This window comes from Diospyros lotus, chromosome 3 (assembly GCF_014633365.1).
Source record: "Diospyros lotus cultivar Yz01 chromosome 3, ASM1463336v1, whole genome shotgun sequence".
Classification (NCBI taxonomy): Eukaryota; Viridiplantae; Streptophyta; class Magnoliopsida; order Ericales; family Ebenaceae; genus Diospyros; species Diospyros lotus.
The window spans coordinates 28,748,833-28,875,470 of NC_068340.1; the positions used below are offsets into that span (position 1 = coordinate 28,748,833).

General features: G+C 33.9%; 11 protein-coding genes across 19 annotated transcripts; 5 read left to right on the forward strand and 6 right to left on the reverse strand.

The window, feature by feature from the left end:
• Positions 1 to 72: 72 nt before the first annotated feature.
• LOC127796909 (uncharacterized) lies at positions 73 to 2,311 on the reverse strand. The gene is made up of 9 exons (XM_052329314.1): positions 2,264 to 2,311; positions 1,904 to 2,191; positions 1,762 to 1,836; positions 1,438 to 1,689; positions 1,124 to 1,362; positions 876 to 1,047; positions 650 to 793; positions 306 to 526; positions 73 to 223 (listed from the first exon to the last, which is right to left on the reverse strand). The coding sequence occupies exons 2-9, from the start codon at positions 2,006 to 2,008 to the stop codon at positions 73 to 75; spliced, it is 1,359 nt and encodes a 452-aa protein (XP_052185274.1). The 5' UTR covers positions 2,009 to 2,191; positions 2,264 to 2,311.
• A 6-nt stretch (positions 2,312 to 2,317) lies between these two features.
• Positions 2,318 to 4,087, reverse strand: LOC127796910 (uncharacterized). The gene is made up of 4 exons (XM_052329315.1): positions 3,984 to 4,087; positions 3,376 to 3,574; positions 2,538 to 3,269; positions 2,318 to 2,404 (listed from the first exon to the last, which is right to left on the reverse strand). Exons 1-4 carry the CDS (start codon positions 4,085 to 4,087, stop codon positions 2,318 to 2,320), a joined length of 1,122 nt encoding a protein of 373 aa, XP_052185275.1.
• A 5,791-nt stretch (positions 4,088 to 9,878) lies between these two features.
• Positions 9,879 to 15,868, forward strand: LOC127797536 (general transcription factor IIH subunit 2). Of its 5 annotated transcripts, XM_052330522.1 has the most exons (6): positions 9,881 to 10,070; positions 10,392 to 10,502; positions 10,733 to 11,055; positions 11,897 to 12,358; positions 12,501 to 12,876; positions 15,016 to 15,868. In XM_052330522.1, the coding sequence occupies exons 3-6, from the start codon at positions 10,738 to 10,740 to the stop codon at positions 15,162 to 15,164; spliced, it is 1,305 nt and encodes a 434-aa protein (XP_052186482.1). In that variant the 5' UTR covers positions 9,881 to 10,070; positions 10,392 to 10,502; positions 10,733 to 10,737; the 3' UTR covers positions 15,165 to 15,868. The 5 variants fall into 5 exon arrangements, 4 of the variants coding, with proteins under 4 accessions (XP_052186484.1, XP_052186482.1, XP_052186481.1 ...); XR_008022241.1 differs by adding an exon at positions 14,867 to 14,971 and having other exon boundaries at positions 9,879 to 11,055; positions 15,115 to 15,868; XM_052330521.1 differs by having other exon boundaries at positions 9,881 to 10,502.
• A 1,185-nt stretch (positions 15,869 to 17,053) lies between these two features.
• On the forward strand, positions 17,054 to 19,983 carry LOC127797271 (elongation factor 1-alpha). The gene is made up of 3 exons (XM_052330012.1): positions 17,054 to 17,198; positions 18,149 to 18,632; positions 18,737 to 19,983. The coding sequence occupies exons 2-3, from the start codon at positions 18,171 to 18,173 to the stop codon at positions 19,622 to 19,624; spliced, it is 1,350 nt and encodes a 449-aa protein (XP_052185972.1). The 5' UTR covers positions 17,054 to 17,198; positions 18,149 to 18,170; the 3' UTR covers positions 19,625 to 19,983.
• Positions 19,984 to 39,529: 19,546 nt separating this feature from the next.
• LOC127798511 (elongation factor 1-alpha) lies at positions 39,530 to 42,666 on the forward strand. Its single transcript, XM_052332123.1, has 3 exons — positions 39,530 to 39,592; positions 40,809 to 41,301; positions 41,405 to 42,666. The coding sequence occupies exons 2-3, from the start codon at positions 40,840 to 40,842 to the stop codon at positions 42,290 to 42,292; spliced, it is 1,350 nt and encodes a 449-aa protein (XP_052188083.1). The 5' UTR covers positions 39,530 to 39,592; positions 40,809 to 40,839; the 3' UTR covers positions 42,293 to 42,666.
• On the forward strand, positions 39,564 to 62,892 carry LOC127798510 (elongation factor 1-alpha). Of its 2 annotated transcripts, none has more exons than XM_052332121.1 (3): positions 39,564 to 39,592; positions 61,038 to 61,530; positions 61,634 to 62,892. In XM_052332121.1, exons 2-3 carry the CDS (start codon positions 61,069 to 61,071, stop codon positions 62,519 to 62,521), a joined length of 1,350 nt encoding a protein of 449 aa, XP_052188081.1. In that variant the 5' UTR covers positions 39,564 to 39,592; positions 61,038 to 61,068; the 3' UTR covers positions 62,522 to 62,892. The 2 variants fall into 2 exon arrangements, with proteins under 2 accessions (XP_052188081.1, XP_052188082.1); XM_052332122.1 differs by lacking the exon at positions 39,564 to 39,592 and adding an exon at positions 59,995 to 60,136.
• Positions 62,893 to 62,998: 106 nt separating this feature from the next.
• Positions 62,999 to 65,208, reverse strand: LOC127798509 (vicilin-like seed storage protein At2g28490). Its single transcript, XM_052332120.1, has 5 exons — positions 64,780 to 65,208; positions 64,520 to 64,701; positions 64,328 to 64,402; positions 63,835 to 64,239; positions 62,999 to 63,750 (listed from the first exon to the last, which is right to left on the reverse strand). The coding sequence occupies exons 1-5, from the start codon at positions 65,081 to 65,083 to the stop codon at positions 63,277 to 63,279; spliced, it is 1,440 nt and encodes a 479-aa protein (XP_052188080.1). The 5' UTR covers positions 65,084 to 65,208; the 3' UTR covers positions 62,999 to 63,276.
• Positions 65,209 to 75,798: 10,590 nt separating this feature from the next.
• LOC127796355 (adenylate kinase isoenzyme 6 homolog) lies at positions 75,799 to 79,722 on the forward strand. Of its 4 annotated transcripts, none has more exons than XM_052328447.1 (4): positions 75,799 to 76,110; positions 77,663 to 77,808; positions 77,911 to 78,099; positions 78,519 to 79,722. In XM_052328447.1, the coding sequence occupies exons 1-3, from the start codon at positions 75,904 to 75,906 to the stop codon at positions 78,095 to 78,097; spliced, it is 540 nt and encodes a 179-aa protein (XP_052184407.1). In that variant the 5' UTR covers positions 75,799 to 75,903; the 3' UTR covers positions 78,098 to 78,099; positions 78,519 to 79,722. The 4 variants fall into 4 exon arrangements, with proteins under 4 accessions (XP_052184407.1, XP_052184406.1, XP_052184405.1 ...); XM_052328445.1 differs by lacking the exon at positions 78,519 to 79,722 and adding an exon at positions 78,183 to 78,475 and having other exon boundaries at positions 75,800 to 76,110; XM_052328448.1 differs by lacking the exon at positions 78,519 to 79,722 and adding an exon at positions 78,183 to 78,475 and having other exon boundaries at positions 75,807 to 76,095.
• Positions 79,723 to 85,649: 5,927 nt separating this feature from the next.
• On the reverse strand, positions 85,650 to 91,824 carry LOC127798333 (ATP synthase subunit d, mitochondrial). The gene is made up of 5 exons (XM_052331839.1): positions 91,575 to 91,824; positions 90,312 to 90,393; positions 86,783 to 86,847; positions 86,084 to 86,170; positions 85,650 to 85,973 (listed from the first exon to the last, which is right to left on the reverse strand). Exons 1-5 carry the CDS (start codon positions 91,743 to 91,745, stop codon positions 85,872 to 85,874), a joined length of 507 nt encoding a protein of 168 aa, XP_052187799.1. The 5' UTR covers positions 91,746 to 91,824; the 3' UTR covers positions 85,650 to 85,871.
• Positions 91,825 to 93,874: 2,050 nt separating this feature from the next.
• On the reverse strand, positions 93,875 to 101,329 carry LOC127798231 (E3 ubiquitin-protein ligase RSL1). Its single transcript, XM_052331666.1, has 3 exons — positions 100,515 to 101,329; positions 95,435 to 96,207; positions 93,875 to 94,204 (listed from the first exon to the last, which is right to left on the reverse strand). The coding sequence occupies exons 1-3, from the start codon at positions 101,265 to 101,267 to the stop codon at positions 94,012 to 94,014; spliced, it is 1,719 nt and encodes a 572-aa protein (XP_052187626.1). The 5' UTR covers positions 101,268 to 101,329; the 3' UTR covers positions 93,875 to 94,011.
• Positions 101,330 to 110,029: 8,700 nt separating this feature from the next.
• On the reverse strand, positions 110,030 to 112,163 carry LOC127796536 (LOB domain-containing protein 1-like). The gene is made up of 2 exons (XM_052328711.1): positions 111,736 to 112,163; positions 110,030 to 110,864 (listed from the first exon to the last, which is right to left on the reverse strand). Exons 1-2 carry the CDS (start codon positions 111,976 to 111,978, stop codon positions 110,490 to 110,492), a joined length of 618 nt encoding a protein of 205 aa, XP_052184671.1. The 5' UTR covers positions 111,979 to 112,163; the 3' UTR covers positions 110,030 to 110,489.
• Positions 112,164 to 126,638: the final 14,475 nt, after the last annotated feature.

Consider the following 126,638-nt stretch of genomic DNA (forward strand, 5'->3'; position numbering starts at 1 on the left):
TACAACATTTAAACTAGATGAAAATAAAAACACAAAACGAAGAATTTTCTAATCTATTAATCTACAAGTATACTACCGTACTATCGTACTATGTCTATACAAAAATATTCCAATCTGTCTCCGGAGGGTACGGACATCCACAGTTGGGTGCATCTGCCAGTGATCCTCATTATGCCTCAGTATGTCCTCGACGTATTTAATAACGTAGCACCCGCAGCTGGCCCTGTATTAGACATAACACACATTGGTAGCATAACCATATTTTCATGAAAATTGACTATGTAATATAATTTAAATTAATTTACCCATCCGGTTGTTGAGGCAACTTCTGAGGATCAGTATTCTCTACTTCCCAATCTCTGTCTAGCATAGCAGTTGTGGTTACATGTTCATAATATGCAGCTTTCTTTAGTAGAATGGGTAAGAGGCTCACAAGTGGTTGTATAGCTTCGACCCTGCTCTTACGACTGTCTTCATTCATGGCATTGGAGTCATATATGACAATTCTCCTATCTTTCAAGCAAATCTTTAAGAGAAACCAGTGAGAATTCGCTACATTACAAGGGAGCAACACCTGTATTTTATTTTAATACGTCAGTAGTACGGAAATAAATAAATAAATCATTAAATGGAATGAATTAAGACTTACATAATCGACCGTCCACCAAGGGAGACTCCTATCAGTGCGCCCGTCGACGAAACCGGTCCACTCTTCCGGGATAGATGCGATAGAAGGCGCAAAAAACCTCCTGTTGCCCCCGTACTCCTGTTCCCAAAATCTTACTATGGATGCCTGAAAAATAAAATAAAAATATTTGTCATAGACTAAATTAAATGCAAAAAAAAAAATAAATAAATAAGTAGTGCAAACTCACAAAAAACGAGGTTGACATGATAGCGTAGTTTGTGTCATATTGACGCCGAGACTGTATACGTCTCAAGCAACACATGTAACTATCAATATGGTAACCCTCCAACCAGTTGGCCTCATTCTCTATGTTTCGGAGGTCATCCGGTGTTAGGTTGAGAATGAAACCAGTGTGAAGACTACAACAACCAAGAAAAATAAAAGTAAGAATATATTGTTGATGCAAATAGAAAAAATATAAATATTGTTACTTACCTAATATTTTCATTGGAACCTATGAACTCAATATAGCCCTCAGGGGGCACTGTCTCTATGTCCGGCGGGATTAGGTCTAGTACCGGTGGCGTCGAGTCCACGTCCGACCCCTCCAAAGCGGCATCCTTCTTTCTCCTTTTATATTTTGTTGGATCGGTGAAGGGTGGCCGACGAAATTGCGATGACAATCTATCTCGCATAGGTCGTCTGTCGACCCTAACCACTTCCTCCTCCTGTAGCTGAACAAAACCTAACTGTTACAAAATAGTATTTTAGAATGAAGTAAAACATATAAAAGTAAATTTGGAACTTACTCTAGATGTAGATGCCTGCTCCTCATCGTGATGATCAAGATCTACCTGATCACCACCCTGGGACTGCTCATGAGCATGATCGCTGCGATCTAGGGAAATATGTGGGATGCGTAGATGAGCACATAGTGCTGCCTGCCCCCTCTCTAGTGATTCCTGCGCCCTCTCTAGTCTCAACAATTGTGTCCTCACCTGACCCATTTCCCCATCTATTCTCCGCAACATATCTAGAGTCTGTTTCAGCATCTCGGTGATCTACAAAAGGCAAACAAAAAATATATAAACAATTACAAAAATATAAAATCATTATTATAATAAAAATCATACCCCTGCCTCGTATTGTCTGTGATGTGAACTGTCAGGGAACCTTGCCTCCTCATTATCCTTCTTCTCCTTTCCCTCCTATAAAAAATATATAAACAATTACAAAAAATATAAATTAAAACCATTATTATAATAAAAATCATACCCCTGTCTCGTATTGTCCGTGGTGCGAACTATCAGGGAATCTTGTCTCCTCCTTATCCTTCTCCTCCCCATTCTTTTCCTTTCCCTCCTCATCTAAATGTATCATACCCGCCTCGTCCTCATCCCCGCCCTCGTCCTCATCCCCGTCATTCTCTTCCTCTTTTTCACCCCCTCCGCCCCCAAATTTATAGACGTCGACCCCAACCGAGTGTTGAGGGTTAAAAGATCTCCAAAAATTCGTTTCCCTCTCATCATCAGTGGGTTCAAGAGTCGGACTCGATCCTCGTGCCTGCAAAATTGTATTATATAGATAGATATGATTTAAAAATAAACTCAATTTAGAGGTAAGTTGCACACTTACTTCTTTCCTAAGACAGTCGTCGTAATTTTTTATCTGTGGCCTTTTTTTAGATAGTCATTTTCTGCATCTTGGAATGTCTGCTTCGGACGGTCTGACGGCCCATTTATTCTGAATCCATGGGAACGTTTCGATCAACCACCACTGTAGAAAACAAAAAAAAAAAAAAGAAATGAAAATAAAAATTAAAAAACAAAACAAACATTTAGTTACTATAGATAAATCATATACAATAAGGAATGAGTACGACAAATCATCTATAATAAGGAAAGAGTACCTGAAACGCCCATACAAAACCATAAAGGTTGATTTTCTTCCCACCTTCACCAGTCAATTTTCTTTCTTTCGTGGCCAACCGGATGTAATGTTGACTCTTACTGTAGACATATGTACCCCAAGGGAACATCTCAAATGCTTGTAAATCCTCGGCCATAGTCCACAAGAAATCATCCACATGCCCACGCTCATCCTGGCCCAACAAAAACATGTCGACCACAGCAATGTAAATCAGTTTCAGGGCATCCTCTGAAACCATATCCTCTTTGGTACTAATAAGTAATTCAAGGTCGTCTCCAGTCACCCCTTTCTTATGTTGTGGAAATAGTCGAGCACGTAAACTCTCCGGCTCAATAGGTTTCGGTTCAAGGCTTTCCCTATCAATAGCCCCAAATCGGAGTCCACTAATAAGTATGAACTCCTGCCTCCCGTATCTGTATGGTGTGCCGCCAATCTCGAACCACATCTCATCGTGGCGGGCACTCGAAAATGTCACCTCCCTAAGTAGAACATGATATATCAACTGTGGTGCAGTCAAATGGAGGGACAAAGGCATCTTCAAGAAATGTCCTAATGGGCCCTGTAGGAATCTATCCAATAACTTGTATCGGTCTAGAGCACGACGCATCGCCTCAAGGTGTTTAATCCCACAATGAGTAGTAACTCGCATTCCGGGGGGTAATATTCGGTGAGCATGAACATAAGCAAATTTTGTAGTTTGTTGTTCAGCCATCTGTAAGAAAAAAAATACAAAAACAACAATTGTCTTAGCACATGTAAAAGCACAAGTAAAAGAAGAAAAAGCCCAATTGTCCCAACCCTATCATCGCAACCCAAACTTGATTGGGCTTTGTTGGGCAACGATAATCGGGCTGTGTCATAGCCCAACAGTCGGGGGAGCCCAATTGGGTGTGGGGCTTAGTCGCGCCCGATCGGGCTTTGTCTGCAATCGAAGCCCGATCGGGCTTCCTTGGGTCTTCAATCGAAGCCCGATCGGGCTTCGTCTGTAATTGAAGCCCGATCGGGCGCTTCCTCTCCCTGCAATCGAAGCCCGATAGGGCTTCGTTTGCCGTCTTCAATCGAAGCCCGATCGGGCTTCGATTACAGACGAAGCCCGATCGGGCTTCGATTGAAGACGGCAAACGAAGCCCTATCGGGCTTCAATTGCAGGGAGAGGAAGCGCCCGATCGGGCTTCGATTACAGACGAAGCCCGATCGGGCTTCGATTGAAGACCCAAGGAAGCCCGATCGAGCTTCGTCTGGACACGAAGCTCGATCGAGCTTCGCTTCAAGACGAAGCCCGAACGGGCTTCGTTTGGAAGCGAAGCTCGATCGAGCTTCGTTTCCAGACGAAGCTCGATCGGAAGGGAAGGGGCTTCGTTGCAGACGAAGCCCGATCGGGCTTCGTCTGCAACGAAGCCATTGACGAAGCCCGTCGGGCTTTTACCCAGCGGGCTTCGTCGCGAACGAAGCCCGACCGTGGGGCTTCGTTCGCGACGAAGCCCGGTCGATCTCCATGGTCGCCGACGACGAAGCTTCGTCGGCGACCATTTCCAGCATCTAACTATTAAAATAAACATTTTCTAACCTTTTTAGCCAAGATGAGATCGATGTTGGCGGGTCAAGTGGCTGTTACAGCGGCGGCGGCGAGTGGCATCACGGCGGCGGCGGCGGCAAGTGGCTGTCATTGCGGCGGCGGGCGGTTGCTTTGTGAGGGAGATGAAGTGGGTGGGTGAAAGGAGTAATGGGGGGGGGGGGTTGAGGGGTATTTTAGTATTTTACTTTTATTGTGTTTATTTAACTTTTTTTTTAATTTTTTAAATAAATAATGGTCAAATCTGACAAAGTGGCTATTTCATGTAATTAGTTTGTTTGAAAGTACATAAACGTTTTTTTTTTTAAAAGAGGTTAAAAACGAATTTTACATTTGAATAGTGGTTATTTTTTGCCATTTCCACTATATTTTATATGATAACATAATTGATTTATAATTATATATTTACAAGTTTATCAAAATAGCTTGTGATAAAAATTCCCCCGCTGTATTATTTTGATAGATCAAAGGAGATCTAACATGCATGTTCTTTTTCTTCTTCTTTTCTATCTTTTTATGTTTTGAAAATGCTATCAAACTAGTGTGATTGAATAATTTTCCCAATAAAAGAAGATGGAAAGTTAAATATGAGATATTCAGTTTATCCTTATTTCTCAATTAGAATCATGTATAAAAACATAAAATTGGTATTATTTTGCATTTACTTTGTAAAGGCAAGCGTGACATTATATATATATATATATGACTCTATGGGTTCTTGCTGTTGAGTTAGACAATGTTGAAATTATCGATATCGATGGAAATATCGGTACTATAATTTGACAAAAATACTGATATTGATGAATATTGACGTAAAATTTCAAAAAATATGAAAATTTAGTTAAAAACATAATATTTTTTAATGAAACTTTTAGTAATGTTAAAATAATTATTTTTACAAAAAAAAATTATATTATATTTAAAAAATCATATTATATCTAACGAGTAACAACTAAAAGATATAAATATGGATATAATATATAGACGAGCTATATAAAAAATTAAAAAGCTTCCATTAAAACTTTTTAATTAATTTACATCACACAACTCATGCAAATTTTAATATCAAAATGAAGTCTTAGGTGGTTCATACATGGTGTGGCTAGTATCTAGATTTATACAATATTGATACCAAATATAAAATTTGAATGATTTTAAACATAATCATGAACATGCCATGAATAAACTTCTTGATTTCTTCCTATGATCTGTCCATATATAAGGAATTGTGTGTAAGGATCGTTAGAGATTCCAAAACTTCTATAACCATCATCACTAGTCCCTAAACTTATGGATTCAAAAGTGATTGAAATGCTATATTCATTGGATGATGACATCCCTAATTGGATTTGGTGGATTCTCCTTCTATAATCCTTACCAATAGCTCATATGCCTAGACCTTCTGCTCTACACCATGGTCTTCATCTTGTGTGCAATTAGTGTATTATTCTTCACAAGTAAATGGACTCAATGACAAACTTTGCTCTACACCCATGGTCTTCATCTTGTGTGCAATTAGTGTATTATTCTTCACAAGTAAATGGACTCAATGACAAACTTGTATCGATATCATTTCTTTGAGTAAAAATATAATTATTTCCTCCATTGTCATCATCATCTTCATCGTTGTCATCAATTGACATGGGAATATTCAATCATGAAATACTTGATTATTAAAATAGAATATGAATAATGAGATACTTGACTATTAAAATGGAATATGAATAATGAGATTCTTAATGAGAATGAGATTCCTACCGTGAGTTGAAAATTTATTTTATTTATATAAAAAAACTTAACAAATTATTATTTAAAAAGTTTAAATTTCACATTTCATTTATGAAAATTTAATCGATATTTTTTGGATATTTTCTCTATATTTTATAAAATTTACACTACAAGTTTACGGAAATAATATTTTACGGAAATATTTCAGATATTTTTAAGATATTTTGACAAACAAGAAATTACATCCCTTTATCTATATCCGTATCCTTAATTTACGAAAATATCAACGAAAATATGATAGAAATCGTGGATATTTTCAACTATGGGTTGGAGTGGGTTTGCATTAGTTCCAGAGGAAGGACGAGGGAGAATTGTGATCAGGGTTTAACAGCCGCAACCTCGATTGAGTCTCTTTCCATTTCGATTGCTTAAAGAGGTTGATTTCTCTTCCATCTAAACTTTCTTCAAATTCGTTTATTAATATGGATTGAATCATTGCATTTTTTTTTTTTTAATTTTTTGTTTCAGTATTAAAATCGGTTCATTCATGGGAATATGGGATGAATGGGATTTGGGTGAGCGATCTTAAGACAAGGTTTTATGGTATCTGTTATATAAATCAGAACATATAGTACATAAGAATCGCTAGACTTTCTTCTCTGCCGATTGTTTATTGTAGTATATGCCAAGTTACTTTCCCTTTATTATTTTCTCTTCTGTAATGGGTTCCAAACAATGGCTCTCTGTAGGCTTCCATTTGACCAAGAGGAGCTAGACAGGTAAAAAATCAGCCCTAGTTAGTTCTTCTCTTCTGCATTACTATCCCACCAGCTCTGATTTTGCTTTTGCATATATAAGCTGTCTCATGTTTGATTTGCTAACTTTCTAGGGTTTCTTCTTAATCAAAGAACAGATTTTTGTTTACTGCTCCCAAAATGATGACTGAATGTTGTAGTTTTAATTCATTATTTTGGCAGATTTCCGATAAAAACTGATAGTTTAGGACATAGATTAGGAGGATTAGCAGGGCATGGTAATAGCTAGGGATGAAAAAAGAAAGACAATGGTCTAAAGTAAGGTTATGATGATATAATTATCGTGATATTCAGTTTGATCAGAATTAGACCAAATACCTAAACTAAATAGGATTTTTCATTCTTTTGGAGAATATATTCAAATAAATATAAAAAAACTACTAGGATAGTGGGAATACCAACCCACTTTAAAAAATATATATATATATATATATAGAAAATTACAACAAACCCCTTAAGATTTAATTTAATTGTAATAATTACCTCATATATTTTAAACATAACAATAACATCTAAACAAAAGGATAATCATTACAAAGCATAAAACATTATAATTAAATTATTACAGGAACACAACACGAAGAACACCAACCCATGCATGTCAATAATTTATAGCACAAACATTATATATAAAACATTATCACACAAAACTAAAATGAACACTATACCAAAAATCTTTATATTCAATCTAATCATTATACTACAAAACATTTGATTTCTTCGTAAAATATATAACCGCCCATTGAGTTGTGAGAAGTATTTTTTAATTTTATAACTAAACATATATTAAATATTTTATATTTCAAAAATCAATTCCATTTATTTTTCTAAAAAAAAATAGAAACCACCTTTTTAATATTTTATAATTTATAGTATATAGTTAAAAATTAATTTTATATTTTATTATAAATTCAACCATTTAATAAAAAATATTTTCTACGACTAAACATGTCCTAAAGTTTTCATATTTTGTTAATACAATAATCGGAAACATAAAGTAATACATATAAGATGTCTGTAATTGGTTGGTGCAGACTTTAATAAATTAATAATGTGAAAAATGAATTATTATACCTACAATATACACATTCATAGTCATTAATTAATGCAGACTTCAATACATTTGATGGGTGACTTTTATATGTATGTCTCCATCCAGCCAGAAATCAGTTTCTATAATGGACTGGTTTCCTAAATTTAACTGATTCATCAATAGTTTTAGAAAATTGTTTCTCTTGTGTAAATCACACCGAAGTAATTAAAACTTTTAACCCTTTCTTAAGTTAGCCATTAAACTTTAATTCTCTTAAATGTGATTAACTAATATTGATTTTTTTTGTAATGTGGTCATGTTTAAAATTTTTTGATAAGAGTTTCGTCGGACTTGATAACGTGGCATCGAGGTGGTAATCAGAAATCTCAATCACAATATTAAAGGTGGGCCACTTGCTAATTGTGCAATGAAAATAAATATATGTTGCCATATGGTAGTGGGGACCATTTTATCCACGTCGCCCATCTATTTCTCTCTCTATTTACTCTCGACTTCATCTTTTTTATACCACTTTTCCATTGCCACCGCTACTATTACTGTCGTTGCAACTGTCGCCACCGCTCCCATCGTCAACACCTCCGCATTCTCCGCTCCTTCATCGTTCCAACCGTTCGTCTCTAGTCACCATCCCCATCCTTCTTCACCCGTTAGCCTTCGGTCACCGTTTTTATTTCTTCAGGCGTTCGCCTCTAGTCACCATTGCTTTGCCCCGCTGCCTCCCTTGTTCTTCATCTTACAAATAAATATAATAGGGTTATTGCCCTCTAATTTGTGTGTGCGTGCGTGTGTAGAGAGAGAAAGAGTCTCTTAGCAATTTAATCCACTAGTTGATATAGCAAATAACCACTTGCAAACTCCTCCTAGTTTCATTTGTTTAAGATGATTAGAAATTTATCAATTAATTCTAACCAAATCTTCAACTCTCTCTCTCTTTATGTGTGTGTGTGGGCACGTGCGCACGCTTACGTGTAATGGAGTGTTTTAACACGATTTATTTATGATTCAAAATGGGTTTTTATTATCAATTAGAAGGAAAGAATTAAAATTATTGTTAAGAAGACTAATATGTATACATATACTAACATATGTATATATGTATAATAAGTAAGGCAAATAATATGATAGGCAACGAGCGAAGCAAAAGTAGCGAGAGATGGTGGGCTAAGCAACTATGATTGAAAGTGAACAATTAAAGAAACAAGGGCTATGACTAAAGACAAATGATGAATGAGTAGAGAAAATGGAGGTGTTGATGGTGGCGATGATTGCAACAACGGTGGCAATAACAGTCTTGGTGGAAAAGAGGGATAAAAGAGAATAAGATGAGAGGAAGTTGAGGGTAGAGTGAGAATGACATGAAAAAAATGGGTTCTATTGTTATGTGGTGATATTTTATTCATTTTCATTATACAATTAGCATATAAGGCACCTTTAAGGTTGTGATTGAGATTTTGTTTTTTAGATGACGTGTTATCACTTGCATTCCGGTCGAACCTATTCTAGGGTCATCACAAGAGAGGTAAATCAGGGATGTGCTAAGTAATCAGGATTTTATTTTTTATTTTTTATTTTTTTTAAAGTTGCGTTCATTGACACTTACTAAGAACCACTCTTAGAAGGATACAAATTTTTTATTTTCCACAAGAATTGATCCCATACACAATTTCCAGCATTGAGATTTTTTATTGCTACCTTAGTGTCACGCAATCAAATCTAATGAGGTTTTTATTGAAAAATTTTAAATATGACTACATTACGAAAAAGATTTAAACATTAATAATTATATTATAAATAATTAAAATTTAGTAACTAATTTAGAAAATAGTCAAAAATTTAATGACGTTTGGTGTAATTTATCCTATTTCTCTTATTAGTGTTATGCGACACAGTTGCAAAAATTGTTGCTAACAAGAGAAACTGCTTCATAGTATTTATTATTTATCTTATTAGTATTTTGCGATGACACAGTTGCAAAAATAGTATGATTTTTTTATAAAATTATATATTTTTAGTTATATTTAACAATAAATTATAATTTATATTAAAACTAATCATAAAATACTATTAATTTTTTAATTAAACAATGAATTTAAAATTATTATTAGTAAAAATTAAAATTTGAAATTAATAAACACACACTCCCGCAGATATGAAACTCCTTACACAACCCTTACTCTTCCCCCACTTCATCCCCAATCCCGTTCAGCCATAGAGAGAGGGCCGCCCTTCCGCCGCCGTCCGCCGCACCTCTTCCCTCCGCCGCTACAGCACCGTTCTGCCGCCGCCGCTGCCGCACTGCTCCGCAACCGCAGCTGCCGCATCGCTCCGCCACCGCTGCTGCAGGTAAGTTAATATGTGCGTGTATATATATATATATATATACATAGTGTTTTACCTAATTATTGAAGTTAGATCTACCAAAAAAAAGAGCCGTTGGATGATATTGAGATTTTTGAGTATGTTAGTCAAGGTGATCAGGGAGACCGATTATAGATTCCGATCACCGAAAAGCACTGGCCATCGTGGCCAACGGAGTTTCGCCGGAAAATTTTAAATATACCTAAAATTAAAATTTAGATCTACTAAAATCCAACTGTTGGATTTCTCTAGTTTTTGGATATGTGATTCACCGTACTTGGGAGAAACTGACGATCAATCTTGAAGGTTGGAATCACCAGCCACATTCAATGGGGTTACTTTCCCTTTATTTTCTCTTCTATAATGGGTTCCAAGCAATGGCTCTCTGTAGGCTTGCATTTGACTAAAAGGAGACAGGTAAAAATTCAGTTCTAGTTCTTTTGCATTACTATACCACCAGTTCTGATTTTGCTTTTGCATATATAGATTGTCTTATTTTTGGTTTGCTAACTTTCTAGGGTTTCTTCTTAATCAAAGAACAGATTTTTGTTACTGCTCCCAAAATGAAGACTGAATGTTCTAGTTTTAATTTTGCATTTTAATTCATTATTTTGGCAGATTTCCATTAAAAACTTTTGTATTTGTAGGAAGTATGTACAATAGCGAACACAGAGAAATTAACAATGGTGAAGGAAGGCGGCTTAACCGAGAAGTTGAAGCTGAGGATGATGATGAAGAGGAAGAGGAAAATGGAAGAGGCCTAAATGCTTGGGAGCGAGTTTATGCAGATGACAGATCTTGGGAGTCTCTGCAAGAGGATGAATCTGGGCTTCTTCGTTCTGTTGACAACAAAACCCTCTACCATGCACAGTATCGCAGGCGCCTACGATCTCTCTCCTCTGCTTCAACTGGTGCTCGATTTCAAAAGGGCCTCATTCGCTACCTTTATATTGTTGTTGACCTCTCCAGGGTATCTAAATTTGCACTTTACACCTTATGATCTGTATAACCATTCACTATTTTCTCAAATCATCCGTTCAAACTTTGAATTAGAGGCATATAAAGGAGAAATATGCATTCCACACACTTTAGTTGATAGAGAACAAGGTCACACTTGGGTATCCCCAGTGGACACCAAGCAGTATATTGAAGAAAGCTAATTGGTGAATTTAACCTTGTCGCGCAATCTAAAAAATTTGATCTAACTATCAAGTTGATCTTTCTAGTCCTTACTTGTTTTTTCTTTAAAATATTGATTATAAGGATTTTTTTTATTAACATTGTTGATTAAAACCTTTCTTTGTAGTACTAGGTTCTCTTATTAATTCTCTTCCCTTACTATTTATGAGGATTTACTTTGCAAAGAGAAATGCTTGGATGTGGATGCTCATAGGAAACTGAAACCTGTGGTAACTGTTTGGTGTTTCTGGATTGTAAAATGTTTAACTGCATTTTGAAATTAATTAACTGTTGTTTAAGTAGTTGTCAGATTGCCCTAGCTTGAGATCGTAGAAAAGTTATCAATGATTTATCGACAAACTTTGATGGATAATGGAAATAATTTTGCAGAGAATGACAACAAAAATTAGTAATAGATTTAAGTACAAGGGATTGCTTGGTGTAATGGTAAATGCTGGGGCTACTTCTATGACCGACCTGAAAGTAGCTACATCAATCCGCAAAGCTGTTTTATATCTCTGCTAGCTACTGAACTTTTCTTTTATGTGTTTATTTTTTTGGAAGTTCTTTAGGTTTACAATACTATATATTTTTTGTTATTGCTTTATTGTTCATTAGAATTTGACGTGCAGGCTGCTGCAGAAATGGATTTTAAACCAAGCCGAATGGCTGTATTGGCAAAACAAATTGAGGTTTTCATTAGAGAATTCTTTGACCAGAATCCATTGAGCCAAATTGGCCTGGTAACTATTAAAGATGGAGTTGCGCAGTGTCTAACTGATCTTGGTGGCAGTCCTGAGTCTCATATTAAAGCTCTGATGGGTAAGTTGGAGTGTTCTGGTGATTCCTCTCTGCAGAATGCCCTGGATCTCGTTCATGACTATCTATGTCAAATCCCATCATATGGCCATCGCGAAGTTCTTATTTTGTATTCAGCGCTTAGTACTTGTGATCCAGGGGATATAATGGAAACCATCCAGAAGTGCAAGAAATCTAAAATAAGATGCTCAGTTATTGGTCTTTCAGCAGAAATCTTTATATGCAAATATCTCTGCCAAGAAACTGGAGGTTCATACTCTGTTGCATTGGATGAGGTGAGTTGAGTTAGCATTGGATAATGTAATATTTGATAGGAATGGAGTCCGTCATTAAACCAATGAGAAAGAGAATTGGTCAACTGGGTTAGATGTTTATATTTGACCCGTGTATTATTGTGATAAATGTCTTCTTTTGCAGTCCCACTTGAAAGATTTGTTGTTGGAGCATGCACCACCACCCCCGGCAATAGCCGAATTTGCAATTGCAAATTTGATCAAGATGGGATTCCCTCAAAGGGCAGCGGAAGGTGTTATTTCCATTTGTTCATGTCATAAAGAGGCTAAGGTTGGGGTTGGCTACACTTGTCCAAGATGCAAAGCACGTGTTTGCGAATTACCTACTGAATGTCGCATTTGCGGTCTGACCCTTGTTTCTTCTCCGCATTTGGCGAGGTCATATCACCACCTCTTCCCAATAACACCATTTGATGATGTGTCTCCCTCAATTTCAAATGATCCACATCATAGGCTACCAAAAAATTGTTTTGGATGCCAGCAAAGTCTTCATGATCCTGGTAACTGTTCCAATTGTTACACAAATTAGATGTTTCTAGAAAAATTATATGTGAAATCATAATACTGGCTGTCTTTTGATTTATTGCATTCTATAATAACCCAAATTAGCACTTCAGTAATTAAAATGTAGAACATATGCGATGTGCTCTGTGATCTCATATTTGTGTTATAAGTGATGCATAAGATGCGGTGAATTTTTATTTTTGCACAAAATGTAAAACAAATAGGTCTGTCTTCTTGAAGATGTATAATTTCTAGTGAACTAACTAAATTATGGTTTGGCCAATGCATCTAGTTTAGGTCAGCTCATAGTGGTGTCGGTAAAAAGTTAATGTTTCTATTTACCAGTAAGGAGCAATCCCCCCCCCCCCCCCCCCAAAAAAAAAAAAAAAAAAAAAAAAATCTCTTCCCTTTCCCCTACAGGTATTTACCCTGAAGTTTGTAAAGTTCCATTCTAGATCATCTAGTTTTAAGGAAAACATGGTATGGTTTCATATTTTTTAACCTCCTGATTTAGTTAAAATTTCTCTATTGCCTATCAGGCTAAATTTTGTGAAAATAAAAATCAAAATATTAGATGTGTCTCTTTAGAATGATACTCAAAGCTAAAATTTGCTAGCTTTGAGACTGACTGAGGCAGGCACCTAAGAAAATTAAATTATCAGCTTTTCGTAAACCAAGGCGTTGGTTCTAGTCCTGTAAGGGATTATATTTTATAGGACCCAATATGAGGACCAATTTGCCTTTAATTCTCTGATATTAGAATTTAGTATATCACTGACACCAGTAGATATTTAACCCCCTTTGAAACTATTAGCTTTGCAATTTTGGTTTAGTAATTCAATGAACCATATACCGGGGTTCAGGAGCATTATGTTATCAATTGCTCAGTGCTTCTTAAAGACTTAGATAGTCATCTATCTTCTATTACATGATTGAGTCATAATGCAAGCATTGCATATTGGAGTCCTGGAGGACTTCAGAACTTGAGATAAAGGTCTTCGAATGTCTGCTTTACTTACATGTAGCCTTGATGCATGTAGCTTATACCAAGTCATGTTGGTGATGAACTAATTAATGGAAGGTAATTTTCTTTATTACTTCCAACTCAATATTAAACACTTCCCCCACCCACACAGAAGAAAGAAAAAATAAAAAACCCAAATATAGGAGAGGAAAAACCAGTGATGGCAGGATTTGATCCCCAGCTCAGTACTACCAAAAGACTTTAGTAACCAAACTAGCTAGCTGGAGCTTGTTACACCCTAAGAAGCATAAATTATGTGAGGATTGAAATTGATTAGGAAAACATGCAAGTGGAAAAGCATCAAGCCCCAAGATTTGGCCATGGTGATGCAATTGTAAATCTCAACTTAAAGCTATCAAACTCCTGGAGATTTCATGGATATAAAGGTTATATAAATTAAATTGGGAACGAAAAATATGCTAGTAATAACCATTAAACATTAATTTTTGTGTTCAGTGATAAAAGAATATTTCAAGTCCGACAAAGTCAGGATGTTTAGATTTCATTACCTAATTCCTCTCTAGGCCGCCTCTTTGTTTTCTTCCAAAGAATGCTGTGCGGAAGTTGTCTGTGGAGCAATCTGAGAAAAAGGTTGGCTTTGTAAAGAAGATAGTAGGAGGCAGTTTTAGGTTTAGGACAAACAAAAGACATGGACTCACCGAACTTATAGTGGAAATTGAGCCTCCTGTCAGTGTGAATTTTGATGTTCTCTATAAAGTTAACCTTTATCATCAATGTCATCTTATTTTTCTTCGTATTTTTTTTTCTTTCGTTTCACTTTGGGGTCTAGAGAAGAGATATGGAAGAGGGGAGATAGGAGTTGCTGAATTTGTCATGACCATACTCAGTGTTGCATAATGCCCATAACTTTTTTTTTTTTTCCAGTTTTATGGTTTAAAGACTTACTTGTCCTCCCTGTTGCCTGTTATTGTATATTAATTTCTCTCCTTTCTCCACAACAGAAGGTATAGTGGGTTTTCAGCCTTAAAACAACTTGTCTGATAAATGTGTCCTCGCTTTGTGTTTCTGGAGTGGTTGATGACTGATTTGAAACCGGAAGCAATCAGGTCTGTGATAACAGCTCTCTATGTCCTTTTATTTTCTCTGGCAGGAAATAAACCCAGCCCTTTCGTTGTATGTCCAAAATGCAAACAACAATTTTGCCTTGATTGTGACATATACATTCATGAGAGCTTGCACAACTGCCCAGGTTGCGAGAGCTTCAGGCAATCAAAGTCGGCTAATGATGCTGAAGAATGAATCTCCTGAGCTCTAATTTGTTTGCCACTCAACGATGAGTTGCACAAGTTCGTCACTGCAACTGAATGATGACTGATTGCTATTCAAGATCCAATATTTTTGTCCCGCTCCAAAAATGCTTTCTGATTGTTTTCATGGGTGGATATCAAGTACAAGCTCACAAATCCATTGCAGATAACCAGCCTTCCCACTGAACAGATTGGACCATTTTTGTGCGACATTAGAACCGGAATTCCTGTTACACGTTGAGTTCTGAATTGCAGTGACCATTGTCGGAAATGGGTTCTGTTCTACAAGGGGGGTGAATTTTCAGCGTTCCTGAATTGATTCGCAAATGGCTGGATTTGGAAACTTGGATCAAAATGCCACAACCTGGATTTAGTTTCTGATGAAGGATGGATCCGAGTCCTCGGCAGGCTCTGCCACTGTCTTCTTGTAACGATTTTTTTTATAAGTTAATTCCAACACTCTGGTTGAGATTCGGCCGGGATTTTGGAACTCTAAACTTAGGACGGTGGTTGTCCTCTGAATTAGTATTTGCTTTTGGCAATGGTGTGGCTGCTGCCCTGGAGATTTGCTTTGCTGCCTCTTTGGCCATGATGTGAGTTCAAATTAAATCACTTTTGAGTAGATAGAAACACAGAAGTGTTTTTTCTTTTTTTGGTACTAAAGTCAATAATAAAAAAGTGTTTTCATTTACTGAAGTAATTTCTTTCTCTCTCTCTCTCTCTCTCTCTCTCTTTTTGAGTGTGTGAATAAGTAGTGTTTGTTAATAATATTAAATAGGCATGTGGACGTGGGCAAGTGATTTCTCTTTCATTTGCCTTCTATTATTGAAGAGTATTTCTGACTTAGTGGAATTTCTGGAAAGCTTCTTTCTCTCAGCTTTCCAGAATCCAAACTGTTGTGTTGGGTAGTCGCTACTGCTGAATGCCCTTCTTGGAGAATCCCACTTCCAAGTGGCCTCACTCATTATTTCTGTTTACTAGTATCTTTTCTTTTGGGTATTGTTTACTTTGTCTATGTTTTCAACCAAAGTTATCTCAGATTCTCTCGTCATATCTAAAAAAAGTAAGTACATTGAGAAGAGTAAGTTGTTGAGTAGCAATAGTTGTTCTTTTGTGAAATTTTTTTAAATAAAATAAAAAATTTGACTTAAAGATTTCTAGTAAACAGAAATCTTATTATTTCTGTTTACTAGTATCTTATTGATTTTGTCTCTGTTATTATTCTTTACGCGCCCCCCCCCCCCCCCCCCAGTAAAGAAATAGATCCATGTCGTGGTGGGCATATATAGTGATGATAGTGGGCACCCTAAAAAACATAAAACTAAACCAATGAAAAAAAAAATTAAATAGGACAATTCGAAATATAAAAATTAATATAATTCGAATTTTGACATTACATTTATAATAAATATTAAATTAAATTATAAATAAATTTCACTCATTCAAGACGTGCAATTATGATAATTGGATTGTATTATCTCACATTTTATTAGTAATTGTAATGAAATTAAATTTTCTAAACCTTAATTTTTTAAACAAACTCAGTTCACCACATAATTTCATAAATTCAGTCAATATTAATAAAAACATAACATGTTGTCACCACGTAATACTACTGTCTTCAACAATTTTTTTTTTATTTTAGAAGCAGCAAGGATTAATCCATACAAATGTTGAACCTATTTTCTTTATCTTCACGTGATTTTTTGACGGTTAAAAATTAAAACGTGTGTTTTTTTTTTATGGTTAATTTAATTTTGAATTTCCAAAATCAAATTTGACAGCGACCGACCAAATGGAACACATCATCAATCTACACGAATATCTATTAGGCGCCGCCTTCAGTTCTGGTCAATTAAAAAGATGCTGAGGGCATTTAGGTAAAACCATGTACCAGTGAAAAGCCCTAGTCGGCACGCGTCTCGTCTATATATATTAAAGCTATCCATCCATCTTTACCCTGCGTTCGTTTCGCCTCTCGTTGCTGCGTCTCCCCTCTCAAGTTCTTGCGGCTAGGGTTCTTCTGGTTAGTTCTTTCGCTTCTGTTTCTTTATCTTTATATGATTATTTCTCTTCTTTTCAAATTGTCTGATCCTTGTTTTCCCATCAAGAAATGAATTTGATCGTTTCGGGTTTCTGAGGGGTACAGATGTTATGTATTGGATGTGTTTATGTAGTAGTAGCTATGATTGAGGCAATTTGGTTTGGTTATTCTGGATCTGATGTCGGATTCGAAGAGCCTCTTGTAACCGAGGCAACCAATTCTTGTCGGATGTTATGATCTTTATGTTTATATGATAATTGGATCTGCTTGAATACCTGTCTATTTATTTTGTTTGTTAATTGGATCTGATGTGATATCCCTGAATTTGTGGGGCTTGTTTTTATTGATATATTTGGTTGTTCACGTGTTTATTAAGCGATCTGTATGAATCCTTCTAGTGTGTAAAATTGTAACGGCCATCAATAATTTTGTATCGTGTAACTCAAGTATCTTTGGTGGTTGTCTTTTTGAAATATTTTTTACATGTATATGTATATCTCCTGGAGGGTGTATTTATCTGGTTTGCATGGTGATTCCAATGCTAAATGTTTTTGCCCTGTTCCATTCCCGCTAGTAGGATTTATACATTTTACTTGTTAGCCGTTTTTCTCAGTTAAATAGTGTATATATTGGATTGCCTAAATAATCATTACAGCTGCTTGATGGTCAGTATCTGTTTCTTTTATTTCTTTTGTGGGACTGTCCTTGTTCAAAGTAATCCCTATGGCTCACCAGTCGCCTCAAATATGTACCATTCCCTGTTTTAGTCAAAAGCCTGAAATTCAATTTCCTGTTACATGTTTGTTTGGTTTTCTTTCGTTTTGGTGGAGCGAGGGGTATTTTGGAGTTGGTTAAGCAGTTAAGAATTTCAGAGCATCCCTTGGAAATATCATCGAGATTTATTTATTTATTTTGGAATTCTTTGCCTGCAGCTGGGACTTCCAAGACTCAATAATGGGTAAGGAGAAGTTTCACATCAACATTGTGGTCATTGGCCATGTCGACTCTGGAAAGTCAACAACCACTGGCCATCTTATCTACAAGCTAGGAGGCATTGACAAGCGTGTTATTGAGAGATTTGAGAAGGAAGCTGCTGAGATGAACAAGAGGTCGTTCAAGTATGCCTGGGTGTTGGACAAGCTCAAGGCTGAGCGCGAACGTGGTATCACCATTGACATTGCCTTGTGGAAGTTTGAGACTACAAAGTACTATTGCACGGTGATTGATGCCCCCGGACATCGTGACTTCATCAAGAACATGATCACTGGCACCTCCCAGGCGGATTGTGCAGTCCTCATTATTGATTCTACCACTGGTGGTTTTGAAGCTGGTATTTCCAAGGATGGTCAGACCCGTGAACATGCGTTGCTTGCTTTCACCCTTGGTGTCAGGCAAATGATATGCTGCTGCAACAAGGTGAGGATTTTTTTATCATCTGGCACGTTCTGTTTTATGAATTCCAGTTTTGATATTCATTTAGCCTTGACGGTTAATTTGTTTACTTTTGACTCGTTTTACAGATGGATGCGACAACTCCAAAGTATTCCAAGGCAAGGTATGATGAAATTGTGAAGGAAGTCTCTTCCTACATGAAGAAGGTAGGGTACAACCCTGATAAGATCCCATTTGTCCCCATCTCTGGTTTCGAAGGAGACAACATGATTGAGAGATCTACAAACCTGGACTGGTACAAGGGGCCAACCCTCCTCGAGGCGCTTGACATGATCCATGAACCCAAGAGGCCCTCCGACAAGCCACTACGTCTCCCACTCCAGGACGTGTACAAAATTGGTGGCATTGGAACTGTGCCAGTGGGGCGTGTGGAGACTGGTGTTCTGAAGCCTGGCATGGTGGTGACCTTCGGACCCTCTGGACTGACAACTGAAGTTAAGTCTGTGGAGATGCACCATGAAGCTCTCCAGGAGGCCCTGCCGGGTGACAATGTCGGCTTCAACGTGAAGAACGTGGCCGTGAAGGATCTGAAGCGTGGGTTTGTGGCTTCAAACTCAAAGGATGATCCTGCCAAGGGGGCTGCTAGCTTTACCTCTCAGGTTATCATTATGAACCACCCTGGCCAGATTGGTAACGGTTACGCACCAGTTCTTGACTGCCACACCTCTCATATTGCTGTCAAGTTTGCGGAGCTGCTGACCAAGATTGACAGGCGATCTGGCAAGGAGCTTGAGAAGGAGCCTAAATTCTTGAAAAATGGGGATGCCGGTCTTGTGAAGATGATCCCGACCAAGCCCATGGTGGTGGAGACATTCTCCGAATATCCCCCTCTTGGACGGTTCGCTGTTAGGGACATGAGGCAGACTGTGGCCGTTGGTGTGATCAAGAGTGTTGACAAGAAGGATCCTACTGGAGCCAAGGTCACCAAGGCTGCTGCAAAGAAGGGTGCCAAGTGAACCGTGCAGGTTCTGGTTGCCACTGCAGATGGAGCCTTCTATTCTTATTATTGTTGTTATTGTTATAAAAATAACTTGTGTCTGAAAAACTTGGTATTTGGTTGTATTGGACGGTTGTGTTATATATGTTGCGGTTTTCTGCTTTTTTTGTCGTGCAGCCAATCCCAGAATTGGGTGCTTGACCGGCGGTGGCGGGAACCTATTGCATGAGTCTCTGGTATCTTCTTTGGTCAGTGCCAGTCGTTGTGTTGTTACTAGATTTTGTTTTGAGATTCTTTAGTGTTGCCGAAGGATCTCAAAAAGTTTTGTGGTGTGTTTTCTTTCTAGTATTTATTTCTATAATTGAGTTGGTTTTTCTACTGCGATTTCTGCTTTTGCTTTTCTTATTGGGGGCGGCAACTGTTAAACAAACGGTTTGGTTGGGTTCCCTCAAGTTTGTTCTTTAATCATCATTAGTTACTTTTCTAAACCCTAGATCTTATCGGCTTTGGCTTCCTCGACCCTGAAGTTGGCACTTTCCTTGCTTCTCCCATGAATTGAGGATTCATCATCAATGTAGGATCTAACAGTGAAGAAAATATAAACTACTGGGCATCCATCTTAAACGCTAAAGCTATCTATTACTTGGAACATTAAAATGTGTTTCATGTGAGTCTCTTTAGCCCAATGTAAAATGTGTTATGGTTTCAATAAATATATTTTTTCTTTTTATGTAAGTAAAAATTAAATTAAACAAAAAAATACTGCAAAAGGTTTGCAACTTACACTAGAGCATGCCCTAAGCACTAAAATATCAAACACTCCACAAAATAGCAAAACACAATAAAAGGAAACAAAGAAAAAAAAATTTCATGTCGAATCCACGAGCACAGAACGAGCATCCTCAAAACCATGCTTGGCTCGAATAAGAGCATTCAACTTATTCCTTTCTTTCTTGCATTGCAATTTTGTCTTCATAGAAACATAGTTTAAATCAAAATTGTCTTCTATTAGATGTAGAAACATCTTTCTCAAGTTCATCACTCTTGACATGATCCTCAACAACCATCTCATTATTCCCACACAACACCCTCTCCATAAGACCTCTCATACCCTCATTTGATGGAATATCCCTATTGTCCTTCATAAGCGAACTTAATCGATTCTCAAACCATGACCCCCATATTCTGAGGATGAGTAGAAATAGCCTTTGATGCATGTTCTACGATTACTTGGAGAGACTCCTTGGATGCTATCTTATCTGACATATTTCTTGTTTTCTTGCTTCACAGAGTATGCCCACTAACACTCCTTTTACATTTTTGGGTTGATGAAATTGGCACAAAAAAGGACTAGTGTATGGGCAAGCCTAGAGAAGGAACCTTAGGACAACTCGAGACTTTATGACCAAAGACCCTACAATGAGAACAAACAAATGACACCAATTGATATTTTGCTGGCATTCTCACTAAATTGGGCTCCCCAGTACATTCATCAATATCTTTGTAGAGATTGATATATTGTGAAAATTCAAAAAATACATCAATTTCAACACAAACTCTCGTAAAACCCATTTGAGATCGATCCTCAGTCGTAAAATCTAGATGGATTGGTTTTCCGAACGTACTAACAACTATAGCAATCCCTTTTTCATTCCAACCCTCCAAAAGAATATTAAAAATTTTAACCCATAATGGCAAAGACGTATGCATATATCTTGGGAGAGATCCATACCCAAGTCTCAAATTTTAAAAATTAACAGCTTATTAGCAAAGTACTAAGGGTTACCATCAAACACTCTTTGTCATATTTTTCTTCCCATTAAAATGAAATAAAAAACAACCCAAATTGTTTGAGAATACTTTAATAAGGTCGTATCGATTCCACAATCTCTTTGTCAATGACTGCACCACAAGGAATGACAAGTGTTTATTAATAAAATAGTCCACCAGATTGTTGTGCTAATACTGAAGACCCTGTTTAATAACTTCATCCAAAAATTGAACTGCTACTTAAATGGAAAATTCATAGACGGATAATAACTCAATTTTTTAGGCAACAGATCCCCACTTGGAATAACCAAATCAGCCCACGAAGGTTTTAAATTCACATTAGGCTTTTGGTCCATCAAACTTCTTGCACATGCCTTGCACATCAGTCCCTTGATTGCCATTAGGCCCAATTATATTAAGACCCGTTGGCCCACTTGAATATTGCTCCATTGAAAGCAGAGCTCGCTGCCCAAGGCCCGCACGTTCCTACTCACCCTCCAAATTCCGATCCAGCATGCGAGACCCACCATCTTGGGCTTGGTCTTGAAGCAGCCCAATAGCAGCACAATGGCGGGGCCCTCCGTGGCCCATGTACCCTCCTACATGTTCGGTTGACATATCATGGATGATGAGTTGGAAAGCAAATATTTTATATCCACATATATATATATATTAAATATAAATATATTTTTGTAATTAAAACATTGAGAAACTCAAAAAAGAGAGAGAACATGGTCCAATAATTAAGAAAGAAAAAAAAAAAAAAAGGGAACAAGATATTGTTCAAGAGATGGTCTTAGCTACTATTTTTAATTAGATGTGTGTCACAAACGACTTGTGGAAGCTTTGGGAGAAATTGTTTCTTCCGGTAAAGAGGCCAACACATGGTCGTTTGTGGGGCATGCTTATTGGGCCATCCCTTGGTCTCCTAATCAGCAGATAAGTAAGGGAGAGATTTAAAAGAAGAAGAAGAAGGTTGTTTATGCATGGGTTAATTCATGCTTCTCTCAGCTATCTTCTACTCATGCGCTGCAGCTTCTTATTCTTACATTCTTCTTGCTTCTTGTAAACTGATTTTGGCTCAAAAGTTAAGCTAGGTTTTTGTAAGATGAAAGAACACGACAGGTGCTAGTAGCTTGGCGTTTATAGGCTGTCATGGGATAAAGACAACGAGTTATGTTTAGAAGACTTATTTAGTGTGGACAAATTAGATCTTCCACAACTTGAGGAGGATTTAGTTTTAGTGTAAAAATAATTTCTACACCTACCCGACATGAAACCTTCAGGTGCCATTCATTTACATATATGTGATGTAATATTGTGCTGCTTAAACAACCAAGTTTCATATTGATTTTGTAGTATTTAGCTACATGTCTCTGATGTGAGAAAACTTTTAAAATTACATATGTGTCCATAGGACACTTCCAACAAACACAACAATGGAATTATCGAGTGGAAACGTCGTCGTCAAGTCATTTGGAGTTTCCAAAAAAGAGAACGATTAAAGGATTGATGAAAATTCTCACACAAATACTCTGATACTTAAGTCAGACAATGAAAACACTAAAGACTTAAAAGTCATATTAAAAATAATATCAAATATGTACTTTTTCTAGAATGAGGACCTCTTTATTTATAGAGGAGCACAAAGTTTTCCTAAATTCTCTAGAATTAAAATTCTTATGATAATGTTTATCTTGATAATTTAAAATTTATTAGAATTAAAATTTTTATGGATAACATTTATTCTGATATTCTAAGATCTTATTAAAATTAAAATTCTTCATGGATAATGTCTATCCTTTTTGTATAACTCTCGAAGAAATTTTTTAAATGTTGAAGTTATTTAGTTTGTGTGTTGTGAAGGACCTCCCCCTCGAATTAGGTGAAAATTACACCCTTTTAACAAAAAAAAATTATTTTTGGCTTTTATGCTTTTTTTTGTTCTTTTAATGTGTTCTTATCTATAACACATTATACTACAAAAAAATAGGTATTTCGCGGCGATTTTTTTTGCATTTAGCGGCGGTTTTTAACCGCCGCTAAATCAGCCGTCGCGAAACATTTAGCGGCGATTTTGACCAACCGCTAGAATAACACCCACTAATGACATTTTTTTGCGGCTGTTTTAAAACTGCCGCAAAATTAGTGATTTAGCGGCGGTTTATAAAATATATAGCGGCGGTTTTCCAATCGTACAAAAATAAAAAAAATTAAAAATTTTAATTTTAGCGACAGTTTCTAAAACCGCCGCTAAAATTAAAACAAAATTAAAAATTTTAATTTCTTCCACCCGCCCGCCGGCCCGCCATGTGGCGAGGCTAGAAATTAAATTTCCAGCCTCCCCATCCCCAGAGTTTCGATCCCGCAACCTTTACTGTGCACGTGTGTGCGCGCGATCGTCTGATCTGCCAAACCCCCTTATTATATAACCACATATATAAATTATATACCAAAACTACCACTACTTTCCATAATTATATTTTATATTTTTTAATATAAATTAAAAAATATTAATTAATTTATTATTTTTTAAAAGAGTAAAGGAATAAATTAAAAATAAATTAATTGAATTAAATTAACTAAATTAATTGATTAAAAATAAAAAAAATTATATATTTTTAAAATTATTAAAATTTTGTTAAATTTATTTTTATTTTTATTTTTTAAATTAAATTTTTAATTAACTAGTGGTGAACCATGTGATATATGGGAGAGTTTAATTTAAAAATAAAAAAATAAATTTATTATTTTAAATAATTTTAACAGAATTGATAATTATAATTTTTTTTAATCTTTAATCATGTTGAAAAAATTTAAATTTACTTAATTATTCACTATTCAATATACTAATGGAAAACACTTTTAATTTAATATACTGTCATTCAATTAATGTATTAAAGAATAACTAACATATTAAATAGGTCACTTGAGAAAATACTTATAAATTTTTTTATTATATTATATTTATTTATAAATAAATATTTTCACTTCAAAACGTTGGTTATTTTCTATTTATTATATGATAATTATAAATATAAATTAAAACTCTTAAATATGAGTAAGAATAAGTTTTTTCAATAATAACAAAATTTAAAAAAAATAATTTTGATTTCTTCCATAGTCTTAAAAATGTGATCTTTTAAATATTAATTAGAATTAAAAAACCGTAGCATTTGACAACCTTAAATAATTTTTTATGAATTTGTTAAGACATCACATTTTCAAAACTATAATATAATTATTAAATTAATTAATAATTAATTAATCACTACCTTTGATTTAATGCAAGTTTTTGAGGGAAAAAATTCATCATTGATTGACACTTGGCAAAATACTTTATTTGACTATCATATTTTAATATTATATAAATATACATAAAATAAAGATATAAAAATAATATTTTAAATAAATGAATAATTTTCTATGACTTAATTAATAGTTTAAGTTGTCTATTAATATTTCTCATAAAACTCATGCAAATTTAATACAAAACAATTAGCATTGAAAAACTTGTATATTTAAAATTTATTATTAATTTTACAATAATTAGTACATATTAATGTAAATTATGTAAATTATTAATGTAATAAGTACTAAATGCAAATCATTAATGCAAGTTTTGGGGAAAATTTTTATTACTAATTATTTCAAAGCAATTGAAAATTTTAAATTATTAATGTAAATTACAAAATATAAATTATTAATACAATAAGTATTAATTGCAAATCATTGATTAATGCAAGTTTTGGGAGGAAATTTCTTTTTTCAAGACTATCTTACTTTTATATATATAAATATGCAAATTACAAAATGTAAATTATTAATGCAACAAGTACTAAAAATGTAAATTATTAATACAATTAGTATTAATTGCAAATCATTAATTAATGCAAGTTTTAGGAGGAAATTTCTTTTTTCAAGACTATCATACTTATATATATATAAAGATGCAAATTACAAAATATAAATTTGTAACGCCCTGTAAATGCCAATTTAATTTAATTTTGGGGTGATTTAAATTAAAAGAAATATTAAAATATCTTGTTGATATTAATAATAATAAGAAGTATATTAAAAGGGGAGTAATAATATATTAATAATAATATTTAACCATAGTTAATATTAAAAGGGGACCATGGCTAATATCTAATTAATATGTAAGGAATTGAGAGGGTTAATTTATAAGTTCTGGAATGTCAATTTGCTGGAATGTCAATTTGCTTGGAATTAATTAATAAGAAGTATAAAGCAGGCAGCAAGCGGCTACTTTAATTTTAAGTGATAAGCTGAAGCAAATTAGCATTGAAGGCACAAGTGAACCTTTAATTCCTAACATTTGAAGCCAAAGCGGCGTCGTTTCCTTAAAGAGGCTGTGGCCTCCAAAGCTGGTCCAAGCAGCTGCCACGCAGCTGCTTCCCATCCATTCCTTTGGCTTATATTTAAGCCCAAATTCGGGCGCATTTAACTGCAACAGAACAGCCAGCAATTGGAGAAAAAGAGCAGCGTGCGCGGGAGAGAAATTGGGAAAAATTGGTGAAGAAATCAAGATTTAATCAAGTTTAATTCGAGTTTTGATTAGCCAGGTATGTAGATAAGCTAGTAATAAATATTCTGTACGGTCAGAATTTCTTTTAGAGTCTAATTTTGGCAATTAATTGGGATATTGCAGTTTGTATAAATTTTACCGTGTTGAGTCGAAACGAGCCTAAGGATATCTCTATTAAGGCAAGTTCTTTTCACCCACCTCGTCGTTACTTTCGTTGTCAAATTATTTGACCTCCCTTCGTTTGATTCGGCTGTTAATAAATTATGGGATTTAAAACGGTGTGTTTTAAAAATTTAATTTATTAACCGGGTCTCGAGGGTTTTATTCATTGATTGCCTACGGAGGTTTGTACCACCCCCAAATCTATGGGAATGATGTCGTACTCACCCAGGGCTAGGTTCTTAGCTGTTGGGTATTATTATTGGATTTTTGATTATTTATTGGTCAGAGCAGTTGTGCAGTGAGGGCAGTGATTGGCTGTTCGGTGTAGGTGTGACTGTCGTACGGTCTGTCTTAGGCCGTCAAATGGTCTCTCTTAGTCACTGACTGCTGACCGGTGCCAGGCACTGCTGACTAGCTCTGCCATTATGTGATTATAGCATGCCTGTTATATTTTATTCTTGTTGCATGGTTTGATGTGCAAATGGGTACGGGCTACATATTGGGATTATCATGATTTGGTTATGCTTGGTCACGGATATTCTAGTTGGCTAGGTTGCATCCAGCACGGGCATATGCATCGCGTGTGATTTACTATGTGGGCGGAGCATGGCCTGATGCCTGGATGTATGGGCGCCTTGTATCATGTTGATGCTCAATACGCCATTGCATTTTATGTGCATTGCATGGATACTGGTATTATTTAGTTCTCGGACGGGAGTACCGTTCCGAAGGAACCTTTGGCTCGGTTGTCGGGAGTACCGGCAGGGATACGGGTGACGGGAGTACCGACCCAGGACAGTGCGCACAGGCTTATGGAGATATATGTTGTCTTCCAGGGCAGCGGCAGGTTGGTATGGGACTTGGGTGCCAGGTGTCTTATGTGGGCCCCAAGGACCGGTATGTGCTTTTATTTCGCGGCACTATTGTTTGGTTGCGTCACATGGCTTGTGTGTACATGTGGGTTTGTATTTGGGGTGATCTCTTCTTCGATTCATGTTATAGCCTTCATTTTCATATAAACTTGCTGAGTCTTGCGACTCACCTTGCTTTCCATCATTCCAGGTAAGGGTAAAGCGAAGGCCGAGGGCGAGGATCGTGCCATCTAGCAGCCAATCGTGTTGGTAAGGTGTACAGTTAGCTGTCCCTATCATCTCCGATGTTTTGTTAGAGTCGCTGTCTTTTGTTTTTGACTGTGCTAGGTTGTCATTTGTACCTCCTATTGTTGGCACAGGGTCTGTATGTATTTTTATATACTCCATGACCACTGTATCAGCGGGGTACTTGAGGGCATGCATGTTTACCGTTTTGCTTCCGCTGTTAAATTTCTTATTTATGCATGCCAGGGTATTTTTGTATTTTGTCTATTCCTCTTCCCTTCTGTGAGCGCACTCGTTCGGATAGACTTGGTGGTTGGGATATCCGAGCGGGGGTGCTTACAAAATTATTAATGCAATAAGTACTAAATGCAAATCATTAATGCAAGTTTTGGGAGAAAATTTTATTACTACTTATTACTTCAAAACAATTGAAAATCTTAAATTATTAATGCAAATTATAAAATGTAAATTATTAATATAATAAGTATTAATTGCAAATCAATAATTAATGCAAGTTTTAGGAGGAAATTTTTTTTTTCAAGACTATCCTACTTTTATATATATAAAGATGCAAATTACAAAATATAAATTATTAATGCAATAAGTACTAAATGCAAATCATTAATGCAAGTTTTGGGAGAAAATTTTATTAATACTTATTACTTCAAAGCAATTGAAAATTTTAAATTATTAATGCAAATTACAAAATGTAAATTATTAATACAATAAGTATTAATTACAAATAATTAATTAATGCAAGTTTTAGGAGAAAATTTCTTTTTTCAAGACTATCCTACTTTTATATATATAAAGATTTTGTAATTAATTTAAATTAAAATTTTAATTTCTTTTTAAGATTTTATATTTCTTTTTATTAATTTAATTCAATTTAATTTTAATTTTAAATTATTTAATTATTTTTAAATTTAGCGACGGTTTTTAACCGCCCTTAAATTAAATTATTTAATGAATTTATAATTTAATTTTAATTTTAAATTATTTAATTATTTTTGAATTTAGCGACAGTTTTTTAAAATGGCCATTAAATTAAATTTTTTATGAATTTTGTGGCGGTTTTGAAAACCGCCGTAAATATTAATTATAAATTATTTAATTATTTTTGAATTTAGCGGCGGTTTTGGAAAAACCGCAAAAACCACCGCTAAATTTAATTTTTTAATGAATTTTGTGGCGGTTTCGAAAACCGCCGCAAATATTAATTTAATTTTAATTATAAATTATTTAATTATTTTTGAATTTAGCGGTGGTTTTTCAAAAATCGTCGCTAAATTAAATTTTTTAATGAATTTTGCGACGGTTTCGAAAATCGCTGCAAATATTAATTTAATTTTAAAATTTAAATTATTTAATTATTTTTAATTTAGCTGCGATTTCTCAAAAATCGATGCTAAATTTAATTTAATTTTTTAATTATTTTCTAAATTTAGCGACGATTTTTTAAAAATCGCCGCAAAATGTTAAAAAAACAGCCGCTAAAATAGTATTTTGCGACAATTTACAAACCACCGCAAAATTTCATTTTTTGAGGTGGTTTTAAAAACCGCTGCAAAAAAATACCGCTAAAAATCAATTTTTTTGTAGTGTTAATTGTAAAATAAAATTGATATAAAAATTCTTTTGCAAGAAGAAAATCAATTTGGCAATAACAATGTACCACCTGCTCATTAAATGGTTGTCAATACATAAGGTAACAGGACCGAGAGTTGGCTATTATTTCAAATATTTTGTTACAAAATTCTTCACTTAGGGGATGTTAAAAAATTCTCTCTCTATTGTCCAGGTTTGATAAAAATTTAGGGGATATATAGAGAATGAATTAATTGTTTTTTTTTTTTTTTTTTATATTGTGCTCCAACCATATGCTTTGACGTAAATTGCTCTTAAATTATGATTTTAAATTTTGGGTTATTATATATGTCTAATTACCATTTTAATCTTTTGCTTTTGTTGGATTTGTATGTTGATTTACAATGAAGCTTCTATAAAATAGTGTATTACCTTTGAATTACTTATTTCTTTTCATTTTTGTTTTCTTAGTCTTTTCATTATTCTTATCACTTTATGTTTTAGGTAACATCTTTAAATGGAGGCATGACTAAGTTTATTTCTTGTCTTTTTGTCGCTTTTTTAGTTAAAGATTGTTAGAATCATTACAATTTTGAATATCTAACATCTATATATCTATATAAGAATGTTTCTAAAATGTCTATACAATCATAAAATCAAAACTCTTCTCATCTTTTGTTTTCTTTGAGGGAGTTGGGTTTATTTGATTATGTTTTAGATGCAAGTGGAAACCTAAGATTGGATTAAGAAGAATTTTGGACACTTATTTTAAAAGATTATATTTATAATTTGAATAGTTAAAAGATTATATTCATTTATAGAGAGACGAAAAATCACAAAACAATAAAAGTGAAAGATAATGTGTATATTTTTATTTGAGTATTATATCTTTAAATTTATAGGTTGAGAGGGAAAGGTAATAATCACATTTGATAAGTAGTTAAGTGTTGATAAGATCAATCATTTTGTAAATCATGATAAAAGGCAACTTATTCACTAAATCACTACTTTTCACTTGGTTGACTTAAATGTTGGTTAAGAGTCTATTAGCCCTTGATAGATCATCTCTATTTGAGTGAGTCTATTGTTAAGAATATTTTGTTCTAAAGAGTTTGTTATTTTTAAGAGTTTATCCTCAAAGTTATCATAGGTGTGGGTGCGAATACGAATGCATTAATGACGAACAGGTAGTCGTGATTGTTGTTTTCTCTTGTTCTTCTTCTTTCTCTCCTGAAGACGACCATCGCAACTAGAGAAGATAAATATGTGGTCGCGATGGTCATCTTCTCCTATTCATCTTTATCTTTTTCCTGTTCATTTTCTCTTTCTCAAAAACGACCATCGCGGCCAGAGAAGGTGAACAGACTACCATGATGATAGTCTTCTTTTGTTCATCTTCTTCCTGTTTGTTAAGTTTAAGGGTAAGTAAAATAGATTTTGATGATAATAAAAATATTTTTATGATATAAATGTAATTTATTAGCTTTTTGTGATGTAAAAGATATGTTTTTCATGTCTATATATCTTAAGTCAACTGATGGTTTAGCCTAATAAGTTGATTGAAGTGAGACATGATGTTTAATTTTCATCGTATGCCATTTATGTCGACTGAAGTTATTCCTTAGTCAATTAAAGTTGACCAAAATGTTTGGCCTCTTATTTTAGGTCAACCTAGCCTTCAATTGAACTTATGCGAATGGCTACTGGACAACTTCGATCAACCGAAGTTGTGTCTTAGGTCAACTGAAGTTCAACGATCGTTTATGATTGTCCTCGTTTTCTGCATCTCTTTTTATTGCATACCTAATTGTATATTTTCCAATATATTTTTTACCTTGTACCTCAAAATCATGATCTAATTTTCTTATGCAAAAAGTAAAATCTCTTTTTTTAAAAGGTATTTTGACTTTTCCTTTTTTTAAATTCTTGTTTCTAACTTGAGTTTTTTGTCTCAAAAAGTTTATGGATAATCTTGTTAATAGGTTGTTGATTAGTGGTTAATTTTGTAAAAATTTTGTTATAATTATACCCTTCTTTCGATCTTAAATATGGTTTAAATTAGATATTAATATATATTTTATGGTTATATGTAAATTTAAATTGAAAGATGAATGAAATGAAGTTCTAAAGTAAATAATAATAATATATAAAATTATATATAATACATATATATCATTATATGCATGCATGTAATATATATATAATATAATCTAATATATATATATGTGCCATGTGTAATACATATATATAATATATAATTTATTAATAACATTAAATTATTTTTATTTTTTTAGGCATGAAGAATTCAAGCCCATGAAGACTTAAAGTCCATGAAGAATTCAAGTCCATGAAGAAATCAAAGCCATGGAGAAATCAAGTCCATGAAGAATTCAAGCCCATGAAGAATTAAGGCCCAATTTGAGCAACCCATGGAAAATATTATTTGGAGAAGGCTCAAGGATTATTTTTAATCCTAATGAAGATTAAAAACCAATTTATAGAAATCTATTTTTATTTTTTATGTGAGAGCTTTATTAGGTGTGTTTTTTTAGCTAAAATCCATTTAACTATTAGGTGGATATTATAGCTAAAATCCATTTAACTTTATGAGTGCTTTATTAGGTATGTATTTTAGCTAAAATCCATTTAATATTAGGTGTGTATTATAGCTAAAATCCATTTAACTTTAAGTGTGTGAGTGCCCATTAGATATAATTATGTCTAATTGAATAATTGAAATTGTGTGGTTTGTATTGCATCTTGTGGCCTATAAATAGCTCACTTGATTGCATTTGTAAGTGTGATTATTATTCTTGAATAAAAGTTTAGTTGTTTCCTTATAATTCTCTCTTTGAGAATTGTTCTTGTTCTTTCTCATTTTCTTTAGTACTTTCTCTTATAATCTTACTTTTTTTTCTTTCTTCTTTTAAATTCTTATGTCATTTATTATTACTTTATTATTCACCGCCTAAATGGCCGGTTAATTTGTGCCCTTTAAATTTCTGTAATTTTAATTCTTGTCATTTAATTATCCACCGCCTAAATGGCCGGTTAGTTTATGCTTTTAAATTTCTTGTCATTTAAATTCTGTTATTTAAATTACGTCATTTAAATTTCTGTCAATTAACTTTCAAATAAAAATGAGTAGTTAAATCTAATCTTGGGTTAAGGCTGTTGGAAATGTATGCCCTAAAGACACGTTTTGTTTAATTTATGGTAATGATGTTTCTTTTATTTAGTTTATGGCACATATATTATTTGCATTTAATTGTTGGAAAGGTGTCCATGCTATTAAGTAAGTGATTCATGTGATGGGTCGTTCTTCACAGTTAGGCATGAATCATGGGTACTTAATAAGCAAGAAAATATAACTCTTGATCTTTTGATAGAACTGGGCATTCTATCATGATAAGATCATTGTGCAATAGATCCTAATGGAGGATGGCTTGCCTTAGCCAGTAAACAGTCCGTTTACTCTAATTGTACAAGCGCATTTGGAATGCGTAGAGTGGACCTATGATAGAAGCTAATGACAAAGTTCTAATTATCATGGAGCTAGTCTATCACTGCTACTACGTGGACGAGTACTCTAATACTTGAGTATTAGTTGGTGGTCTAGTGAACCTAGAGCTATATTCTTAGATTCATTGTAGGTGAGGTCTATCAAAGATCAATATCCTTTTGAGTTGGGAGTATGGTTTCTAATTAGCTAAGACAGACTAATACAAGATAGTTTCTGTGATTCACCCCCTTGTGATTGTCCAAGAATAATCGAATAATCCAGGGCCCTGGGAACGTGACTTAAGAGTGTGTGCTTCTGGGTAGCTCCCAGTGATAAGCAAGTACATTCGAGTAGTCACGGATTATTGGACTAGTGATCTAAGGATGGTAGAAGTCATTTAGAAAGGTGTTAGTACATTATTCCTTTCTAAATGATGGGTGTTACGCAGAGGGGTATTTTCGTCATTACACTAGTAGGTCAAAGACATGGCATATGCAAAATTATTCGTGGGGTCAGTGTTACCATATGGTGATAGTTGGAACACTTAGAATGACAAAATATAGCTACTAGGTAGCAGGGATATTTTGGTCATTTTAGTAGCCGTGAATAATTTGTCTTTTGGTCCCCGGGGTAGCTTGATATAACTCATGTATTTTTTAATACATTTGGCTTGTTGGATGAATTACATTGAGAGAGAATTATTTTATTCAGAATGGTCCATTGGGCTAGAATAAAATAATAGTTCATTAGGGTTTTTAATTAATTAATTGGGCTAACCCAATTAGAAAATTAATTAAAAGATCTTGGCCCATTAGGGTTTGGCCCACTAGGGTTTTAACCCTAGGGTTCTCCCTATATATATCTCTCTCTAGTTGTTTTTTTTTATCCAAGTCGTTTTTCATTCTTCTTCACCGAAGAAAGGCCACGAGTTCGAGTCATACTCCGGAAGATCGAAAGGGTGCGTTTGAGTTCTGATGCGACGAAGTCGAAGGCTAGCAGGACAGCCGTCGTCTCCACAACGCGAGGAAGCTCCCATCGCTCCATTCCGTCCGGTAATCCGCCGCAAAAGTAAGTCTCCTAGATTCTTATCAATACGAGGAACGGTTTTGATTTTAAACCGCTTCCGCTGCATGCTTTGTTTCCTCGTTCATGATCCTTCAAAGGCAAGGACAGTGTCCAATGCCAATGATTTCCAAAGAAAGCTGCGCTTTAAATAAGTAACATTAATTTAAATTTCAGTATGAGTGTGTATTAATTATTAAAAAATCACTAGATTTGGATTGGAGCGTAAGCCTAACTTAGAGCTTTCATGCCATGTATGAGAGTTACTAGAACTGGAAACGCTATCATACCCAAACCCGGATGATTAATTTAGTTGTTTTGTATATTAATTGTAATTGGATTTATGGTAGTTGCTTAAATTAGAATCCCGCATATCATGTATGGGGATTGCTTAACCTAGAACTATCATCATCTCTAATTGCATTTAATAACAAACCCTCATATCTGAAATTAAATTAATGTTGCTAATCTTATATGCTAAAATTTGGGAATCAACGGGTTGGTACTGAAATTGTCTTAACTCAAGCACTATCCAAATTCATATTTTTACGTTTAATGTTTATTTCAATTTTTGCCTTACTTTATTTTCTAGTATCTGTTGTCTAAAAACAAAACCATAAAAAAATCTTGTTGTCAATTTGTCCAAATGCGTGTGCGTGTGTGTGACATTCTTTTTCTTTTGCCATAAATAAATCTCTCAGTGGACGACCTGGATTCATCCAGAAAATATAAATTTAAATTTGGACTACAACTGCACTCGTACACTGGCGAGTATAAACCTCTCACTAAAATAAAAAAAATATAAAAGTTTTATTATGATTTGTTTTTATTGTGTTTTAATTGCAGGGTGAGAGTGCAGTCAGTTGTCTACTCAACTTTCTCATATTAACTTTTTGTTCAAAGTAATTTCTCTAATGTGTTTGTTGGCCAAGATTCCTACAGTCGATGTTAGGTGCGTTTCATAGCCCAAATTTTTCAAGAAAAAAGTAATTTTTTTACCCATTTTCCAACTTTTGCCTTGTTTGACAACATTTTTTTCCCAGGGAATTCATTTTCTCATTAAGGGTCATGTGAGGCTATTTTCCTTAAAACCATGAAAATCAAATTCTTAAGGGGGGAGAAGATGGAATTTTCCTGGCAATTGGCAATTGAGAAAGACAGTGGGTGGGCGGTAGTGGGGATGAGGGAGAAGGGTAGGTGGGTGGGGAGGGTTTGTAAATTATTTTATATTTTAATAATTAATGAATATAAATATATAAAAAGGAAATATGTCAAAAATTACGTATAAATTATTTTTTTGAAAAACAAAAAAAAATTAATTTTGTAGTTTTATTTCTTTGAGAAAATAATTTAATTAATTTAAAATACGTTATTATTTTAATTTTTCTGTACAAAATTTAATATTTTTAATACATTTTCACCATTGAATTCCATGGAAAATGTGTCATTTTTCGTGAAAAATAATGCCTATCAAACACGAAATGCCAGAAAAATGATCAAATTCTATGAAAAATATTACCAATCAAACACCAAAAGATGGAAAATAACATCATTTTCTAGGTAAAATATTATACCAATCAAACAGCTTAAACTTTCAATTTCCAAGAATTCATTTTCTCTGCAATTCAATTCCCTGGAATTCATTTTCTTTTCACTCAAATTCCACCATTACAATCAAACGCACCCTTAGAGATTGAAAAAGGCTAAAGATTTTTCAATTTTCAAAATCATCGTTTACCCTTCTATGTAATAGCTAGTTATTTGAACATGTCTATATATATATAAGATGAGTATGAAGGCTTCATTGTAGAGAATAAACTATTGATAGAGCAATCAAACAAAAGTGAGAAAGTTCAAGAGTTGGAAGTGTACTAGTTGGTAGAATTCTCAACTATTGATAACTTATTTGAAAGTGTCTTTGGTTGTAAGTTCAAGAGTTGTAAGTGGTTCTTGTTTTGGCAAGGGATTGTATGTTGATTCTAACTCCAATTAAAAGCTAGTGTTATATTCTTCCTAGTAGAATCTCAAGCTCAATCTTGAGAGAGATGACTAGACTCTTTAGAACCGAACCTCTATAAAAATTCTCTTGTTTATTGTGGTTGATTGATTTAAATTTTCATATACTTGCCCAATTACATTTTATTAAAATCACAAACATTAAAAGTTTTCAACAAAGAGCTAAAATTATAAATTTTCAAAAAACCCAATTCACCCCTCTTGGGTATTTTTCTGGGCAACACTATTTTTTTTTTCTCTCTCTCTCTCTTTCTCTCAAACAACCATCGTGGCTAGAGAAGACAAACAAGCAGTTGCGATTTTCTTCTTTTCCTATTCATCTTCTCTATCTTGAAGATGACCATTGCGATCAGAGAAGACGAACAGAAGGCCATGATGGTCGTCTTCTCCTGTTCGTCTTTGTCTTCTTCTTGTTCATTTTCTTCTTCTCTTAGACGACTATCACAGTTGGAGAAGACAAGCAAGCAGCTACGATGGTCAGAAACTACAATTAATGCTATAAATAGTGACTACGAAGAGTTGACAGTAGTTGATGGCAGTGACGAAGATATATATATATAAATTTATTTATATGTACATGTAGATCCCACATATATTATTAATATATTACACATGACATGTCATGTAAGCTAGAATGCATGCCCCCTAAATCAATTTTACGTGAATGATGAAATTACACTCAATTGGGACCAAATTGCCAAAATCGAAAGAATTGGATTAGACTATAAATTCATGAAAAGATTTGGATTTCTTTTTTACTATTAACCCAATTTTAACAATTATAAACACCAAATTCATCATTCTCTTTTGGATGTGTGGTGCCATTAGATTACACAAACCCAATAATTGGTATTAGAGCTTAGCCTCATTTTTCTGTTTTTTCAAGTTTAATCATCGAAGGAAGATCCTAAAATGGCACAAGTCATTGCAGCTCAAAACTTTGGAAACCAAAGCACTTCAAGACCACCATTCTTAATTTGATGGATCAAACTATGAATATTAGAAGAACAGGATGTCATGCTATTATAGATGCAAGATTTCAAGGTCTACGACACCATCATGAATGGAATCACAATTCCTATAATGGAAAAAAAATGAGGGAATGGACTGAAGAAGAAAAGAAGATTGTGGAGACAAATGCTAAGGCAATTAACATCCTCTTTTGTGTACTTAATCCGAATGAATTCAACCTGGTCTCCACATGAAAAATGACCAAGGAGATTTGGGACGAGTTAGAAATTACTCTTGAAAGTACAAATCAAGTTAAAAAATAAAAGTAAATTTACTTATTCATGAGTATGGGCTTTTTTCAATGAAATCTTGAGAATTTATTAAGGATATGTATACTAGATATAATGATATTTCATGAATTTGGAAGCTCTTAGCAAGAGTTATTTGAATGGAGAGAAGGCCAGAAAAATACTAAGGAGTCACCCAAGAAGGAAATCCCAAGGTAACAACTATTCAAGAGATTAAGGATTTAAATGTTATCTTTTGATGAGTTGATTGGATCTCACATAACTCATGATTATATCTTCAAAAAGGGACGACAAAATTTACAAATAAAAGAAGTATTGAAGCTTGACAGGAGATGGATTTACAAAGTTTTACATAATTCTTTCTTAAGTTTTATTGTACTTTATTTTTTACTCTTATTTTTTTTATCAAGACTATTTTATTCACTGTAAAAATTTATTCAAGCCTTATTTTAGATAGATTTCTAAAAGAGCATTGAGACATTTGTACCTCTTGTTTTTGTATCTTTCCTAACTATTTGTGCCAATAGAAATAGCTTAGAACTAGTTGGTATAAAAGTTTGTGATTTGTAACTTATTTTATAGTGGATTGGAATCTCTAATAAGAAATTAGAGTAGTGAATATAAATGGGTTGAGACAACCGCTCTAAATTCTTTGTGTGTCTCGCATATTTTGATTTATACTTTATTGCTCATAATTCATTATTTTCATATTTTAGTTGTAAACTTTTAAAAATTATAAATATTCAATTCACCTCTTTTTAGTGTATGTTGCCATTAGATTACACAAACTCAACACTTATGTGATATCTCAAAGAAACAAAATAATATTTCTGCATTTTGGTTAATAACCCAAGTTTTTATCCCTTTAACAAGAAATCAGATAATAATATGAATACAATCTAGTTATGATATATTCATCTAATATTTTAAATTTGACTTATCTGACATTATTATCATTATTATTATTGATGCTATATTATAATTAGGTTGATTGGAGTCCAGTCTCATTTACGATAGGATTGAGCTTCCTGTGCACTATGCTAGGTAAGTAACACATTACCCAGAACAAATTTGTAAATAATTATTATGTAAATTCCCTTTGATTATATTTAGATAAGAGTCTATCGTTTGAAATTTAAGATCTACTATTTGAATACACTTTCTTAAAGAATTTTAAATTTAGATTAAAATAGTTCATCAATTTGAATCCAAAAAATATCATCATAATTTAAAATGTTGCTATTCAAACACAATTAGGGGTGTGCATTCGGTTATAACCGAACCGAATCGACCAAAAAATACTAATCGAACCGAATCGATCTGCATGCGATAACCGAACCGAACCGACCGACTAATCTTAGCTAACTGAACTAACTGAAATCTAAATTGAGTTAACTGAACCGATAACTGAAACCGAAAATCAATTGTGCAAAATCAGAAATTGATACAAAAATTGACATAGAAACAAATTGATTCACAGCAACAGAGGAGCAACGTTTGTGCAACCCATTTGTGCAAATGAAGGAATACACACAAGAGGGAATACAAATCCATTTACAGTGAAGAAGAACAGAAAAATGCAAACCCATTTACAATGCAGAGCAGTAGAAGAATAGAGGAAATACACAAGAAAGAATACAAATTCGTTTGTGGAAATACAAATGAACAACTCGTAGAAGAAAACATCAAGAAATTAACCCAACTGAAAGTCAAAAAAATTAAAAAAATCTTACAAAGCCTAACCTAACTGTCGATACTAACCTGTGTGCTCGACGGTCGATGGTCGTTGGTGTGGATTGATCGTCCAAGCATAAGGAAGGAAATGAAGAACAGTGATGAAACGACGTTGGTGTGGGTCTGACAAAGGAGACGAAGGGGACAGCCGGACCGCAAAGCGAAAGGTGGGCGCGACCGACTGCCGACGACGAAGGCGTCAAAGGCGGAGGTGACCTTCATTGATGGCAACGCACCAACAGACACAAAATCAATCAATTTGTGCGATCTGCTGGAGGCGCTCTCTTTCTCATTCAGTCGATCTTGGTCTCCAGATCCAAGTACTCGTTGTCTCGCGGAGGGGGGGGGTGTCGCTGGGTGACCCAACTTGGGTCACAGACTTATGGGCGGGTAATATCTTCGGTTCGAGGGTGGGCTCGGTAACTCGGTTATTCGGTTATTTTTGTATAAATAACCGAATCGAACCAAATAATTAATTTTTAAGAAAAAAATATAATCGAACCGAATTATTTTTTTAAAAAAATCGAACCAAACCGACCGAACTTGTCGGTTCGGTTAATTCGATTTACCCGAATTTCAGCTCACCCTTGAACACAATAGCTAATATTAATTTGTTAACGTTATCATTAACAAAATTTTATTGATTTAGGACATTATTTTTTCTTTTTATTTTTCTGCCAAGAGTAGCATGAGGATTTCTCAAGCAATTGTATTAAAAATATTTTAATATTTATATTCATTATGTAATTAAAATTAATACATGCTTGGATTCATAAAAAGCACGCCAACTTTATCATCTACAAAACATAATATCTTCTCTCAGAAAATAAGTCAGATGACAAAAATATGAATAATATGTCAGTATAATTTAATGAATTGTGAATTTAATTTTTTTATTTAAAATTTAATCTATAATTTACTTTTTCTTAGATAATTAAAATTTTTCTTAGATAATTAAGAGCACAAACATAGAGAGACGCAAACGAACGGTGATGCCAACCATGATATCTGAAAGGGCCGCCTCCAATTATCAATATCGGTCAATTAAAAAGATCATAAGGGCTTTTAAGTAAAATGACGAACACCGGAAAGCCCTAGCCGGCACGCTTATCGTTTATAAGAATGGAGGCTACCGAGGCTTTCCATTGCCCTAAATCTCCTATTTGCTTTACCCTTGGTCCTCTTACCCCTCTCTCCCCCCCCCCCCCCCCCCCCCCCCCCCCCTTGTGTTGCGGCTAGGGTTCTTCAGGTTTGTTCTTTCCCTGCTGTCTATTTGTTTAAATATCTTCTACGTTCGATCCTGTTTTTATTTGTATACGTATACATCTCGTTTATTCAATTGTTTCTGCTGTTTCCAAAATTTTCTAATTGTTGTCTGCTCTGATTCTGCGATCTGAACCGTTTGTCCTCTTTCCATGTAATTTATCATGCGTTATTTGTTGTGAGATGAATTTGATTGTTCTAGGTTCCTGAGACGATTTGGTTTCTTTTATTCTGGATCTGATTTTGGATTGCGAAGAGACTTCTAAAGTTGAAGCAAGCAATCCTTGTCACGTATATGAGTTAATTGTATATGATAATTGGATCTGTCTGAATACGTTTGTATTTATGTTGATTGAGTCCGTAGTGATTTCAATTTACATATTACATACAAATACTGAGGAGGTTGGAATGAAAGTTGTAGTGCCTGGGCTAACTGCCAGGTCTATTATTTGTTGAAACTTTAATCTTGTTTGGATTTTGTTAATATTGTTTCGATTCCTTCCATTATTCTTGGGATTAGGGCTTGGGTATACCTTAAACAGCTAAAATTGTAGAGCTTGTGCATACTGGTATATTTTGTTATTCATAAATTTGTGAAGCTATCTGCACGAGATTTGCTAGGCTTATTAATGGTATACTAATTTTCTTTTCTTATTAGTTGGAATGGTTTGTCTTTTTGTTCGCCCTTTTGGAACGTTTTTTATATACATATTATCATGTAAATGTGTAATGCCTGTTGAAATGAGTTTCATGTGCTAAATGTTTTTATGTATCCGATCTTCCAGTCCTTCAAATCCTAAAACTATTTTGCTGCACTCCACTACTGTAATTAGGTTCTTAACTTTGTTCATAGTGGGCGTTTTCTCAACTAGATCTGAGTACAGAGTGGATGTCATCAGGTCTCTTTTTCATGAGCTTTAGGTGGGATAGGGGATACTGCCCAATTGAGTGCTTGTTTTGTTATCATTGGTAGGAATTTGTTAAGGAAGCTCTATGGCTTTCCACTTCTTGCAAGTGTGCCATCCTCTCTGCTTGGTCAAAGGCTCAAAATCCAATTTCCTTGTGACATGATTTTTTGTTTTTTAATGTTATTATTTTGCTCTTCTTAACCAGTGAAGAATTTCAGTAAATTATAGTAAGTATTGTTTTGTTTACCAAAGCACCAAGCCTGATTTTGTTTTTTGAAATGTCCCTTTCCTCAGCAACTCTGTCTTGGACTGCTAAGACTCAATAATGGGTAAGGAGAAGTTTCACATCAACATTGTGGTCATTGGCCATGTCGACTCTGGAAAGTCAACAACCACTGGCCATCTCATCTACAAACTCGGAGGTATTGACAAGCGTGTTATTGAGAGATTTGAGAAGGAAGCTGCTGAGATGAACAAGAGGTCATTCAAGTATGCCTGGGTGTTGGACAAGCTCAAGGCTGAGCGGGAACGTGGTATCACCATTGACATTGCCTTGTGGAAGTTTGAGACTACCAAGTACTATTGCACGGTAATTGATGCCCCCGGACATCGTGACTTCATCAAGAACATGATCACTGGCACCTCCCAGGCGGACTGTGCAGTCCTCATTATTGATTCTACCACTGGTGGTTTTGAAGCTGGTATTTCCAAGGATGGTCAGACCCGTGAACATGCGTTGCTTGCTTTCACCCTTGGTGTCAGGCAAATGATATGCTGCTGCAACAAGGTGAGGATTTTATTATCATGTGGCACGTTCTGTTTTATGAATTCCAGTTTTGATATTCATTTAGCCTTGACGGTTAATTTGTTTACTTTGACTCGTTTTACAGATGGATGCGACAACTCCAAAGTATTCCAAGGCAAGGTATGATGAAATTGTGAAGGAAGTCTCTTCCTACATGAAGAAGGTAGGATACAACCCTGATAAGATCCCATTTGTCCCCATCTCTGGTTTTGAAGGAGACAACATGATTGAGAGATCTACAAACCTGGACTGGTACAAGGGGCCAACCCTCCTCGAGGCGCTTGACATGATCCATGAACCCAAGAGGCCCTCCGACAAGCCACTCCGTCTCCCACTCCAGGACGTGTACAAAATTGGTGGCATTGGAACTGTGCCAGTGGGGCGTGTGGAGACTGGTGTTCTGAAGCCTGGCATGGTGGTGACCTTCGGACCCTCTGGACTGACAACTGAAGTTAAGTCTGTGGAGATGCACCATGAAGCTCTCCAGGAGGCCCTGCCGGGTGACAATGTCGGCTTCAACGTGAAGAACGTGGCCGTGAAGGATCTGAAGCGTGGGTTTGTGGCTTCAAACTCAAAGGATGATCCTGCCAAGGGGGCTGCTAGCTTTACCTCTCAGGTTATCATTATGAACCACCCTGGCCAGATTGGAAACGGTTATGCACCAGTTCTTGACTGCCACACCTCTCATATTGCTGTCAAGTTTGCGGAGCTGCTGACCAAGATTGACAGGCGATCTGGCAAGGAGCTTGAGAAGGAGCCTAAATTCTTGAAGAATGGGGATGCCGGTCTTGTGAAGATGATCCCGACCAAGCCCATGGTGGTGGAGACATTCTCCGAATATCCCCCTCTTGGACGGTTCGCTGTTAGAGACATGAGGCAGACTGTGGCCGTTGGTGTGATCAAGAGTGTTGACAAGAAGGATCCTACTGGAGCCAAGGTCACCAAGGCTGCTGCAAAGAAGGGTGCCAAGTGAACCGTGCCGGTTCTGGTTGCCACTGCAGATGGAGCCTTCTATTCTTATTATTGTTGTTATTGTTATAAAAATAACTTGTGTCTGAAAAATTTTGTACTTGGTTGGATTGCCTTGGTAGTAGGGCGGTTGTGTTTTATATGTTGCGGTTTTCTGCTTTGTTTGTCGTGCAGCCAATCCCAGAATTGGGTGCTTGACCGGCGGTGGCGGGAACCTATTGCATGAGTCTCTGGTATCTTCTTTGGTCAGTGCCAGTCGTTGTGTTATTACTAGATTTTGTTTTGAGATTCTTCAGTGTTGCCGAAGGATCTCAAAAAGTTTTGTGGTGTGTTTTCTTTCTAGTATTTATTTCTATAATTGAGTTGTTGGTTTTTCTACTGCGATTCCTACTTATGCTTTTCTTATTAGGGGCGGCAACTGTTAAACAAACGGTTTGGTTGGTTTCCCAAGTTTGTTCTTTAATCATCATTAGATAATTTTCTAAACCCTAGATGTTATCGGCTTCGCTTCCCTAACCCTGAAGTTGGCATTTTCCTAAGTTCACTTTTAAATTTAGGATACATTATCTAACGGTATAGAAAATATAATCTAGGTTAGTGTTTGTTAATTAAAATATAGACTAAAAAAAAATAGAATATGAAAAATATTTTAAATAAAAATATTTTTATTATATTTAGTAACTTTTAAAAAAAAGTTAAGAGTTCTTATTTAAAATTATCTAAATAAATTTTTTTCTCTTTTTTTGGATAAATTTATCTTAAATTTTTTAGATAAAAAAATTATCTATATGTATTAACAAAAATTTTAAAATATTTTTTAATTTTATTTTAATTATTTTATATCTAATTTTATTTTAATATAATTTTATCTTACTTATTTTAATCAATATCATGAAAAGTCATTTTCAGACCTCTAAGCTATATCTATCTACTTGAGCATTAAAATGTGTTTAGTTGTAAAATAAATATTTTATATGTACATATATATATATTTATATATATTAAATATAAAATATATTTTTATAATTAAAACTTTGAGAAATTCAGAAGAGAGAGAGAGAGGGAACAAGATATTGTTGAAAGAGATGGCTCTTGCTACTATTTTTAAGTTTTCTTTTTTTAAGAAGAATTTAATTATACAACAAAAAATTAATATTGAACAACTTCAAGTTCTGTCTTAATTTTTATTGAGATAACATTTCTGTTTTGTATGTCTATGGAATTAACTCAAATATTTCAGAGATAAATAGAAAGATAGAAATTTAGCAACCGAATTACATTTCTTCATATACATTAGGAGTCCATTGATGAGAAGGGTTTGGGAAAGCTTGAACCCAATTCCTAGGTTGATGAATATGAGTACAATTGAAATTCTTGGGGAGTTATACATTCGTGCATTACTAAAACCTTTTACCATTTCTCCAATCTCGATTTCTTCTTTGATAAACTATATAGTCAAGAAAAATCATGAATCAAAATAGAATACAAGAGCTTGTGTTTTGACATAATTTTTCATTAATGTTTAAAAATTGATATAAAAATCCTTTTGCCAAAATAAAATCAATTTGGTAGCAACAATATACCACCTACTCATTAAATGTTTGCCAGTACATAAGGTAGAGGATCGAGTGTTGGCTATTATTTCAAATGTTTTGCTACAAAATTCTTCACTTATGTGATGTAAAAAAATTCTCTTTATTCTCCAGGTTTGATAAAAATTTAGGGGACATATATAGAACGAAATATATATATATTTTTTTATCTTATGCTCCAACCATGTTGAGTTAATGTGTTTTGATGATAAAATAACATAACAAAACTTTAATTAATATTTGAGTGAAGCACCATATTAAATTTATTATATATGTATTCTATTTGAGTAGAAGTTTTTAGTAATCCAGTGAATGTAATATGAAAATTAGCTTTAAATCAACTTTCAAATAATCACTCCAACATCCATATGGTAATAATTGAGTAGACAAATTAATATTTGAGATTATCACAATCGAGTATCTCTCAAATATATTAAGTACAAATTGAGTATGTGCATATCACACTCGAATATCTCTTTGACAATCTTAAATCGAGTGATTATCAATATATTCAATTATTCAAAATAACAATCGAGTGAGAAAACAAGCTAAAATATAAGCCTTTATGCTTGAACTTTCAAGTTGATTAAAAATGGACTAACAATCGAGTATTAGATAGGTTGCAATGAATCAAGTCTGTGGACTTCAACATTAATCAACTAAGTTTTATGCTTAATCAAACATCTTGCTTCTTAGTAAATTAGTGAATAAAGTTAGCACAAGGCTCAAAGAGAAAGAAAAGTAAAGATAGTCTTATTCCATCATAATCAGGTACATACAAAACCCATGCTTTTATATTGAGTCCAAGTAAATAGAATAGAAAGCTAGGAACAGAAAAAACGATGACCTAACTAATCAAATAAATAGAAAACCTCAACTAAGTGTTAGGTAATCTCAACATGCCCCCCCAAGTTGGAGGTTGTTGGGGACTCAACTTGGAAACAAGAATGTGGTGTTTAGCTGAGTTTAACGGCTTGGTAAAGATATCTACAAGCTAGTGGGACGAGGAAACATGTATTGGGGAGATAAAGCCCTCATTGTACTGATCATGCACAAGATGACAATCAATATCCAAGTGCTTGGTTCGTTCGTGAAAAATGGGATTCATTGTAATGTGAATGGCAGCTTAGTTGTCACAATGTAGCGAGATAGGACTAGATATTGAAATGTTGAATTCCTTTAGCAAGTAAGAGATCCATAAAAACTCACAGACTGTCGAGCCCATACTGCGATACTCTATCTCAATAGAGAAACGTGAAACTATAGACAATTTTTTTGTTTTCCAAGGCACCGATGCATCTCCAAGAAAGACACAATAGCCTATAAAGGACATGCGAGAAGAAGGACAAGAGGTCCAATCTACATCACAATAAGCCCTGAGTGACAAACTATTAGATGCATGATAGTATAAGCTCTTAGAAGTAGTCCTCTTTAGATACTTAACAACTTGAAAAACCAACTGCAAAATGAGGTTGATGGGGGTTGTTCATGAATTGACTTAAGTGTTGAACTGCATAGCTGATATCAGGTCAGGTTAAATTGATGTAAATGAGATTAGCAAACAATTGACGATATGTTATTTGGCCCAATCTACATCAACTTGTTTCGATTTGTTATTTCATCCATTATATGTGTTGCTCCACAAGTACAAGGAGGCAGTGGATCCACTATTGCAAGTTCATCCCATAGCTTCTTGAGTTGAGTATAGTACTCTGAAACTGAAGAATTTTCTTGTGCAATAAGAAATTTGTCGTTGAATTTGATAGACTAGAGGGTCATTACTTTCTCCGAATCACTCTGCAATTTTATCCCACAGCTCGTTTGACATAGTGGTGTACAGAAAGGCCTCGACTAAATCCTTTAAGATAGTATTGAGAATCTAAGACTAAACCATATAATCACATCTTTGTCAAATCTAAAACAATTTTGATCCTTCCTTAGGAGCTCGAATTCGTCCATTAACAAAGCCGAGTTTAAGCTTTGTTCCGAGAGTCATTTTCATTGCCCTACCATGGTCTATAATTTGTACCATTTACAGGAAAAGAGACCAGCAATATACCTGGATGATCAGCACTGTGTAGGTGCATTGGATCTCCTTTCGTTTGAGTCATAACTCTATTGTCAATGACTCCTTCAAATCTCTCCATATTGTCATCCATTTTGATGACAATTTCCATAGATCTTAGTTAATTGAGTATAGGAAATGAGTCGAAGAGTACCTGCACCTTTCAAGTAAAGCAAGTTGATGAAGTAATGAAACACTAGGGCCCTATGTTCTAGTTTGATACCATGAAGAAAGTCAGCAGAGGGCTCAACATGGAAGAAGAAGTAAAAATTGTCTTATTCCATCATAATCAAGTACATACAAAACCCTTGCTTTTATATTGAGTCCAAGTAAATAGAATAGAAAGCTAGGAACATAAATAACAACCACCTAACTAATCAAATAAATAGAAAACCAATCAAATAATGGCAGTAACTAATTTCTAGCAGAATCAAATAAGAGTTAGGTAATTTCAACAAGTAGGCTTATTCCAATAGTCAAATACTTTATGCAGAACAAAGAAAATATCTCTCTATCTCATCTTTCAAATTGACTATCAAGTATTTAATACTCGGGTGATAACATGATCAAATTGAGTACCAAGAATGTTCAATCGAATGTTCCTTATAAAACGTATTTACTAATCGATTGTAAGGTATTCGGTATTCAAGTAGTGTTATTCATGCAATCGAGTATATAGTATGACTCAATCAAGTGAATTTGCTTGAACATAGAGTGAGTCTCTGTATTCCAAAAAGTAATCGACTGAGTGATTCATGCAATCAAGTAAAGCTTATGCTCAATCGATTACATCTAAAATTTACTTGAATATGTGCTTATCCAATCCACTATCTTATTTTTCATTTGAGTATCTATGTGATGAAATTAAAAAATATAGTTGTTAACTAGCCGTTACTCAGAAAAGTGCAAGTACATTGTCTCAACCGTTTGAGTTTTATCTCATCATTTAATGCGGTCTGATTGTTTTTTCTTTATAATAAATTGAAATATATATTTACATATTTTGTGCAAAATGCTTTATCATTTTATATGTATTTTTGTAAACTTATTTGACTATTATTAGTCAAATCAAAGAAGCTGTTAAGAATTGTAGGTAATAAGCATTCTAAATTCAGACTCAATTTCTATAAAAGGCCATGAACTGCATGAGATTATATTGTTGCTGAGACACAACCAATTCAAGTCTATAGCTTCTTGAGTGTTTCTCATGATCATATTCTTCTTGCTCAAATCATCATCTAGTTATTCTTCATGAAGATTTTTAAAACTAAATATTGTCAAGAGAGTGGTGTGCTTTCATTTTTTTTTAACCCTTACACTTCTCTTGTAAAATCCCTCATGAGTTGTATCTCTTATTCTTTGAAGGTTACCTTGTTGTGAGCTTACACTTTAGCCCTTTTTTCAACAAATGGTTATAAAAGTTCTACCTAATCCCATAAAAAAAGTATGTAAGGTTGTTACTTTCTCTATAAAAATAGAAGTTACTGCTAAACCTGAAAAAATAGAGGTTTCAATTTACCCTATAAAAATTGAGGTTCCAGCTGAACTTAAGGGTTATAACTGATCCCTTGAAAAGCTATCCATTTAGTGGATAATTAAAATTCTTGATGAAGATTAAGGTAGTGGATGTAGACCCTTTGGTTGAACCACTATAAATGCTCTATCTTGTATTTGCTTCTTGTTTCCTATCGTATTTGATTTTCATTTGCTACATATTTTCATATCATGACTTAAGTTTTGTCAATGGATTTCAAACATAAATATTTTCTTATGAAATATGAAATTTGAAATCACGAGTATTTTGTCATTGTTAATCATTATTCTCAACAATAGTTTCTGTTTGGTTATATTCTCACAAAATCAGTATTTATATGTGAATTTCAAAATTAGTAAAAAAAAATTAAAACACCCAATTCATTCTCCTTTTAGGTGCACACTTCTAAAGGCAACTTACACATATGTTTTGACGTAAATTAATCTTAAAGTATGATTTTAAATTTTGGGTTTTGCTTTTTTAAGTTCTTTATGATGATTTACAATGAAGCTTCTCTAAAATAGTGTATTGCCTTTGAGTAACTTATTTCTTATCATTTTTTTCTAGTTTTTTCATTATTCTTATCACTTTATGTTTTAGTTAGCACTTTTAAATGGAGGCATGGCTAATTTTTTTTTCTTGTCTTTTTGTCATTCTTTTAGTTAAAGATCATTAAAATCTTTAGAATTCATAATATCTAACATCTATATATATATATAAGAATATTTTTAAATATCTATTGAGAAATTTGTATTTTGATTTATTAAGAAAATAATTTTTGAAAAAATTTAAATAAATAATAAAATATATTTTCAGTAAATTTGATTTATTGATGATTTTCAAAATATTTTGAAGTACTCTTTAAGTTCGATAATTTTATACTCTACTATATTTTCAAAATATTCGAGTATATGTTCATATTAATCAAGTATTTCATAAAACTTGTGAGAACCAATCGAGCAACCTCTTTGTGTTAATTGAGTAAAGCTTTTGTGGAAAATCCAATCAAGTATGCTTTGAATCTAATCGAGTAATTCTCAAATCATTTTTAAATTAGTCGATTACATGTATTAGTTTAATCGAGTAAAAATATTTTATAATCGACTATCATAATCTCCTATTCGAGTATATTATACATATTTATGTCTTTTCAAAAATTAATCGAGTATTAATCTTTTGTATTTGAGTAAAACTTTTTGATAATCAAGTATTTTTGTGTCAAATCTTTTGAGCATCTTTTTAATCGAGTAAAGATTTCTTGATAATCGGCTAATGCAATTTTATATTCCAGTGAATAATCTTTTTAGTCGAGTAAAGATAGATGGGATGTTGACTGAGTTTCTGCTCTTTAGTTTAATCGACTATCAAGTGTTTGCACTTGAGTAAAAATCTTCAATAGTAGAGTGAGCTTAGCCTTGTAATCAAGTGGATAATGCTAGTTTTTGTGGCTTCTATATTAGTTGAGTAAGGACTTTTTCATACTCGAATAAGTCCTTCATATAATTGATTACATAGTATATCCAATTGAGTAAAAATTTATATTAGTCAAGTAAACCTAAAATTTAGTCAAGTATCGTCTGATAGATTTTGAAAAATATAGTCATTTTGAGAGATGTCAAAGAGGACATATTTTAACTATTAGAGCTTTATTTCATTATTTTTTGAAGTCTATTTATGTTCTCTTATAAAAGAATGATAAAAATGTTTATGTATGGTGTGCAAATGCTTTTATCTTAATATCATATATATTTTTATATACTAATTTGACTATTATCATTCAAATCAAAAGAAACTGTGTGTAATACCCAAAATTTTATATTGAAAGTATTTTAGAATTTATAGAATTTTTGGGCCAAAATGCAGTTTTTCATACATTAGGGCCAAAGTGCTATTTACGAATCTTGGTCAAACAATGTTGAAACGATTGTGGCAAAGGTGAAACTTGGGGGATAAAATGTGGAAAGGAAGTTAGGGACTCGTAAACTCAAGGGATTCGCGAAACAAGAATCGAAACAGGATTTTATATGCATTCAGGTCTAAGTGCAATTTATTAATTTTGGCCGAGAGAGGTCAGAAAGATGTTTTTATGAAACTTTGGGGATGAAATGAAGAATTTGAAACTCATGGGTCTTAATGGAATTATTGGAAAACTCAAGGGTTTTAAGGAAGGGTCTAAACTGTAATTAGAAATTAGGTATGGGACTAAAGTGTAAAAATCAAAAGTCAAGTGGAAAACTTGCAAAATTCTGGCTAGTCGCACTGTCACCGCTGACTAGCCACCTGCCGACGTTGGGAAGGTCGCCCAAGGGGTCTAGGAGGTGCTCTAGACCATATGATAAGTTGATTGGTGATGGCCACTAGCCAAGATCGGTCATGATTTGAAAGAATTTAATGGTGGAAATGACTGGAAAGTTTGGTCGGCAAGTCATGGCATTTTTCTCATGATTCAAGGCTACTCGAGCCATTTAGTGGCTAGATTTGTAGCTTAAGGGTGAGGTAAACTCGAGATTTGTCAAGTTTCGACTGGAATTTGCATATAAATAATGCATCCAAGGTTGAAGGTTTTATTGAAGTTGAAGCTTAGATTCGTGGTGTTTTAGAGAAAATCGAGTGTTGTGGATAAGAGAATTTTGTTCCTCGTGTTGTGTAAAGTTTTTCTGGAGAGTTTGGAGAGGTTTGGTATAGATTTAAACTAGTTTCAAAGAGTTGGTCGAAAAATCAGGCTTCGCCGGAGATCGACCTGTAAACGACCATTTAGGGATTTTTTGATGACTACTTCGGGCATCTGAGGGTATCCCTAGGTTCGGCTTGAGGTGTACTTCAATGGGGTGGAGAGAAATCAACCATCGAAGACAATTACAGGTTGCAGTCTCGTGTGAGAAAATAACCCACTTGAGCTACATGTGCGAATTTCACACGCAACACATGCATTTAGCGAGTGAGAGGGCGTGAGGTATGAGGTATTTTTGAAATTATTTTTAATATTTTTAGAAAATTATTTTGGAAATTTTTGTGAAAAAATATTTAGAAAAATGTTTGAGAAATTATTTATTGTGGAATTTTGAAGAAAAATGGATTTATGGAAAATAGGAGAAAATAAGAAAATTTGAAAAAATTAGGAAAATAAGGAATATTGATTTCCTTGGATAAATCGTTAGTTAGGAGGTGATTTGGCCATCAGACTTGAGGATTTACACAACATTTGAGGTCAACACGTGTTTCGAGATTACAACGAGAATTACTATTCAAAGGTGAGTGGTTTGATCCTGTACTTTATTTGATTTCAAGAAAACGGTTGTGGCATGTGAATGGTTTGCCTAAATGCTTTTGTTTTATAAGCATATTGTGCATATTGAATTTATTACATAATGCATTAATTATAAATGTTTTGCAAAAATTGCATGGCATGTGGTTTTCATGACAGTAATGTGTTTGAATTCATGTCAGTTATTGTGTCCATTGGGATGGGATATGGTTTTCTTGAGAATTGGGCAATATTAATGTCAATTGTATGTGGAAATGGATTTTTCTCGGGTGACGTCAATGTGCACCCTTGAGGTTAAGTATGTCGGGGTAAGATCAATCTCAACTGTATGTTATGGAATGGATTTTCCATGGGCGAATGCCGATGTGCATCCAGGAGATTAAGAATGCTAGGGTGATTTCTCAAAGTTGACGCGTTGTGTTATTTATATGCCATGCTCATGATCATACATGCATTATATGAAATTGTTTCATACCATTACTTAGATGATTCAACATCTAATTTGAGTTAAACACTTGGAACATTCAAACGTTCCAGACGAGGGTTGTAGCGAGGGCAATGGAGTGGTCAGCTAGGGACCGAAGGAGAACAAGCAGGATAGTTGTTATTTACATTTTTAAAGTCATGTAATCTTTATCGTGGTTAGAAGACATTATGTATAAGCTATTGTAGTAATCTATGATATTCGATCTTGTTGATTTTCAATGTTTAATGATATGCTTTACTTAGCTTAAGCCTATTGGTCTTGTTAGCTAATTAGGCAGGAGTAAGGTTTTGGGATTTTTGTGAGCATATGAAGATTGTTCTTTGAAACACTGAGTGTGTCGAACTTATGTATGAAAAAAAAATCCTGGTAATTCCTTATAGTGACTCGCCCAGCGAGGCAGGGTGTTACACTGTAAGTATGTGCAGATAACATGTGCTAAATTTAAGTCTCAAAACTTCTATAAAAGGCATAGTGTTACACAAGATCAAGGTGTTGTTGTCCAGTAATGTCGAGCTAACCTAACCTAGACACAACCAAGCTGAATACAATTTTCAGGCCAAAGTTTGTTGCTTGAGTAATAATCTTCCATGATCATATTTCTTCACTTCATGGTTAAGCCTCATGTAGATCTTCTTGAACCATTAAACAAGAACAAGAGAGTAAAGTGCTTTCTTCTCACTTTTCTTGTCGATTCTCTTTTGTGTTGTATTTCTTATTCTTTGAGGGAATCCTTGTTTTGAGCTCTCCTTTTAATTTTTCTTTCCAACAAGTGATTGTAAGGGTTCTACCTCATCCCTTGAAAAGGTATGTTGGTTTTTGCTTTGTCCATAAAATTAGAGATTATGCCTCATCCTTGAAAGGCAGTGGTTACAATTGAGCCTCTTGAAAAAGCCAGGGTTACTGCTTAGCCCACAAAAGCATAGGTTACACCCGCTCCTATAAAAGCTAAGGTTCCTACTTAACCCATAAAAAGTTAAAGTTTCAATTGAATTTGCAGAAACTGTGTATAGGTTGTAGTTGATCCCTTAAAAGCTAAATTCATTAGTGGATATTTTTAAAATCCTTAGTAAAGATGTAAGGTAGTAAATTAGACTTTTTGGCTAAACCACTTAAAATTGTTGTATTACGTGGTTTGCTTCTTATGTTTTGAAGGTAATGTTTTTCACTTGTTATACAATGTTTACTCATTTGAATTCAACTCATCAGTATCAACCATAACAGTTTTTGTTTTCATTGCAATCATAAAAGATTTTTTAAACATCATTGCTTTCATACATATTTCTCAATTGCATTTGTTTTCTATGAGATTTGAAGGATAAATTTTAGAAAAGCAAACTGATTCTTATTGCTACCATCATAATAGTTTCTTTATTCTTTTTTTTTTTTTCAAATGCAACCAAATTTGTGTCTGTGTGTATATATATATATTCTATGTCTTAAATATGTTTGGAATAATCTTTATGAAAATGTATTAATGCATATAAACTTATATTGAATTGCTACAACTTATTTTGTGTTATAAAAAAAATATCTTTTCAAATCAATCATATTGCGTATTTTCTTTAATGTTGCAAAAATTTTAAAATACCCAATTCATCTCCCTCTTGAGTGAACTTTCAATTGGTATCAGAGTAGGTACTCTATATTTTGGCTTAACTGCCAGGAGTGATCCTTAACCATCTTTGAGTTTCATTGCTTTTAGAAGGCAAACCTTTTGAGGTACTGCTTCTTATCTTGATGGCATTATTTTTAGTAAATGAGACATAATATTTTCCATCTATTTGATCATTTGGGCTTTTTTTTTTATATGAATTGGGTGATTTTAATGTATTTTGATAAAATCATTTTCTCTCTCTGTTGCATACTTATCTATGAAAATGTGTTACCAAGTATTTGATTCAAACAAAGTTTTGAATATGGGTTTATTTGTTCTAACATTTCTATGAAAAGAAGTTGTAGCACAAAAGCAGTTCTTCTGAGAAATATCATTCATGTAAGTACGCTTAAATAAAAAATGAAAAAGAGAAGATAGTCTCTATTTCTACATTTGTTATCAATCATGAGCAAAGTGCATAAATGATAATGTTGATGAACCTCATGAATATAGCTATGTTATGTGCTCTCAGGGAAAGCTGATTTTGAAATATGCTTTTCATCATATATGTGTTCAAAATAAGTTGCATTATTTATTGAATATATGTTTCAAAATGGATTTCATATCAAATCTTTTCTCTTGGCATATGAAAATCAAATTTTTGTTAAGAAGCTATCATGACATAGCTTGAGTTTATTATGTTATATCCTTATTTTTAAAATTAAAGAAGATTAGGTCACTCTACATGTCTATTTAAAATCTCTATGTGGACCTAAGATGATTATGAGCTTGGTAAAGGGTCATCCTTATTTGATTATTATCATACTAACCCTTAAGTACCCAAGAAAATGGGTATCCAAAATGTCCTATATGTGTTTTATAATTTCAGATCTAAGAAAGACAATGTTCAAGGATGAATCTGCTGAGCTTAGTAGAAGAATCCTCTGGATCCAGTCGAGGAAGGTCTCACAAAGCTAGTAAATGCATCAAAGAAATGATCTTCTTCAAGCAGAAATGAAATGCTAAAGTGTGTATTTATACTCTCTACATAACTATCTTTAGCAAAATTCAAATATAATTGACCTTTTTATAAGTGTGAGTTCAAAAGATATGTTATTAGCAAGTTTTTTAAAATTGATTTCTCAAAGATCTTCAAGAATATTTTGTTCTAATGACAGATGAGAAATCATATTAATATCTTCCCAAATTATAAAGTTAAAATCATCATCTATTAAGGGGGAAGATCCTCATTTTATTGTATTTATATTTTCACTGTATGTTACCATTTCTACTCATTTATTTCAGCTTCATTTTTAGCCATGCCTTATTGAATTAATATTTCAATTTATAGTTCCTGTACTTTAATTTCTGTATTTAATTTATGATGGCTTCATTATTACAGATCTTTTAATTTATGCTTATTTAGTTTACTGTTACCTATTTATATTCAATTCTTAATTAATGCTCAGTGTAGCTCATCCTGCATTTCTATTATCAATTCTTATTCATTCATAAAATATTAGGTTGCTTTTTCTTTACTTTTCAATTTTTCAGTTTTGAGTTTTGAATTTATTTTCAGTTTTCTATTTTAGTAGTCTATTTTTAGAAAATTGAAAATGTATTCTCTTTGAAATTTTGAAAATATTTTCTTAATAATATTTTATTCAATAAATTTGATTATTTACTAAATTAGAAATATTTAATATTAATATATTATTAAAAAATATATACATTTTAAAGTTAATGAATTTTGTAATATTTTTTCCCATTAGAATAATAAAATATGAATAAATAAATAAATAAATAAATATGTTTTGATTTTAGAGTTTATTTTGGATAAAAATACTTAAAACAACTTTTTGTTGTTTTGAGTTTTCTTTATAATTTTTTTTATTTTTTAAAAACAATAAAGAGAATACGTTTTTATTATTTTAGAAAATTGAAAACTGAAAATAACTTGAAAACAGTAAAAAGAACACAACCTTAAACTACGTTCTCTTTACTTTTTAATTTTTAATTTTGAGTTTTGAATTCATTTTCAATTTTCTGTTTTGATAGTCTATTTTTAGAAAATTGAAAACGCGTTCTCTTTGTCATTTTGAAAAATTATTTTTCAAAACAGAAAATTAGAAAATGCGTTCTTTTTGAAATTTTGAAAAAAAAAATTAATGATATTTTATTCAATAAATTTGATTATTCAATAAATTATAAATATTTAATGTTAATATATTATTAAAAAAATATATACATTTTAAAGTTAATGAATTTTGTAATATTTTTTCCCATTACAATAATAAAATATAAATAAATAAATAAATATATTTTGAGTTTAGAGTTTATTTTAGATGAAAACACTCAAAAAAGTTTTTCATTTATAAGATGTATTTCTACTAGGTTCAAAATTAAATCTAAAGAAAACTAGGAGTAATATTGATCATTACTCGAATAGGTTTTTAAGATGGGTGTTTGTTGAAGGATACCTATAAGCACCTATAAAGAACTCAATTGAAGCTCAAATTGAATATATGATAGGGTTATTCAGGTCATCGAGATTTATGAAAAATCTTCTAAAAATTAAATCTGATTTAATTCAAATGATCATTTATATTTATGATTGTTTATTTTATGGAGTTTTGAATTTATTTTATTGTATTTCATGTACAGTTGTTTAGTTAATTTCTTTATCATTGTTCACTCTTAGCATTCAATTTCTTGATCATCTACATTTCTATTTTTTGTGCAAATGATTTATAATCATTTAAATTTATTGTTATTAATTTCTACTTTAATTTAAAGTTATCTGTTTATTCTTATGCCAAGCTCAAACTTAAAGTCGTTGGAAATTAGATAAGTATGGGTTGTTCTCTTTGTGTTTCAATTTTTAGTTTTTAGTTTTGAATTTATTTTTAATTTTGTATTTTGTGTTTATTGAAAACACATTTTTTTTATCTGTAACGTTTTTCGCGTTTTAAAAATTTTGAGCGTATTTGTGATAAAAATAATTAAAATGATTTTTTTTTGTTTTGAGTTTTTTTTTTACAATTTTTTTTCTTATTTTTGAAAATGTAAAAGTAAACATATTTTCATTATTTTAAAAAAATGAAAAGGGCCTGAAAATAACAAAGATAATAGAACCTAAGGTTGCGTTCTCTTTACTGTTTTCAAGTCATTTTTAGTTTTCAATTTTCTAAAATAATGAAAACGCGTTCTCTTTGTTATTTTTAAAAATGTATTTTTGAAAACAAAAAAAAAATTGTGAAGAAAACTCAAAACAACAAAAAGTTGTTTTGAATGTTTTCATCCAAAATAAACTCAAAACTCAAAACATATTTATTTATTTATTTATTAATATTTTATTATTGTAATGGAAAAAAATATTATAAAATTCATTAACTTTAAAATGTATATATTTTTTAATAATATATTAACATTAAATATTTATAATTTACTTAATAATCAAATTTATTGAATAAAATATCACTAAAAAAATATTTTCAAAATTTCAAAGAGAACGTGTTTTCTAATTTTCTGTTTTGAAAAATAATTTTTCAAAATGACAAAGAGAACGCATTTTCAATTTTCTAAAAACAGACTATCAAAACAGAAAATTAAAAATGAATTCAAAATTCAAAACTGAAAATTGAAAAACAAAGAGAACACACCCTAATACTCTTTACTTTTCTTATTGACTCTCAAGATATGTGTTTATCGAATGATAGCTATAAACACTCAAAATGATTTGGAAATTCAGATTAAGTATATGTTAGGATTAAGCCTAGGATAGTTATCTTAGATTATAAGATTTATGAGGCAATGATTTTAGGATAGCATCAAAATTGCCTAATATTGAGGAGTTTGGATATATAGTCTTTCTCAAAAGGTAAGAAGTCTTTATGTCAAAAGCTAAAATTGCAATATATGTAGCAAGTAGTTTTAACTGCTTTAGTCCAAAAGTATGTAGGCTAGAAATTCTCTCAAAGCATGGTAGGAAAACTATTTTCTAGGATTACAAATCAAGCAATTAAAAGATGACATTTTTATCAGCCAAACCAAATATACTAGAGATATTTTAAAGAAATTCAATATGTCTGAGGCAAAATCCACAAACACCCCTATGAGCACATATATCAAAATACATAAAGATAAAGGTGAAAAATCTGTGGATTAGAAGATGCATAAAGGGATGATAAGATCTCTTTTTTATCTCACTGTCTCTAGACATGATATCCTCTTTAGTGTGTCATATGTGCTAGATACCAAAGTGACCCTAAGAAATCCTATTTGACTCTTGTTAAAAGAATATTTAAGTATTTGAATGGATCTCTATCTTTGGGTCTATGGAATCCTAGATCTTCTCCCTTAGAGTTTCATGTTTATGTTGATACTGATTGTGTTGGATGTGAAGTAAATAAAAAAAGCACAAATGGCACATGTCAATTGCTTGAAAGTATGTTGATCTCATGGGCATCCAAGAAGCAAAATAGTGTGTCCACCTCTACTACTAAAGCTGAGTATGTATCAACTATTAGTTGTTGTACTCAAATTTTGTGGCTTAAACAGCAATTGAAGTATTATGGAATTAAAGTGACTAGTATTCCTATCAAATGTGACAATTTCAATGCTATCAATTTATCTAAAAATCGAGTGCATCACTCAAAGACCAAGCACATTGAAATAAAACATTATTTTATAAGAGATCATGTGCAAAGGAGTGATATAATTTTAGAATATGTGCCAACTAAGAGTCAATTAGCTGATATTTTTACTAAATCATTGAAGAAAAATCAGTTCTTAAAGATTAGGACTGAATTAGGAGTTAATGAAATTTGAAGTGAGAAAATAGTCGATTGCATAGCAAAAATAATTGAGTAAATTTGATTCATAATCAAATATATTAGTTCTTTGATCGAGTAGGATCAATCTTTAATCGAGTAAAAGTTATGCAATAATAGAGTAAAATAACATTTTTATCATTATTGATGCTATATTATAATTAGGTTGATTGGAGTCCAGTCTTATTTACTATAGGATCGAGCTTGCTGTGCATTATGCTAGGTAAGTAACACATTACCCCAAACAAATTTGTAAATAATTATGTAAATTCTCTTTGATTATATTTAGATAAGAGTCTATCATTTGAAATTTAAGATTTACTATTTGAATACACTTTCTTAAAGAATTTTACATTTAGATTAAAATAGGTCATGAATTTGAATCCAAAAAATATAATAATTTAAAATAAGCCTAATCACCTTATTTATTCTGAATTTTTTGTCAATTTTTAATTTAATCATGTTTTGAGAATTGCTTTGATTTATGCCTAAAACCTTAAGATTAGTTGCAATTATATCCTAATTTATTCTGACATATGCCTCTACTGATGTAACAAGATGAGATGGCATGCTGATGTATCTTAATGCTAACTCATCAAGCCTACCCATTCAAAACTCTAAAATAGATATTCGTTGATGTGGCAAAAAAGACCTACAGGGTGGTGGCTTCTTGAAGACTTTGAGGAATTTCCCATGCCGAAAAGGGGTTGTAGTTGAGGTAAATGACTTGGAGTGATGTCAAGGTGGAGAAGAAATTAGCGAGAAAGGAAGGGAAATTGTTGTTTGAGAAGGAGATAATGAAGCGAGTTGAGCCTAGCGAGACTGGGGGCTAAGCCAGTGAGTTGGTTGGACATGACCTCAAATCACTTCAAGGTGGTGAGGTTTGCGAGGCTCATTGAGAGGGACCCGTCAAGCCCTAGTGCCCAATTTGGACTTGGGTAACCTTGGTCACTGTTGCATCCAACGTGCTTCCAACTATAGAGGTTTGACCCAATCCACCCAAGAGAAGTTGATAGGTTCAACGTCACCCTCAACTCCAACATTGTTGTCATATTGCTGAAAGGTTGTGAGACCGAAGAAGATGTTGCCGCCAAGGAAATCAAGGATTTTACCTGTGATGTTCATTTATGTGGTGGAAGAGACTTGTAGGACAGTGGCTTCTCGGAGACTTTGAGGAATTTCCCACACCAAGAAGGAGTTGTAGTCAAGGTAAATAGCTTGGAGTAACGTCAAGTTGAAGAAGAAATTGATAGGAAATGAAGAGAAATTGTTGTTGTTGAGAAGGATATTCCAGAGCAAGTTGAGCCCAACAAGACTAGGAATCGACCTGGTGAGTTGGTTGGACTTGACCTCAAATCGCTCTATGGTAATGAGGTTCGCAAGGCTCGTTGGGAGGAGGACCCTATTAGGCCCTGGTGCTTGATTTGGACCCGAGTAACCCGATCAAACATTGCAGCCAACGTCCTTCCAATTGTAGGGGTCTAACCCAATCCACCTGAGAAAATTTAGTGAGTTTAGCATTGCCTTTAGCTTTAGCATTGTCATCGCTATGCTTGAGCTCGATTAGTCATGGACTGATTCCAAAACCCATATTAGCATGCCAACTCAGAGAAAATTAGCGAGAAACAACGAGACAATCGCAAAAAACGACACTAAGATTGTTTTGGAGTAGGGCAAATAATGCTACATGAATTGGCTTGATGAGTTAGCATTAAAACATATTAGCATGCCAACTCATCTCGTCACGTTAGTTGAGACACATATTAAAGCAAATTAGGATTACAATTGTAATTAATCTTAAAATATTAGAAATAAATTAAATCAATTCTCAAAATAAATTAAATTAAAAATTAGCAAAAACTTCAAGGTAAATAAGGTGATTAGGCCTTTAAAATATCGCTATTTAAACACAATAGCTAATATTAATTTATTAACCTTATCATTAACAAGATTTAATCTTTTCATTAACAAAATTTTATTGATTGAGGACATTATTTTTTTTATTTTTCTGCCAACACTCAGCTAGATAATTTCTAAAGTAATTGTATTCAAAATATTTTAATAATTATATTCATTATGTAATCAAGATTAATACATGCTTGGACTCATAAAATGCATTCAATCCTGAATCAGTAAAAATTGCAAAAGCTAATCATGTCTAAAAAATAAAAATTATTTTTATTTATTTATTTAAAAAATATATTTTCAATCATTTAAATAAATTAATTACACTTTATAATCATTTTACTCGTTTCGATCCTGTCCGTCAGTCACGCCCCAATCATCGATCTCAGTCAATTAAAAAGATATTAAGGGCATTTAAGTAAAATGCGGACACCGGAAAGCCCTAGCCGGCACGCTTCTCGTTTATAAAGAATGAGGTTACTGAGGCTCTCTGTTGCCCTAAATCTCCTCGTTGCTTTACTGTTGGTCCTCTTACCTCTCTCCGTTTCCTTGTGTTGCGGCTAGGGTTCTTCAGGTTTGTTCTTTCCCTGCTGTTTACTTGTTTAATTATCTTCTGCGTTCGATCCTCTTTTTATTTGTATACGGGCATATCTCGTTTATTCATTTGTATCTGCTGTTTCCAAAATTTTCTAATTGTTGTCTGCGCTGATTCTGCGATCTGAACCGTTTTAGTCATCTTTCATTGTGATTTATCATGCGTTATTTGTTGTGAGATGAATTTGATTGTTCTAGGTTCCTGAGACGATTTGGTTTCTTTTAAATCTGGATCTGATTTCGGGTTGCGAAGAGACTTCTAAAGTTGAAGCAAGCAATCCTTGTCACGTATATGAGTTAATTGTATATGATAATTGGATCTATCTGAATACGTTTGTATTTATGTTGATCGAATCCTTAGTGATTTCAATTTACATATTACATGCAAATACTGAGGAGGTTGGAATGAAAGTTGTACTGATTTCAGCTTCATGTGCTAAATGTTTTTATGTATCCGATCTTCCAGTCTTTCAAATCCTAAAACTATTTTTCCGCACTCCATTACTGTAATTAGGTTTTAAACCTTATTCATGGTGGGCGTTTTCTCAACTAGATCTGAGTACAGAGTGGATGTCATCAGGTCTCTTTTTCATCAGCTTTAGGTTGGATAGGGGATACTTCCCAATTGAGTGCTTGTTTCGTTATCATTGGTAGGAAAGCTATTTGGGTCTTTTGTTAAGGAAGCTCTATGGCTTTCCACTTCTTGCAAATGTGCCATCCTCTGTTGGTCAAAGGCTCAAAATCCAATTTCCTTGTGACATGATTTTTTGTTTTTTAATGTTATTATTTTGCTCTTAACCGCTGAAGAATTTCAGTAAATATTGTTTTGTTTACCAAAGCACCAAGCCTGATTTTGTTTATTGAAATGCCCTCTTCCTCAGCAACTCTGTCTTGGACTTCTAAGCCTCAATAATGGGTAAGGAGAAGTTTCACATCAACATTGTGGTCATTGGCCATGTCGACTCTGGAAAGTCAACAACCACTGGCCATCTTATCTACAAGCTAGGAGGCATTGACAAGCGTGTTATTGAGAGATTTGAGAAGGAAGCTGCTGAGATGAACAAGAGGTCGTTCAAGTATGCCTGGGTGTTGGACAAGCTCAAGGCTGAGCGCGAACGTGGTATCACCATTGACATTGCCTTGTGGAAGTTTGAGACTACAAAGTACTATTGCACGGTGATTGATGCCCCCGGACATCGTGACTTCATCAAGAACATGATCACTGGCACCTCCCAGGCGGACTGTGCAGTCCTCATTATTGATTCTACCACTGGTGGTTTTGAAGCTGGTATTTCCAAGGATGGTCAGACCCGTGAACATGCGTTGCTTGCTTTCACCCTTGGTGTCAGGCAAATGATATGCTGCTGCAACAAGGTGAGGATTTTTTTATCATCTGGCACGTTCTGTTTTATGAATTCCAGTTTTGATATTCATTTAGCCTTGACGGTTAATTTGTTTACTTTGACTCGTTTTACAGATGGATGCGACAACTCCAAAGTATTCCAAGGCAAGGTATGATGAAATTGTGAAGGAAGTCTCTTCCTACATGAAGAAGGTAGGATACAACCCTGATAAGATCCCATTTGTCCCCATCTCTGGTTTTGAAGGAGACAACATGATTGAGAGATCTACAAACCTGGACTGGTACAAGGGGCCAACCCTCCTCGAGGCGCTTGACATGATCCATGAACCCAAGAGGCCCTCCGACAAGCCACTCCGTCTCCCACTCCAGGACGTGTACAAAATTGGTGGCATTGGAACTGTGCCAGTGGGGCGTGTGGAGACTGGTGTTCTGAAGCCTGGCATGGTGGTGACCTTCGGACCCTCTGGACTGACAACTGAAGTTAAGTCTGTGGAGATGCACCATGAAGCTCTCCAGGAGGCCCTGCCGGGTGACAATGTCGGCTTCAACGTGAAGAACGTGGCCGTGAAGGATCTGAAGCGTGGGTTTGTGGCTTCAAACTCAAAGGATGATCCTGCCAAGGGGGCTGCTAGCTTTACGTCTCAGGTTATCATTATGAACCACCCTGGCCAGATTGGAAACGGTTATGCACCAGTTCTTGACTGCCACACCTCTCATATTGCTGTCAAGTTTGCGGAGCTGCTGACCAAGATTGACAGGCGATCTGGCAAGGAGCTTGAGAAGGAGCCTAAATTCTTGAAAAATGGGGATGCCGGTCTTGTGAAGATGATCCCGACCAAGCCCATGGTGGTGGAAACATTCTCCGAATATCCCCCTCTTGGACGGTTCGCTGTTAGGGACATGAGGCAGACCGTGGCCGTTGGTGTGATCAAGAGTGTTGACAAGAAGGATCCTACTGGAGCCAAGGTCACCAAGGCTGCTGCAAAGAAGGGTGCCAAGTGAACCGTGCAGGGTTTGGTTGCTTCCGCAAATGGAGTTTACTATTATTATACAAATAAATTGTGTCTTAAAAGCTCGGTATTTCATTATATTGCCTTAGTTAGGCTGTCGTGTTTTTTGTGTTGCAGTTTTATTCCTTCTTGGTCTTGCAGCCAATCCCAGAATTGGGTGCTTGATCGGCGGTGGCGGAACCTATTTCACGACTCCCTGGTATTTTTGGTGCATGTCTTTTACTAGGTTTTATTTTGAGGTTCTTTGGTTTCCTGAAGAATCTTAAAACAAATTTTTGTGCCTTTTCTTAAAGGAGTCTTTATTGCCATATTGAATTGTTGGGTTCTTGCGAAATTTATCTGCTGCATTTGCAGGTTTTGTTTTGTGGTGGTAAGTCGTATGTGTTGTGCCTCGTTATTGGGTTGAGAAATTATATATAATTTCCTTTTATTTTCTAGCATATACGTGGATGCTATTTGTTTTATAATGCAAAAAGTCAACTTGGCTGAGTAATAATTATAATGCAATATTGATAATTAACAAATTAGGCTGATGGGAAGTGGGTGGGACAGAAGCCGAGGGGGGGGGAGGGAGAGCATTCTTTTTGTTCTGAAGAAATTGCCAACAGGAAAACCTGATAAGACGCATTCTTGACGAATCCTCCGTATTACAAGTACATAAATAATCACACGGGATAGTTCCTCCTTATTCGCAACTCAAAAGGAACAAGAAAACGACAAACTCGAGGTATTCTTGATCATCTCTTCCTAGTCAAAACCCATAACCATTTCATCGCCAAAGCTTTTCAACACCTTCGCCATCCTGCTCCCGTTCTCCCCCTCCTCTTCCATGTCGGGCGGCGCTGCAGAGGCCGACGAGAAAATCATCCTCTGCTCCTGAGCTCGGACAATCTTCGAGAACCAATCCACGTCCCTCATTCCGAAGCCCGCTGCCAGTTCAGGGCCCATCATGGTCCGCAGAATGGAGCCGGCTCCCAACAAGAACTGCGGCCTGTTGTAGCTCGACGACGTTGTGACTCCAAAGAACTCGAATGGCCCCGTCCTCGAAGCTATCTGGCAGAACGGAAAGAATTGCGGAATCCAGAAGACGTCGCCTGGGCCTACTTTCGCTTTCATGGCTAGAGTTCCGTTCGGAAACACCACTTGGATTTCTCCTTCTCCTCTTAGCACGATTGCGATCTCTGGTGCCATTGGATTAATATGCGGAGCCATCATCGATCCCTGTTTCAGAGCAAAACCTAACTCAATTTTACAGAGTAATGATCATAGAATCCGAAGACGATGGATATGGAAGTGGATACTTACGGCAGTGAGGTAGACTAGAAAAACACCGACGTCCGATAGGCCCAGCGGCCAGTAATCGGAGTCGTCGAGGGCAATGCTCCAGCCGTAGTTATTCTTGAAATCGGGCTTCCTGTGGTAGAGGTTGTAGGGTTCCGGCGACTTGATTTTCCAGTCATGATGTTTTCTGTTGGCTTCTTTTCCAAAGAGGGAATTCAACAGCTTCCTCAGTGACCAAGTCGGTTCCTCGTCGTTTCCACCTGCTGCGGGTTCTTGGAAACGCACTTTTCTCTTCAGATGCTCGAATCTCTCCTCCTCTTTCAGCTCCAGGAATTGCGTCCACGTAGCCCGCGAATGCGCGTCTTGGTAGAACACAATCGGGTCGAGTTCTTGATCGGTCGTGATCATCTTCACCACTTTTACTGACACCTGCAATGGAGGTAAGTCGTGATCTTCTTCAGATGTTCAATTAATTTGAAAATCATTTTGAATTGGTGTAGCTAGAATGGATGGTCACATTTAATGCGGTTGAGAGGGTTATGGGATCAAACCCAGCAAGCACAGAATAAGCTCCTCCACCAATGAAGAAAGACTGCAAACGAAGACAGTACAAGAAAGAAAAGGGTGATTAAACTGTTTGAGCAATTCTGCAAATTCTGGCATATGTAATAGACAAAGTAATTTAAATGCTGGAGTAACTAAAATATACATGGAAGGTGCCCCATCCCGAGTCCTCAGTTTTGTCAATGCTGCAAACGATATGCAGTATCTGTCCCTCTCCAGTGTTAACCAGATAGAACGCAGAGCCAGCTCCAATTCTGTACACGTCTCCCATCTTCAATCGCTTCTCCACCAGCCTGTCATTGTAGATTGACCCAACTCTTGCTTCCCCTGCAAACCAAATTCATAATATCCTTCAAATTGAACAAATATTCAATTTATAAATTCATTATAGCCTAGAAATAATACCTCTGCGAACGAAGAGGATCATGTTGGAATCAAGATACTGAGGAATGAAGAGAGCCTTGGGTTCCATGGTGATGAACCCAATATGGAGAGCCCTTCCCCCATGGCGTCCTGTAAAACCCTCCACCACGTCCATGCGCCCGGCTTCGGTCTCCACCACCGCCTTCATATTCCGCAACAAGAACAGCTTTTCCTCTTTCTCCTCCTCCTCCGCTCCGCCGCCTTCATAGACGGCACCCGCCATTGGCGCCGCCGCATATCCCAGAATCACCACCAAAAGCAGCAGCAGAACCCTTGTCTTCGCCATGAGATGATCTCTCTTGCTAGCTTGCTGCTAGGCTCTGGGTGCTATGCGTGGAGACTAGAGAACGGATTTATTATATTTTAGGGGGAGAGAGGGGTGGAGTGGAGTGATACGTGTTGTTCATGCAGTCTTTGTTTGGGTTTGCTGGCATTTGCTAGTGGAGACACCGTTGAGATGCGGTGGGAATCATATCTGACACCTCTACAGATAAACCTTCTTTCCCTTTTGATATGATGACTTTTTTTTTTTTTTTTTAGAAAAATTCTCGGTTTTTCTGACTCCATATCCAATTTTTCTATTGCAATTTTAGCAAATAGCCCGTGTAAAAGAAGTATTTTAGTGTATATTGATTTGAATGTACAATAACTATTTATACACGAGGAAGAGATAAAGTTATACCTAAATAATAGTAACATTCCTAATTAATACCCGACTTGAAGAAACTAATTTAGGCGATAAATTAAATATATATAAAAAATTAAAAATAGAAAAAATAAACAAGATAGAATTAAAGAGTGATTGGGTAGCATCCTAATTCTTAACACTTCCTCTCAAGTTGAAATAGGTACGGATTATTCCTAACTTGGTAATAAGATTTGAAAATTGTGGTACACTCAATAATAATTTAGTGAAGATGTTAACTGGTTGTTTTAATGTCAATATATGATAAGTCTTGATTACTCCAATTTGAACTTTTTTCTCGAACAAGGTGACAATTAATTTTTATGTCTTTTGTTCGTTCATGAAATACCGGATTGGAAGTTGTGTAGAGCGATTTGGCTATCACAAAAATAGTTTAACCGGTTGTGAATGCTTTCTAAGATTATGTAAAATGTTTTAGAGCCAAGTGACCTCACAACAAACAGATGCCATGGAACGATATTTTGCATCTACACTTAAGCGGGAAACGGTAGCTTGCTTCTTGGTTTTTCAAGAAATAAGGGAACTTCCAATAAAAATACAGTAGCATGTGGTTGATTTCATGTGTCTCGACATCGAGCTCAATCCGCATCACAAAAAGCATTCAATTGCAATAAACTTATGGATGAGAGAAAAATACCTTGTCCAGGTGTTCTCTTGATGTAGCATTGAACTTGTTGTGTCACTTCTAGGTGTGGAACTCGGGGCTTGTCCATAAACTGACTAAGAATGTGAATGGGATAAACCAAGTCTGGCCTTGTGATGGTTAAGTAAATCAATTGCCCAACAAGTCTTTGATAAGATGAGGGATTGTCAATACAATTGTCCTATTCTTTACAAAAAAGATAAATTCTACTCCATTGGAGAATTGGTGAGCTTTACTGCCAAGTACCCTATATCTTCTAATATTTCAAGTGCATATTTCTTTTGTGAAATAAAAAATCTTTGTTTTAATCGAGATATCTCTATGCCTAAAAAATATTTCAAGTTACCAATATCTTTAAATTTAAAATGCTGCAAGAGATGAGCTTTAATTTCTTCAATTTCTTGAAGATTATTGTCAGCCAAAATAATGTCATCTACATAGACAATGAGGGCAGTAAAAGAAGTACCATGGTGTTGGACAAATAAGGAGTGATCTGATTCGGATTGTATGAAATCTGCAAGGTTGAGGACTTTAGATAGTTTGATGAATCATTGACGAGAAGCTTGCTTAAGCCCATACAAAGATTTGTGAAGCTTACATACACGTGTCTCCTCTTTTCATCTGAAACCAGGAGATAATGACATATAGACATCTTTCTCCATATCGCCATGAAGGAAAGCATTGTTGATGTTCAATTACTGAAGATGCCAATTCATGAAAGATGCAACAACAAGGAGTAAGCGAACAGTAACAAGCTTGGCAATAGGGGCAAAAGTCTCATGATAATCAAAACCTTCAAGCTGATTGTAACGTTTTGCAACCATGTGTGCTTTATAACGCTCGACAGTGCCATCAAGATTAAATTTGATCTTGTAGACCCATTTGCAACCCACGTGTTCCTTGTTTGAAGACAAAGGTTGGAGAGACCAAGTGTCATTATCGTGGAGAGCACAAAGTTCTTCAACCATTGCAAGACGTCATTTAGGATCTTCGACGACTTGGGTAAAGGAGGTAGGTTCTTTGACAGTTGAAATGGAAGTGGTGAAAGCACAATGGATGGGAGAAAGTTTATCATAAGTAAAAACATGAGACAATGGGTGAGGAATACCTATGGCTACAGTCAACACCGAGTGAGACGACGGTAGGGAACAAGTAAGCAAAGAAGTTTCTACATGGTACTGTTGAAGGTAGCTGGGTGCTCATGTGGATCGCTAAAGTTGGGTATCGGGTGTAGGGGAATCATGTGAGGCATCAAGCATTATTGCGGTGGTAGGGTCAAAAGCTACGACATCTGAAATTGGCAACCAGACCTACGCACAGAATAGAATAGGCTGCTTGAGAAGAAACTCTGAGCCTTGACGCTCTTGATGGTATTATCGCTGCAATACGAGGGGGAGGATCGAGTCTAAAGGCGTGACAGTAGGCAAAGTTAGCGTCGTAGTGGGTGAGGTCGGGTGGGGATTGGACCAAGTTGAAGGCATTGTGGCAAGAAAAGACGTCATCGTGGCAAACAGATTTGGATGGACAAACACCGCAACAGGCGAGTTCGGATTGACAAGCATCGCGGTGGGAAGAATCGAATATGCAAAGGCCGCAAAAAGAAGGATCAGGTCTGTTGGCAAAGTGAAGATAGGAGTAGTGGAAGCATAAGGGAAAACATGTTCATGAAAAACGACATCTCAAGAAATGAAAATTTTTTCAATGGCTAAATCATATACCTGATAACCTTTGACCATAAGGATAGCCAAGAAAGATCCAACGAAGAGAACAAACATCAAATTTGCTTGGTTTGGGGTGATGGGTAAAGACAAAACATAGACAACCAAAAAGACATAAATGATCATAAGTGGGTGTTTTGTGAAAGACTACCTCAAATGGTGTTTTTCCATGAAGAACATGGGTTGAGGTACGATTGACTAGATAAGCGGAGATTAGAATAGCATCACCCCCAAAAGGTTTTGGAAATGTTGGCTTGGAAAAGTAAGGCGCGGGCTACATTGAGAAGATGTTGATATGTTCGTTCAACATCCATTTTGTTGTGGTGGGTTGAGACACAGCTGGTTTGATGAATAATCCCTTTAGCATGATAAGTGTTTGGAATGAAAAATTTAGGGTCATTGTCACTACGAATGACTTTGATGCGAGAATCAAATTGGGTTTCAACAAGGTTTATAAAGGTAAGTAAACAATTTCTAGCTTCAGATTTGGTAAGTAAGAGATAAACCCATTTGCATCGAGAAAAATCATCTATGATAATATGAAAGTATTTTGCCTCTTATAAAGTTGGGACATGGTAACCACCCCAAATGTCAACATGAATTAACTCAAAACAAGATTTTGTACTAATAGAACTAGAAGAAAAATGTTGTTTAGTTTGTTTGGCAAGTGGACAAATAGAACAATTATTGATAAAACCAGCGTTGACAAAGTTTGAACATAAAGAAATAGCTTGCAGGCTTTTATTAGAAGGATAACCAAGACATTAGTGCCAAAGATGAGGATTGATGGAAATGGTGGTGGCAACGAAGACACGATACCCAGCATACTTCGACTCATCCAAGTAGTAGAGTCCGACTTGCTTATTTCCCATCCCAATCGTCTTCCGCAAATGTTGGTCTTGTACAAAACAGAGGTTGTTAGTAAAGGTTGCATAACATGAAGAGGTTTGAGTCAATTTGGTCATATATATCAAATTGAGTTTAAAGGAAGGAACACAAAGCACATTATAAAGAACCAATTTACTAAAAAATTGGATTGTCCCTATATGTGTGACTTAAGCAAAAGTATAGTTTGGTAAATGGACATAACGGTTGGTGACAGGTATGCTACTGGTGAAAAAATGAAAGGAACAAATCATGTGATCAGTGGTGCCTGTGTCAAAGATCCATCGAATACCCTTACCATATATGGGAGAGCTAAGAGGGATACCTGAAAGGTTGCTCATTGTTGACACTTGATTGGGGCAGCACTAATCGATTTTTTTAGAGCAATGAGTTCGAGGAGATCACCGTATTGTTCAACAGTGAGACTATAGGAAGAAGGGATTGTTTCAGCCTTGTCAGATTTGGAATCCACATGATGAGCTCTAACAAAAGAGTTTGAGGGACCTTTCTTATCCCCTTCAGTATTTGCTTGCTTGAACTTGCGACAAACGTCGATGGTATGACCCTTGTAACCACAATGATCACACCTAAGATGTTGGCGACAATTTTCAGTGGTATGTCCAACAAGGTTACATCGATTGCATTTGAGATGTGAAGTTCTTAATGAGTAATTCTTATTAGAATTTGGTGGTCCATTTTTTATAGCAAAGGAAGCTACATTTGGTGTTTTCCCAATCACTTGTGAAGTGACATTTCGTTATTTTTCACCTTGAATGATGAGGGAAAATATCTTGTTCACGCGCAGGAAGGGATCCATGAGTAAGATCTGCTCTCGAGCTTCGGAATAAACAAGGTTAAGTCTCATGAGGAATTGGATAATACATTGTGTTTGTCAGTACTCCTGCAACTGCTTTGTCATGTCACCATTACTAGATGGAAGAGAACTTAGAGCATCACGTGCATCCCACAGACCTTTTAATTTGGTGTAGTAGTCACCAATGCTTATGTCTCCTTAAACGCACTCATGAATTCAATATGAAAAATATGCACACTATTCGCATCAGAGAAACATTCTTTCAATTCTAGCCAAATCTTTGATGCAATGTCATTATACATCACACTTTGAGCAATGTTGGATGAAATGGTGTTAAGGATCTAACCTTTGACAAGGAGATTGCAGTAAGTCCATTACTTGTGTTCTTTGGTGAATGTTGTTAAGGGCTTTATGATAGATCCATCCACAAAGCCATCCTTGTTCTTAGTGGCAGTGGTGAGAACCATAAACATGGCATGACTCCAAAAAGGATAGTTGTTATGTGTCAATTGTTGAGTCACAAGAACCAAACCTAGTTGGTCAGAGTGATAGAAATAAAAAGGGTCACTTGGATCGTCGTACATGTTGGAAGAAGACATAGTTGCCTTTGAAGTTTCATCATTCTTTGCCATGAAAACTGAAAAGAATAGATGCTTGGAGTTGAGTGGGCTATAAAGATTTCATAGCTCTGAAGCAGAAATAGTCACAACGGTTTAGATCTAAAGCGGTGAGATCTGAAACAGCAAATCAACATCCAAATCTGAGATACCGACAACGACAAGATTTGAAATGGCGAGATCTGAAACGATAGATCGACGGAGTAGCAGCGACGGTGATGATGGCTATGGAGGCGAGATGTGAAATGGTCAGTGTTTACAGGTAAGTCAAATCTGAGGATGGTAACGACAACAACAAGATCTGGTGGCCGGCGGTTGTAAGCCAAGCAAATCTAACAAGATCTAATGGCCGACAGTCGCGAAAGAATCAGATCTGAGAATGGTGGGCAACGGTGCGGATCTAGTCGGTGGTGAGGCAAGGCGACAGACGGTATTGAAGCAGTGGAGGCACAACGGCTGTGGTAGTAGAAGTCACGGACAGAAGCAACGGTGGCAGCAACAGTGCAAGCCGTAGGCAACAACGATCACGGGTTAGGAAGGAGACGGTAGTTGTTGGAGATGAGGTTAGAGATGCAAGTGCGTGTCGGAGTTATGGCAGATGGCGGTCGCAGGTTGAGGGAGGAGACGACGACTGCTTGAGAGGAGACGCAATGGAAAAGGTGTGGCATAGATATGAGAGCCTATCTATGTTCTGACACTATGTAAAAGAAGTATTTTTGTGTATATTGATTTGAATGTACAATAGCTATTTATACATAAAGAAGTACCTAAATAATAGTAACATTCCTAACTAATACCTTGACTTGGGGAAACCAATCTAGACAATAAATCAAATACATACATAAAATCAAAAACAAAAAAAATAAACAAGAGAGAATCAATGAGTGATTAGGTAGGATCTTGATTCTTAACACTCAGGAGCCCTTAATTCTGCACTTGTAAACTAGAACTTTTTTTTTTCTTTCTTACTTTTAATTATGCAAACTTTAAAGACCTAGAAATTGTAAAATTTGGAGGGAAATAGTAGCAATATTTTGGAAAAAATAATAAATAAAATAAAAATAAGATACTCGTGTCTAAGCCCAAGGACCAAGCTCAGTTCATGTTGGTCAACGACCCATTTGGGTACCTTTGCTTACTCACATGCCAAATTGGTCTTATCTTCTAGAATGAGGGATTTAATCTCAATTAGACTGCTTACCTTTCATTGTAGAGGCGTTCGTCATTCTTGGTGATCAATTAACAAAAGCTACATCTCAGGTTCACCATTATTCCATAGTCCAACGTCGATTCAAGCTTCTCTATAGCTGCTCATGCATACTTACCGATTAATTCTAAAGGACAACTACAAGGCTATCCAATATCATGAGTTGTTGGTGGTGGTTCCTTCTCATCAATCTAGGGGGAAGGAAAAATGAAAGATGTGGAGTCTTTGGGCGATGAGAATGAGATCTTGTTTTTGGGTTAGCGCAAACGAATAGATTTCAGTCTCAGCCAAAGACTTCCCATAATTTGCAAAGAAATCGATATGTAGTTCACAAACCACATCTTATTGGACTGGCAATTTGGAGGCTATGATACGGGAGTGTACAGCCTCAAAGATGGCAATATCAAACATATTTACGATCCATATATCTTGTTGGGTTCTTCCTCTCTGACCTCATAAGTGCCATCCTGGCGATCCCATTATTTTATCATCCTAATATTTTTCATTTGATTGTGAAAATGGATCGTACTGGCCAATCAGTCTAGCCCAATGAAGGCTCAAGACCTCTATTAGTTTTTTTGCCCGATCTCAATTCCATACTTGCCGACGGTGATCATCATCACTCCTGTACTTGAAACACTCCCGTTCCATTGGCATTTAATGCAGCATTTAATGAAGTTTTCATCGGCACCACACTTTCGTCAAAAAGTCCCGTCGATGTCGAATATCTTCGTCCCATCCCACTGCAACACCCAAGGCCAACTTGCATGTCAGGAAACCCCATTCTTTTCTCTATATAAGCCAGTCTGCTCACAGGCCAAGGTATATCCTTTTGGGGCCATTGACACTGCCAACTAAATCTCTTACTCGCTTCTCCATCAGAGTGCTTGTAGGTGTAGCCACTTTTTCTACTCCAATCACTAGAACCAATTTCGACTTTACCAGAATCTCCCTATGCGGCAACCCTTTGGGTCGGAAGGAACAAAACTATATATTCATGTTTTTCATTTAATTTTTCGGACGCAAATGTTTTTCATTTAATTGGTGCAACAATGATGCAAAAGGATTATGCTACACGACCAATTTGGTTGACAACTCCAAATTGTCGCGATATTTTGACACCAATTTATTACGATAAATTGAAGGTCCAAATATTTTGAATCCCAACCCAAATTGGCGGTGTTCTCTTGGAAACCCACATATTCCCCTCTCTATCTCGACCTTTCATCTCTTTCTCTCTCCACTCTCTTTCTCTATCTCCTTACTTCCGTCGTCGTGTCTTCAACAACCGTCGGATTCGTCTCACCTTCGTCGCTGCGTCACCTTCTCCAACAACCACCAGATCCCTATCTCCGTTGTCATCACATTGCCTTCACCAACAATCGTCGGCGTCTCCCCCATTTGCCGCCGCCGGCGTGCCCTCCCCCCTTTGCTGCCACCATCATCTCCCCCTATTGTTGTCCTCATCGTCTCCTCCGCCTTCGCTATTGCTGGCGTCTCCCCCTTTTGTTGTCACCAACATCTTCTACCCCTTTGTTGCTACCGGCGTCTCCTCCCATGGTGATGCTGCCGCACATTATTGCTTTGGCAGAAGATGATGCTCAATCTTGTTGCTGCAATGTATTGGATTATGTTAGTTCTATATAATGAAAAATATATCCCAAAAGGGGGGGTGAATTGGGATTTGGGTAAATTTTCAATAACTTAAAAACTTTTACTTACAAGACACTATGTTTCGAAACCTGATGAAGTATGTTTCGAAATATAGATAAGTATGTTTCAAAATCAAACTTACTAGCAGGTATGCTTCGAAACTTATTATAATATGTTTCGAAACCTTACTCTCTGATTTCAAATATTGAAACTCCTTTAGTTTTTCAAAAAACGATTCTTTTGAAAGCATGAACAAGGATAACAACAAGTAAGAATGAGAAATAACGTACACACGAGATTTATAGTGGTTCGACATTCGCCTACTCCACTACTTTCAAGCTTACTCACTTGAAGAATTTGCAAATCACAATCACTTTCACTAGCAATCAACGACACCAAGAGTTTAACCACAGTTCACCCTAAAACCTTACATAATGAGTTTTTACGGGCTCAACTCAAACCCTACAACAAGATAAATAACACTTATCTTTTACAACCCAATAATTTGAATGTAATTAAAAAACCTTATCAAATAATTATTACAAACCTATTAGTATGGAGTGAGGAGAGCTTGAAAGGATGAGAGCTTTGGTTTTAGTTTGCTTTTCATTTTCACACCACGAAATGATTGCAAGGATCTTCTTTGAGAGCTTGTTAAAAGAGCTTCGTTTGCTTGTGCTTGTGGCAAAAATATCTTGTAGATGTGTAAACTTTTTGTATGCTTGTAAGAGGTGTCTTCTTATCTTCAAAAAACTAATATATATATCAAAGAGATAGCTTTTTGGCTAATTATAACCATTAGAGACAAGATAATAAAGTAGGTTTCGAAACACACATTTTAGGTTTCGAAACAACACATTTTTACACAGATGTTTTGAAACATACATACCATGTTTCGAAACATACAGCCTTTACAGCTGGATATGCACCAAGAGACAAAATGAGTGGAGAACATCTTTTAAAAAACAAAATGATTTGGTTTTATTCTCCACTTATAACATATCTAAAATTAAAACATCAGGGTATGGAGATTATTTCAAAAATTATCTTTTGAAATAAAGTGTAAAAGCATGACAGATTTTCAAATATTCTTCTAATAGAGTCAGATGTTTCGAAACATGATATGAAGGTTTCGAAACATACTTCAGAAACATATTTCAAAACATGTTAAACAGAGTTTTAAATGCACTCATGTCAGAGATAACAGAGGTTTCGAAACATACTATATAGGTTTTGAAACATATGCATAGTTTTCAAATAGGTTTCGAAATACAACATATAAACTTAGCAAAACTTGAAACCTTATCAATATACATTTCGAAACATGTATAGAAACATGATAAAAACTGATGTTTTTAAATATGAAAACTTAGTTTCGAAACATGATACATAAAAATTGAATTTACTTCAAATATAACAAAACTATGTTTCGAAACATAAAAAGATGGTTTCAAAACATGACACATGAATTTTTTATTTTTCAAACATTTGAGTTTTCGTGCCAAAACACTAATCATGCATGTTTCGAAATATGAAAAACTTATTTCGAAATATAAAATTTTCATAAAGAATTTTCATTCTAAGGTTGATTTTTCATCAAACACATTTTCTCATATATTAAAAAATATGATACAACAGATTATAGGAGCACCGTTGAGTTTGGTGATGATATAGGGTATGCCCATGGTGAAGATTGCCATGTTGATGATGATGATGATATGGAGGGAGGTATTCACAATCTAGATTAGAGTGATGATGATGTGGTACTGAGTAGGATTGTGAAAACAGAGGAGGATTGCAAAGGTATAAGGGTAGTACAGGAAGTCTAAGGTTTGTGTTGATTCAGCCATGGCATTGAAGAATGAGATGGAAAAGAGTAGGCTTTTTCTAGGAGGCCTGCTTGGCTTCTTAATTTAAACCTATGTCCTCTGGTTTAATTTGGTTTCAAGAGTTTGTTTGTTTGTTTTCTAGAGTTGTGGATCAAACAAATAATCCACCTCTTGCTATTTTTCAGCAATTTGAATCCTTTCTCTTGTTAGCTACTTTTTAATTCTTCCTTTTCTTGGGATGTCCATTCTTGTATGACTCCCATCGCTCATGCCCTCGAATCTGGCAGAAGAGGTAAATTGCAAGTATAAGGGTTTGTCTCATTGCACAAGACGAAAATCGAACTCATGACTCACCGATACGCACCTAGCATATCTCTTGCCCGGCCACTCAACCTATGCCTTGGGGGCATCCTTTCTCTTCTTCTCCAAGCATAAGTTGCACAAAAGAAGAGAAAAAATATGTATGTGATATGTAATCTATATCATAGTCCAGTGTCCACATTTATATTCTAGAATTTTCTCATTTTTCTTGTTTTAGTGATATTGATTTTTGGTGCTTAATATTATAAAACTATGTAATTCGATATTATTTATTTTTTGAAATTATATTTTAAAAGTTATAATTTGTATATTAATTGAGTTACTAATGGTAATGTAATCAAATTATTTACTTAATTTTAAACACAAAAATTAGAATTCTATGTTTTGTTCCAAAAGAGAATAAAAATTTTAAATCAATCGGAATCCCTAAAACTATAAAATCAGAATTCCAGTTTTATAATAATTAATTCCAAATAAACATCAAATCAATATTGGCGTTCAGTTAATCACGAAGAAAATATGGGATGGGCCAAGGGCTTAAAAAGAATTGGGCCATTGGAAGCCCATACCAGAGAAGAAGTGGAAGGATTTTATTGGCTCTCTAGTCTAGCCACCGCAACAAATGCGTCACTGTAGAGAATTTTTCTTCCCGGCCAGAAAAAACCCTCGTTCACAGCAGCGAAGCGCATAACGAACCGACTCGACCAAAAGCTATGTCGCAGAGTAGGAAGAAACCGAACATACTGGTGACAGGGACGCCGGGCACCGGGAAGACGACGACCGCGTCGGCGTTGGTGGAAGCCACCAGCCTCCGCCACATCAACATCGGCGACCTCGTTAGGGAGAGAAATTTGCATGATGGCTGGGACGACCAGCTCGACTGCCACATCATTAACGAAGACCTCGTAATGCTAACCCTAGTTATTCGCCTCTTTCACTTGTTTTTTTTGTCGTGTGCTTGTTGTATTGTATCGTGCATTCGATGAGGAAGCTCAGTTTTAACAGAATATATCCATTGTTGTTGATTCATATCTTAATTAGTATGATAAGACTTAAAGAGAGGAATTTTAGAATTAGGTCTATTTTGGTTAAAAATTTGGGTTCCAGGAAGTTGAAGGCTCCTTTGGAGAAAATATTGTTCTCTTCTAAATTTTCTGAAGCATCTGGTTGCTAGTACAAATTGAAGCCAAGTACGGGAAGAATGATTTTCGTGATCTTTTGAATACAGATAGCTAGTGAAAGATGGGGGCGAAAGAATTTTATGTCACGAGTATTCCGTATGGGTTTGATGTGGTAAAATTTTCAGTCACAGAAATGCGAATATGTAATATATGCGAATGCTACAGATGTTGTTAGTTAAAAGGCATAAAATTGCAAGATGTAATATATGGCAATGACTGGCCTTTGTGTTTAATAAAAAATACCAGTTTTAGTTGTATCTTCATGATTTCATCTACTAAATATGACAATTAGGAATGAGTCCGTGTAACATAATTTACCCATACCAAATATGTGAATTCGAGTCCATATTTGAGTTCATGTAACATAATTTACCCTTAACCAACATCCAAACCTGAGTCCGTGTAACATTATTTGCACCTCTTCATATAATTGCAAGAAGATTGAGAGTGCAGTAAATTGTGGTGATGTGAGGTGTACAAAAAATGTTGGGTAAAACCCGGAAATGCCAGGTGACTTGGAACCAAGGGACACTAGGAATGTGGTTGTGGATTTGAGGTGGCTGTAGGTTTAGGAGGTGTTTTGCTACTGGTACCAATCCCTGAATATCATGTAATGAAGTTCCTCTACATCCTTGTCATGCACTGAAGTTCCTCTACGTCCTTGGATATGAGCATCTTTACCTAAACCATTTTCTCTTGCATTCTCTATGTGTTATAGTTATCATTCTGCTGTGTGAGTTACCAGTACTATAATGTATCTAGGGGCAACTAATGCCACAATGAGCTGGTCTCACAAACTATGACACCTACTGAAGTATGAAGGTTATGGTCCTTTCAACTAAAATTTGAAAATTATATTCTCTCTGGAATGATCTTTTATCACAGTTTTGGAAACTGGGGCTTAACTTGTTAACTATGTACAATACATTCATGTATTATTTGAAACTTGAAACATCTTTGTCTATTTGACAATGTCTGCTTGAATCCATATTTGAGTTTCATGATCTTTGATCCCTATGCCTAGATCAAGTTGAAGACTAATTCTTCAGGATTGTTTTCAGCATACATGTCCTGCCCATTACATAAGACTATGCCTTTGGACTTCTGCTAACTGCTGTGTTTGTTCTTGAGAATGAATCATCTGGTGTAAAGACACTCTTTTTGTACTAATTGAGTTCAAGAAATCATTATGTTATCTTCCGAGAGAATGTCGATGATATGGTTGATATCCCATTTTATGGTTTAGAATTGCTTGTGTTGACATCCACTAATGGTTTTGTGGCTTTTGCAGGTCTGTGATGAGCTTGAGGAAATGATGGAAGAAGGGGGAAACATTGTGGACTACCATGGTTGTGACTTCTTTCCTGAGCGTTGGTTTGATTGTGTGGTGGTGCTTCAAACTGAGAACTCTGTGTTGTATGATCGCTTGACCAAGAGGTATCAGTAGTTTCATCCGCGTTGTTGATCCTTTTTGTCCCTTATCTTATTCCCTAAAAAATTTACGTCTCTTTCTTTTAACTGTCTGTTATCTTCTGGCAGAGGTTACACGGGTGCAAAGCTTACTAACAACATGGAATGCGAAATATTTCAAGTGTTGCTGGAAGAGGCTAAAAATAGTTATTCAGAAGATATTGTGGTGCCATTAAGGAGCGACACAATTGACGACATGGACCGGAATGTGGCAACTCTGACAGATTGGGCTAGGAATTGGCAACCTCGATGCTAATGGTATGATTTCCCCGTTTTTCTTATATCAGCCTCTGTCTTTTGCTATCTGAAACTAGCTCCTAAAGGCATGCAATCCTCTACAGGGTTCTGGGGATCGTGAATGCTTCATCTAGCATATCTTATGTTATATGTTCTTGTGTCTTTCAGAAGTACAAGAACTGTAAGAAATTATGCAAACCGTTTGCTATAAATGTAGCGTTAGGGACATGTTTTTTCCTGTTACTGGTTTGTGATGTTAGGCTCTTGGTTAATTGCAATTTTTTTTTTCCGGCTGCCAGCAAATCTTGTGATGACATGAGAGAACTACTTAACCGTAGAATGAACGTACTAGTGCTTCGTGTTGTAGCTGGCTTTTTCAATGCTAGGATGGATAGTATCTCAGTGGTCATTGATGGTAATCGTCCTAAATTTCTTTTCAGTTCTAGCCATTGTGGTCCGACAGGGGAAGGATGATTGCTTGTTTTCCTTGTGTGCGCTTATATGAGGTGCCGGGACTTAGGTACGGTATTGATAAGGCTGAGCTAGAGGCGTTAAATGGGCAGGCTGTCCTGGCTTGTCTGCCTATTAGTCTATACCAAAGACGGCTTGTGGCTTGTGATGACATAAGACACATACATGCCCCTCAACTTGGGACTTTTAACCATTTGTGTCCCTCAACTTGAAGGGACTCATTGTGCTCCTCAAACTCCAAATTTGAACTTATTACACACTTAAAATCCGAATTTTGGACTGATCATGAACTTCATTGTTCAGTCAGCACCGTGCATGGGTTACACGCACGGTTGAGGTGCGTGAAGGCAACACCATTATCTTTTTCTTCCTCATTTCCAGTGCCAACAACCTCTTGCCTTCCTCATACTGGTGGCGACAATCATCTTCCTTAACAGTGGCCACTAGGGTTGTCGATCAAAAGGAAGAAGAAGCCCAATTGCCATGGCCGAGAAGAAGCAAATCGATCGGCCATGGTAATGAAGAGGCAACCCGATCGACCATGGCAGGGAAGGCCAATCGATCGACAGCAGTAGAAACCCATAAGATCGTGATCAATTGGACCATCACATCGGACAATGTGGGTCATAGAGACCCACGACAACGAACCTCCATGGTGGCGACGACAACATAAGGAAGACAGGTGACCAATTGATCGATTGCTCGCCTCCCACACTATCGACGACCAAATCTGCCACCCACGCAATTGTTGTAAATGTGTAGAAGAAGAAGAAAGATGCAAGAGAGAGCAATGATGATGGAGGCATTAATGGCGGCTGCGTCAAAGGCAAACGACAATGGAGGTGTCGATAGTAGTGGCAGCTGCAACAAAAGCGACAGTGCAAAGAGAGAGAGAAATGGTTTTGGTTTACATTGACACACAGCAATATCTCATTGGCTTTCACTGCACAATAAGCATCTCACATAGCAATGTACCATTAGTTTTCAGATTTTGCCCTTTCATATTAAGATTTGACAGAGAAGACAAAAGCGCATGTATGTCACGCACACAATTTTAAAATTTAAGGTGTGTAATAAGTTCAAATTTAGGATTCGAGAGACACAATAGGTCCCTTTTTTAATTCAGGGACACAAATTGTTAAAAGTGCCAAGTTGAAGAGCATGTATATGTCTTATGCCGACTTGTGATTGTAGTAAGTGGATCATTTTGACGTGACCCAAGCATATGGGGTCGTGTTGGGTTAAGGGCATGTGACCTATGCCCTGGCTGTTACGGGGTCATTTAAGGCAAGGCACGGCCTCATTTGAAGAAAATTTTAGAAAAAAACTTTAAAAATTGTAATAAATAAAGTAATTTTTATAATAATTTAAGTTTTGAAGTTAACATTATGTGTAATATTTAATTATTTAATCGTTACCATTAGAGTATTTTGCACTATTCTGGTTAGGAGGATTATAATTTATTACAATAAATTTAAGTTATACATTTAAAATTATGGGTCTAATTCAATAGCATAAAAATAGGAGTTTGAAGTTTAAATTTTAATTTTATTAATATTTGAATGATTTTATATCATAAAATTTAGCGAAGAGAAATTAAATTTACAAGTAAAAATAAAGCTAATTCGTATTAATAAAGAAGTCAAAAACATATTATTTTTTTAATTCTTTTAAATTTAAGGCAGGCTTTAATTAATTTTTATCAGTTATTTAATAAATAAATAGTATATTTTTATATGCATCAAATTGTATTTGTACGTGAGGAGTAATAAAAAATTAATTCTGATCCTAATAAGAAATTCTTACAAATGCATCACAGATTTTAAACTTTAAATGCTTGCATTCATCTAAATTCTCAGTTTGTTTTGTTCAATATTGCCCGAGATATCACTCTTTTCCTATCTTGCTCTTGTTATATTTAATTATTATATTATTATTATTTGTATTTTTCCTTACTCTCAACTAAAGTCTAAAATTTGTAATTATTTGATTAATATATTTTTGTTACAAAATATTCATTCGCCAGTTCTGAGAAAACATTTCCTGCAAGCAATTGAGATACACATTACACCATCTGCAAATCCCCAATCTTCTTCATTTTTGGCTCCCCCATGATTTTTTTATTGAGTGGAGTTAACACCAAGTAGAGATAGAAGAATACACCCATCATTGAATTTCAATAAATTAAAAATGCATACTCTAGAATTACAAGAAGAAGATGGACTAGTAGTAAGTAGTAACATCTAGAGCTTATTGTTAATATAGTCAATAAAAGTTAAAAGGTCATTATCTAAATTTTGATTAAAAAAAGTGTAAAGGCATAAATGTATTTCTATATTTTAGCAAAAAAGTCATGTGGTACCAAAAACTTTCAAGACGTCCCATTAGACACATCTAAAATATAAATTAAAATCACATTTGTACTTCCAAAAAAAAAAAACTATTTATATTATTTGAGAGGGAGGAATGAACACTTGCTTAGAAATACTAAAAAATATGAAATATGATGATGGTCTAGACACATCAAAGTCACAACTATAACTCAGCAAATATATGATCTTTTTATAGAATCATGAATTTAATAAATCTAGTTTAGCAAAGTTTATAATTAAAATAGAATATTTGGCTTTATATGGGGAGGATGGAAAATTTAAATGTCACGTATTACAATTTACAATTAGAGGATTTTTAAGGAGTATAATAAAAATTAAAGTAAAAAATAAAGTTGACGAATATATTCAATGAATTTAATGGAAGAGTGTTATTAACATATTGTAGTCGATATGATATTATGACATGTCACTATATATGTCTTGAATTGATGAGGAATGGATAATTAAAAATAATAATTGAATTTCATTTATTGATAGAACAATAAGTGTAGTCTAATTGCAAATAAAATTAGAACAAGTTTGGAGAGGCAAAGAAGGTAACCGACAAGGTTACTAAAAGGGGGGCAAAAAGATAAAATTATCTCCGCCCAACTTTCGCCTCTCTGCTAAACATGGCCACGGTTCATGAACCGTCGGTTTCGATTCAAGAAATTTTTGAACCTGAACCGAACCGCCCAAGGGCGGTTTGGGACGGTTCGGTTCCGGTTCCGGTTCGTGCCGGTTCGGTCAACGGTTTGGACCGGTTCGGTCAACGGTTTGAGCCGGTTCGGTCAACGGTTCCGGTTCCGGTTCAAACCGAATTTTTTTAATTTTTTTTAAATATTGTTGTATTCAATTTCGGCCCTTGTTCCGTTGTTCGGTTCGGTTTGGTTTCGATTTTTAATTGTTAAATGTAATTGTAAATATAAATATTCTCAACCATATTTTTAATAAAAAAACACTACTAAAAATTGAAGAAATATAAGTAATAATTTCATTAAAAATAATTAAAACAACTAAACAAACAAGTATGTAATACAAGTAATTAATTTTTACAAATGTGAAAAATAAAAAATAAAAAATAGAATTAGACTTAATTTCATTAAAAAATAATTACAACAAAAATGTAATACAAGTAATTAATTTTTACAAATGTGAAAAAAAATAAAATATGGACTTGGATCCTACGCATCTTCATTGGAGTCGGAAGTCGCCGTTGTTGAACCATCATTAACCCATTCGTCAGATGATGATGAATGGATAAGTTCTTCTTGACGTCGCATGTTAGCTCTTTCCCAATCATCGAGACAAACTTGAGCTTCCAATGATTCTGGAGCCAATCTTGATCTTCTTTCGTCCAAAATGTTGCCTCCATTACTGAATGTTTGTTCAACGGCTACAGTTGAAGCTGGAACTGCAAGAAGTTGACTTGCAATAATTGCAAGAGTTGGAAATGTCTCCTTGTGCCTTTTCCACCACTCCAAAATTTCAAAATTTAAACCTGTATCATCACCAAACTCAAAAACTGTGGTTAGATAAGTTTCGAGCTCCGAATGTGAGCTCGATCTAGGTTTTTTCCTCCTTTGATCTAAAAATTTATGACCCCATTTCATTGGTTGGGAGGAAGAGGAATGCGAAGCCATGGATGGAAATGATTCTTCACTACTAGGAGCAATAACATATGCTTCATATAATTGATTGCATAAAGTTCTAACCTTAGAAATTATAATATTCACATCAATTTCTTCATTATTTTATAATCCTAACAACAAATAATAGTTAGACAAACACTCAATTAAACCATCAAATTTACACCTAGGATCAAATACCATAGTAACAAGAAAAATTTCAGGAATAAATTGATAATAACGTAACCATTTTTCTCTCATTTCTAAAACAGCATGACAAATTTCTTCAACATTAATTCCTTCCATTAATACACCGGCCACATTCATTGCTTCTATTAAAAATTGATGTGAAGTTGGTTTATAAACACTACTAAGTGTATGAGTAGCATCATTAAAAATTCGTAAAATATTCAAAATTGAACTACAAACATTCCACATAGTTGGAAAAATAGGATATTGTGGAATATAATTTGCTGCAAAAGAACACAATAAATCTTTATATTCAAAAGATTGATTAAGTAATTTAAAAGTTAAGTTCCAACGAGTAGGGACATCTTTTGAAAAACGTTTTGGGGTTTGACCATTGGAGGTGCAAAAATGTGCCCATGCTTTTGCAGTTCGAGGGTGTACCCAAATATAAGAAATAACATTTCTAATTGGATCTAAATAAGAATTAAGTGACTTAATACCATCTTGAACACATAAATTTAAAACATGGCATGCACATCTAACATGAAAAAATCTTCCACCAAAATTTGGTTGGCAAATTCTTTTCAATTCATTAATAGAAGCAGTATTAGCCGATGCATTATCAAAAGAAATTGAAAAAATTCTATTAACTAATCTATATTCTTGTAAAATTTGTTGAATTAATCTACAAATATTTTCAGCATTATGACTTTCATCAAAACATCGATACGCAATAATTCTTTTTTGTAAAACATAATTTTCATCAACCCAATGACAAGTAATACCCATATATGAATGAGTTTGCCAATGATCACTCCAAATATCACTACAAATAGAAACATTAATATTATTGTTTTGAAAATATGTTATCAATTCAATTTTTGAGTTTTTAAACAATTTTAACAAATTCCTTTTCAAAGTATTTCTAGGAATTGATTTAAAACTAGGATTAACAAAGTTTTGACAAAATCGAGTAAAACCTAATTTTTCACCAAAACTAAAAGATAAATGATCAATTGCTACCATTTCAGCTAAACCAGACCTACAATTAGCTTCATTATAATGAAATAATTGAGGAGAGTTTGAAGAGGTAGCAAACCCGGATATTTGTGTTTGATCGCGGCTCAATCCAACCTTGAGCGGGTGCTTTGTTTGCAAATGTCGGGCGAAAGTACCATATCCACCTCCTTGCTTGAATTTGTATACCTGATTACAATAATTACAAGATATATCAAATTTACCATCTTCTTTTGGTGTTTTCTTGAAATGAATATTAAAAATATCAGAAGTAGAAATTTTTTCACCTCCCTTTTGTTGAGTTTCACTCTCTTGTGTTTGAAAATTTTGAGTTTCAAACTCAACATTTTCAAAATTTCTACCTTCACTTGCCATTTTTTTGAAAAAAGTATGATAATAAAAAAATATAATAATGATAAAATAATATAGTAACAAGTAATAAATAATTAACAATATAATTGAATAAATTGATAAATAACAAAATGAGAAGATTGAAGAAATTGAAATTGAAATATTAAATGAGAGACAAAATTGAGAGAATAATAGCTTGAGATTTGAGAGAGAGAGAGAGAGAAAGAGAGAGAGAGAAAGTGTGAAAAATGAGTAGGGGAGGGAGGGGTATATATAGATAGGAATTATAAAATTAAAAAAAAAATTAATAAAATTAGAATTGGACCGTTGGCTGCCAACGGTCCAATTTTGGACCGTTGGGGGGGGGGGGGAGGGGGGGTTGTTCCGGTTCCGCGGAACCGGAACCGGACCGAATTTCGCCGGTTCAGACCGATTCCGGTTCCGGTTCCGGTTCGGCCGGTTCTGGGTCCGGTTCCGGCCAGTCCGGTTCAATTTTGGCCATGTCTACTCTCTGCTCTCTCCTCTCCCATGATCGCGGGTCCAACCCTCGCCTCTCTCCTCTCTTGCTTCTCCCGTGGCCACGCGATTGCCGCGCCTCACCTCGCATTGTCTCACCACCCATCGCTGCAGCGGCAAGGCGATGTGGCAAGGGGCAATGGTCAGCAGTCGCACAGCCATGAAAGAGAGGAGAGAGGCAAAGGCTAGCAGTGGCATTCCTTTAAAATTTGTATTTTGGGTGAGGGTATTTTGATCTTTTCGACCATATTTTATAAGCCTTTCTGTGAGATTTTCCGACCTTATAGTAGAACTCATAAAATTATAAAGACCAACTATTATTATAATATTCTATTATTACAATATTGGTGTTAATATAATAATAATTTGATTTGGCAATGCTAGCAACAATGATTTTGCCATTGATCGTTTAAAAAGTGAACATTCATTAATTTTAGGTGGACAATTATTTCACCACAAATGTGTTAATTATCCATAACAAATATATGTATCATAACTTAAACTTCAACCTATACTAATTTAAGCATTAGAGTGTCCTTCGAATGATTTAAGAGTAATTCTTTGTAGGTATTTTTAACATTAGGTAATTGGATACAACTAATAATCAATTTGTTTTTCTTTTATGTGATTTAATAACTCATTGTTCTCTCACAAACTAAATAACAGATAAATTCATAATAATTATACTCAAATTCACATTATCAATTTACAAAGATTATTTGTCAAATTTATTTATAAATATAACTTTTTCCAATTAACTATAATTTTGGCTTTTGTTCGTATATTGAAAGTTAGGAACAAGAACTTTTCAACGAAAATGAAAGAGGAGAGTATCACTGCTATATTTTTAAGTGAACAAAAAATAATAATTTTCTTTTACTTTTCTTTATACAAATCCTAGTTCCAGATACAACATATGATATTTTAAATTTCTCATTTTTTATTATCTTATTATTTGATTTCAAGGGGAGTGTCAGGACAAAGAAATCCATGCCAATTTGTGGTCTAAAGCAACCCACACCCACACTTTTGGGATCGAAATCAACTCATTTTTAATATCCAATCATTTTCAACTCTCTACCAAGAGGTTGGATGAGGGCACCTCACATGAAATACATTGTTCAAAAAAGAACCAAGAAAAACAATTTGGTTTTCCCTTCTTATTCTGAAAAACCCAGACTGACACAGATGGCACTCAAAATAGTTCATCCGTAAAGGTTGTTCATGGAACTGCTACAGATAGCTGACATCAATAGCCCCAATAATCATTACGGATTTCATCATCAAACTTCTTCTTCAACTCTGGGTGCTTCTCAAAGTATTCATCTGCTGTCATGGTACTGAGCTTTTTCTGTTACACAAATAAAAAAAGAAAGCCCAGATCAAACATCACATAAAAAAGACATATTAGTAAAAGCACAGAACAAACAAATACTATATATTTATATATATATATATTACCTTCAACTCTTGGACTTCAGCAATTTCTTTCTCTAATCTTTCAGATTCCTTAAGAGATTTCTCTTCTGTTTCTTTCAGTTCCACCAACTGCAATCGAAATATATAACCGTATATGATGTTTCCCTTTACATTGCAAAACACAGCTATATATTTAACCAAAGATCACGCCCCTATCTTTTTCATCATTGTCATCATCTTATGTACCCTATCCTAACCAAATTATAATCGGTTACACAATGTTCAATTGACTTCTAAAAGTCACATTGACAATACAAATTCTTAACCAAATTCTCTAACAAGGGAATGACTCCCCTTTTGGATAAGAAATTCCAAAAATACTTTTCTTAGCATAAATTTGCAAATTAAATACCATTTGAGGATTTATCTTTCCATTTGACTTATGATGAAAAAGTTTATTTATTTCTGTTAACGTTTGCCGCTTATTTTATTTAACCCTTTTTTCCCTTGCAATCCTAACAAGATATTGCACTCTGTATAGCAATTCATACATTTTTCATTAAAATCAAGATACTGCATTGTTTCATGCCCTGGATGTGCACACAGTTCAGCTGTGCAGTTTAATAAGGTCAAAGAGATCCGGATAACATCAACTCAACAAAAGGCGAGAACAGGTAGAAGTGAGAATAAGTGAGACATATAATAACTAACAATCAAATAGAAGAAACACCGGGATCTCACCAGAGCATCAAACTTGGGTTTGTATTGAGGAGTAACAGTATCAACATACTTCGGAACTTCAATGCCTGCAGATGAAGACTCAATTAAACACCAGCAAATTAACACAAAAGGTATTCTACAAAGAAAAGGGATTGTCAATGTCATTTGTCCTGCAACCAATGATTGTAAACCATGATCAATTCTTTACATGGACCAGACATAGAAGATCTCTACTTGCAATTTTTTGGCTACTTGGATTTTCTTCTTTCTCATTCCCTCTTGCCTTTCGATTTTAGTTTTATCATTGTGAATTTTCAGAAACAAAAATAATAATACGCCTGAAACCATAATCTATTCTATTTTAACGAATTTCAGGTTTTAAGAATCAAAGAACTCAGACAATGACAGTCTCTTATCTCCTCCACTACCATTCCTATTCAAAAGAATAAGAATAGGAGGAAGAATTGGAGACCAGTAAGTTTTGAAAAATGCTACTGCAGCACTTATAAACATGAAATCAGGAACGGGTGTCTTTCTGGTAATATGAGATCTGGTGCAGAAGACTGCAACTGGAAATATGTACACATACTTGGTTTAGTGTCTTTCATGCCAAAATTTCGGCTCCATGAAGTTTTTACCAGCATTATGGGAAAGTTCCCCAGAACCATACTTCAGAAAATAAAAGTACCCTAATTAAGACTCATGGCCAGTATACTATACTCCTGATCAGGTATGTTGGAGGGTAAAATATGGTTTTTCTGTCCCTCCAGTCCTAATCCAGCTTCCTACCATTTTAAATCAGAAAAAAAAGGTACCCTAACTAATAAATACTGCTCTTCCTGGTAGACCTGAAACAAAGTTTTTGTAATCAACTGGCAAAAAAAAAGCCAATTTCTCTCATTCTGCTATCTCATCTGCACAATAAAATTTAATTATCTACACTCAAACCACACAGGTAAACTAGTTCTTGAAGGAAGTTAAGTGATTTTGATAAGTCTTTGAATCCTGAAATGCTTTCCTGGGAAACTGCCAAATCTTAGATGCAGCATTGGTAGCAAATGAATGTGTCAATTCACATTTGGGCAATAAAATCCCTGGAGTAATTTGCAAGCTTATCATGTCAGCTGAGCCACCTAGATTAAATTTACACAAAATGGGATTTAGTTCAAGCTAGAGGAGATGGATTACTTTTGTTTGTCCTCATGTAAGTTTTCTGTATTGACTTAAAAGTGTCAAGTGATAAGGACTTTCATAGAGACGCCCTATCTACCTTCCTGTTCATATTGCTAATAGAGGCCTATCAGGGTAGGATCACAGTCTTCTTAGCAGGGACGAGAGAAGGGTAAAGAAAAAAGGTCTCTCATCTTTTTTCTAAGAATGATATCATCCTATTTTACAAAGCAATTTTTAAGCAGCTATGCCATTTAAGCTGGATTTTGCTTTGAATTGAAACAGTATTAAGTCTCCACATTAATCTAGCAAGAAGGGAATTAACAAAGATAGTTTTTGCAAACAATTTATCTTTCTAGCTGATATCCTAGGCTATCAAGCAAGTTCCCAGTTTTTTCTATCATGCAAAAGGGCATTTCAATTTTATCCAGATGCCACAAAAGTCTTACAGCTTACAAAATTGCCATTTTCCAGGAAGAAGAAAAACACTTTTCTGAATGTTCACGGCACAGCCAAACAAGTTATAAATCTCATTTAGGAAAGTGGACAAAGTTTGTAACCCTATCCCAAAAGAAGGATTAGGAATTAGGAATCTTGGTCTCTACAACAAAGGCCTGCCAGGGCAATAATCCTGGTAGTTTGCTACCGAACTAAATAGTACCTGAAGGAAATAATTGGAACAAAGGGGAGTAGCAAACATAATGCTCTAAATCACATACTAGCCTGGCTATTTGAAGAGGTATTTTTCAAGTTTCGGACAATCTCCTTGCACACGTGACATGTGTTTCAGGTGGGACAAGGATAAAATTCTGACATGGCAATTGGCATGTGCAGAGACTTAAAATTCTGACATGGCAATTGGTGTATGCACAGACTTTTCAAGTGGTTTTCCATACTTTTTCCTGCTAGGTGGAGAAAAGATGCCAAGTACTCCTCTCTGTCACAGAGAAGCAGTGTTCGTTCACCTATCTTTAGATGAAATCTCTATGAATGGAAATTAAGACTCCAATAACTGCCTTCTCTGAATTACTTGAGAACCTAGGGAAGCGAAAGCTAGCAAATTTGGCATCAACCCCAAGAGATAATTTTACCATCTGGTCGTTCTATGAGGTATTTAGATCTGGTACAAAGGTCAGTTTTCAATGGCAAACTATTTGCAAACTAGAATGGCTTTCTTCATGCAGGTGACATCGCATGAATCCATTCTTATTCTTCAAATATGGGTGACATTGCATGACTCCACTCTTACTATTGGCAGTCCACAAAAGAAAAAACATATCATAGTTGACTGGTGCTTTCTTGCAAGGAAGGTGGAGAATTGTTTAATCACCACCTAAAGTGCTAATTCACCAACTGTAGGGTCTTATACTTGCTTTATTTGGAGTATTTTGGGTAATGTCAACCAAAATCTTGAATTTATTTTTTCCTTGTCCACAGTTTCCTGAGGAAATACTCTAGATTAATTTGGATTATAACATGTTTATCTACTATGTGGTATGCTCGGAAAGAAAGAAACAAAAGAACATTTAAAAAAGTGAACAGCTCCATAAATTTTTTAAGGAAACTTTTCTTGTTTCTGTACGTTGTGGAGGGATGATTCTGATTTTGTATCTACCCTTCTCCGCTTTCACATATGAGATCTTGTTGTGCGTGCCTATGCGTAGGATCACCCCTCTGGATGATTGTTTTTATATACAATGGCATCAATATATCAAGCCTTAATTCCACTACATAATCAGCTAAATCATTTCCAACTTGCCAATCCATATATCTGCTCATACTTACCTTGAAAAAAAAAAAAACACTAATTAGTTATGATAAATATCTGAGGTTCAAAACTTTAGAAGGCCAAAGAAGAATAGATTATTCAAGGAACTCTAAAGAGATTCAAGGGAATCAGATCTATAAATTTCTCCTCCTGTGTCTATTTATCTCCACCCTAGACAAGCCATCAATGATCTGTGAAACCCTGCGGCCATAAAACATGGTTGCTCTCCTTAAAGACATTTATTACGTGATTTATGTCACTTCTTCTATATACCTATATACTTTTCAGGTTACAATTGTATTATACAGGAAGTAGCAGTATCCTTCATTCATAGGGTTGTTGACGATAAGCCAACATCAGCTGAAGGATCTGGACAATTAACTAGAATCCGTACATCAATTGACAGCTCAAGATTTCCCTCTAAAAGATTAAAAACAATTTTACTACTTCAATTTTCAACATCCTACACCACACTTGAGGCTAGTCATATATTGATGAGGAATTGTGAGAAACATATTTTAGAAAGACAAGCATGAGGCTCTGGTTCCTGCACATAACCTCACAATAGGGTAATAGAGTTGGAGAAAAGAAAATGAAAAGCTAAAAACATACTGTCATATGCTTCTTTGTACATGTCAACCAAGCGAGATCCAATTCCTTTTCTATAGTATTCCCAGTCAATAGGCTCTGGTTCCTGCAAAAATTACAATTGGAAGTCATGAACAATGATATAAATTAGCACATAAGGAACCACATGCTGACAGCACAATTCAACTCTATAAATCCTATCACCAGATAATCTTTCAATATAAAATCAAAAGTAGGGAGAACAACAAGAATCAAAAGCAAACTAAACACTAATTTCTCTTCAAAAAAGAATGGCAGTGGGTATTCTACAATCGGAATTCACCAAAGAAACTTCATAATTGTAAGACGTATAAACTGTAGGATAGTCCATATGTGGAAAGTTGTCCATGATTAGCAATAGCCATAAAAGCAGATTAACCTTGGAATTAGAAATGTCTGCTACTCGAGGTTATGATTTCAGAACTATATTTACACCCTGTTCGTTATGAGAAAGAAGAATTCTTTTAAGATCCCCCGTTCAGAATATCTAGTGAAAATTTTGAAATTTAGCATTTTTTTCTTTGACCACGAATATATTGCCACCTACATGCGGGTGTATGGAATGAGAGGAGAGATGAAGTACACAAGATAAATATTATTGCGTACAAGGGCTCTGTGCAGAACGAAAGGAGAGATGAAATACAAGATATATATTGCCATATATACAGAAGAAGTATAGAATGAAGTACAAGATATATATAATATATTGTCATATACATAGACGATGTGCACAATGAAAGGATAGACAGAGTACAAGATATAAGCACTGGTAAGGAATTGCACGGCATGATTTTTCTCTTATATTTTCTAATCGATCCTATCTGATGTATGCATATGTGCTCATATGTGCTCTGCTACAACATAACATCTTCAACGTCAGAATAACATTCTAAATCAACAGCCGCCAGTTTCAATGCTTTTATTGATTTCCCAATCACACCACGCAAACAATAAAATGTAGAATACTGGCGAACAGATCCAAAAGAGTTCGCCCTCACTAGAAGAAAAGAGTGACTGAACCAATCACTTCGCAGCTTAGCCAAATAAAAAAATCAATTAATCAATCAAATCAATTACAAATTCACAAATCATTTCACTAAAAAGCTAAAGATCGGAGATCTGTGAGATAAGCATAGGAAACGGCGAACCCTAGCCGCCGAACAAATACACAGACAGAGAGAAAGGAGAAAGTGCGAACACGAGATGTGGAAAAAGAATGTGCGTGAGCGAGGGTGAGATAGAGAGAACCTGACTGAACTTGGTCTGGAGAGCGGAGTTGACTTCGTCGAAGGCGCGGCGGAGGGTAGCGAACTCCTTGCGTGCCTCATCGGAGACGATAAGCTTGGCCATGCCTTCCCAATCAATCGTCTTCCCAGCCTTGAAGGCTACATCCGCTACTTTCTTCACCGTTCCACTCATCCTCTCCTCTTCTCTCTCAGGGCTTGATGATGAAGATTGATGCTCCGCCTGCTCTGCCTTAGGGTATTTCACAACTCGAACTGTCCGTAAAAATAGATGGCAACTCGTGAAGGCGAAAATAATAAATTCTTTTTTATTTTTTTTTTCTCTTTCATAGGATTAGTATTTATAATCGGGCATCGCTAATGGCTAATGGCTAATGGCTAACGATTTAATAGAACTCTTTAAAATCTTTACACCAATGTTCTACTTTTAAGAAGTTCATAGTAAGATTTAAGAAAAATATATATATATATATCTTATATCAAATAATATATAATTTATTTAATATGAATATTCAAATAATATATTTTATATAATTTAGAACTTTTTTGTTTCAAGACTTTTGATGTATTTATGTTTATACTACTATTTTTTATTTAACATAAATTTCTAAATTTCTTTTTAATAAAATTCCTCAAAAAGTTTTATCCTTATTTTATTCTTAATAATTACCTTTCAACTCTTTTATTGAAGTATGCACATCATCTTTTCAAATAACTAATACAAATTAATGCTAACTGCATGAGTTATTTTAAGATAAAATACAATTATCATATATGAGATCTAGTATATTTACCACACCCTTACCCAATTAAAGATTTGTGAATGAGATTTGTTATTTATGTTATTTTTTTAAATAATATATTATAAAGTAAAGTGCAAAATTTTGATAAAATGACATAAACTCTATTGATCTTATATTACCTTGCCTTTTACTATTTTGTTAATCTTTTTTTCAAAATGTTCAAAACACCCAATATGTTCTCTCTATTAACATATTTGTAATTAAAGAAAAATATAAAAAAAATTGTAAGTGATGGTTAGCAACAACCATTAAAGATGTCCCATCTTTGCCGACACAAAATAAGAAGTTGCTTCAATGGATTCGAAGCATCTAGTTGGTTGTTCAAATTCATTGAATCAATCTTCAATCCAATTGCTTTAGTTAAGGAATCTAGACTAAATTTTTATGTTGAACCTTGAGAGAAAATGAGAGAGAAATAAAAAGATATATATAACATAGAAAAATAAATAAAGAATGATATAAAGAGACATATAAAATTCATTATAAATAAGATATATCTAAAGCTTAGCATAGTAGAGAAAGAGAGAATATCTTTCACTGCTAATGCAATGATCTCTCTCTCTCTCTCTCTTCACTCTTCATTGTAAAAAACTTAAAATCCTTCTATACAAATCGAAGGGTAGACATTTTCAAATTGAATCAAAAGGTTAACACTTTCATTTGTTAATTTTCATAAACAATGAGAAAATGAGGAAGAAAAAATGTTAGGGAAAAAAAAATCAAGATTGACACCACTACAAGAGAAAATGGAAGGTCAATGGAGAGAAAGAACCAACGAAGGGAGCAAAATGATTCGTTTATACGAGTAGGGGGTCTGTCATTTATGATATGTCATGGGAATTTTGTCAGTCTTGTAAAATCTTAAAGATATTAGTGTGATTTACCTATATAATATAAATAACTTGGAAAGATTTTTCTGGAGCATTTGGGGCCTTTGCAGAGTGTACCATACGAGGTATGGTGCAGGCTTGCCTTGTATGGTTGGCTACTCTAAGGAAGATAAACAAAAAAGATTTGATTGGGAGGAAGGGTATCATGGGAGGAGATGGATGATTTATTTTATGCCCCCTGCACGAAAGCGAGCTGCCATTCGCTTGGGTGTGTCCTGTCCTGCCACAGCCTACGGGGGGTGATTTATTTGAGCAGTAGCCCTTTTTAGCAGTTGGGAAACTAAAAAAAAAAAAAAAAGAAGAGGGTACTGGCTCTGCTGTTTCTATCTCGGGTTTAGGGTTATTATGTTGCCTCTCCTGTCGCGAGGCTTTCTCGGAGCTCTAAAGGTGGAGAGCTGATATGCTTCCTCAGAGTGGGGCCTGGAGCTGGCTATGTTGCTGGTAATAATAATTAATTTAGGTGCAGCTGGCAAATGTTTTATTTCTGTTGTTAGGGATTTGATACAGATTTCTTCAATGCTGCTGCATGGCAAACTTGGCGCCTCTATATCACCTTTGTTATATAGGTACTTCCACTAATTAATAAATTTCATGCTCTATCAAAAGAAAGATATCAGAAATGCTGTTCGACTATTCACCAAAAACCAAGTAGTCGAAGCTACAATTTCTATCACAATACTGGAATAGGTGGGCTATACGAGGGTAAGTTATTCAAAAACAAGTTGTTCTTTCTTTTTGGAGGGATCAGCTAATAAAAATCATCCTCAGATGAGTCATAGAAGTCGGGATAGTAATCCCCTCCATCATCGGACATATTTCCTTCATCTTCTTCTTCCTCTTCATCGTACAATATATTTCCTTCATCCCAGAGCGGGCAGGAGCACGTCGCCTTCTTGTTCATCCACTCAGCTCCACAAGTATAGCAGAACTCATAACCACACCTAGAAAAACAGACAAGAGTTACTGGAGATGCATTAAGGGATCTCATCGAAACTATGCCATCTATATAAAGTGACATGGCAAAGAGGATCTACTTAGCCATTTCCAAATGGTTGGAAAAGGGTTTTGTTGAATTAAGCATTGCCAGATAGCTAATAGCATATTAGAAGATTATACGAGGAAGACAAATGCGGGCTAACTCCTACGGCAAAACCAACTAATAAACCAATCTCAAAATGAGATCATTCAGACACTTTCAGGATTTCCAAACAGTTTTTATCCTAGAAAGCAACACTGAACAAATGCAAACAAAAATAGCACAAATCAGTATTTGCTGGAAAGTTCCATGTGAAAGGACAAGAAACAGAATCTGCATACACCCAATCAAAATTAAAAGAATAAGGGAAAAGCACTCAACCAACAGTTTACAAATCAATGCCAATGAAAAACATGGAGTAATTGAGACGAGAAGAAAAAAAAAATGCTAGAAGCATAATTGACAAGTAATAGAGCAAAGAAACCACTCTGTCCCCCCTCCAACTGCTAATGAGTTGTGACCCAAATTCTGATGGAGCAACCCATGTGGGATGAATAGCCGGTTCAAATAAGAAAACAGTAAGTGACCTCTCAATTGAAGCAACAAGATTGTAACATGTAAAACCATACTCCTGCACTCCCTAAAGACAGAAAGCGAACAAAATATAGTAGGCATTAAAACACAGCCCAGATGATGGGCAAACACATTGCAATTTCCTTTTTGGAAGGTGAACAAGACACTAGGACAACTATAATAAACAACTAAGACATATCAATAAGTAGTAAAGCCATAAACTCGGAAAATTCGGGAAATAGTGCAAGATAACTGAAACAAATTCAATGAATAAAACCAAAACGGTAATCAGCCTAGGGTGCATTTTGTTTTCCACATGAAAGATCAAAGCTAGAGAATGCAAGTGGTCCAAAATTTATGTCGGAATGTTTATCTTCATTCTCAAATGAAAAGTCGAAAAGCAAAGATCATACAAGGCCCAAAATATTCATTAAATGATACATCAAGTGATAGCATCAAACATTGTCAGTAATTGAAACATTGGAAGGGCAAATGCGTTGTGGACAATATTGCCAGCATTTCAATACAATTAATAGAATTATAATCAATTAATTTCAGATGCAAAAATAATGATTAACAAACTCTATGACAATAAATGACATAATGGGAAATAATCAAGCACCTGCAAGTCATGTGGTAGCAGCCTGCAGCAAGTTCAATCATATGCTTACACTTTATGCACTGACGCCAGAGATTCCTATCAGCAAGACTCTTCAGCTTTACATCTTCCACAGGGGGATAAGGATTTCTAATCTTGTAGAGAATGCAGCTCATATTTTCATGCCAAGGAACCTTGCAATTGATGCAAAAAAGCCGTTGACATTTCACGCATTTTCTAACTCCAGATTCTTCAAACTGATCTAATGTGTTCTTTGAAAACTCCAATGTCTCACTCTTCGACATTAGCACTGAGCACTTTGGATAGGGACAATAAACTTTCTCAGCGGCAGGAATGGACGCTTCTTTTATGCGTTGGCTCATTATCTCAATTAATCTAGGAGTCAAGAATTGTCCACAGCTCTCAATTTTTAGCAGAGAGTCACAGCTGTCATGAGGGCATTTGGGAACTATCCCATGTAGCAACTTAACTTCCACATGTTGTTTCATACAAGAAAAGCAATATCGATGCAAACAACCATCAACTGAGAAAATCTGGCCAATTTCTCTATCTTCTAAGCAAATAACACAAGTTTCAAACTTGTTATTGGCAGCACCATAATCTGAAGGCCTGTTAATCTGAGAAACTATTGCCTCTCGTGCCAGCGTAAATGCAAATTTGATATCATTCCTAGCCACAAGAACTGGAGCTGAGTACAAAAAATTTTTCCTAAGTAGTGTCACCTGATTAACTAATGTTTTAATCTTCCGTTGTTTAGGTGACCATCGACCTGTAACCTGCATAAGACGACACAACATTAACATCTCATAATGGATTGAGCCTATACATAGAAGATATACAATATCAAGCTCCTATTTTTTCCAGTTCTGAATAGGAAAAAAACAACCAGTGTTTTTATGTAATCATAAAATTTCGTTAAACATAAAAAGAAAAATTTTACACGGATGATCAAAGAAGCTGCATTGTGTTGAATGAAATGGTAGGCAATAAAGCACCAACACTGATAAATACAAGCACAGCAGATATCAGGATGTAGCAACTAAACAAGAAAGTATATATTAAAAATCAAGTTATTTGTTAGAAGGTCAAAGTGATTCCTATTGAAGATTGTATGAGATATGAGAAAATATGATTAGGTCATGTAAAGAGAATACGACTGGAGGCCTGGAGTGGAGTGTGGATGGAACAGAAAAAGCCTTTGATAAAAGAGGTAGAGAAAGACAGAAAAAAACATGGTGGGAAACTCTTAAGGCATGATAAGTGTTACAAGGGCTTTCAAGAAAATCTTAGTAGGGCTTGATATATTAGCAGTAGTTTATAAGATGACCAAATGAACCGACATCTGCTGCACAAGGCATGGATAACAAACATCAATATGGCAATGCCAAAACCAAAAAAGATGAAAATACTTCATCAAGAACATTCTGTCCAGTGAATATCACTATCAGATGGCTAAAAATCCCCAGAGCACAATAAAATTTGAACTTACAAATGCAAGTCACCTTCCAATCAATCACAATGACTTAATTTAAGATTGGTTCTACAATTTAAAAGGGAAAGGATTGGTTTTAATAAGGGCCAATTATAACATAAATACTGCAGCCCTTGATGACTCAAAGACAGCACAGAGTCAACTACAAAGCTTAACAATTTGATTAGGCATCTCCATTAAAAGCAAATCGCATCCACCGAATCAATTCAAGATGGAGGGTTTTAATTTTAAGAAAATAAGCACCAAAAATTATTTTTAGAAGGGGACACCCCAAATACAAATTTAATTGCATTCACAAAGGGGAGGCCACATATCAAAGCAACGTTACAGACTTAACAAAGTTTCTAACATGAAATTGAATTCCCATATAATTATCAGAGTAACTAACTAATGGTTCACAAATGAGTTACAAATAGAACATGTTTCTGGTTACTTTTTTAAGTTTTAAAGTTCATAGAATATACTTTCCACATATCAAATAATCTAACCAATAGTTTTATTTTCTATATATCAAATATTTGAGTTTAATCAAATATGGTAAAGATCAGATTGTGTTTAATAGCATTTCCTTCAACAAGTACCTAAAAAATATTTCTAATCAACAAAGTCATATTGACACAAATTCTCAAAGCCAGATAATCATGATGGTTCTTAAAACAATGATTCCATCTTTATACATCAAGAAGTTCATGTTAGAACTGAATTGATATGCATTTAAAGCCTTTACAAAAATTATTATAGGTGATTGAGTCAAGGTATTCATACTCTAAATTGAATCTAGAAATAACCAAGCAGACACCGTGATAAGATTGAGTTGACACATTAAAGCTAAGAATTGTTGAATTCCTTTCCAGTGTCTGGAAGAGGGAATGGAATGGAATTGGATGGAAGGGGTTCTTCCCATTTTGGGGAGACATTAGTAATGGAATGGAATAGGATTTGATAGAACCATAGTTGTCAAAAGTGTAAGCACACCAAGGCACAAAAGAGTACTTGGGGCCTAGGCGAAAGGCGCTAGGCGAAACGCAAGCCTCATGCACATGAGGCACACATTTATTCAAAATGCTTATAAAATATTATACACATTCTTCTCAATATGTATCTATAAGGAAGTAGATGCAAACTCATAAAATCATAAATGACAAATAACCAACCCTATAAGAACAACTAATATTATTGCAAAAAACAATTAGTTCCTTTTGCAATTACAGCAGAAGACACTGCAAAAAAAAAAAACCACAGCAGAACACACAGGAAAAACAATTAGTTTCATTTAAATTGCAAAAGAAATTAGAAGAGAGAAAAAATCAGTAGAGGACACTGTGAAAAACAATTTATTTCTTTTGCAATTAGTTTCTTCTATATTGCAACAGAAATTAGGAGATAGAAAAAGAAATTAGAGTAGAACACACAGCGAAACAAAATTACAACAAAGAATTAGTTTCTTCTAAATTGCAAAGAATCAGAAGAAAGAAAGAAAATTGCATTAGAAGTCACAGGGACGCAACCAACAACTGCAATTTCGTGCTGGCTAATAGAGAAAAGGTAACTGAGAGGGTGGTTGCCTGCCTCTGGCAACTCTGTAGGTGAAAACAGGTCAACAGAGGACAGGTCAAGGGCCCACACATGCAACTAGTTCTCTAGCGAGTGAATATCACTGCCAAATGATCCCGGCTATTGAGAATTTGAGAGATCTGGCAAGCCTCCAGCTTACTCCGTTAGATACGCCTCACTGATATACAAGAATATGCAATCAAATCAGCAAGAAAAATAAGATCTAAGATGACAAAGGGACAAATGGGTTCTAAGACACTTATATATACAACACGCATGAGGCGTATGCCTAGGCAGCACCTCGTGCATAGCTCTGCACCTCAGTGGTGATGAGATGCATAGAGCTACGCCTTTGCCGACAACGGAGAGAATGCATTTACATCCAAAGGCCTACCTTTTTTAACCCCAAATTGGGGGAGAATGGATAGAGTGGAAATGAATAGAAGACTAATGGCCTGTTTGGCATCCGGATAAGGGGAGGTTATACCATCTGATAGAGTACAGCAACATTTGGAATCACAAATAAGATCTGATAGATGACAAGGGGATAAATGGGTTCTAAGACACTTAGAAATACATCACGCATGAGGCGTGTGCCTAGGCAGCGCCTCGTGCATAGCTCTGCACCTCAGTGGAGATGAGATGCATAGAACTGCACCTTTATGAGCCCCGCACCTAGGAGGCACGCCTTTGCCGACAACGGAAAGAATGCGTTTACATCCAAAGGCCTACTTTTTTAACTCCAAATTGGGGGAGAATGGATGGAGTGGAAATGAATAGAAGACTAATGGCTTGTTTGGCATCCAGATAAGGGGAGGTTATACCATCTGATAAAGTACGGCAACATTTGGAATCTCAAAAGAGTTGGAATTAAATAAGCTCAGCCTTATCCCACTTCTGTGGGAGATTAAATTTCTGCACCACACGGACAATTTAAAATCAGGTTGAGCTTATTTTTTTTAATCTTAATATACATACATTCTCATATTTGAGCCTTTAACCCATGGTCCTCTAATATACGTAGAACTACACATCTAGGAGCATATAGATCTATCCCAAATCTATAGCTCCTTCCCAAATTTGGGTTGAGCCAACTTGTTTATTTTTAATTTTTTACTCTTAATATATACTTCTTACATCCAAAATGAATCATATTCTTCTTTTATTTTTATGTTCTTAATTTTATCGACTCCATCTCAAATTTGTGTTAACCATAACTTTTATGTATTCTTACATTAGTCATCTAAAGATTTGTTCCTTCATGCATGATTTCGCTTATTATATTTTTATTTTAAACTTAATTAAATTGGAGTTATAAACAATAAAATGGAAAATTGGTTAAATAATCCAAATTTCGATTAATTTGGTAAGCAAGGACTCGGGCTAAGTGGATTTGGCATATGAGGCATTTGGTGGATGGATTTCATGGACAGGGGGTGGGGGGTATAGGCAGACGAATTAAACATGCAATAACTGAAAGTAATGAGGTTAAATGGGTTGGAGTATAATGGGCGGTTGGTAGAGCAGAGGAGGATTAAACAAGTAAGATGGGGGATAGTATCCCCAACCATACCCTACTCATTGTCGTCCCTAAGGACGAGGATGAACTTCTTGAACGAATTTGGATTATCAATCAATATATCTTATCCCCCACAACCGATGCCTAATATAACTAAAATAAGATTCCTACTCCAACCAGGTTGCAACCTGACACTAGCGTACCATGACAAACTTTTTTCTCCAAGACTCAAGTTACACAACACTACTCAAAGTGAATACTTTGATAAACTTATCCTAGACAAGTTGTTTGACTACAAAATTGAGCGTAGGACACTGGTCAAGTATGCTAGCTACTTGCGGTCTAGCTTGTTCAACCTCGAACCCACAATGGACAAGACACGGTTAGGCTAAACAGTTGGTTATTTGGATGCCCAATCATGATATAAACATCCAGAACTGTAATTTTAATCGTTCCAATAGTAGTGATAAGAAAAAAAAAATAAAAGCTAACGAGAGGTAATGCAATTGAAAACTCACAAATTGGAAGAGGGGAAAGCAATCACAGTAGAATACGACCCTCTTCAAATCCAAATCAATGGCCGCGTTTAATCCTTCAATCAAAGCCTTGGCTTGGGCGGCCTGCCGGTTCGTCCCATTCCCAGTTAACGGCTTCTTCAACTCGAAAATCAAATTGTCCCTGGAATCACAAATCGCGACACCAATCCCGGCCAACGGAACCTTCGTACCCAGGGCCCTCTCGTCCAACAGTAAACCATTGAAATACACCCTAAAAGTTTCCACTGACGTATTTACACCGTTGGACGAAGACGACGACGACGAAGACGTGCCCTCCCCGTAGGGACGTGCGAAGTTGTCGCCGTACTCGTCCCAATCGTCCTCCGCCATGTAATGAATCTCGTCGGCGACTTTATAATCGTGGATTCGGCGGTGGAGATCTTCTTTGATTCTCTTCATCTCGGCCTCGGCCACGAGGCGATCGCGACGCTCCCGCTCGAACCTGTCAAGCTCTTCGGCCTGGAGAATGGAAAGGTTGAAGACAACATCTTCGTCCTCCTGTGGTTGAGCCGGGCGGGGAGGCGAGGAGGAGGGAGGGCAGAGAGATAGAGAGGCGTCGATCGCCTCCTGCATCTGGAGGCGGAAGGCGAGGTCGAGATCGGACTCTAGGGCTTGGGCCGCCATGAGCTCGCGGCGCTGGGCGGCGATGGTTTCGAAGCCGTCGTCCGGATCGGTGCTCGTCGTCACCGTTCGGTTGTCGTTTGGGTGCGACATTATATAATCTCGAACTTTGCAGTCCCCAACAAGCCAACAACAAACAGTGAGTGTTTTATGTGAGAGAGCAGAGGCCAGAGGGATGTCGTCTTTCTTTAAAGGGATGAATTTCATACATGACACGTTTTTTTTTATTTTAAAAAAAAAATAATATTAATTTCTTTTATTGTTAAAAGAATAAATATAAAATTAATTTACCTTTATTTACATTATTATACTTTTTTTTTTTTTTGTCCGTCACCAACTCACTTAAATCGAATAGAATGAAGGAAATTAAACTCAAACCAAAAACGACATTAAACATTAAAATCGAACCAAGAATGAATGAATAAAAAATAAATAAAGTCAAACATATCCTATGTCTAGCTTCATAGATTGACCACCGCCAGGCAAGCCAACCAAGGGTAAGACAACAAAGAGAATTCCAATTAATTCTAAAATTTTAATGATTCTAATAAAATTATAATTATAATTATTATGTCATAAGTAAAGATATATTAAAAATTAAAGTTGTGTGATTTTTACTGTTTTTAAATTATTTTTAATTTTTAATTTTTTAAAATATTAAAAACGTATCCTCTTTACTATTTTTAAAAATATACTTTTAAAAATAAAATATATATATATATAAAACTCAAAATAACAAAAAATTATTTTGAGCTTTTTCATCCAAAATAAACTCTAAACTCAAAATATATTTATTTATTTAGTTATATTTTATTATTGTAATAGAAAAAACATTACAAAATTCATTAACTTTAAAATATATACATATTTTTAATAATATATTATATTAAATATTTTTAATTTATTGAATAATTAAATTTATTAAATAAAATATCATTAAAAATTTATTTTCAAAATTTAAAAAAAATGCGTTTTCTAATTTTCTATTTTGAGAAATAATTTTTTAAAATGACAAAGAAAACGAGTTTTTAATTTTCTAAAAACAGACTATCAAAATAGAAAACTGAAAATAAATTCAAAACTCAAAACTAAAAATTACAAAGTAAAGAGAATTCAACCTAAAGAATTTAAAATATCTTTTTAAACTGAAAGACATAAATTTTTCATATGCAAGGAGTCCCACACAAAATCATTTTGATATTCGAATTTTTTTTTTTTTGAAAAGATAATCAATTATTCATAAAAAAATTTAATTCTAAAATAACTTATAAATATTGAGATAAATATCATTTATAAGAAATTTTATCGCTAAAAAGGACAAGACAAACATCATTCATAAAAAATAGACGCCATTTATAACAATCTTAGTCTCAACTAAAATTAATCAAGATAAATATCATCTATAAAAGAGATATGTCATCTATAACAAATCTAGTCTTAGACAGACTATAATTAATCAAAATAAATATTATTTACAATAATTCTAATTCTATTACACTTTAAATTATTCTATATTTTTTTATAAATAAGCCGACACTCATTTTTTAAAAAATACAACAACAATAATGTCTTTAATACTAGTTTTAATATAATTTATTCTATCATATTTAGTATTTAACTTAAGTATCAAAATATTTGTGTGGAGACCCCATGTATTCTTTGATTATTTTTTTATTTTTGCATATTCAACCAATTTAACAATGATATTTTTAATTAAATAAATTTATTATTTAATCCAAACAATAATACTAATTTTTGGTGTGTTTGGAACCAACGATTGAAATGCCAGTGCTAGCTGCCATTCCATAAACACAGGCATATAATACACACAAAACACCTTGCATCATCAAAGTTGTAATGTTGTCCGGGCAACATATTAGCTCTGTTGCGATGTATATGCATATGTTATAAATGTGATTGAGATTTGAAATTAAAATTTAATTATGATTAAGATTTTAAAATTGACATGATTATGATATTAAATTTGACAGAGGTACATTCATAATTTTTTTTTTTTTTTTTTGTGACACATCTTCTAATTAGAATATGAATTTGTTTAATTTTTTTGTATATATATTTATAGATGAATAGTAGATCTATAAATAAGTACTCAATACCTTAGAATTATTGTAACTATATTATTATTATTGTATCAATATTATCATAATAATATTTTATTTTTTGTGCCCATAGTTTTTTTCATTTGAGTTTTTTACGTTAAATTTTGTATTTATTTGTGTGGTTGATAGTTTATTTGTGTTGCGGGTATTTTCTGCTCTATCTCTTATGAATTGGGCTCAACCCAATGGACCAGCCCAATCGCATAAAGCCCAGTAGACCTCGAGCTGATTTCGTCTAAGCAAGGTCGCACATCGTTGGGGCCCATACTCGAATCGCAGGATCAAACGGGCTTAACACAAGTGAGCTCCAAGCTACACTTCGAGCGAGCTCCTGACGACTCTTGTAGTTCGTCGGCCTAGATGATCAGCTCGCATAACAAGAAGGTCGTATGCTCGGGTATATTAGCGGCCTAAAGACTGTCCCGATTGGGTAGTTCAAGCCCAATCTGGCCCCGTCTTCTCTACCCATATCATTCTCATCCTGCCCCCTTATAACAACATCATTGCACTCGTGTCTGGATTTCTGCACGTTCACCTTAGATTTTATCTTCATTAATGATGGATCTCATCCACATTAATGAGGATCCCGTCGGTGCCTTACCACTGCATGGACTGGTCCGCCGAAGCCGAATATACTGTCCCATCACCTGCAAACGTATAACGCATGTAGGAGAACACCTCCTCCTCTGATATATCTGTCAACTCTCTCAAAGTGTCAGGTATGTTTTTTCTTTTGCCAACTTACGGATACTCACCACTTTCCTTATCCACTTACTTATTTGGGCGTCAGAGTATCATTGCAGGGACCTGCCGGCAAATTAACGACCCAAGTCAGATAACCTTTCTTCTTCTCCCTCTCGGATTCATCATATCAATGTGGGTCAACGAATCACGGTCAACCAATTTTGAACGTCGATAATTTGTGGTTTATTTTTAATCTAAAATTATAATAAATTGGTATAAGAGTTGACGATGCTTTCATAAATAATTTAGAGAATATGGCATTTTTAGAATTTGTAGGTAAGACTTAAAAGGTGATATTTTTAAAAATATTCACAAATGGGTATACTGCAAGTTTTCCACTTTCATGTAAATCATTCTTATTGTAATAATAAAAATATGTCATTTCAATATTAATAAAAATAATAAATAAACTGTTCATATATGACGTAATTATTCACTAAAATTAGTTATTTTTAAAAAAATGCTTATCATTATCTTAACTGATTTACTATAAGATTATAATGTCTTCCCTAGTTGTTCTCTATGGTACATATTTCATATATATATATATATATATATTTATATAAGGAGCCTATTATAATTAAAGACGAAAAACAGTAAAAAATAATAATAACACGTAATTAATTGTTGAATATTTTTACACGTCTACTTTTAAATATTTATAGATTATGAGAATAAATGTGGCCCCTAAATTTTTAGAAATAAAATAAGTAAAAAGAATGTGGCCCATGAGCCCGACCGACCAACTCGTCTTAGCAAACAGGCCATGTCGGTCTAATACTTTGTGGCTCGCGGCCCGGCTTGGTTTGACCCCCTAAAAATGAGGGTGGTCCACCAAAATGGTCCTGCCCAACCCGCCTTGATCTGTTTATTAAATGTCATAGGGTAGTGTTGGGCCCTCATTTCTCATTGCCAGACTCGCCTCCCCTTGTGGGCCAAATTTGACCCGACCCATGAAATGAGTAGGCTAAGTTGAAGGCGGGCCGACCTGGCCCAACCGCCCATTTTCCAACTCTAACGCAAAGGCTGACAAAATCCATAACTAAATAGGCTCTCTGTTTTTCCCAGTTCATAGTAACATGGGCCGAAGGAGCCCAACACAGGGTAGGACAAGTCCAGATCATTAGCACAGGCTTATTGGGCCGATTCAAGGAGCCCAATTGACGTAAAGCTGGCCTTAACTTCTTAAATTGACATTTTTGCATGGATCTGTGCCTCCTTTAGGGCCCATTATTTGTCCAATTCACCTTTTTTTTTTTTGTGGCTAATTCATTTTCACTGAGATTTTTCCTATCAGCTATTTTTATTTTCTAAGTTAAAAACAACGGATATTCATACACCTAATATCATATTTTCTAAGCTTTTTTTTTTTTTTCTCCGATTCAAGAGACCGGTACAATTTTTGTCTTGGATTGAAGAATGTTTACCCTAAATATCATATTTCAATAATCTCCATCAAAAAGCACAAGCTCATCGACACCATTAGGCCTAACTGATAGGGTGTTAAAAAAATGTCTCAAGTTAGAGTTTGCTTATGAGCCCTTATAATAGCCTACTTGATTATAGGGCTGCTAATAGAACGAATTATGAATCGATCTAACAAGACAAAAAGAATTAGATTCCAAATCTATCAACATCCCTCTTCACTTGAAAGAACCATGCATAAGATTAAAAGGTAGGCTCAATTAGGTGTCCAAGTGTATGTAATTTTCAACTAACGTACCTAACAACACAAAGAAAGTGCATTTAAAATTAAAATGGCACATGATGGATTTAGCATAGACCAGTTGACCTTTAATTTGAAAGCTACCGGACCAATTTTCTCAAATTACGTAGAATATTCAAGTGGATGTGTCTTGTTATCCTAACGACTACTTGTATTTTTATAGATCTAGAAACCAAAACAAGTCCTTAATTTGCTGTACAACTGATTTGGCCTCAGCCAGCCCTAGTTGACTCATGCCACTGATTTTTTGGAACATAGCTGAATTTCAGAGTATATGAAAGGCACGCTTTCTTTGTTATATAGAAGAACGACAGTGACGTTTGGTTTGAATTAGGTTACAGAGTAGTATAGTACGTATATAAGAAAGTACGGGTCAAACGTGAATTTTACTCCGTTCAACTCTAAGATTAATTTTGGAAGTTTCAAAGGTTGGTTTACAGCATTGATAAGTGTATATATATTTGGATTTCTCCAAGGGAATTAGTAAATACTATTTCTGAAAAAAGAAAAAGAAAAAAGAAAAAGATGAGGTTGGCCGTACCTTGTGCCTACCAACCAACCAGCAGCCTGACTTCATCACAGCTTTTTAATTTGCTTCACACCACGCCAAGACTCTCATCATGATCAGTGGCTATTCTATGAAGTACAGTTCATATGTATAGTATGTGGGTTCAGATTCAAGCATGACGCCAATCTCTGCTTGTTTTAGGGCACACATGTCAATATCTACATAATCACATTGTTGAAAACATAGGACGGAACACTGGGATCCATGAGAGACGAGCGTCTTCATGGATTATGAAGTATGATTAATTATATATGATCTCTCCGCGTAGCAAACAACCAACTTGTCTCCAAGTCCAACTTTTTCAAGAGATCATATATATTTATTGCTCTCTCCAAATGCATTTATTTATTACGGCTACACAAGACAGTCAAACCAATCCTCATTGACATTAATTAATGTGTTCCTTCTACTGTATCACCCACGCCGAATATATATGCAAATTAGAAAAGAGAAAAAAAAAACATATATATATATATATATAGTAATTATGACAAGTTTTGATAGTAATATTAATTAGGTTTTTGTTTTATTAGAAGATTATTATAGATTTGAGTAGCAAATTAACTAATCTAATTGGGAAAAGTTAATGAAGACAAGTGTTCTTGTGTATAATTAAAGACAATTTTTCTTAACTCTCTTTTCGATTCTTACAAAGTGAAATGTCTCTTATACTGAAAAAGAGACGCAGTATATATGCCTTATGCAAGGTGCCATGTATGTCGATGAATATGAATGCAACAGAAAATGCCAAATCAGTAAAGCCAAAAAAGAAGACGGAAAGGTCCAATTAATGCATGAGAAAATGAGAATATATATATATATATATATGCATGCATGTATGGTGATGAAAAGTTATAATGTGCACGGGCACATAAATAACTGGTTCTGGGTGTTAGCTTTATGTATGCCTTTACAAACTACTGTTTCCTTTGGACAATTTCAAAAGTGCAGCCATTCTTTGATGGGTGTTCATCTGGTTCGTCAGTGGCCTTTTCACATATGCTCTCGCTTGCAAAAATATTTTTGCTAATTAAAATGATTTAAATAAAAAGATCATATCAAAGTATCGTAAAATTATATAATACTCCTATACATATATAGTTATAAATTTCTCATATATATAGAAAATTTATGTATATTTAGCAAACATAAACCTCTCCTTTAAAAACTAATGCCGGAAGGTTCATGCAAGAGACTGCCCATATATATATATATATATATATAACTATATATGCATGCATGTATACATTTCAATTTGATCATATGCTAAAACCCATTAAAGTAATTTAAATTTTTAAAAATGGGATTGCATGCAGTATCAGTTTTATGAAGATTTTGTTGTTAAAGTTCAGATGCTATAAGATTTTAAGTTGACTCCTAATGGTTTAGACTAGAATTGATACGTTTAATTTGATATAGCTAGCTAGCCATGAAATTAATTAATGTTACATATATAAGATCAACTACGTACGTACATCTTCCTATCTATGCTACGTACGTACGGACATCCAGTTAATTTGGTGAAAGGACTCAGCATTTCAGTTAAATATCATTCAATTTGTCTTAAGAAAAATGGGGTCGACTAAATTACAATTGCGGGCAGCTGAATCTGTTCACAAAATTATGTGGGTTTACATTTAACAGGAAGGCTCTTGGATATTTACTTATCTGTAATCATTAAGAGAGCTGAAATTAGTTGTTTTATGTATTAGATTCAAGACTACTACTTTCCTTGCCATAAATTCTGGTTTCAGATCTTCTTTCTCACCAACAACGTTGATATTCACATCCAACCCTTTGCAAAATTATCAATCCAATCAATCTTGTACCATGTGCCGCTCGTTCGCTCGCATAAAAAATCAATCCAGAAATGATAAAAAAAAGAAAAAGAAAGAAACGAATATATTGTTTTTTTTATGTGATTGAGATATTTTTTTTAAATCATTTTTATTAGATTTTTCAATCATCTACTTTAATATAAATAATAATGATAATGGGTTATAGACGTACATTATGATCATTTATATATATTGAATTTTCCATTAAAAATAATATAAAAATATATATCAAGTAAAGAGAGAAAAGAACTCTCTCGATATGACTAATTTGATTAAAAAATTTCGAAATTCAACTCAACTTGTCATCATCCTTTGACTAGATGTGTCATGGTTTTTCCAAGTTTGGTTATTTTAGTCAAAAGATAATCAGTTTCCTTTCAAATGGAGAAGATAAAGGGATATATATATATGTAGGGTGCATGAGGGATGGAGATTCTATCTCACATTAAAACAAAATTAGTTGAATTAGGCGAGTCTCTCACTAAATATATACATATATATATATATAGATATATATTCAGTTGTTTTTTAATTAAGGTTTAATTAAGCAACATTAATTTTCTCCCTTAGCTAGCTAGCTAGCTAAGATCAATTCACGTGGGAAAAGTTAATCAAAACGCGTATGGGATAAATTATATATTTTTATTATCCTTAGTGATATGATTTTTTATACTCAATTATATTTTTATATTAGGAAGAAAAGTTGTCACTCATCACGGTAACTCTTTATTCATATTATATATTTTTACATACATAAAAATACTAGTTCCCTTCTCATGCAGGAGCACGTGCAGGTAAATATTAGCCACATTTACCCTGTTCCTAATCCAACCTCATTGTCTGTCAAAGACTTACATTAAGGGTGGATTTAATTGGGGGTAAGAACTGGGACATAATTTTAATTTTATAGAATTTTAATTCTCGCCTCACTTCCTAATAATTCTAATTTCTTGATTTCAAGAAAAATCTTCATTTTTTGAATTAAGATAGAATTCGAATTCTATAAAAAAAAAAAATTATTTGATGAAATTTCTTGAAATTTGAATGAAAAATGAATTACACCCTTATTTTTCATCCCTATCAAACGTACTTTAATAAAAAAAATTATTTTTATTTTTCGCTAGAGAAAAATTAACTTTTTTTTAAAAGTAATAATTTCAAAAAATATTCAACCATATAAATATGTACAAGGCAACGAGTACGAGGCTTTTGCCCTTCATGTGTATATTATTTCATTTGATCACATATATATGTTGAATATACATTATGCATACAAGATTGGGGTAAAGCACTTACTTTGTGGCTTAATTGACATATATATAGATATATATCGTTCATTGCAACTAGAACCTAAATTAATTAATTGACTAAATAAAAGATCAATTTTAAACCTAAAAATGCAATATTAATCCGAAATTTTATTTGAAAGTTTGAGATAATAAATGAACAAATAGATTTCGTTTCATTTAAATTAAAAATATATATATATGATTATTCAATGGATATCCATTACCTAGCGAGAATATGAATAAAAAATAAATATATTATTCATGAATAATAGTTACGAACATTAGGAAAATTATATGAATATGAATACAGAGAAGAAAGTGTGTCCAATCCATTACCATTCTTATTTATTTTGCATGATATTTGTCTCACTTAAAATTGTAGTGAATCTTAATTACTTAATAAAAAAAATACGCCTATATATGTACGTATATATATATATATATGCAAGAATCATGATGAACATCTCATTTTGACGTGTTACGAAATTCTTTTAGAATTATAACATCTACAGGCTAATTAGTGGAACGTTTAAGTTAAAATTTACAATCTATATGTAGACACAGGTCGAATGGAAAATTCATATATTAATGGATAGTTGATTAACAATTAATAAACACGTACATGGTCAAGAACCAGTCGTAACATCAGCTTCAGAAAATGAGCATTAGGTAACCAGAAAGTTGTTTAAGATTCAATAATGGCCGTCTGATTGGACTTGCAAACAAAGACTTGTTCCAATATTAAACCATAACATGCAATTGGAAACGACCCATCAACTTCTTTTTGCATTTATCAGAGAAAACACTACAAACCTAACTTGCCTTATCTTAATTTGACTCACTTGGTCATACAATCTCAACTTTATTCATTCGAAATTAATTGTTTTTTTAATTCAGCGACTTCGTCTCCTTCCCATTTCTTGCAACTTGCTAGCTAGCCTTGGAGTTAGGAGATGAGAAATACATGGAATTAGCAAGGGTTTCAGTAGTTTAATTTCATCATGGAATTAGGGTTTTCAAGTGATCGTCATCATGTCCAGAGAGGCTCCCATAATGAGTTAAGATTGTTCTCATCCAGGAAGCTGGGATTGATGCTGTAGAAACTCTGGGGATTACTGATGAAGTTGTCGAAATTAGATTGCTGCGGCGGCGGCGGCGGCGGCGGCGGCGAGGCTTGTGGAGATTGAGCCATTTCCATGCAGATCATGGCCACCAGATTTGCATTCTGGGATTGCATGGTGACCAGCTCGGCTTGTGCCTTGGCTAGCTGGGCTTGGAGCTCACTGACTTGCTTCTGGAGCTGGCAAATTGCGCCTGCTGAGCCATAAACTGGGTCTCTGAGCCTGGCATTGGCTTCATAAACCATACTGCTCACTGCATCTGCCCTTTGGCACTCTGGGAGTTCCTGCAAAACCCAAATTACGAGTTCTGTTAAAGGGCTAGTGTAATATGAAAACCGAAAACCGTGTTGTAATGATTTTGAATAATTTTAATTAGCATACTGTTACAAACAAAATATCAAAATCATCCTTATCCCATTACGTAATTTTCATTGTTTGTGTGTGGAAAACGGAATGGAAAAATGATATTTATTTTACCATAGAAATTATTAGAAAAATGGTCAATGTATAAGAAAGAAAATACTGAAAGCTGACTAATTATTATGTATGAAAAGAATAATGAAAGAGGCCATTTTTTGACCTAACAAAATAAAGATCGAGGGGACGGCTGAGCCCAGTGTGTGTGGTCTAATATATGTCCAAATGGATAGCATCCACACAGTAACCACCTCATGAACTACCCTCTGACTTTTCATACATCAGCCTTAATGCCTTTATCCTTGTCTATTTCATACCAAAATGTCAAGCCCTATGATTTTACACCATACCTGTCAAACTAACACAACGTGCAAATTAATCAACCTTATAGAAAATTCTAGTGTTATAAATGTCTTGTACCAAAAATTAAAATTATATGATACTGACAAGTTTCTAATTAACAAGACTCCCAAGAGTACGTCGGCCTCGTGATCACCTTCCTCCATAGCAGAGTTCACACACGTATTTTCTCTGAATTTACTTGGTACTTTTTGAATTGCTGAAAATTAGCGTTTTTAATCGATCCTTTTTTTGTATTCACTTATTATTTGTTATCATAAATATAATAATTAATTTCAACTAAAGTAGCTAGACCGGAGTGGGTTATTGGGTGCGTCTGAGAGGAGTTTATCCAATGTGCACTCATTCATAGTCAAAAAAGAACATTGAAGTACGTACCTGCAAGAACTTGATAATGTTGCTGGCGCCAAAGACGCGGTGGGCGGTGGTGAACTTGAGCGGATCAGTGGGCGGAAAGTAGGGCGCCAGCACGCACTTCTCGGCGCACCTCCGCCGCAGGATCTTACACGCAGCGCAGGGGCTTACCACCGAAACATGCCTTGATGAAGCCGGAGGAGCCACCGGAGGTGGAGAAGATGGCGATGATGGTGAAACAGAGTTATTGGTAGATGATGTACTCATGATTGTTCTTGTTGTTTCACTGCTCTCCTTCTCTATCTATCTATCTACCTATCTCTCTTTCTATACATATATGTATCTATATGTGTGTGTGTGTGTGTGTGTGTAAAGAGAGAGAGAGAGAGAGAGAGGTTTTGGAAGTGGGGATCAGAGGAATTTGCCGTGGGAGAGGATGAGACTTAAGAGAACCCGTCCATGGGATGGGATATTATATAGCAAACTGAAGCCCAGACAAAGTGGGGAATTTTACAATGATGGCATCATCAATTGGAGTTATGACATCATATATAGATATCCCCTGCCTGCCAAAATATCATTAAATTAAAAAATGAAAGCTGCATCAGCCAGCCGCTATTCTTTTTCTTGATGGGTCCGATCGATTGTTTAAGCTCCACAATATTCCGCAAGTTTGAAAACTAATTAATTAATTTTCTTGGGACCAGTAGTCGCATAAACCACAAAAACTCATAAAATTCGCCCATATATATATATATATGTTACATAATATACATCTTAAGTTTCGTAACGTAGACTGAGTAGCTAGCTAGGTTGCAAATTGATATATATGATGATGGCGATGAATTTTTGATTTGTTTCTGATATATTTTCCAGAGATGATTGGTTGAATAAAAGTAGTGTTGGTGTTGGGTTGGCAGAGAAATATTGTTAGTCGTTACCCGACGAAGAAAAGATGGAAACGAACTCTTCACCCTCCCTCCCCTCCAGCTTTCTTGGACTCGAGTCACTCCATCTGTGTGTGATTTCAACCCTTGAATCTTTCAAAGTCATTGTGGAAACTAAGTTGCCTTGTCCGTATCCTTCCCAGTTTACGCGCTTGCCCTCCTTTCTTATATAATTTCGCTGCCAAACTAATTAGTACAATCTGTACAGCAATACATATATGGTCAATATTTATTTACATTATGTACCACTGCTGCACAAATATATATATATATATTTGTGCTATATATATATATATTTTTTAAAAGTTAAAAAACGAAAATATAAAAAAATGCATAAATAAATAAAAAATAGGAGGTTTTTTATAAATATAATTTTTAATATAAAATAATTATTTAATCTTAAAATAAACATAAATTCTATAATACTTTCAAACAAATTACAGAAAGAAAAAATTAAAATTTTGAGTTATAGATGAAAAATTCTCTCTCCAACTTTCGTAGAGACAAACGGGTCTTTAATATTTTTTTTATATTACAAAACGGTTCTGAAATTGTTTTGAAATGATAAAAATTAGTTTAAAAATATTTTTTTTTGATACTTTTTAACATTTTAAAAATAAAAACGTTTTTGAAAATATCAAAATCACGCACCCAAAATATTTTGATAGGGAAAATACTATTAGTACATCTTTGTGTACACTTATTAATTATCATTTTTTTGATAATATATTAACACGTGTTCTTATCTACATCGTGTTTAGTTGCCACCCCAATCCAGAGACAACATATCATATAATATATATATATATATAAAAAGATATAATGTTTGAAGCTTTCTGTTTTTTCCTGCACCAGAGCGACCGCTCAACGACTTGGTGTCGACGGAGACGCGCCCAAAGCGGTGGTTCCGGTGGTGGACTGGTGGTGATGGGACAGGCATGGCTTAGTCTCTAATTGTCAGCTCGATCCATCGGCTCGCGTGGCACATGGAATTTAGGCAACCATTCCTATTACTAGTCAAAGTTCTAATTCTACTAAGCTGCATGCCTTAACGACTGTGACTTTATGTGTGTGTGTGTGTGTGTGTATAAGCATGTTCATTTACTTTGAATGTATAATTAAATTTATAAATATGTATATATTATATAAGTATAAAATATATATATATATAAGTTAAGTTAATTTAAAAAAAAAATAAAATTGAAATCCTTGTCATTTTCGGCCAGCGCTGCCTGTCTCTATCCATCTAGAGAGGGTTATTGCGTGTGAAGCAGGTTGATGCAAAAAGTAGCTGTCTGTCTCTGCCGCTAGACTTAATTTAACATAGTTTCTTCTTCGCCTAGTCTTCCATTAAGCAACTGCATGCAGACTGCAGTTTGGTCTGCCTATTAGGAGGGGACACTTTCATGGCTGCCCAAATGGTTATTACTTGTACGGACGAGATAATATGCTCGATAATCGAATTGATCATTTAGTCGTCACAAACAGAAGAAGCTCGGGCTTACTTCTTAAGTCCGGGACTTCATACTGAGACGACAGCGGTGAGACGATATAAATTGGGTGAGATCATTTTAATACATTTGATACTTTTAATCATACTTTTGTAACTCAATTGTTTGTATAAATATTATTATTATTTTTTTTTACAATCATATGTCAATAGAAAAATGATATATATATATTTATTTAAAATTTTTATAGAACGACATTAATTATAGTAATTAAGATTTTACTTGTTGCCTTAATCGTTATATCTTAATAATTGTTGGTCAATCAACCCATCTTTGAACATGAATTAACTTTATACAATAATGGTGCCCGAATATGATTTAATTGATCATGTACTTGATTTAATTTCCCAGCACCCATGCAGTCTCAACAGCAAATTGAATTATGAGCGAAAATAAGGGTTGGTTGCTGCATGCAGTCATCTGCAGGCCTAATCAATGAGATGGCTTTATCAAGTGAAAGCAAGACCCATTTGGTCTCTTGACCATCATAGTATCAAAGACTCGATAATTAAACCTGTTGAGACATGGCAGCTAGGCCATCACCTCTTTCCAACTGCATTAATTCGGGCTACAAAGACCATCACAGAACAACATTCTTGACGACATTTTAATATTTTTTTTGTTTATGAAGAGGCGAGAACCTAAGTTGTGAACCTAATAAATGTCATTCCCTTGTGCGACCAATAAACACATGCATGTCTAATAGGTTGGGTGATTGGTGAGGTTTGGTTTAACTGAGGATTATCACCCTTGCGTGGATCTCCTTCGCTCGTGCTTTCGATTTTGACAGAACAAGTAAATCGTTGGTGAAAACTTTACTTTATTGAGTAGAGCAAGAAATCGAAATCACGACTTACTGGTGTAAATCTTTACTTATCAAGACTCAACTACTTGACATGTGCCATGGGGACATATTTGGTTTAACTTGTTTTTTTAAATATGATTCAACTATGCCTAATATATTTAGGCTCACGAGTTAGATGTTGCAATGGTTAGTGATATGTCCTGATATTAAATTTAGATAACATTTAAATATATATTTTAACGTATTCTTATAGTTAATAAATGACAATTTCTATTTATTTTCATTCATAACTCTTTAGTAATGTATGAACGAGTCCCCAAACTTTTTGTTGGAAAACTAATTCTTAAATTGCTAAGAATATGATGTGAGATTCTTCAATATAAAAAATCTTAAATTGTTCCTAATCTTTAGCTTTCTTATATGGGGACTTTAAGCAAGTGAGTATAGACTGACAAGTTTATTATTTTGATTAATATGAGATATTAATGATAAACAATGATGAGTTATATGTCATAAAGTATGAGATGTTTATAAAAAATAAATAAGTGATTATTGGTTGAACAATAAAACCAACGTGACCTCAATAACAAATTACATGGATGAGAAAATTAATGATTTATTATCAACTAGTGGATCACCCATGCCATGCATGGATGAATGGATATCGTAAAAAAAAAAAAAAAAAATTGTTAAAGTAAAAATTATATAATTTAATAGTTACAATAAATGAAAATCACAATAAATAAGTAAAAAATAAATAAAATAACTGTGTTACAATCATGAAAATACAACAAAAAGATTATAAATTTTGAAAGATTTTCTTATATGCATTCAAGGGTAGACAAACAATTAAAAGCACATAACTCTATCCCGAAACTATGTAAAAATAAACCTAAATTAACATGTAATACAATAAGCAATGCGTAAAAAATAAAAAAATTACAGAATAACAGGAAAAAAAAAACGATAACCAACCTCTTTATTTTGAAATATGCATTCAAGGGTAGATTTTTTTTTGTGTGGATTTTTACGTGTATTTGTCTCATATGTGCATACCACACGAACCCTCAAGGCCTAATTTTTCTTAGTTGCATTCACATCACTCACTTGACAGAATAGTAGTGCTATGTTACACCAAAAGATCAAAATAGGTAAAAGAATACGGTTAAAATTTACTAAATAAAAGTAAAGAATAAGAGAAAATTTGAGAAGAATAATCGAGAAAGGAGAAGAGAAGAAATGGAAGGGTTGAACGAGAATGGAGAGAAATAAGAGAGAGAGATATTTATCTTCTTTTATTAATTTCTCTTCATTCAAATTCTCCTATTTCTCTCAATTTATCAAATCACATGCCACCATTAAGTTTCTATTTTTTCCCATGTTTTGCCACACAATTTGAATCTTACTCACTTAACATAATTTTCAAAACACAAATTTAATTTGCATTTAATTTCTCCAAGTCTAATATATAGCACATCTTCAGTGTAGACTAATGGGAAAAAGGAGAATTAAATAAATGATAATAATCAATTAAGTTAAAAAATAAAATTATGACATTTAAAATTATAAAAAATAAATTTAAATTAATTAAATTGTATGTAAAATAAAGATAATTTAAATAATCAATTAATTATATAAAATAATAATAATCAAATTTTCAAAATTGATTATCCATACATAACTTTACATATTTCTCCTAACAATTAATTATCACATTTAAGACATGTCAAATTTTTAAGGAAGTAAAAAAAAAATTAAAAATAAAATTATAACATTTAAGTTATATATAAAATTATAATATTTAAAATTATAAGAAAAATAATTTAAATTAATTAAACTATATATAAAATAAAGATAATTTAAATAATCAATTAATTATATAAATGATAATAATCAAATTTTCAAAATTGATTATCCATGACTTTACATATTTCTCCTCGCAATCAATTACCACATTTAAGACATGTCAAATTTTTAAGAAAGTAACCAAAAAAAAAAGTTAAAAAAATAAAATTATAATATTTAAATTATATATAAAATTATAACATTTAAAAATTTAAAAAATAAATTTAAATTAATTAAACTATATATAAAATAAGAATAATTTAAATAATCAATTAATTATATAAATGATAATAATCAAATTTTCAAAATTAATTATTCATACATGACTTTACATATTTCTTCTGACAATCAATTATCATATTTAAGATAGATCAAATTTTTAAGAAAGTAACAAAAAAATAAAGTTAAAAAATAAAATTATAACATTTAAGTTATATATAAAATTATAACATTTAAAATTATAATTTAATTTAATTTAAATTAATTAAACTATATAAAATAAAGATAATTTAAATAATTAATTAATTATATAAATGATAGTAATCAATTTTTCAAAATTAATTATACATACATAACTTTACATATTTCTTCTCGCAATCAATTATCACATTTAAGACGTCACATTTTTAAGAAAGCAACAAACAAAAATAAAGTTAAAAAATAAAATTATAATATTTAAGTTATATATAAAATTATAATATTTAAAATTATAAAAAAATAAATTTAAAATAATTAAACTATATATAAAATAAAGACAATTTAAATAATTAATTAATTATATAAATAATAATAATCAAAATTTTAAAATTGATTATCCATACATGACTTTAGATATTTATCCTAGCAATCAATTATCACATTTAAGATATGTCACATTTTTTAAAAAGCAACAAAAAAAATAAAGTTAAAAAATAAAATTATAACATTTAAGTTATATATAAAATTATAACATTTAAAATTATAAAAAATAAATTTAAAATAATTAAACTATATATAAAATAAAGATAATTTAAATAATTAATTAATTATATAAATAATAATAATCAAAATTTTAAAATTGATTATCCATACATGACTTTACATATTTATCCTAGCAATCAATTATCACATTTAAGATATGTCACATTTTTTAAAAAGCAACAAAAAAATAAAGTTAAAAAATAAAATTATAACATTTAATTTATATATAAAATTATAACATTTAAAATTATAAAAAAATAAATTTAAATTAATTAAACTATATATAAATAAAAATAAAATAAAAAATTTACTTGACAGTCGGTATTCAACAGTATTACCTAATATCTCAAGATTTCTCTCGATTTAAAAAAGTCTCATTTTTTTGTAATTTATTTCAATTAAAATTTTATGCTAATATTTAAAAATTAATAATATGGATAAATTAATAATATTTATCTTGACTCTTCATATACCAGCATGATTACACATTCTCAAAACACCATTTAGTTATGAAAAAACTATTTACATGTTCCAAGAACTACATGTTCCAAGAACTACATCTCCAAGACTTAATTAATGACCTATAAAAATTCTATTTCAGGTAAGCAAAAAAAATTAAAAAAACATAATAAAATATCAAAATAGTAACCGGAAATGGGCGGGAAAAATTTTGACGGCTGTTTTGTTATAATATATATATAGATTATGATTGTATAAGTAATCATTTGATCTGGAACAATACAATTATTTTGTATATTGATGTATGATATTTACTTAGGGTGTGTTTGATAATATTTAGTTAAAAAGAAAAATATTTTTCAACTTACATGAAAATAAAAACTATCTCCCCTTTAGATGGAATTTTCTATAGAAAAAAGATAAAAATATATTTTAATGGTTGTACCATGAAATTTAATTTTATGAAAAATATAGCGTGTCAAATATCAAAGATAAAATTTAATTCCTTAAATATGACATTTTTCATCTATTTTTTATGTTATCAAACACACTCTTAATGTGAACCAACCAAGCACTTTCACAATATTTGAGTTGAGGAGGAAAAAAGTTAGCTTGTGAAGCTTCTTCTATTTTATTCTTTGAACCTTCAAAGAGTATTTCATTCTTTGAACCTTCAAAGAGGTATTTGACTGAATTGGTCAATTTTACCTTCAATAATGAATAGTATACATTGCTTTTAATAGCTAAACTTTATATGATTTTGTGTTTAATTTCGCTAAGCACATGAAATGTAAAAGTTTTTAAAAACCTACATAGTCACTTAAGATCCCCATAAGTATCATAATGATAATTAATAAAAATTAAATTTTAAATTAAATGTTAAATTGATATATAGTCATACACAAAAAATCATAATGACCTTAAACAGTTGCTAAATATATGTTTCTCCAATAAGGAATGTTAAGACAGTGAAAGTTGGACCCTTTTTTTTATATAAATTTTAAATATTTATAAAATTGAATATAATTTTAAAAATAAAATTGAATCATCAAAAACTAGAAAATAGAAACTATTAAAAGAAAGAAGTTTCAAATTTCAAACTCTTTAACTTCTAATTTCTAAGCTCTAAATTTCTATTTCAAAAGTATAATTTATATTTTTAAAAATATTCTTATAAGTTTGAAGAGTGTGTTTGATAGCATGGAAAATACATAGAAAATGTCACATTTAAGGAATTGAATTCCATCTTTGATGTTTAACACACTATATTGGTGTATTTAATTGCACACTTTTTCTATGAAAAATTGTCAATTTTCATCCACATTCTAATTTTTTAGGTGTTTGATTGGTTAAATTTTTCAGATAATTTATTTTCCCACTTTGAGTCACGTGATGTCCATTTTCCACTTTTGTTGGAAAACATTTTCCCATGGGAAGGGCTGGAATAGATTGATGTCCATTTTCCACTTTTGTTGGAAAACATTTTCTCATGGGAAGGGCTGGAATAGATTTTCTAGAGAAATGGAAAATCCCAAGTGTCTTCCTCTTTGCGGGTCTGAAATTCATATGGAAAAAGATGATCGAGTTGGAACAACCGATGCTGACGTTCAACCCCTACGGAGGGAAGATGGCGGAGATCTCGCCGTCTGCGAAGTCATTTTCGCATTGCACTAGAAACATCTGCAAAATCTAGTACACCATGAATTGGGATGAAGATGGCAAAGAGGCAGCGAATTACCACGTGAATCTGACGAGGAAGCTACACAAATACATGACTCCATTTGTGTCCAAGTTCTCGAGGCAAGCGTTTTGGAATTACAGAGATCTTAACTTGGGGATCAACCACGGCGACCGAAAAAGCTTCGTCGAAGCGGCTGGTTATGGGATTAAGTATTTCATGGGAAATTATAAGAGGTTGGTGCAGATAAAGATGAAGGCAGATCCTGATAATTTCTTCAGAAACAAGCAAAGTATTCCAGTCGCTCCACGTGCAAGGAATCAATCGAAGCTATCTAACAGAAGAGAAGCCTAGCAACGATGGCGATAGGGGAAGCTCGGCAGCGATGGCGATGGGGGAAGCTCGCTCAGTAACAGCGATGGCAACAGGAAAAGCTCGGCCAGTGATGGCGGCGATGGCAGCGACAACCAGTGATGACGGCTCTTCCCCTTCATCTTCTTCTTCATCACCATCCCATTTGCAGCCATAGTTATATATATATATATACATATATATGTATGATAATTAAACACCAAAATTGAAAAAAATTAATAATTTCTAGCTAGAAATTTATGCCAATCAAACATGTTCACTTGACATTTTTTTTAAAATTTAATTTTAGACAATTCAATTACTTAGAAAACATTTTCTTTCCACAAAAATTCCATGTTAGTAATCAAACGTATATTAAGGGTGTGTTTGTCTCTTTTCTATGGAAAATTCTATCTACGGGGAAATGGTTTTTGTTTTTCATACAAGCTAAAAAATACTTTACTTTCTAACTAAATACTATCAAACATACCCTAAAGCTTAACTTGTGATCCTTAAGTAACGAGGTAACTCAACTCCTTCCACCTAAGTCAAGCTTTTGAACGAAATTGAGTCTTATATTTTATTAATGGATTGGACCCAAGTTTAGCCTATTCTCTGAACAAGTCAACTCGTCCCACCCCACCTTGTTATTTTAGGGCCAATGAATAAGATTGGGACTACTCATTTATCATGTCTACTTCTACTAAAAAATATATAGTGAATATATTTAAAATACAAATAAACATAACCTCTTTTTTTTATTATTATTAAATATATGGTTAGAATTATGCGATTTATTTATAATCGTTGTATAACCAGGCACCTTCAAAATTTGATGATTCGGAGCAACGAGAGAGCATAACATTAACATATGGTTGAGGGATCAGTTGGTGAGTAGAAGTAATGCATGTCAAAATGTAAAATCAAGTTACAAGTAAAGAGGTAATTAAGAGATTGTGATCTGAGTATATATTTTGTGAGGTGAACCCAATCTTACTTATTAAGTTAATTGCCCTAATCCTAATAATGTTTTAAAAAAGATATTAATATTAGGAGAAATAATTCTTTAATTATTTGGGCGAGCTTAATATATTAACCATACTTATATTTCTTAAAACATTTTTCAAATGTTCTTTTTGTTGGGAGTCCACACCGGGCCTTTAGAGATTAATTAAGTGCCAATATTACTTTATTTGCTGACACTTGGGTTCTCCCAAAAATATCACTTTATTTTTATGTATGGGAAACTTTTGCAAAGTCAACTACAAAAAGTCTCTTAACAAATTTACTATTTAAATATACAACTTTGATATTCTATAATACAACACTCAATATTAATTATCAGTAAATTGTAAGTAATTATTCAGTATATAAGTAAATAATTACTAAATAATATATTTTGGGTGGAGCAAATGAGAGAGTGGGGTGATGGTTGTCAAGCTTTTCTAGAGGACTTGGCTGACCCTATCCCCCATTTCTTGCTAAAACACAGGCCCACACGGCTTTGAGTTTGGGATACCCACAAGAAGAAGAAGAAGAAGAAGAAGAAGAAGAAGCCCTTCGCCTTTGCCAGTTTCCCATTCAGACCGCTGGCTGAGGCTCACTGACCACTGGCCACAGCTAATGAGTTTGTTAAAGCATCAAAGTCCTTCATTTGTTTCATTATTGTTTTCAGACTTTGGGTGACCCAATTCGGCGGGCACATGCTTTTCATCCACACTTTCAATGAAAACTTGAAGGCCCATCTGGCTATGGCCTTTTTTATACTTTTTTTTTTCTTTTTTTTACCAATTATTACTTTTATGAAAATCTAAAACCTGAAAAATAAAACCATGTTTGGAGACTCAATTATTCTACAGATAGTTCAAACCTAAACGGAAGGGAGTGCGTAAGACACATACGTGAGCAGTGACGCCATGTTTGTTTGTGTGGGCCTTTATGACAAGCTAATGTCAAGAATCCAGACTCAAAGATATTTATTCTAAATTTTATTTACTAAGAATATTATAGATGTGTTTTTAGAGTAATATTATTTATTTAAATTAGATATGGATCTTCAGTTTAATTAACATATTTTTATTGAAAAATAAAAAGATATGTGTCCATATTTTACATTGCATCTTTTAATTTTTCAGTTAAAATTTGTCAACTAAACTGAAAATAGTATTACTTGTGTTTTTATAGCAAGTGATAATTAATGTGTTCTCATTTTTAAGAAAAGAAGATGAAAAGATTGTTTTCCAGAAAAAAAAAAAATGAAAACACCAGACTCTAAAAAAGAAGACGAAAGGAAATGGAGAAGAGAAAAAGAAAAAAAAAAAAAAATTATTATCACAACTGCAATGAGTTGTCATTCTTAGAATATTCACAATTGTCGTGAGTTGTCAACTATGATGTATAGAAATGGAGAAATAATATTTTTTTAAAAAAGTAGGAAATAAAAATGCAAAATAAAGTATAAATTAAAAAATATAAGAGTTTTTGTAAATATAATTTTTAATATAAAAAATAGTTCAAACATAATATAAATAAATATAAATAATAAACATAAATTCTATAATGTATTCAAACAAACATAAATATAAAATCCACAATATATTCAAACAATCATCAATAATATTTATAAAGTTGTATTATCGTTACCATAACTTAGTAATTAAAAGTAAATAATAAATTTAAAAAATAAAATCAAACATAATACAATCAATGATCTCAAAGGAACCAAATTAACAACGAAACAAGCATCAAGTACCAAGCAATTAGTGGTGATAGCAAAATGACCGAGGTTGGAATCGACGATGACACGAGCACTGAGCAAGAAACAATCAACAGCAAAAGGATCGAGGTTGGAATCAACGATGACACAAGTACCAAGTAATAAACAATTGACGGCAATGATGAGAAGGAATGACGACGAGAGCACCAAATACTTTCTCAATTCTCTCAATCATCAAGGCTTGAATCAATACTGACACAAACACCGAGTAAGAAACAATTGGCGACAACGACGAAAGGGAATGATGACAAGAGTACTGAATATTCTCTCAATTCCCTCGGTCACCAATGCTAAAATCAACAACTACACGAGTAGCAAACAAGGAGCAATCGTCGAAAACCGATGATGACAATTGACAAGCATAAGAGTGAGGATGGTGATGAAAGGTTTTAGGTAAGGCGATCTTCGAATTTAAAAATTAAAGCTAAAGAGTAAAGTTGGTATGGAGATTGTAAATAAGAAAAAGAATATTAGAACTATAAGAATATAATATATATATATATATATATGTATATAATTGTTAGTTAGAGACGAAAGCAATTTCGTCTTTAACCATATTTAATCGTTGGAAATGCGTTTTTAATTTTTTTTTTATAATTGTGAAATGCCCTCAAAATGTTTTACAAATTATAGAAATAGTTTGAAAAATATGTTAAATCGTCTTTTAACGTTTTCAAAACGGACTCGTACACCAATGGTCATCACTAAAACTGAGAAGAGGAAGGCAGAAGAAAGGAAAGACTAAAAGAGAGGTTTGATACTTTGATTTATTTTCCTAAATCTCAACCCATCCCACCATTTGGGGGGAAATTGAAATTTCGCCAAAATTGTCACACTGGCCAATTTCTGCGGAAAACCTCTTAGATCGTCGAAAACTTTATCGGTAGGAATTATAATAAATTTCGTTTCAATTTAAATAACAAATTGAAGCTCCCAAAAACAAAACGGTATCGACAACTCTGCAACAAATACATACTATTATTTTCGTATTGTCAATATTTAGAAGTTATTTTCGTATTGTCATATTACTAGATGTCCTTGATTAGTATATGTTAATACTGGGAAAGTGTTTTATAAATATATAATTTTTAAATTTGTAAGAAATTAAATATTTAAACAGTTTTTATACTAAAAAATACCTTAAGAAATAAGATTAATAATGTGATAATGATACTTCTAAATCATGAACATAATTTAATAGTTATTTTTAATATATAAATAATAAGTCGTGTCATTTTATATATTTTTTTATTTACATATTAATAATAATAGCCCACATGAGGAAACAATATTGGGCCTTGTCAACTCAAGCCAGGCCTAGCAAACAGTGCCTAATTAGCTAACTTCCACCGGCCCAGTTCCATTATTCAATATATTATATGCACAAATAATATTAATCATTATTTAAGAGTAATGGTTGAATATTAATAAATTTATTTATATTTAAATAATATATATTTAATATATTTTGGTTTTAATATTTAAAAATCTTATTGATTAATGATAAATTTATAGTATTTTTAAATTATTTATATATTAAAAATATGAAATTATTATATGCCTCATCTAAAAATAAAATAAATTTAACTAGAAGCCAGTTTAAATGAGGCAGGTTTGGATCAACGCGCTCTAATTTAGGTCTAATTCTATTATTTAATATTTTAAATACTTATGAATAATATTATTGTTTGAATTATTTTCTTCCAAATGTTTCTCCAAACAAGGACAGATTAGGGTTGAAAAATTAAATATATTTACCCTGTCGTCTTCATTTTAATTTAATTTGACTCTATTTAGTCATGGAGCAGCCAGCCATGCCGTGACCCGGTTGGGCCAGTTCGACGACAAGGAGGAAATTAAAGCCTACTTGTCTCACATTACCCAAGTGTCAACGCAAATCGTTTTGAATTTAAAATTGAGTGTTGAACCTCCATCTTGTCTCGTCTGTTTGGTTTAACCTCACCTTTCACGCGCACGTGGTTCGCGTGACAAACTAATTCTCCTTGGCGCCACGAGGGACTTATTACCGATCATTTCCCTATATATTCTTTCTTTTCTTTTTTTATGTTTGTAACAAGTATTTTTAACTATATATTATGTATAGAAAAGTATTAATTTTTTTTTTCATTCTTGCATAAAAAATCTAGTTGCTATTGAACTTTCTATAATTACTTGAATTTTTCATTTTGATACACTATACTTTTAAGATCAAGAAATACATAAAAATACGACGATAATTGGATGTCATAATTTAACGATCACTCTTATAAATACTTTTAACAAGAATATTGTTTGACTTGTCTTAAATTATAGGAATTTATAAGTTCCAGATATTTTATAAAATTCTAAAGACTCATTTGGTAGGAATTTTAAAATATAATGTTATATTCTAAGGTGATAATATTATATTTGACTTTCATTCAGCCAGCTTGATTGTTAAGATTAAAATAATCTCACTTAATCTTACAAAAGCATAATCGCATTTTAGTGAGATTAATTATCAAATATAGCATTATTTAATTATATCATTACTTTACCTATCACTATTTAGTTATGAAACCAAATGATTGTAAAAGTTTATTTGTTAATAGGTTGTTAAAATGTTTGAATACAAAAATTATTTTAATTAATGGTAATTTGAGCATTTGTTAAGTATCTACTTGAAAAGGTTTCCCTTTTTAAATTTTCATTCTATTTTAGAATTTGGAAACACAAATAGAGAAAGTGGTTGTGTTTTTGAAAATTGTTTTTAAAAGTTTTAGAATGGATTTGTGAGATGGAATAGAAAAATGGAATCGGCTAAACCAATTCCATTTTCATTTTTTCTACGATGTCTCTTCATCTTTCATTCTTTTTATTATTTCTCTTTAGTTTCTAGTGTTGTCTTTTTCATCATTTTTCTTCTCTTCATCATTTTTCTTTCTCCACTATAAAAATTAAGAACTTTTTCTCACAACCAATTGATGATTGATGATGTTGACCACCATATTAGCTTCGACAAAGTTATGAAATTCCATTGTCCTTTTGACAAAGTTTTACAAATTTAACCAACTTTCCAATAAACTAAACCAGATCCAACTATTTTTCTAACAATTTTAACCAACTTTGGTTGTCTTTTTGGTAAAGTTCATAAAGAGTTCATTTCGACAATCGCCCCTAGATTTACTCGTCCCTTTAGTGAAGTTCACCATTAGGAGTTCATTATAGCAGTTTTTATTTTCATTTATCGTTTTTATAAAATTTATCAGATCCAACTAAGTTTTGGCAAAATAGACCAATTTCAATCATTTTTTCAACTATCTCTTGAAATCCAATTATCTTTCTAAAAAATATCACTAGATTTAGTTGTTATTAAGCAGAATCAATAATCGTAGAATAAACTCGATGAATGGTGACCGAGGTGAACTCAAGCACCACAAATATCACGACAACCCACGTAGAATCAATCATCCACCTTTTAGATTCGACAATGAACTCATCATATTCATTGACTTGAAGGCTGTTTAGCACAATTCTGGTATCAATTGCACAATATGAAAGGGTTTTTATGGCAATGCATGACCACGATGAATTTTTCAATGAGTTTTATAATAAG

Coding starts and splice junctions, on each gene's coding strand:
- LOC127796909 (XM_052329314.1), bottom strand. CDS start 2,008: ATGATACATTTAGATGAGGAGGGAAAGGAAAAGAATGGGGAGGAGAAG. Junction 1,837..1,903: donor ACGGACAATACGAGACAGGG/GTATGATTTTTA, acceptor TATTTTTTATAG/GAGGGAAAGGAGAAGAAGGA. Junction 1,363..1,437: donor AGCAGGCATCTACATCTAGA/GTAAGTTCCAAA, acceptor GGTTTTGTTCAG/CTACAGGAGGAGGAAGTGGT.
- LOC127796910 (XM_052329315.1), bottom strand. CDS start 4,087: ATGGTCGCCGACGAAGCTTCGTCGTCGGCGACCATGGAGATCGACCGG. Junction 3,575..3,983: donor TTCGCGACGAAGCCCGCTGG/GTAAAAGCCCGA, acceptor CTTCGATTGCAG/GGAGAGGAAGCGCCCGATCG. Junction 2,405..2,537: donor GTTTTGTATGGGCGTTTCAG/GTACTCTTTCCT, acceptor TGTTTTCTACAG/TGGTGGTTGATCGAAACGTT.
- LOC127797536 (XM_052330521.1), top strand. CDS start 10,738: ATGTACAATAGCGAACACAGAGAAATTAACAATGGTGAAGGAAGGCGG. Junction 11,056..11,896: donor TTGTTGTTGACCTCTCCAGG/GTATCTAAATTT, acceptor TTTGACGTGCAG/GCTGCTGCAGAAATGGATTT. Junction 12,877..15,015: donor GCAAAGTCTTCATGATCCTG/GTAACTGTTCCA, acceptor TTTCTCTGGCAG/GAAATAAACCCAGCCCTTTC.
- LOC127797271 (XM_052330012.1), top strand. CDS start 18,171: ATGGGTAAGGAGAAGTTTCACATCAACATTGTGGTCATTGGCCATGTC. Junction 18,633..18,736: donor TGATATGCTGCTGCAACAAG/GTGAGGATTTTT, acceptor CTCGTTTTACAG/ATGGATGCGACAACTCCAAA.
- LOC127798511 (XM_052332123.1), top strand. CDS start 40,840: ATGGGTAAGGAGAAGTTTCACATCAACATTGTGGTCATTGGCCATGTC. Junction 41,302..41,404: donor TGATATGCTGCTGCAACAAG/GTGAGGATTTTA, acceptor CTCGTTTTACAG/ATGGATGCGACAACTCCAAA.
- LOC127798510 (XM_052332121.1), top strand. CDS start 61,069: ATGGGTAAGGAGAAGTTTCACATCAACATTGTGGTCATTGGCCATGTC. Junction 61,531..61,633: donor TGATATGCTGCTGCAACAAG/GTGAGGATTTTT, acceptor CTCGTTTTACAG/ATGGATGCGACAACTCCAAA.
- LOC127798509 (XM_052332120.1), bottom strand. CDS start 65,083: ATGGCGAAGACAAGGGTTCTGCTGCTGCTTTTGGTGGTGATTCTGGGA. Junction 64,240..64,327: donor CCCTCTCAACCGCATTAAAT/GTGACCATCCAT, acceptor CCTCCATTGCAG/GTGTCAGTAAAAGTGGTGAA. Junction 63,751..63,834: donor TTCTAGTCTACCTCACTGCC/GTAAGTATCCAC, acceptor GCTCTGAAACAG/GGATCGATGATGGCTCCGCA.
- LOC127796355 (XM_052328447.1), top strand. CDS start 75,904: ATGTCGCAGAGTAGGAAGAAACCGAACATACTGGTGACAGGGACGCCG. Junction 76,111..77,662: donor ACCTCGTAATGCTAACCCTA/GTTATTCGCCTC, acceptor TGGCTTTTGCAG/GTCTGTGATGAGCTTGAGGA. Junction 77,809..77,910: donor TATGATCGCTTGACCAAGAG/GTATCAGTAGTT, acceptor ATCTTCTGGCAG/AGGTTACACGGGTGCAAAGC.
- LOC127798333 (XM_052331839.1), bottom strand. CDS start 91,745: ATGAGTGGAACGGTGAAGAAAGTAGCGGATGTAGCCTTCAAGGCTGGG. Junction 86,848..90,311: donor GTACAAAGAAGCATATGACA/GTATGTTTTTAG, acceptor CTTCATCTGCAG/GCATTGAAGTTCCGAAGTAT. Junction 85,974..86,083: donor CTGAAGTCCAAGAGTTGAAG/GTAATATATATA, acceptor TTTGTGTAACAG/AAAAAGCTCAGTACCATGAC.
- LOC127798231 (XM_052331666.1), bottom strand. CDS start 101,267: ATGTCGCACCCAAACGACAACCGAACGGTGACGACGAGCACCGATCCG. Junction 96,208..100,514: donor GCTTTCCCCTCTTCCAATTT/GTGAGTTTTCAA, acceptor CGTCTTATGCAG/GTTACAGGTCGATGGTCACC. Junction 94,205..95,434: donor TGCTACCACATGACTTGCAG/GTGCTTGATTAT, acceptor CTGTTTTTCTAG/GTGTGGTTATGAGTTCTGCT.
- LOC127796536 (XM_052328711.1), bottom strand. CDS start 111,978: ATGAGTACATCATCTACCAATAACTCTGTTTCACCATCATCGCCATCT. Junction 110,865..111,735: donor ACATTATCAAGTTCTTGCAG/GTACGTACTTCA, acceptor TGGGTTTTGCAG/GAACTCCCAGAGTGCCAAAG.